The following is a 144,179-nucleotide window of genomic DNA, read 5'->3' as shown; positions in this document are numbered from 1 at the left end:
TTATGTGGCTCAGGGTCTCACTTTTGAGTCTGGAGATTTGAGTCCATCTACCCGCCAGTTCACCACACAGCCTGAACTGCCAGCCCACACCAGTATTCCCCACCCAGAATGGTCAGGTCTATTTAATCACTCCTGTTGTTCTGGGGGAAGGTGTCTGCCCTTTCAGACAATTCAAAATGTCTGTTTCCTGGGTGGGATCCCTTCCCTTCAATTTTCCATTGGGTTGCTTAGTCCCTTGTGGCTCTGAGCGGGGCGCCTTTTGGGTCATTAAACTTGGCTCAGGAATAAATTTTCATCAAATGGGTTTTGCCAGGAATTGCATACCGCTGTCCTCTGTGAGGGAGGGGCCTGCCGGCCAGCACAGCCAAGCAGTGAGAATCTCTACAACAGAGTCCATGGTTTTAAATTACACCTCAAGTACAGCAATCCACCAATTCGCTGCGCATTTCCAGCTGTCTGTCTACAGCAATAATCCACGTGGGGAAAAGATCCAGACCCCCCTTCCTCTTACCTGATGACTTTGGAGAGGTGGGCTACACGTCAGTCCTGTCCTCCATCATGCTCCACCTCCCAAATAAACTTTATGTTTCCACACATACTCAGTTTAATTTTCAACAGTGCTCCTGGACAGGAGACTCCTATCTGCGAAGACATGCTAGCTCAGAGTCTGCACTGCAGAAGAAAACCCGCGCCTGACTCATCTCTTCTTAAAATAAGTTTTTTATTCAATAACTATTGAGTTACTGGAGACAGTGTCCCTATAAACTTTTCATAAACTTTCAATGGCTTCACCAAGCCTCACTTTAAATTTGATGTTTATTCTTGGTTCAATTTTAGCAGAATTCATGTTGCTCTGAGAGGATCATTTTTCAAATTGATGCTTTATCCTTCTTAGTGCCTCAAACTAGACCCTGTTCAAGCATGTTATAATAAGTCACTAGAAGTATATTTTAGTCCAAAAAATCATCAACTTAACGCATACATTCTTCATAAAATGCATGTTATTTGATCTTTTTGAAGACACCTGAAATAGTAATTGCTTCCCAATGCACAATATTGTTTTGTACCATAACATCTCTGTTTCATGGGATTGTTGCTTTATCTAAAACCAGAAGCAGCATGAGTGAAAGTGAACCATGTTAAAGGAGAACAACACATTTGGACTTATTGCTTGAGCAGATTTTTCATTCAAAAAGCTCCCTTCCACAATAGGGGCAAAGTTCAAGTCCCCATCCCTGACACTAGAAGCAGTTCTAGTGGTATCTACTGGTATCTTCCCTCCTGCTTGGACTTGGAACTTCTGCTGACCTGAGCACCTACTTGAATTTCAGTTTTCTCAACTGTATAAAATACAGGAGGATGATAGGATGACTTCAAAGTGTCACTGTGAGATGTATTATAAATGAATATGTAGAAAATTACTTGCACATATTAGATATTCAATTTGGATTATGTCCTCTATCTTTCCTCTTACAAGAAAATCAAAAAATAAATCTCTGGGGACTCTGAACTGTGCTTTGTCAACCATTCATACCTCAGAAAAAAGTAAATAAAACAGTTATGTCAAGCAGATTATCCTTTAATATCATGGATAATGTTGGGATCAAAGGTGAGGAGAAATCTACTTAGCATTGATTGAAATCTCACTGAGGAATGGGAGTTAATAAGGCAAGAAAGGGGAAGGACCACCTACATTTTATAGAGAGAAAAGTAGATAAACTCTTGGAAGTAGAGAGGAGAAATGGAAAAGAAAAAACTGAGACAGTCTTAGGAACCAAGTGAATGAACAGAAAGTGGAGATGAGGAAAAATTAAGATAGATTCTTCTGATAATGACTTTTATTTATGACCTCTTACTCTAAATCTTGCTTTCTATAGCATATATCCAACTGTCTAAATCACTCTACATTATCTAGATCAACTAAAAAGGGAAAAAAACAGAACACTATTTTAAGCCAGATATCTGTCTTGTTAAGTTTTCTAAAGCTCTATTCTGAGAAACACAATTAAATATTTGCTAGGAATTTTTTAGGGGCCTCAATGGGGCAGCTTGTCAAATTCTAAAGATGCTGCATCGTTCTTAGACTGTGACCTTCAAGAAAATTAATTGTCATTCCTATTTATCCTTCCTTGAAGAGATTCCAAGCCTGCAGGTTTTGTGGTGTTTTGGGCAGCATCTACCTAAATTTTTAGAGTGCTTAATCTTACTTGAAGAATGTCAATGTGAAAATGAGATTTATACCAGATTGTTTTACAGGCTTGACACCCAATTCAAATATTATTCCAATCTGATGCTCTCACATCCACCAAGCTGAAAATTAAGTACTACATGGCTCAAACTGAGTATTTTCAAGAAAAAATTTTCCCCAATTCCCCTCCTCCCTTTTATGTCTTCCATGATTAAATAACAAGCATCATGCTGAGAAAGAATGTTTAAATTTTAGGTAATAGTGTGTCTAATACAAAAACAAAGAGAATCATCAAATCTATCGCATGTCATTTTAATATTCGTACAATGCTCTTTTTTGTCCTGCTGTTCTCTTCAAAGCTGCAGTGACAATTCTTTACAAAATAAATTCATGAAGAGACTTCTATGTGTCAGATACCTTTTTCAGGATTGATGGGAACACAGGATAAAAGCAAATCTGATCCCTACCCTCAAAATGGTATAAATAACAATTTAAGATAACAATGAAACACATTTGTCAGGGCAATATAGGAGTTATTATCAAGAGAAAGCAACAACAATAAATGCTATAAGTGGTCTGAGAATTGAGCGAATTTAGTAATCCTAGTCATTCAGAAGGGCTTTTTTGAAAAAAATGTGAACTTTTTCACAGGCAGCATAAGGCAGGTCTCTAATTTTTCTGTGTGACTGTTGTACTTATTATAGGCTTAGATTGATAAGAGTTGTATTACACACATTATTTGGGGTTCTTCTAGTCTTTTTTATTGTTGCTGGCTTTAAGAGTAAATATTGACCCATTGTTAAGCTAGTTATAACCTTGAACAAGTCATTGAACCTCAGTGTGATTATCTATAAAATGGCAACAATGATACCAACCTTTTAGAGTGGAGACCAATGTAAGTGAAATAACATGTGAAAAGCTCTTTGCACAATGCTTGGCAGAGAGGAAAGGCTCAGCTATCTCTTTGTCTACTATGTGGCTTTGATTTTGCCTTCACAATCTTAATCTTTAAGCTTTTCTTAAAAGGCCAAAACTATGCACAACGATTACAATTAATTATGACTTTTAAAAGTTATCTCAATTCAGGTAAACAAGTGTAACTCTGGTAGACTTTACTATGGCTCCTTTCAAGTTCTCACCGTGGCCATTGTGTGCACGATGAAGTGTGAACAAAGTGTTGAGTGGCATTTCCATATGGACACATTTAACTGTTGATACTTAAACCTTCAGCCCATCCTTCTCAGCTAAAGTGATTTTGAAGCTGTGGTTTGATATGGAGTTTAAGTGCTGAACCATGACATATAAGACAGCCATCCTGGAGAGAGGCTCACACCTGGAGCAGACTTGCACAGGTAAGAACTAAACCTTTGTTGTCTCAATTATGAGATATCTCTAACAGACCCTGAAATATAGAGCTTCACATTGATAAACAGATTGACAATTTTAGAAGTGATTAAAAAATGTATATTTGATATTAATAAAATAATTTATGCATAAGCAAAATTAAGGGAAAATATCAGCATCCTATCCAGAAACCCTTGTTACTCTCTGAAGCATGAGAATATCTGACTAAAAACAAAAATCAGGAACCTTGATCATATGAATTCTACAATGAAATGCAAGCTCCCTCTCCAATTTCAAAATTTAGATTGTGTACCCCATCCTCGACAAGGATGCCATCTGGCTTGGTGAAGTTAATTCTTGAGTGAGAAGCTCATGGAATTTCCAAGATAGAATTCTCAGAAATGTTTGGCAACCAAGAAGTTTCCTTGGCCAAATCTCAGGACTCTGAGAAACTACTGTACCAAACAATGTAGCTTTCAATATCAATTCCATGAATTACTCGTGTGGCTTGGTCTAATCATTTTCCAGTTGTATCTCTCTGGGCTTTAGTTTCAAAGGAGAAAATAAGATGCAAACTTCCATTCATCCTCATCAGCTACAACTTGTTACTGTAGTGGAGAAGTGAAAATTTATTTATGATGAAATCTAAAGATATTTCTCAATGGAAATACTAATCCATAACAAAGAAATACTAGGATTGGTATTATTGTATAACAAGTAAAAATGCCCCTTAGATATGACCATCTTGAGAACTCTTTCCTTTTCTTTGTGTATCCATGTAATGTGGTAGCTGGCAGACATAGTAAGTATCCAAAAATTAGTTAGGAAATTGATAGATGAACTGATAAATTCATGCATGGTTAGATGAAATTGATGAATAATGAAGCTTTTTCTTAGCATTCTTTGTCATGTGTATGTATAATTTATGGTATAAAATTGCTCTTTAGGAGGAAAAAACTTCCTGAGTATAAATTTGAAAAGCTTGAAGAAGTGGTATCCAAAGTAGACAGAAGTGGAAGTGAAGACCATGAGGGGAGCCAGTGCCATCATAAATCACTGGTGTGACTGAAGAAACACTTCACCTGCTGAACCTCAATGTGCTCATCCACAAATGGCAATTAAAAATTATCTCCTGTGAGAGTCTTAGTTAATGGTGAAAGGTGTGGGTCCAGTTTCAATCTTCTACAGGTTGCCAGCAAGTTCACCCAGCACCATTTCTTAAATAGGGAATCTTTAAACTTAAGACATGAAACTATAAAAATACTTGAAGAAAGTGCAGGGAAAACTCTTGAAGGAATCAGCCTGGGTGAATATTTTATGAGGAGGACTCCCCAGGCAATTGAAGCAGTATCAAAAATACACTACTAGGACCTGATCAAACTAAAAACTTCTGCACAGCCAAGAACATAGTAAGTAGAGCAAGCAGACAGCCCTCAGAATGGTAGAAAATATTTGCAGGTTATACCTCTGATAAAGGTCTAATAACCGGAATCCACGGAGAACTCAAACGTATTAGCAAGAAAAGAACAAGTGATCCCATCTCAGGGTGGGCAAGGGACTTGAAGAGAAATTTCTCTAAAGAAGACAGATACACGATCTACAAACACATGGAAAAAAGCTCATCATCCTTAATCATCAGAGAAATGCAAATCAAAACTACTCTGAGATATCACCTAACCCCAGTAAGAGTAGCCCACATAACGAAATCTCAAAACCAGAGATGTTGGCATGGATGTGTAGAAAAGGGCACACTTCTACACTGCTGGTGGGAATGCACACTAATACATTCCTTCTGGAAGGATGTTTGGAGAATACTTAGAGACCTAAAAATAGACCTGCCAAAAGATCCTATAATTCCTTTACTAGGCTTATACCCAGCAGACCAAAAATCACAATATAAAAAAGACATCTGTACTAGAATGTTTATTGCATCCCAATTCATAATTGCTAAGTCATGGAAGAAACCCAAGTGCCCATCGACCCACGAATGGACTAGCAAATTGTGGTACATGTATACCATGGAATATTATGCAGCCTTAAAGAAAGATGGAGACTTTACCTCTTTCATGTTTACATGGATGGAGCTGGAGCATATTCTTCTTAGCAAAGTATCTCAGGAATGGAAGAAAAAGTATCCAATGTACTCAGTCCTACTATGAAGTTAAATTATAGCTTTCACATGAAGGCTATAACCCAACTATAGCACAAGACTATGGGGAAAGGGCCAAGGAAGGGGAAGGGGGGGTTAGGGAGGAGGGAGGGTAATGGGTGGGACCACACCTACAGTGCATCTTAGAATGGGTACAGGCGAAACTTACTAAAAGCAGAATACAAATGTCTACATACAATAACTAAGAAAACGCCATGAAGGCTACATTGAACAGTTTGATGAGAATATTTCAGATTGTATATGAAACCAGCACATTGTACCCCTTGATTGCACTAATGTACACAGCTATGATTTAACAATAAAAAAATTATCTCCTAAGTAAGATTTGTGGTGCAAATAAAATAGAATGAGACATTAAGAGGCTTTAAAAAACAAAAATATATGTCATTATAATTGGTAACCAACCAATAAAGAGCAGCTTATCTTTATGATAGGAAAGATTCTCAGGAGCAACGACTCCTAGTGCCTCTCATCAGGCTAAAATCTTTCAGTCTCCACAATTACCTTGATGCTTGCTTTTTATAGGAATCCTAGGCTTCCTATTCTTCCTTTAGAAAGAAAATGTCATTCAGAATACACCTGTCATCAAAGTAAACCTTAGTTCTGTCTTTTCTACTAATATGTTTTTTACCTTGAAACTCTGTTCAGAGGTCTTTCCTTCCCAAACTAGATGTCCCTGTGTCCTCAGGTCCTATCCAAGGGTTTTTTCACCCTGTATCCTCACTATCTCTCTAATGGTATCATCCAGACATATTACTTCAATAAGCTGATCGCTCATAAATTTAGGCCAATTTTTACCTTTTTGTGAAGTCTAGACTCCCATTTTAGTCTGCTTGCTCAGTATTTCCAGTTATATCTCTAACAGGTATCTCAAAGTCAATGAACTCTCAACTCCAACTGCCACCTTTTCTCATCTCTGCAAAAGACACTGAGCGCCCAATATCTACAGCCCAATCATGGATCTGTCTTCTGCTCTCAAACTCCACATTCAAACCAACCATCAAATTCTGTCTAATTGCTCAGCTCCTTTCTCTCTCTCCATTATTCCAAAAGTTGGCGTCTAACAGGCCCTCCTGCTTGCACTCTTACCCATCATCAGACTATTTTTTATGCAATGAGTGACCTAATCTTTTAAATATGAGACAGATCACAGGGTGACTGCTCAGCATCTTCCAGTTAATTCTCCATCAAATTAGGACACAATCTAAAATCCTCTAGTTCACTGCACTCCAACCTTAATGTTTTATGTGGCAAGTCTGATCTACTTTGGGGGTTTTGCATGCCATCCATCCAGTTTCCCAATTTACTTCCTTATTCATTTGGGCGGCTACTCAAAACTCATTAATTTGGAGAATCCCTCCATAGTCATCATCCTTGAAATTCTTCTCCTTGTAATCCTTATCCCCTCACCCTGTCTTATTATTCTTTATAGCACTCCCGGTGATAGCTTATTTCTTTTTCTCAAATATCTATAATATATAGACTACTTTTGTATAAAGAAAAAAAAAGATAACCCTTAAGAAATCAGACCAATGACAATCTGGGCTATTCACTTTATGAGTGAGAAGTAAGTGAGAATAATCAGAAATACAGGCTCATCATTACCTCTTACTGAATTTTTAACAACTAAGCCCTTGGGTTGAAGAACTTAGAATGTCATAACTGGAAGAAACTCTTGTTAATTTGGGTTTTCTTTTCAATTTAATTTTTTTAATTGTCTAAAATTGAATATGTTTATCATATGTAACATGTTGTTTTGAAATTTGTGTACATTGTGGAATGGCTAAATAGAGCTAATTAATACATGCAATACCTCAGATACTGTTCATTTTGTGCATGTGTGTGCTAAGAACACTTAAAGTTTACTCTCTTAAACATTTTTAAAAACCAGTTAATTTGAATATATGAAAAGAGAGAATCTTCATTTTTTTTTTGTTTTTGCAGTTTTTGGCTGGGGCTGGGCTTGAACCTGCCACCTCCAGCACATGAGGCCAGCACCCTACTCCTTTGAGCCACAGGCGCCACCCTGAAAATGTTCATGTTTTCCAAAGGAAAAATGTTAGGATTGGAGAAAAGAGAAGGAATCTTATTCAGTGAAAATTCAGTCAGTGAGAAAGTGTATGTGTGTGTGTATGTGTGTGTATGTGTGTGTATGTGTGTGTGTGTGTGTGTGTGTGTGTGTGTGTGTGTAGTGTGGAGGCATATCTTGATGTTCCATAACATTTTTTAACTACACAGTTGAGTATCCATTACAATCTGTGTTTTGAACAACACTCAAACACTGTAGTTCTGGAATAAAGAGGAAAAAAGCTGATGTTTATATTAGCATATTTTTTGGCTAAGGTTGAATTTGTAGATAATTCTAAAAAATAAAGTCACCTGTGGTGCCTCTTACAAGGGTACATGTGAAACTTAGTAAATGTAGAATATAAATGTCTTAACACAATAACTAAGAAAATGCCAGGAAGGCTATGTTAACCAGTGTGATGAAAATGTGTCAAACAGTCTATAAAACCAGAGTATGGTGCCCCATGATCGCATTAATGTACACAGCTATGATTTAATAATAAAAAAAAAGAAAAAAAATGAAAATCAAGAATATTCCAAAATACCATCCTAATTTAAGGATTGCTGCTATTTTCTAGTTTGTTTGAACTTGATAGAATGAATTATACAACTCTAGAAATGTCAAAAGTTAAAACAAATCTAGACTTGATTTTATTTGTGGTTTCCTATTCTGCCTAAAATCCTTGTTCAGTGTCATTTACAATGTCATCAATAAAGAAGAGCCATTGGTCATGTCAGATTTTCTAAGCAACATTTTGAGTTTGAATTATAACAAAATCTAATCTGACAGATGGCCCTTTAATCTGCTAAATACTATATAAAGTAATGTTATTAAAAATTAACAGTTTTTAACTTCACTATTGGCACTAATGCTCATATTTCTTACATCCCTATTATTCAGCTAGTTCCATTAGGCCTTACGTGCGTAATGACGGTAAGCCTTCTCTTTCATCATTTGCATTTTTAATCTGTCATTGAGTTACTGCATATATTTCAATCGTTTTTAATTGCAGCTGTGATAATTTATAAAATGAGAGTCATCGCTTCTTGGCCTTTTGGCTAAGATCAAGTGTAAAACGAGAGTCACCCCTATGCTCCTCACTCACTTGGATCCTGTTCGTTTAATTATCTCTTGCAGTAAAGAGTCCAACTCCATTTTGATATTTCTCTGCTGACAGCTGTTAAGTCCAACATATGGGCAAGCTCATAAGAATCACCTGATTCTCCACCCTTTTGCACCAGTTGGGAAACCAAACCACACAAGTCTTAGCCTGTACACAGGAAACCCCACCCTCTACCCCACCTGGCCATCATCAAACCCCAAGCCAGTCTCCCTCTGGGCTGTCCCAAACCGTCTTGCCCAGCTTGGGTAGCCTGCCTTCCCCTCGGAGAAAGCCTCCCTCCTCGTATGAGTAAAGCTCTTCCTTAACCCACTGGATGGGTATGTGGTGCACCATTCTTAACATCTTGGGTTCAAATTTTGGGATCCATATTCACTGCAGAGTGGCCACTCCATTTCTTTTTAGCATTTTATAGGTAATTTAACAATTGTAGAGAATCTACCTAACACATAGAGGAAAAGATCACAATCAGTCTAAATCCTTGTACTAAAGACAGAAGACTATATCTCCTAGTTAAATTTTAATTGAATACAGCAAACTTTTGTTATGTTTGCAATGACTAGCAAGGAAATAAAGTAAACCAGGTGATCTAGGTTTTCTTTTTCCTGAATAAAGGGAAGGCTTACATAATTTATAGCAAGTACAATGAACACAGTTTTCTTACAGCTTAAATGAGCAAATTGTAATATAAATATATACACTAATTCTGTTAAACAAGAAATGGCACTAATTTTAGAAGTTGATATTTCTGGTCAACTAAAATCACCTTTATATTTAACATTGAGTGAAGGCACTCAAGAAAAACTTTGTGTGTAGTAGCTTAGAGTAGAATATAACTGTCTCAGGAAGCTACTCATTCCTTCTTAGAAAATAAAACAAATAAGTTATTTTCTCTACTTTCTAAAGTTCTTGACAAAATAGGATTATTTCTTCCAAAATTTGTAGAAGTTACCATTTCAATCTATAATTTATATTTCCAAAATAATGTGGTTCAAGTTATTTATTTTTATTATTTATCCACTGATTTATTTTTTTAAATTCCATGTCAGAAAGTGAGCTGACAATAGTTCTCAGACAAGGCACACAACTCTTATTGGTCTGTGTAAGGCCTCCCTCCCTCCCTCCCTCCCTTCGTCCCTCCCTCCCTCGCTCCCTTCCTTCCTTCCTTCCTTCCTTCCTTCCTTCCTTCCTTCCTTCCTTCCTTCCTTCCTTCCTTCCTTCCTTCCTTCCTTCCTTCCTTCCTTCCTTCCTTCCTTCCTTTCTTCCTTCCTTCCTTAATATGTAATTGCTTTTCCTCATATTAGGGTTGCCAGATAAAATACAGGATGCCCAACTAAATTTGAGTTTCAGAATAACTTTTTATTTTAGTGAATGTATGACCACATGTGCAATATAAATATGTTCCTTGCAATATTTGGGGCTAAAAAAAATCAAACTACTACTTTTGACCATCTTTGTTTATCTGAAATTCAGATTTAACCAGATGCCCTAATTTTTAGTCCACATCTTTAATACATACTTGCATAAGCTCCTGGTCTTATATATATATTTAATACATAGATAATTCCATTTACTTTTATTTATATATATATATGTATATTGATAAAATATTATGTATGCATGTACATGTTTAAAATTTGAGGAGACATTATTGGATTTTAAATCATATTCTGCTTTCTCTTTTGAGCATCATTATTTTTATGCTCTACCCATTGGGCTAATACATAGTATTCTACCTAGGCATGGATTATAATCAACGTGCATTTTCCCCCAGGATATCATCTATGATGTTCGATTCTTCATTGAGAGCAGTGCTGAAATTATATTCTTGTGCACGTTCCTTTCTCTTCCTGAATTAACATTTCTTAGGCATACCTTTCTCTCCCTTTCACCACCATCAGGTGTGTGATTAATCCCGTTTCTCACCATGTCCTCTCACAAGACTTTCAGAATCAAGAGGTTTCTGGCCAAGAAACAAATAAAATTGTCCTGCTCCCCAATGAATTCTAATGAAAACTGGTGATAAAATCATGTAAAAAATCAAGGAGAGACACTGGAGGAGAACCAAGCTGGGTCTATAAGGGGTTGTGCATGAGATGACACTTACTTATGCTGAATCACAGGCACTATCATCTTCCCATATCAAGCTGAAAATGTCATCAGTTGGCCACATTTCACTGGTAAAATGAGTTTTCTCTTTGTTTATATGATCTTCACTAATAACCTGGTCCAGTAATAAATATGGGAGACCTTTGTCTGAATAAAAAAATTCTCAGGCATAGACATAGGAGTGAAATCGTTAAATGGGATACATAGAAACATATGCATAAAATATATGTGTGTGTGTATATAGGTACATGTACCCATGTGTATATTTGTTCTTCATTTTAGGGTGAACTTAGAGATGCTTCTCCTGATAGCTGTATCAGGTTACACTTTTTTTTAATTTTTTTTATTATTTTATTTTATTTTATTTATTTATTCATTTTGCAGTGTTTGGCCGGGGCTGGGCTTGAACCTGCCACCTCCGGCATATGGGGCCGGCACCCGACTCCTTTGAGCCACAGGTGCCTCCCCATTTATGCTTTTAACATGGCTTCATGAGATTTTATCTTCTTCACCAATTGATTTTTTTTTTTTTTTTTGCAGTTTTTGGACAGGGCTGGATTTGAACCTGCCACCTCTGGCATATGGGCCCAGCACCCTACCCCTTTGAGCCACAGGCGCTGCCCCCAATTGTTATTTTTAAACTTTCCTTTTTTGTCAATATAGTAAGTATGAAGTTTTTAAATATCCTTTTAATTTTCACTTTGCTGATTACTAACAAGATTAAGTGTTGTGCCTGATGGATCACATTTTTGTGCTTCTTTGTGTGTTGAGTAATTTTTTATTTTATCCTTTATGCTTTGAATGGTATGTTTGAGGCATTTGGAATCAAAGACCCTTATTTCCTCAAAAAAGTGTTATATTCAAATGTTGCCTGCTTGGTTAAGTAAACTGTCCTACAAAATGCATCCATTCAGATTTCTGTACAATTGATGGAATTTGTATTGTTTTTACTTAACTAAGCTGTTCGTTGCCTGTATATGTATAATTCAATGATCAGACAGAGACCGAGCAAATTTTCACACACTTCCTAACTGAGATTCACTTTCTCTGCCCCTCTTCCTTCAGAGATTCACTCCCACTTTGGGGAAGTAAGTAACAGTCTCCACTCCAACTTCTTTCTTCTTCGAGCAAGAAAAACAACATGCTTTCCACTAGAGCCTCAGCCACCTTGCAGGATGCCGTGCCTAGAGGCCCCTCTCAGTCTGAAGTTGTAATGGGAATAATTCATCCATTCCTATTGCTTCTTCTAAGGTTCAACTTACCTCCAAAGTCTACATTTGCTAGTTTCCTTTTATATTTTCTTCAGTTACTGTTGTTATATGTAGGTGGATTGATCTGCCATGAGATTACTCTATCTCATGGTGTAGCTGAATTCCTCATTCATTAAGTTTTATAATTCAATAATTTTATATTTGACTTTTAGAATTTTCATCTGGTTGGTTGAATTTATTTTCTGGGCACTTTTAAAATATTCTCTTACTTTGTTTGATAATATGTCTATTTCTTTATTTATTTTTTTTTTTTTCCTGTAGTTCTTTTGGCTGGGGCTGGGTTTGAACCCACCACCTCCCATATATGGGGCCAGCACCCTACTCTTTTGAGCCACAGGCACCGCCCAGGTAATGTGTCTATTTCTTTTACTTTACATGTGGTAATTCTAGTATCTGGTGTCTTTGGGAAGTATGACTATCCTCTTTGAAATTTCTAGTGCCTTCTCTTTGGGGGATTTGTTTCCCTGGTTTTCTTTTAATAGATATTTTCCTTATTATAGGCTGATAATTGGTCCATGGGACACTTTAGGAACATGAATTGGTCATGCTTTCATCAAGACAAGATTTTCACTTGCTCCTATTGCATGCCCGGCATGCTATAAACATGAAACAAGTATGCTAATTTTCCTTTTTTTTTTTTTTTTAAACCTGGTAATAACCTTACTGAGAGGATAGTCAGTGCCAACTTTATAGGTGCAAGACCTGTGCAGTCACTCAGAACCCTACTCGTAGGAGGGTATCACACTTGATTTAATGCTCAACTGTCCTCATTTAATTTTTGGAATAATTTCTTTTTTTTTTTTTTTTTTTTGTAGAGACAGAGTCTCACTTTATGGCCCTCGGTAGAGTGCCGTGGCCTCACACAGCTCACAGCAACCTCCAACTCCTGGGCTTAAGCAATTCTCTTGCCTCAGCCTCCCGAGTAGCTGGGACTACAGGCGCCCGCCACAACGCCCGGCTATTTTTTGGTTGCAGTTTGGCCGGGGCCAGGTTTGAACCCTCCACCCTCGGTAAATGGGGCCGGCGCCTTACCGACTGAGCCACAGGCACCGCCCTAATTTTTGGAATAATTTCTAAGCAAAGGATCTTACATTTTGATTTTTGCACTGGGCCCCACTATAGCTGGTCCTCAGGACAGTATATGTCAGTTCCACTTGTATAGGCACAAGGAGATACCTGTACCTATAAATTCTATGGAAATACTATTTTGTAGTGTTAAAAGTATTTTCATGATACAGGACAGAAGTAAATAGACTGTCTCATTGTTGCCATGGATTAGCACACGGGGTCCCCTTGTCCACACTTGCATGGAAGTCATACTTTTTTGGGTGCCCAGGTTTATTAAGATCCCCCCACTGTTCACCACTCTAGCAGACAATGCTAGTAGTGGGATGTCCAGCTGCCCTCCAAACTGTTTTAAGCCACAGATCTTTTTCAGAAGACTGCCCCTAAGCTACCAGAATCACTATACTGAATCTGCTCAGAGAACCAGAAATTCTTAGTTTATTCCCACACATACCCTCAGCTCATTTCTGTGACATGTGGAAATATGAAAACCCAGCTTCTTATCTTGGGTCAGAATAAATAACTTATTGTGTTGTGTAAATTTATGGTAATAATGACATATCACTACCCAGGGTGACAGAGTAAGACTCTGTCTCAAAATAATAATAATGATAATAACATCAATGTAATGATAATATAGTTATTATGATAATTTATACTAACATATTAATTTTCATTATGACAATAACCTAAATAACTAAATAATACCATTAAATTACCTTAACAAGATTGTCCCTGAGATTATACCTTGAGTTTGGTTTCTTTCCTTTTTTCCCCCTATTTTCTGTGGTTTTTACTGGCTTCCTCTGGCAATACTTCCTTAAATTCCAAAATCAGAATTTTTATTTTGGGATCTGCTTCTAAAAGAACCAACTGACTTGGCATGTTCTTAAAGATTTGTTTCTTATTCTCTCATGCTGTACTAATACCCTAAATTCTGAGTTTCCAATATTGGCTTAGATCCCAGGGAAGCGCTGGATTGCAAGTTCTCACGCAGCTACCCCTGGAGTATCAACCCTGTCTCCTCCGCTGGGGATTTCCTATACTTTTGTATGAGCTCCGCCATGCATTTAAAATAAATTTGTTGTAAGTTATTCAGAATATGGATGTTTAAGGCAACTGAGCTATTTTTAGAACATCTGGACTGCCCTACTGCTGAAAGTATTAGACCTTTTCTCTGCTCTTTTTTTCTAGCTTCTTATGGTAAACACTCAGCTCATGTATTTTCAGTCTTTTTATTTGTTTCTGATCAGTGGATTAGAAACTATATATTTCTCTAAAAATTGTTTTATTCCTCCATTTTCGTTATGCATTTTGCTTTCACAACCATTTAGCTCTCCGTATTTTCTCATTAACCATTTGTCCTCTTGTACACCCAGATTTTCCATAAGTACTTTATTGGTTTAAATAAGTAATTTAAAAATTATTCTTTTGGACTTTTGTTGCTATCTTTATTTGTGTGTGTGTGGTAAGAGAAACTGTATGTATGATTCAGTGTTGATACTTCAGTTTATTTGTTTAAAGATACATTTGTGGCCTAGTATATGATACATTTCTGCGACAGTTTCTCTTGTTACAGAAAATTCTCTGTGTATCTCTGGATTATTATCATTTATCACCAAATAAAAATGATCTTGCTTATTTTTGTCTGCTCATTCTATCAATTTCTAAGAGTGATGTATTAAAGTCTCCAATAATAAGAGTAATACATTAATCTGTCACTTTTTAATATATTTTGAACTTTATATAGAGTTACATGCATATATTTTTGCAGGTATTCTATCTTTCAGATCTATTACTTTTTTTTATAATAAGTAGCATTCTTCTTTGTCACTGAGTGCGCTTTTGCTATAAAATCTATCTTGTACTTTAGTAAAATTGCTACTCTGTATTTCTTCTTGTTTTCATTTATCTCATATTTTTACATTAACTTTATTTTGAACTCTCATATATCCATTTAAGAATTTCAAAATAAATGAATAAACACATAAGAAAAATTAGCCAGACTTGATGGTGCATCCCTATGGTTCCAGGAGGCTGAGACAGGAAGAAGGCTTGAGCCCAGCCCTTGAGTTTGAGACTGCAGTGAGCTCAGGTTGCACAACCGCACTATAGCCTGAGCAACAGTCTAAAAAGCAAAGAAAAAGAAGAAAGAAAAAAAGCATTTCTTTCATAGAAATCAGTGATAAAATATGAGTTTATTTGTTGCTCTTTTAGTTGTTATTATGTAATAAATGTGAGTATTGCTTTCTTTTGACCAAGTTAAAATTTTTTTTCTTCTTGAAAATGGCTTTATATTGCATGCAGTAAATAATATCTATGTTTGTATGTAAATATCTTTTATTTTTGCCAAGTGATTTTACATTTTCTAATTTCTAACTTTTTTATTTTTTTGGTTGTTTGTTTGGCTTCTGTCTACCTTCTTTTAGAGAGATTGAGTCCTGATTTAGTGATATCCACACTTTACTCACTCAAGGCCTAAAGTTTAGCAATATGTATATTTACCCTATGGCAACACAGGAATTTTAGCATACTGTTCTCTCATTATCACTCTCAAATTTCCAAGTTACTAAAATATATTTTATAATAAGTTCCTTATTTAGGAGATATATATATATATGATATGTGCAAATATCATATATATATTATGCCTTACAAAAATCTTAGTTTACTTATATTTCATATGCTTTATCATTAACTCCCAGATTTGTGTTTTATTCTACCAGGGTGCACCCATCTAGAGCTCTTTCAAAAACTTCAATTTGCTAACGTTTCTGAGAAACTTTGCCTACATAGGAATATTATCACTGCATCCTCATTTTTTGATGATTATTTAGTTGAATATAAAATTCAAAGTTTAGTGTTCTTTTTCTTTCAGTATTTAAGGATATTACTCCACTATTGCTAAAGCTTCAGTGTGGAAAAGTCAGCTATCATTTAGGAAATTAATTTCTCTGGGCTTTCAAATTCTGAACGGGTCAAAGCAAGAGCTATAGTTCATCATGATTTTGCATTATTTAGGAATGTTTCTGGCTGCAAGGCAAAAGAAAACTTTATTAAATAGCTTAATAAACACAAAGGACTCTTTTATTTGTCTCATGTAAGACGTAGTCATGGAGCAGATGATTCAGAATAAGCTCACCAAAGCCATCAAGAATCCAAACTCATTGAATTGCTGGTTTTAAAGTAATGTCTCAATTTTTCCATCTTTAAAATAAAGGGATTGTCCTAAATAACTACTAAGATCTCTTCCAACCACGAGATTCTGTTGTTACCTTGTGAACAATAACAACACACAACACAATCAGCGGTGCTTACAATAGTGATCCCGAGTGCTTAAGTCATAAATATGTCATGCAGATTGATTGAAACCTTTCATGAAACTTGAGTTTTTGTCTTACAGATCATCCAGACAGCTATGCATGGGAGACAAAGTCTTTCAGGGGTCTCTATATTTCAAAAATATATTTTTCTCACTTTCTTCATTTGAAATAAATCTATTAATAGAGCCAATGGTGATCTGGCTCATAGATATTGGTTTCCATTACTACAGCAATTGTGAGACCAGCCTGTAATTACTAGAATAGCAGTGTATCTAATTACAATAAATATAAAATGGTCAAGTGAACTATTTACCTGGGCCTTCTGCATATTGTTTTCTCCTCCTATATATAACTTAACAAAGATACTTGTATTTATTTTCAGAATGAGGCTTGACAAACGTAGGAACAGAGGAAAAATATCAAAATATACATTTATTTATTTGTTCATTCATTCAAATATAACAATTTAGAGCATAGCAGGTGGTAAGAACATCTGAGAAATTCAAATATAATGGCAGGAATTTTTTTATTTAAAAAAATACATATAGTAAAATTCTCTATTAATTGTTTGGATCCATGAATTTTTTAAGACTATACCTGTGTACTTTTCATATCAAAATATTATATCTCCAGAATACTCTCTGCTGTCAACATCTTCCCCCAGTAACTTGGCTATTTTTCTGATTTCTACACTATTAGTTACATTTTATGTACTTTTGAACTTCATATCCATGAATTATATAGTCTGTATGTTTGTATGTCTATCTTCTTTAAATCAAGCACATGCTTTAAATAGTCATTCAATACTGTTCTAAATCAGTAGTTTATTCCTTTTCATTTATGAGTAATATTCTAACATATGAATATATCACAATTTGTTTACCTATTCTGTTCAGAGACATTTATTTTGTTTCCATTTCTTTTGTATAATGAGGAAAGCTTCTATATAGCTTCTTATATAAGTGTTTTATGGACTTATACATTCATTTCTATTTGGTGTATACCTAGAAGTATAATTTCTTGGTCACAGAGTAGGGGTATCTTTAATTATTTTTTTTATTTTGTTAGAAATCTCCAAAAAAATTTTCAAAGTAGTTCCACCCTTTTAATTCCCAAGCCAAACATATAAGGATCCCAGTCAATTCATTCCTTCACCAACACTGGTATTTCTGCAGTGCAGGTTTAACTCAGTAGGTTTAGGGTAATCAAACCCAGTAGATCCCAAAGAATCCCTGCTTCTCAGAGGTAATCTTTGAATCCTTGGAATATCCTACATGCTAAGAGCAATTTTGGATACCTGTATAGGATCGTGCCGGAGAGTTTCTGCTACCATGTGACTTATGGTGGGGCACTGGAGCCACGTGATGTCAGTTTGACATCTGAGGGGCCTAAAGACTGAATAACAAATGAGGGGCATGTAGATGATTCATGCCTATGTGACTGAATCCTAATTACATCTCTAGGCAATAAAACGTGGGTGATATTCCCTGGTTATGATACTCCAGATATTTTGCCACACATTAGTGCTGGAAGAGTTTAAGCACTCTTTATACAACTTCACGGAGAAGGGACAATTGGAAACTTGTACCTGATGTCTCCTTGATAGATGTGTGTACCTTTAACTTTGTTGATTTTAATGTGTAGCTTTTCACTGTAACACATCATAACCATGAATGTAGCAGCTTTTCTGAGCTCTGAGTCCTTGTAGAAGAGTATTGAACCAGGGAGTGATATGAGTACATTCAGTACAATATTATTGGACTTTTAAAACTGGTGTGGTGGGGGTGGGCCCACAATACAACCCATAGAAACTTGTTTCAAACTTTAGAGGCAAGACACTTAGTCTTTCACCATTAAGGATGATAAGTGCAAAACTGCATATACTGCTGAACAGTCTAAAGAAGTTTCCTTTTAATTTTAGTTGGTTGAATTCTTTTGTTATTTTTCATTATACAAGAATGCTTTTTTTTTTTTTTGCCTTTCTTGCTCTCTAATTAAAGAGACTTTTTTTGACTTTTTTTTTTGCCTTTCTTGCTCTCTAAATTTTACTACTTACCTCTGTTTCTTTTCAAAGATTTTGGCCAAGACTATAAGCACAAAGAAGTGAGATACCTAAGAGCAGTAATTTGTACTAATGTGAACTAAGGACCTAGGACCATGTCTAAATATAGTAAACATTCCATATAAATGTTTACTGAGCGGATGAATGAATTATGCCAAATGAAAGAAATACTATACAACTACAGTATTTCTCGGTAAAGCTAAATTATAGACTGAAGTAGAAACCTGAGGCAAATGTCTGATTCCTCCTTTCCTTCTGAATTGACTAAATAGAAACTAAAACAATGGGTCCGGCTTGGTTGTGTCACAAGCTTATGTGCACAAAACAGAGGAAGGTTAACTACAAAGAATCAAGACCCAGAAAAGATGTTCTACTCTGCTTGAGAGAGGGAGGAAGAGAGGGGGAAAAAGAGACCGAGAGACACAAAGAAACAGAAAGAGAGACAAAGACAGGGAAACGTGTTTCTGAGCCATCACCGATACCATGGATAACTCAGAAGACCCATCCATTCTCTTTACGAGAAGGCACATACAGTGGTGGACAAAAGGCAGTTTCTCTGTGCAGTTCCTATAGGAAAGAAGATGTGTCAAAGAGAACGACTATTAACTACCAAATTTAATGCCTTTGCTTTCATTTATTTCTTGTCTTATATATTTATTTATTTTTTTTTATTAAATCATAGCTGTGTACATTAATGTGATCATGGGGTACCATACACTAGTTTCGTAGACCATTTGACACATTTTCATCACACTGGTTAACAGAGCCTTCCATCACCCTGATCCCCAAACCAGGAAAAGACCCAACAAGAAAAGAAAATTATAGTCCAACATCACTAATGAATATAGATGCAAAAATATTCAACAAGATCCTAACAAACAGAATCCAGCAACACATGAAACAAATTATACATCATGACCAAGTCGGTTTTATCCCAGGGTCTCAAGGCTGGTTCAATATCCGTAAATCTATTTCTTGTCTTATAAAATAAAATTTTGTCACCTGACCTTTCCATTTCTGTTTGCCTGTCAAATATTTTCCTTTCATTTTAAAGTTGTTGTTTTTTTATAATTTTGAGTATTTTGGTGAACAACTTATGGTTCAGTTTTATATTTTAAACCTTACCCAAGCATTTGTCATTTACTAAAGAAATTAATGCATTTATTTGTTTTACTATATAGAAAACTCCTGTAACTGATATTTAAATGATAGAATAGTGATAATTCCAGTCTAACTTAGAATACAAATGAATATTAATGATGCAGTAGTTAGCTAAACTAGAAAGATAAAACTACTTCAGAGCTCAGTAGAAAAAAAAAGAACTGTACAATAGACTCTTTCAGATATTGAAAACACCATAAATTTCATAAAATAATATTACCTGTTATTAAACCAGAGACACTCAAGAAGTACAACCTATAAAAGAAATTTGACCAACAAATTTATATTGAGCAAGAATTGAACACTAGTGGGGTATTTTTTTTTCTACTGAGAATTTATTATGGCCTCTAGGCTTCTGAAAATTTTTTTAAAATAGATTTATCTAATAATAACTGTTAACATCAACTGAATGCTTCATATAAGGCACTGTTACAAGAGTTTTATATGTACTCACTTACGTTACCCTCACAAAGATGACAAAAGGTCCTATGAGGTTCCATACCGTCAGGCAATGTGCACCCATATTGCCATGCAGGGAATAGTCAGGGAAACACCAAAACCCTTATATAGTGGTTGGTAAAGAGCAACTCTTCAATTGTTGACACCACAAGTCACCAAATAATGTCACCCAATAGTGGCCAGAGAGACAGATAATGGAGGCTCAGAGTGGTGCTGGCTCACAGGAAGAAAGACTTTAGTGATCATTAACACACTAAGGCTGCAGGGAGATGGTGGTGGCAGGAGGGTCTGCAGTATCTGCTGGCTGCTCCAGGAAGCATCTGACCAGGTGGCACGGCAGGTGGCATTCATAACAACATCGTCAGCATGGACCAAGGCCAAGCAATATAAGATGTATTAGTGTCTAAATGAATACCTGGCCATGGTTTGCAGTCAATGTGTCCAGCCATCTTCTGGCTGTAACAAAATTCCAGGCACCAAGCCACTTTCTGGCTGCAGCAAAGCATGAGACCAAGGACCAAATGACAAACAATTTAACAGGAATGTTGGGAAATGTTTATGAAGTTCTTACATCAAGTCATGACTCAAAAAGAGTCTCATCTGAATAGTGACAAATCAGTTAAACAAAAGGTCACAGTAACTATTTCTCAAAATTGACACATTAAGAAAATAATTGGATCAGACATTTTCTCTATAACGCGTTACTTAGAAATCACTTAGAAAATAAAAGAGAATATATTTTAATGTATGTATTTATTTAAATAATAATTTAAGTTACTAGAGATAAGTGCTTTCAATATTGTCGGGGGGGGGGACCTATTTTATCCTCTATTTTGCAGATGAAGAAAATAGGCGCAGGGAAGTTAAGCGGTAAGTCCAAGGTTATAAATAAGTGATTATCAGAGCTGACATTCAAGCACAGGTCAGAGTTTAACCACCATGCTTTACTGACTATTAAACGACCTCTCTGATCAGTGATTTTTTTCTCTCACTGTTTATTTAACATGTCATTTTAATATTATTTCCAGGGTTAAATTACTTTTTTAAAGAAAATTAGTGCACATTTGAGATTCTCAGTAAGAGAATCTCAATAAGAAACCACCCTTATGGTCTTTCCAAATTTCTCATAGTAAATATTTTTGGGGATATTTTTGGGGGATTTGTGGGGTTTTTTTTTTTGGGGGGGGGGTTGCACTGTACTTAAATCAGCCTAGAAGAAAAGCAGTAACAAATACCTAACACCTACTACAGTTGATGGGTAAAATTATAGTTATGTAAAATGAAAGTCTTTCTAAGAGAAATACATTTCTTAAATTTCTTTTTCTTTTTAGATTCTAAATGTATACTATGCTGTATCTGCCTCAGCATATTTTAAGATTAAGGTTATCTATAGCCTAGAAAAAAATGCTTAATCCCAAATAGGTCAGCTAGTGGATATTCCAATTACATTATTTTAGATTTCACTGCCTGGTATTTCATCTACTACTCTCTTTTGTGCTTTCTTATTTTTCTGCCTCTTGTTCTTTTATGTCATTTTCTACAAGAGCAAAGTTTAACTTGCTTTCATCACCCCAGAATGTTGGAAAACGCATACGTCTTGTTTTTGTAATTCTGTATAAAGAAACTGCTAAATTTTTCAAAAACACCTTTTAAGCTCTGTTTATCTAATTATCAGTGGTAGATAAAATGGCGCCATTTGTTTCTAAAACATAAACCACGGGAGTCAGAACATTTCATTCACTCTCACCATTATTACCTCCTCTGCAATACGTATTTCATAATGCTTGTAGAAGTAATCTGAAATTGTAAATTTGTATTATTATAACAGGCCTACTTATTATTGAATTAAATATCTTGAGTTTGCAAATGGTATAAACAGTAAGATCACCAATGTGACCATCAAGATTATGAAATAAAGCTTTATGAAGACAAATGAAGGTTACTCTACGACCACCAATGTGAACTTCTACCCTGAATTTAGCATTTATCTTTCTCTAATTTGAAATGCATTACTACATAACCACTTTTCTCTATCTGTATATATGTGTTCGCATATGAGCATAAAGTATGTATTGTTTTGCATGTTTTAAGCTTATGCAAATGAAAATGATCTAACCCACAGGCTATCTACAGCTTGCCATGTCACTCAATATTATGTTTTTGAGATTGCTATATTGCTATGTGTGTCTTCATTTAAATACTTTAAATGTGGTATTGAATAGATGATAACTAATCTGATCGTACTCCTGTGAATGGGCATTAAGGTTTTTTCTAACTTCCTGTTACTGTGAAAACCCTGCTTTGAATATTCTTGCACATATATTTTCATAAAAGGTTCTCCAGGGTCAAACCTCAGAATGGAATTACTGAGCCATAGATCTGACTTTACATAGATTTCGGCTTTGCTATATATTGCCCAATCCTTCCCAATTTGACTGCAGCAATTTATGCTCTCACAAGCAATTAGAGTTTCCAATTCCATTCACATTTCTTCTAACATGTGATTTTGTGAGAATTTTTCTTTGTTTTCATTCTGTTGCATGTAAAGTGTATCTCGTTATGAAAATCCATTTTTACTTCTCCACTTACTAGTTAGATTGGCCATATTTTTCCCTTTTTTTTTGGCCATTAATGTTTCTTTTTCCTGAATATTACCTATTCATAATTTTTTTTTCTCTTTTTGGTTGCCTTTTTCTTACGGATTTGGTAGGAGTTACTCCTCTTTTTATTCTGAATACAAAAGCCTTTTCTGGTGATGTGTATTACTAAAATTTCCTCCAGTTCTACAGCTTGCCATTTTTACAATGTTTTTTGGAGGGGTGTCAGATTTAAAACATTTGCTCCTTTCTAAAGTCACAATATTATCTTCAGAAGTATTTAAGTTTTACTGTACACATTAAGCATTGAATGCACCTAGAATTTATTTTCTTGTGTATCAGTTGAGGTAGAATTACATGTGGATACCAAACTATTGAAGCAGCATTATTGAATACTCCAAACTCTTCTAGAAAGAAAAAGGTTTCACATTGACTAATATAAAAAATAAAAACTACACAGAGCACAGTTCAGCAACACAATAAGAAATTTTTTTTAATGTTGTAAGAAATCTAAACAACAAAATTATGAAAGTAAATTATATAATTATGTATAAATAGGTACAGGCCTACCTTAGAGATATTGCAGTTGCAATTCCAGACCACTGCCAAAAAGCGACTATCAGAATGAAGTGATTTCTCACAATGTTTTTGGTCTCCCTGTGCATGTAAAAGTTATTAGGCCCAAAATATGTACTCTCAATTATAAAATAATTTGTTGCTAAAAATGCTAATGATCATCTGAGACTTCAGATGGAGTATTTTTGCAGGTGGAGAAGTCTGATTGGATGTTGATGGCTGCTGATTGATCAGGGTGGTGGTTGCTAAGGGTGGGAGTGGCTGTGGCAATTCCTTAAAACACAACAACATTAGCTGCATTGATTGACTCTTCCTTTCATGAAAGATTTCTCTGTAGCATCCAGTGCTGTTTGATAGCATTTTGCCCATAGTAGAACTTCTTTCGAAATCGTAGTCATCCTTTGACATCCACTCCTTTCAAATTCTGCCACTGCTTCTTCAACTAAGTTGATGTTATATTCTGAATCCCTTATTGTCATCTCAATAATATCCCTAGTATCTTCACCAGTGGTAGACTTCATCTCAAGAAACCACTTTCTTTGCTCACCCAGAAGAAACAAATATTCATCTACTATTTTATCATGAAATTGCAACCATTTTGTCCTATCTTCAGGCTCCATTTTTTTCCATATCCATACTTCTTTTTGTTTCATTTAAAAATACTCCAAGGGTACAAACATTTAGGTTTACAAGGATCGCTTTTGTATTGCTGGAGTCACGACTATAGGTGGGCCCATCTCTCAATGTTTGTTGTATCCACCTGGTAGGTTTTTGCCCCCCTCTTCTCCTGCCCCTTCCCCCCTACTTGGTTTCCATGGAGTTTTACTTCACTCTGTACACGTGTGTGCTCATCATTCATTCCAATTTAATAGTGAGTACATGTGGTGTCTGTTTAATAATTCTTAAGATACTTCACTTAGGAGAATGGTCTTCAGCTCCATCCCGATTTCTGTAAAAGGCATTAATTTATTCTTTTCTTAGCCTGAGTAGTATTTCATGGTATACATAGACCACTTTTTATTATTTTACTCATGAATTCATGGGCACTTGGGCTGATTCCACACCTTTGCAATTGTGAATTTTGCTGCAATGATTTTGTGTGTTTTTCTGATAGAAAGACTTCTATTCCTTTGGTGGATACCCAGCAGTGGGATTTCTGGATCGAATGGTAGGTCTACTTTTAGGTCTTTGTGTTGCCTACATATAAGACAGGTTGTACCAATTCGCAACCCCACCAACAGAATTCCAAATCAGCATCTATTGCTTTTTTAATGTTTAATAGAAGCCTTTCAATCTTGAGTAAGGTGATATTTCATTGTAGTTTTAATTTGTGTTTCCCTGATGTTTAGTGATTCTGGGCTTTTTTTTTTTCATATGTGTATTGGGCATTTGTCTATCTTCTTTTGAAAAGCTTCTATTATGCAAGGCATGGTGGCTCATGCCTGTAATCCTAGCACTCTGTGGGGCTGATACAGGTGGATTGACTGAGCTCTCAGATTTGAAACCAGTCTGAGCAAAAGCGAAACCTCCATCTTTAAAAATAGCCAGGAGCTGTGGCGGGTACCTATAGTCCCAGCTACTCGGGAGGCTGAGGCAAGAGGATCACTTGAGCATAACAGTGTGAGGTTGCTGTAAGCTATGATGCCACTCTACCAAGGGCAAAAAAGTGAGATTCTGTCTCAGAAAAAAAGAAAGAAAAGAAAAGCTTCCTTTCATGTCTTTTCCCTACTTTTTAATGGAATCGTTTGCCTTTTTCCTTGATGATTTTCTTGAGTTCTTTGTAAATTCTGGTTATTAGCCTATTATTGAATATATAGCTTGAAAATATTTTCTCCCATTCTATAGGCTTTTTCTTTGCTCTATTGATTGTTTCCTAGCTGTCCAGAAGCTTTTTAGTTTATTGAAATTCCATTTATTAATTTTATTGCTGTTGTAATTGCCATTGGGATCTTTTTTATAAATTCTCTGCCTAGGCCAATAACTAAAAGGGTTTTTCCTAAGTTTTTCTCTAGAATCCTTATGGATTCATACCACTACATTTATTTCTTTTATTCATTTTGAATTAATTTTCATGAGTGGTGAGAGATAGAGGTTCTGTTTCATTTTTCTGCATGTGGCTATCCAATTTTCCCAGCATTATTTATAGAATAGGACTTCTTTTCCCCATTATATATTGCTGTCTTCTTCATAAAAGATAAGTTGGTTGTAGGCAATTGATCTGATATCTTTGTTCTTTATTTTGTTCCTTTGGTCTATGTACCTATTTTTGTACCAGTACCATGCTGCTTTGGTTACTGCAGCCTTGTAGTATAGTTTGAAGTCTGATACCTCCAGATTTCTTCTTTTTGCTTAAGACTGCTATGGCTATTTGGGCTCTTTTCTTGTTCAGAGAATGTATAGATTTATTTTTTCTTGATCTATGAAGTCTGATATTGGTATTCATAAGTCACTTTGAGTAGTATGTACATTTTAACAATGTCAGTTCTGCCAATCCATGAGCATGATATATTTTTACACTTGTTTGTGGCCTCTGGAATTTCTCTCTTCAGTGTTTTATAGTTCTCCTTGTAGAGATCTTTAACCTTCTTAGTAAAGTATATTCTATTTATTTTATTTCTTTGTACTTATTGTGAATGGTATTTAGTCTTTGGTATGACTCTCAACTTCAGTGCTATTGTATATAGAAATGCTACTGATTTGTGTACATTGACTTTATAACCTGAGAATTTGCTGAATTTGTCAATTTCAGGAGTCTCTTGGTGGAATCTTTAGGGTTTTCTAGATACAAGGTCATATTGTCAGAGAAGAATGATAGTTTGACTTTCTCTTTCCCAATTTGTATACACTTCATTTCTTTCTCTTGCCTTACTGGTCTAGTGAGGATTTCCAGCCCTATGTTGAATAGTAGTCTTCACAGTGAGCACCCTTGTCTTTTTTCAGTTCTCAGAGGAAATGTTTTCAACTTTTCCCTATTTAGCATGATGTTGCTGTAGGTTCATCATATATGGCTATTATAATTTTGAGATGTTTCTTCTATGCCTACTTTGTTGAGTGTCTTTTATCATAAAAGGGTGCTGGATTTTGTTGACTGATTTTTTTACATCTATTGAGATGATCATATGGTTTTTGTTTTGCTTCTATTTATGGGGTGAGTCACATGTATGTATTTATTTTTTTACATATACATGTGTTTATTAGGTTTCCATTTTTGCCTTCACAAAATTAAAAAGGCTTAAAATTTAATAACAATAACAATGTTTAAGATAAGGACTAGAAACAAAAACCTCATAAAGAAAAACCTTTTCTGAATGTATTTATGTTCATTCGTTCTTTACGAGGTATTCATTTCTAGACATGTATGTATTTATGTATATTGAACCATCTTTCCATCCCTGGAATGAAGTCCACTTGGTCCTGGTGAATTATTGTTTTGGTGTTACTAAATTTAGTTTGCTACTATTTTATTGGGTATTTTTCCATTGTATTCTTTTTTTTTTTTTTTTGCAGTTTTTGGCCAGGGCTAGGTTTGAACCCACCACCTCTGGTATATGGGGCCAGCGCCCTACTTCTTTGAGCCACAGGTGCTGCCCCATTATATTCTTAAGAGATATTTTTCTGCAGTATTCTTTTCATGTTGTGTTCTTTTCTGACTTTGGTGTCAAGGTGATACTGGCTTCATAGAATGATTTGGGGAGAATTCCTTCTTTCTCAATATTAGAGAATAATTTCTGTAGTATGGGTATCTGCTCTTCTTTGTAGGTCTGGCAGAATTTGGCTGTGTCCATCTGGTCCATGGTTTTTGTTGTTGTTATTATTGGGAAGGTTTTTATTACTGCTTCAATTTCACTGCTCATTATTGGTCTGTTCTGGAGTTTTATTTCATCCAGACTGAGTCTTGGGAGGTTGAATGTTTCCAGGAATTTGTCCATTTTCTCTATGTTTTCTAGTTTGTTCGCATAGAGATTTTCATAGTATTTTGGATGATGTTTTATATTTCTGCATTATCAGCTGTAATGTCTCCTTTTTCATTTCTGAATGAGTTAATTTTAGTTCTTTCTCTTCTGTTCTTGTTTAATCTAGCAACAGGTCTGTTGATTTTATTTATCTTTTAAAAAAACAGCTTTTTTTGTTGATCTTCTGTATGTTTTTGATTATTTGTTTGTTTTCTAGTTCATTTAGTTCTGCTCTGATCATGATTTGCTTTTCTTCTGCTGGCTTTGGGCTTGGTTTGTTCTTCCTTTTCTATTTCCTTGAGCTGTGACATTATGTTTTTAACTTGGGTTCTTTCTCTTTTTTATACAGACATTTAAGATTATGAATTTTCCCGAGGTACAATTTTGCTGTGTTCCTTAAATTTTGCTACCTGTGTTCCCTTTTTTGTTCAGTTCAAAGAATCTTTTGATTACCATTTTAATTTCATCATTGACCCAATAATTATTCAGCAGCAGGTTATTTAATTTCCATGACTTTGTGTAGGTTTGAGTGTTTCTCTTATGATTAAGTTCTGGTTTTATTCCACTATAGTCTGAGAGGATACATGGTATGATTTTGATATTTTTGAATTTGTTGAGACCTGTTTTTTGGCCTAAGATATGTCCCCTCTGCTGCAGAGAGAAATGTATGTTCAGTCACTTGGTGGTGACTATGCTGCAGAGAGATGAGAATGTGCCCTGTGCTGCAGAGAGAAATGTACATTCAGTCACTTGGGGGTGCAATGTTTTGTAAATTGTTTTGTAAATATTGGTTAGGACCGTTTGACTTAGAGTTCAGTTTGAGTCCATTTTTTCATGTTTTATTTTCCACTTTGATGATTTGTCAAGCTCCAATAAAGGGATGCTGAGGTCCCCAGCAATTATGATGGTGTTATTTATTTCTTTGCTTAGCTCTAGTAAAATTGTATTTATTTATATTCACAAATGTTCATATAAATAACATACACACACACACACACACACACACAGACACACACCTGGGTTGTGTGTTTATTCAGCCAAGCTATATTTTTTCAGAGGAGCATTAAGATCATTAACATTAAGTTATAGAATTGATATGTGGGATGCTGTTCTGTTCATCCTGTCAGACAGTACCTTATTTGTTTGTTTTCTCTGTTGTACTATATTTTGTAAGAGTTGTGAGTCTGGGGGAAATTTGGGGTAATTTTACACTTCTGGATATCTGCTGTCCTAATTTGCATCTAATGCAGTTCTTAGCATTTTCTGGTCTGGCCATGGCAAATTCCCTCAGTATTTGCTTATCTGGAAAAGACTTAATTTCTTCATCAATTGTAAAACTTAGTTTTGTAGGATACAAAACTGTAGGTTGGCAGTTGGTCTGTTTAAGAAAGATGGGGGCCTATTTCCTTCTAGCTTGTAAGTTTTTCACAATTGGGGCAATTGTTCCCAAGGTCACAGAGACCATGATTTTCCCAGTGTATGTAGTAGCCCCCAAATGAGTAAAATTGATTACATGCCTGAGAGTTTCTGAGATAAAAAATGTACACCTAGAGATTTTCCTTTCCTGTAAGTTGGAAGGAAAGAAAATTTATGAAGAGGGTTGGCCTTTAGCTCTTCCTTCTTCTCCCTCAGGGATACTTATAATTCAAGTGCTAGTTCACTTCACATGGTCCCATAAATCTCTCAGCAATTGCTCAGACATTTTTATACTCTTCTCTGCATTTTTGCATGACTGGATTGTCCTAAGCTTGACTTCAAGCTCTTTCTTTTCCTTGGTATAGTCTATTGTTGAGCTTTCTTCTGTGTTTTGAAATGTCCTAAGTGACTTTTCATTTCTTTAAGTTCCCCTGTATCCTTTCCTATGTTGTCTAGCTCTTTAGAAACTTTTTCATTGATTGATTGAAATATTTTGGCTTCATTTTATTAGTTTTCAACATTCTCTTTCATTTCATTCATCTTATTTGCCATCCATATTCTTAATTCCATTTCTGTCATTTTGGCAATTTCCCTGAGGCTGGAGTCCTCGACTGTAGCTCTTCTGTGTTCCTTTGGGGGTGTCAAATTATTATTTTTTTTAATATTATCAGCAGTTTTTTGCTGCTTTTTTCTCATCTGGATCCTCTTATCTCAGCTCAGGGTTAATCAGATTACTGGAAACCTGTCCTTCTTTGCTGGGAACTCTATATTATTGGGCTTTGTATTGCTACTGTAACAACTTACTACAAAAGCAATGGTTTAACACAAAGTTATAACTTACAATAGTAAGATCTTTCAAGGATGTCCACATAGTAATTTTTGAAATACATGTATGTTAGTTTACATGGAAAAGTGAATTAAGGTTGTAGATGGAATCACAATTGGTAATCAACTGATCTTGAGATGCAGAGACTACTCTGTATTATCCAGCTGGGCCCCACATGACCACAAATGTTCATATCAGTAGAAGATAGAAACAGAAGATAGAAGGAACCAGACAGATAGCATAGTGAAAATGACCTGCCCAGAGCTTTTGGCACTGAAAATAGAGTGAAAGGCCACAAATCAAAGAATGTAGGCACCTGCAGAAGTTTTAAAAAGGCCCAGAAATGAATTCTCCCCTAAAGCCTTCAGTTTACAACAAAACGCCTCTCTCTGAAACCACAGTATCTTCCCATAGAAGACCCACACACATCAGATACTTTAACCTTCCCCCAATACCAGAATATATTGCTCCACATACAGTGTATAGAACATTTTAAAAGTTTAATACACAATATTGAAAATTGGCATGCATCTTCCTTTTAAATTCAAAACACAATGTCTTACTAATATTTTTAGTATCCTAGGTGGCAACAAAGATGACAGCAGAAACACGTTATAGGATTAAGATTGCAATGAATATTTCTGCCAAGAAAACTTGAGAATCTGAGTACTGACATAAGAAGGAAGTTGTTGTTTTATTAAACATACACTAAATTTGCGCATGTCTAAAGGGACTTCCTGTCACAGCACTGAAATTTGGTGTTTGATCTTTGGGCTCAAAATTTAAGCTGACACATACACACATTCTCTTTTTTTAGTTAATAAATGTCTAGGCATATTTTTCTTGGAAAGGTCAGCATTCTTCACTTTAGTAATGTCATTAAAGATCTCTCTCTCTCATTTTCAGTGAGATGGGAGGGAATGTTAGTTCTTAGAACCATAGAAATTAAAGAGCAAGGAGAACCAAAGAGGTCAACACATTCACCTACGTGACTTGGGGACTGACTTTGAGAGAGACCTCTTCAGTGATTTGTTCCCTATTTTAATTCCACACATATACACACAAAAAAAGTGCTGCCAACCTCATTTAGAAGGTTATTTCACATTTTTGCTTATTAAGGGCTGTTTTCACTCAATTTCTTTCTTTTTTATTATAACCTGATGTTCTTGGTTATAATCTTTCACTCTCATTCATCATGACCTCATGAGCTTATCCACATCATTTTGATTTGTGGAGAAAACCAATTAGCTTCTACATTGTCTGAAGGGATCTTCCACCTTTTTGAAGAAAGGTGAGACTGGCAGAGGAAGAGAATGAAAAGCTGACCCCAGGGGCATGGCTGAGTTTAAGGCCTGAGCTTAAGAAGGAACGGGATTGTTCTCTCCAAAAAACAAACTGTTCGTTTCTGCGCTGGTACTATCTGAAGTTCTGTACCTACAAATCTCTGGAACTCTCAGCATTTCTGAGTGGTGAGCATATGCAGGAAGATTAACAGTTGTAAGAAGGGCTCTAGGCTACCGGAGAAAGTCAATTCAACGTAATTCTTGCGCAAAGCGTGAAGTGCTGTTCTAAGCACTGAAAACATATCAATGTTAAGAGAAACACAGGAAAGAATACACAGATACCAATATGAGTAAGGGGAAGAGATGACCAGCTGGCAGGGTTTGGAGAAAGAGCAAAGTTCTCTGATGGTAGTGACAAGTTAGTCATCGTAATCCTAGCCCTACAGAGTGTTGGAGAGCATTGAATGCAAACCAGGAAGATTTTTTTTTCTTTGTGTCTGTAAAGGAAGTGTGTTTTAATAAAAGGAAAAAAAAGGACTCTTCTAGATACAAGTCTAGGCAAAGAATTTATGAAGAAAAACCCATTTGCAATCATGGCAACAACAAAAATTAATAAATGGGATTTCGATAAATTAAAAAGCTTCTGCACAGCTAAGGAAACCATCAAGAGAGCAAATAGAAAACCTATAAAATGGGAGAAAATATTTGTAAGCTATACAACCAATAAAGCACGAATAACCAGAATTAACAAAGAACTGAAGCAAATCAGCAAGAAAAAAAGGAAACGATGCCATTAAAAAGTGGGCAAAAGACATTAACAGAAACTTTTCAACAAAAGATAAACAAATGTCTGTTAAACATGTGAAAAAATTCTCAACATCACTAATCATCAGGGAAACACAAATTAAAACCACAGTAAGATATCACTTTACCCCAGTGAGAATACTTTGTGTTAAAAAGTCAAAAATGATAGATGCTGAGATTTCAGAAAAGATTCAGCCATCCTTTCTCTCAATTCCTTTACTAAAATGGGTGGCAGGTAATGGCATCCCACTTATTCGCTGGTTTTGACAATGAGAAAATACTCAGACATGTGGAATGGCCCAACTTGAACTCATGTGAACCCTAGAATTTCAAGATATAAGGGCAATTCTATTTTTTGTTTCCTTCTTTTTTTTCTTCATAATGGAACATTGATAGAGTATACAGATGGTAATAACCTTTACACTACTGTGGAAGCTTCTAACTTCACCACCTCTTCTCATTCAGTTTCCATCAAGAAATCTCACTGCTATTTCCAACACTCAGCTTCATCTTCCATGTTGCCGGGTCAAATTTGATAAAAATATTTCTCAGCTCAAAACAAAAGCTCTTTTGCATGAAATTCAAATCCATCCACAATCTGGCTCCTGTCTACTTCTGCCGCTGAAAAAGATACAATACTATTTACTTTTGTATCCATTCAACAAATATTTATAGAATACCTAGTATGAGCAAAACACTTTATTGGGTATTAGGTGATTAAATTTGAAGATTTTGGCAGAGAAAGATGGTATAAATGTAATCTTTTAGATTTAAATTTTGATTATGTTAGCTTGTTTTCTAAAATAAGTATGGATTGCTTCTATAATTATTTTTAAAACCATATTAGGCCTGTGTTATCTCAATGTTATTAATGAGGGGGTAAAGTCTCGGGAAAATTAAATAACTTTCCCAAAATAAAACAGCATAGAATAAGCCAAATAGAATTTGAATTACAAAATTAAAAACGTGCAGTTTTTGTTTCCCTTTGGCCTTTAGGTTATGAAAAATGTTTTTTACCTGTATCCTCTCTAGTGAGATTTGGTAAAAACGTTTATGTTTTCAGAAATATTTTCTTTTTCTCATCCTCTATACCCCAACAAAGGAATTTCCTTCCTCAGCCCAGAAACACTGCCTGACACAGATGAGTAATGCAGCTCTTGCTTTTTTTTTAGAGACAAAGTCTTACTTTATCGACCTTGGTAGAATGCCGTGGCGTCACAGCTCACAGCAACCTCCAATTCCTGGGCTTAGGTGATTCTCTTGCCTCAGCCTCCCAAGTAGCTGGGACTACAGGTGCCCACCACAATGTCCGGCTGTCTTTTTGTTGCAGTTTGGCCGGGGCCAGGTTTAAACCCCTCCATATATGGGGCTGGTGCCCTACTCACTGAGCCACAGGTGCCACCCCAGCTCTTGCATTTTTATAATTATTTTCTGGCCTAGAATTTTTAGCCTTGGAAGGTTTGGAAGCATTATTTATACATGACATTTTGAGGTTGGTAACCCTCTTCACAAATTTTCTTTCCTTCCAACCTAAAGGAAAAGAAAATCTCTTGGCATACATTTTTTATCTCAAAAACTCTCAGGCATGTAATCAATTTTACCCATTTGGGGACTACTACATACACTGGGAAAATCATGGCCTCTGTGACCTTGGGAACAATCGCCCCAATTTCTCAACCAAAACCAAGGAAGTTCTTAGCGATTTGAATCTCTTGTCAAATTGTTCTCATCCATTACATTGGCCAGGATGGACAGTGGCCTATTTGTTACAGGGTTTTGTTTTGTTTTGTGTTATCTCCTTGGGCTCTAGTGCAGAGGAAGAATGTTGCTCTCTCGCCAACCAAGGACACGAATGGCAAGGTGAAGGTGAAGAATGTGACCTAAGATATTTTAAGGAGACTAGTCTTTATCCTTCAAGAGTCTTCCCTATTTGGGGGGATTTTCCTAGAATTCTAGTTTTAGCTGACCACATTCAGGGGCAGCCAAGGTGAATCCTGAGACCATAGTGCTGCTCTGCAGAGGCTTCCTTCCCACACCAGAGGAGAGGGCTGCTCAGTGAGGTTTGTGGCTGCCTCATTAACACCTGAACTTCTCCATTTTAGACTTATAATTTCTTAACTTACCTGACTTCTTCCAGGGAGGCACACCTCATAAATTTATAAATAATATACAAAAATTTATATAACACCTCTATATTATAACACTTTATATTAAATAAATTATAATTTATATATATTTTATATATATTTATATATATTTTATATATATATATATATATTCCAGATTTTCTTTGCTAGAAACAATTCTAGACAACCAGGCTAAAAGCCTTCCTTAGATAAGAATTCTCCAGCTGGCAGAAACCATTCAGTTTGATTGACAGAAGGTCGAGCATTAGCATGTTAAAGTGAGATTAGACTGGGTCACTCCTTTCTTAGGAGTGTCCCTTCTCCCACCTGCCACGTTACCTCTCCACCTCTGCCAAAAAAAGGAATAAATGATGGAAAATTCCTGTTTAACTCTTTCCACCCCAGAAAACAGTCAGCATGAAATTGGTTTTATCTTATAAGGACTACTATTATTCAGTTGTAATTCAGCATACTGCAGTAAGAAACTGAATTATTGTTATTTTAATTTTTTCTTAAATCCTCTGCAAACTGATAATTCTAATAAAAACACAGAAATAGAGCAATTCTGAGGATCATACTTTAGCCACCTACAACATATTTTCCTTTCGTCTTTATTTCTAAAATATGTTTCGCAAAGCTTCTAGATTACTTCCCTGCCACCACCAACACCACCATGCCATTAAATGTGTGAAATCCTAATTGTTACATTTTCACTGTTACAAATTAGAGTTTTAATGTTTAGTAAATAACACACCTACTTAGAGAAAACCTGTAATTCTCTAAGTCAGATGTAGAAAAGAGTTTCTAGGTTGTCTGTCAACTCCTTTGATAACAACTGCCTGGAACACTGTGTTGGGAAGGACTCTGAAACAGTTATGTATTAAAGAACAACAACAACAACAAAATACTATGATTAATTGGTAATTTTGGTCTCTTTCTCCAACCTTCAACAGAGCCCCCCACGGCAACTCCCCTCCCCAACCAATGACAGTTTCATAGAGAGCTACATATAAGGAACAGAAAAAATAAAGTATGACTTTATTTACTGGGATAGCACAACTTCACCCCTCAATCAGAATTCTGATAAAAGTTAGACTGACATTTATTAATCCATTCGTGGATCGATGGGCATTTGGGCTTTTTCCATGACTTAGCAATTATGAATAGGGCTGCAATAAATATTCTGATACAAATATCTTTGTTATGATGTGATTTTGGTCTTCTGGGTATATGCCCAGTAGAGGGATTACAGGATTGAATGGCAGACCTTGTGGTATATGTACACCATGGAATATTACGCAGCCTTAAAAAAAGATGGAGACTTTACCTCTTTCATGTTTACATGGATGGAGCTGGAACATGTTCTTCTTAGTAAAGTATCTCAAGAATGGAAGAAAAAGTACCCAATGTACTCACCCTTATTATGAAACTAATGTAGGACCTTCACATGAAAGCTATAACCCAGTTACAACCTAAGAATAGGGAGAAGGGGGAAAGGGAGGGGAGGGAGGGGGGAGGTAGGTGGAGGGAGGGGGATTAATGGGATTACACCAGCGGTGCATCTTACAAAGGTATATGTGAATCCTAGTAAATGTGGAATGTAAAGGTCTTAGCAAAATAACTAAGAAAATGCCACGAAAGCTATCTTAACTAGTGTGATGAAAATGTGTCAAACGGTCTATGAACCAAGTGTATGGTGCCCTGTGATCATACTAATGTACACAGCTATGATTTAATAAAAAAAAAAAGTTAGACTGACATATATAGATCAAGCTTGAGGCTACAGTGGAACTTCCTGGTTCCCATTGAATTTGATCCTGAAATGGAAACAGGAGAGACGTGGCCCTGGATACAGCCCAGAGATGTGGACCTTACTGATGTCGGCTTCCTCTGTAAAAGAGACGGGAGGAAGAGCACAGGAGTACCATATGCACGCTACCCTTTACCAGTCACCAAACTCACTAATAACTACCGTCTAATCTGAATTCTACATTATGATTCAATTAGCAGCTTCTCTTATCTTGGAAGGGAGCTGGAATTATGTGAGAAAATACAGAATATTCCTGCTGTTAAAAATAATACAACAGCTTTTGTGTTTCTTCTGCTCTCCAAATGGACCCCAATGCCTTGCATAGACTTAGGCGTTCAGCAAATGTCTATTGAAATGGCAAAGTCAGTAGAAATAATGTACATTAAATACACTACTGCCATACATTTATTAGAACCGTCTCTAACTTGCTTTTGCTCTGACAGAGGGGAACCTCAATGGGTATTTGCTTTTATATCAGTTTATTCACTTATTTCAAGCATATATAAATTGACAATTAAATGGCAATTTTCCTGGTAGACATTAAAGATCCAGCGATTAATATGAAGTCATTCATGGAGCTCAGAATTCATTGGGGGATATATAGAGAAAAAGAAGCAAAGAAGTATGACACTTGTGATAAATGTCATTATACTGAGATGGGTCTTGAATGGTGAGTACAGAGAATTACAATCAGAGGAATAAAGAGCAGAAAGTAGAATGTTTAAAGGAGAGAAAAAAGTTTACATAAAATCCTATAGAAATGAAAGAGGACTGGGCAGAGACAGGAGCCACACAAAGCAGTTGAGATTCTCCAGAGCACTGAGTGTGGACAGGTGAAGAAAGTAGATGAAATTGGACAGGCAGTTGGAGGCAATGCCCTGGTGGGTCTGGAGGGACTGACATGCACGTTGAAAAGTGGAAAATTCTTAGGTTATAACTGGGATATAGCTTTCATGTGAAGGTCCTACTGGAGAAAGGGGAAAGGGAGGGGAGGGAGGAGGGAGGGAGGCGGAAGAAGGGGGACTAATGGGATTACACCTGCGGTGCATCTTACAAGGGTATATGTGAATCCTAGTAAATGTGGAATGTAAAGGTCTTAGCAAAATAACTAAGAAAATGCTACAAAAGCTATGTTAACTAATGTGATGAAAATGTGTCAAACGATATATGAACCAAGTGTATGGTGCCCCATGATCATACTAATGTACACAGCTATGGTTTAATAAAAAAAAAAAAAGCAAAGTGGAAAATTGTGACATTGATGATGATGACGGCATCTTCGAACAAAGGCCTAATAAAGCCTTGTGCAGCTTATTTTGATGGAAGGGATTAAAGTCTGGAGTATCACCTACTAGGAAGTTAATTTACCATCAATTTTTTATTATAAAAAATTTATAAGGAGGGCGGCATCTGTGGCTCAAAGGAGTAGGGCACCAGCCCCATATGCCAGAGGTGGCGGGTTCAAACCCAGCCACAACTAAAAACCGCAAAAAAAAAAAAAAAAAATTATAAGGAAACAATAAATTATAAGGAAATTATAAATGATAAGGAAAATTATTATAAGATAATTGTAAGGAAATAATTCAGATACTTTTAAATAAAAGTTACAATAAAACTAGTATGTATTGACTATGATTGCAAGCATTTAACCAAATATTCTCTTTCATAATACAATAATCCTCCAAGATTAGAACTATAAGGGAAAACTGAGATATAGTGAGATTACATATCTTTCCCAACATACCAGACCTGGTAAAGTCAGGATTCAGACTCAGGCTGTTAAATCAGAAGCACATTCTTTTTTTTTTTTTTTTTAATTCTTTGCATATTTTATTTTTCTTTTTTTGATTTCCAACTCACACACATCTGGCATCTTTTACATCTTTGCAATAAAACATGATTACAATAGCTTAAAGTATTTATATATCCAAAATATTTCACCATGATCTCAAGATGACATGAACTTGTCTTCCAGATGTTCAGAATCCTCCCAAATTCATCTACAAACTCAAGACATTGCTTACAGCCTGGTGATGAATAACTTAATCATTACGCTCTTCCCCATAATTTCAGAATTTCTTAAATACAAACAACGATGAAGAAGGAATTCAGTGCTGAAACTTACTAGTACAAGGTGGATAACAAATAAGTAATCACATCAATAAATAATGATATGTTTCTGGTGCAAAGTGCAGATACAAAGAACCCATTATCTTGTTTTATCTTTTTTAAATAAATGACTGCAAGTGAGTGTGAATTCTGAGAAAATTGCATTCCTATAACATGCCTCATAGCCCTACCAACACAATATGTACATCTTTGACTATAGGGTCACCAAATATACAAAGAAGAATCACGAAGAAACACCCGGGATGTATAATTTGATTAGTACAATGTATGGAAAATCATTGGATAGCCATCATTTTATATCGTAAAAGATGAAATGCCTTAGGCTAAGAATGTGGCATCAGATGAGAATTTCACAAGAACCTAAAAGAATAACTTCAGTTATTGTTGTAATAAAGTCCAACTTGTTATTAAAGAAACTAAGCTATTCAAGAACCAAAGAGGAAAAGAAGTTAGCATCAGAATAGCCTCCTATACTGTATACACACTGAGCCAGCAGAATGACTCTGGAAGAGATGATGTCCAGGTGTTAGAAAGTCATTGCCGTGGAACTAACAATCATGACTCCTATTTATACAGCAAAACCAGTACCTCATCCCTATTTCTGCTGTGTCTTCAAATTATGAAGGGTAGGGCTGAATTTTCTTTGTATAAAGGACCCCAAAAGGCAAATAATGGCTTAGTATCCAAATGCTTCATGAGCAAATTTCACTTAGAAGGAATGAATTTAGATTAAAAAGTGCAAAACATATTTTGGTGAAAATGTCAAAAATTACTGATTGAGCCCAAGTTCCACCCTTTCCTATGAGCTGTGTCCTTGCACAGATCTTTCTGTTTCCCAGTGTGAATGCACCTGTTCCATCAAGACATCAGGAGTAAGGAACATGCAAGTTGTTAAGTCCACAACAAAATTAAGAAACATTTTGTTCTTTATACAAGGTTTAATTTTTACAAAAGTATCCCTTTTAATAAGATGCATCTGATGTACAAAGTATCAAACATTTTTTTTTTCCTCAGCTTGGAAAGAGGCTGGAAATGAGCTGCAGGTTAGGTTCAAAGCTTAAACTTTGTAACAAACGGACACAACGTTCCTCAGAATTGTCAAAAGTCTCTTGTGACACTTCCCACAACCTTTTCTCAATTAACAACAATATATAAAACAATTACCAAAACATCTCCTAATTCATATAATTTACACAATAGAAGCTTGCTTGATAGCAGCTGGTGTTCAGTCGTGAAAAAAACACAAAAAGTAAATGGCTGCTGACTACAGTGTACAGCTATTGCTGGGTGTGAGGAATGTACAAACAGAGATCTTTCCGCCAGAGACTTTGCCTTCCCATGCAGCACTTGTGCTCTCAGCTTGAACTTGGCTTTTGGCTCTTCCTTTCCCTTCAGTATGTGTTCTGGTGCTCATAATGCCACTGATTAAAATCTATATTAAAAGCTACGATGCTACCAGAGGCCATGCCAGTAATCAGCATCCTCTGGTCATGGGATAAGTCCATGGCTCTAATGCCAGCATCACATCTGAGGTGAACGTACAGCTGCTTGAAGTCGCAGGCCTGCCAGACTTCCAAAACATAAAAGCACGTAGCATCTACTGGCACAAGAAGGAACCTGCAGATTCCAGAAGCTTATTTCATTAGAGATCCCCATACGTTCCTTCTTACAAAGGACTTTATTAAGGCCATGGAGGCACAGATACAGAATTTTGGACAGACGCCATCTCAGTTGCCTATTGAGCCACATCCCCTCGGAGTTCTGCCATGCACCTGTGTTTCCTTCCACAGAGTTCCCCCATGTTTAAAGATCAGATGCAACAGGATGTGATAATGGTGCTGAAGTTTCCTTCAAATTCCCCCATAACCCAGGTGGTGGCCAATACCCTGCCCCACCTGACTATCACTCAGTGGTGACGGTGACCTGCAGCCGACTCTTTGCAGTGAATAGATGGTACAACACAGGAGGCCTCAGAGAAGCTCCAGGATACTTCTTGGATCAAGCCCATCATCTTCCTATTGAAATGGATCCATTAATTGCCAATACTTCTGGTGTGAACAGGTGGCAGATCACAGACCTTGTTGACCAGAGCATACAGATCAATGCTCATTGTGTTGTGGTCACAGCAGATAATTGATATATTCTCATCTATGGATTCTGGGGTAAGAGCTTCAGAGTTTATTCTACAGAAACAGGGAAGTTAACTCAGATGTGTTTGGCCACTGGGATGTGGTCACGTGCCTGGCCAGGTCCGAGTCATACATTGGTGGGGACTGCTACATTGTGTCTGGATCTTGAGATGCCACCCTGCTTCTTTGGTACTGGAGTGGGTGACACCATATCATAGGGGACATCCCCAATAGCAGTGACTACCCTGCTCCAAGAGCCGTCCTCACAGGCCATGACCATGAAGATGTCTGTGTTTCTGTCTGTGCAGAACTTGGACTTGTTATCAGTGGTGCTAAAGAGGGCCCTTGCCTTGTCCACACAATCAATGGAGATTTGCTGAGCACCCTTAAAGGTCCAGAAAACTGCTTGTTCCCATGCTTGATTTCCATCTCCAGTGAAGGCCTTACAGAATGAGGACAGTTCAGCAATTTCAGCATTAATGGGAAACTTTTGGCTCAAATGGAGATCAATGATTCAACACGGTCCATTCTCCTGAGCAGCGATGGCCAGAACCTGGTAATTGGAGGGGACAACGGTGTGCTGGAGGTCAGGAGCCTGTTCTTTGAACAGTGTATTACAGTGTAATGATCACCAAAGCACACATGATGTAGAGGCCACACGAGTTTTGCCTGTGTTAGTCCTGAAATCTGTGGGAGGCAGGCAGGCTGAATTCTTCACAGACCTTCCAACTCAGGGTAAAGACTCAGGGGAATGTCTGAGTCACTATCCCTGCGTGGGGATTCATCAGGGCAGGTGGGCTGAGTTGAGACTTTCGATTTCTTGATCAGCAGTTTAAATTGGGGAAGTTAAGATAGCCCAAAGGGACAAAATCTGTTTGCTCCCTTTTCTTCTCCCTGTATACATTATCTGGCCATTTCAGAGGTTCCAATACCCTATATTCTTGTTTACCCAACTGCTAGCCTCTATCCAGCCTTCCTAGGGGACTTGAGCTCCCCTTTCTTTTATCCTTAACTGCTGTGCATTCTTACACTTTTACTCTGCTGCTGTATTCAATAAAAGACCCCTCCGAGGCAAGACAAGGGCTGCACTGTCCTGAGCTGCCATGGAAGTGTGTACGCCTCCTGAGGCTCTCAGGCTTTTATGCACTAAGTTTCTGGTAAAATCTTGTGATTTTTTGGCATTGTCTCCCTTGTTGAACACCATCCCAGGTTGGAGTCCAAGAGAACCCCAACAGAAATCCATGATGCAAAATCAGATGTGGTTCTACTGGAGTTAGAGAAGCCCCAAGTAAAAGCCTCATATAAAATAAGGGGAATTCCTCTGACACCTACCTTTTTATTTTTCTACCTAAGCCTCATTCAGATATTCTGTCTTTGACATGTTCTTTGCTTCTTGTTGGCATTTATGATGGGCATAACCTCATTTTAGTGTCACCGGCAGTAGGTAATTGGCTTTTTCAATCAGCTTATGTTGTTTATGAATGGCTGTGTCATGTTCCCCTGGAGTGAAGTCCTGGGTTTTCATAGCTCTCATAAACAAATCACTCGGAGCACATTACTCACACCTGAGCAGCATCTGGCTGACTCAGACCAGGGGAGGTCACTTGGGTGAGAAGGTGGATTAGACCACTAGAGCTGCCATAACAAAACACCACATTCTGGGTGGCTTAGACAACAAAAATTTATTTTCTCATAGTTCTGGAGGCTGGAATCCAAGATAAAAATGTCAGCAGATTTGGTTTCTTCTTTGGCTGCATCCTCATCAGGGTTTTCTCTGTGCTCATCCCTGCAGCTCTTCGTGTATGTAAATGTTCTCTTCTTACAAGGACACTGGTTAGACTAGACTAGAGCCCACCCTGAGAGTGTCATTTTAACTAAATTATTTCTTTAAAAACTCTATCTTCTTCTGGCCAAGCACGGTGGCTCACACTTATAATCCTGGCTTTTGAGGACCTGTGGTCCCAGCATTTTGGGAGGCGAGGAGGGAAAGATCTCTTGAAGCAAGGGGTTCAAGACCAGCCTAGGCAACATAATGAAACTACATCTCTACAAAAAATAAGAAAAAAGATTTAACTAAGTGTGGTGGTTCATGCCTGTAATTTTAGCTATTTGGAGGGCTGAGGCAAGGGGACCACTTGAGCCCAGGAGTTTGAGGTTGCTGTGAGCTATGATCATGCCACTGCACTCTAGCCTAGGCAAAAGAGCAAGACCCTGTCTCTAAAAAACAAAAACAAAACTCTGTGTCCAAACACAGTCACATTCTGAGTGGGTTACTGGGGGTTAGGGCTTCAACCTAAGAATTTGAGCAGTTGGGAAAAATTCATCCCTTAATACTCAAAGTAAAAATGACCAAGGCGATAACAAAGCAATCAAGGATGAGATTCTTGTAAAAGTTTGATTGGACGCAAATTTCAGCTCCACTACTTGCTGGCTCTTGCCTTAGATAAGTCTCTGATGTTTCTGAGCCTCAGTGACCTCATCTAAGGATGATAATACCACCCACCTCTCAAAAAGTCTTGAGGATAAAATCTGATAATGCTTGAAAAATATTTAACACAGTCTCTGGCTTATCATAAACACTTCATTGATGTTAGATATTATCAGTATTATTATTATTATAAGAAGCTGAAATGGGGCGGCGCCTGTGGCTCAAAGGGGTAGGGCACCAGCCTCATATGCTGGAGGTAGCGGATTCAAACCCAGCCCCGGCCAAAAACTGAAAAAAAAAAAGAAGCTGAAATGTACATGCATATATATTATTTTTATTCCTACTCTATACTTAGAGAGATAAAACAGGAATATAAAATTTGCAATTGGGAGTGTCCTTCAGTACAAGGACCTCCATCCAACTTTCAAGTAAACAAGAGAGGTGTTGACTGCGCTTTGGTTTGAAAATTTGCACGTAAAGTAGTTGCCTCGCTTACTGTGTGTTGGTTCACTTAATATTGGCTTATGTTGTTTATGAATTGCTTCATTCTCTTCCCAACTGAACCCTCCTCCATAATAGGGATGGAGGGGGATAAATTCTTGATTTTCCTGAAAGAATTCCTCTTCCTAAATAAAAAGACAAATTCCACTTTGTATCAAGATTTGGTTTCTAATGCTAGTCTCCAAAAAAAGAGACCAGCTCTCCTTGGAGAAATGGCTTATTCTAAGATTGAGGCAGGAAATACACAGATGAGCACAGAGCATCGTGCCAGCCTGGAAGTGGCACTTGTGGTCAAAATAACAACAACAAAAACAATGGACAATGGGCGTCTACAAAAGGATACAGGAGTCAACTATAAAAGCTCCCAGGAGCCAAAGCTGAAACCATTTCAACAACAAAATAAATAAGGTAATATTAAATTACAACTTGAAATAAGTATTCATAAATCTGTACAGATATTAATAAAGGACTGCCTTTATATATAAATAAACGGGGGAGGAGAGACAAATTTCCTTTGCAGAATTTCAATTAGTGCTATTGTGCCTTTAGAGACAGTTTTTTATTCCATAGTATTTATGGATTATTATTCATGACAGTAACAGTGGTGTAGGGCTGACACTGCCCTCTATCTGAGCTTGAGGTTTCCCATGTTGAAGCTGCTTCACTCTCATCAGTGGGCAGTTGCATCTATCAATGTCCGGGACCCACCCTCTCTCTTATGGGTGAAGGAGACCCAAGGACAGGGAGGGAGGTTGTTCCACAGACTTTAAAAATGTATGAACCATACAGTGGTTTAAGGCAGACCCAGGTATCACCCCAACTCAACAGTCCACAGGCAAACTTCAGCTGCGCTTTGGACACTAACAACGGCATCATCGGTGTAGCCCCTCAGGATGGGAGAAGAATGGTTCTCACTCAAGAGACACTGAGCTGCTTGGGGTGATGCTTCTACTCTAACAAGGATTGCTTAACTCCGGTCCCCTTCTCTGGGACACAGTCTCTCTCCCTTTGTGCCTTGTCTATGTTCTCCTTCCCCTCAACAAAACTTAGGAAAATGATTTTCTGGTCTCATGATGGAAGCATTGTATATTATCTGAACTCTTTCTATTAGCCACTAAGTGGAACATCTTGAATCTCAAAACCATCTGAATGCTGCTAAATTCTTAATCAACAGTCTAGCACCAAGAGAATCAAATGATGCCGTAACTAAAAACAATAATAAATATTTCAAAATGATCCCACTTCATTTGCTCACTTTGTCCCCGTCTCTCCTTCCCAGTCCAGGAGTATCCAGGTATTCCAGTGATCATAAAGCAAGGCAGAATCTCCCGCATGCCTGATGGCTCTGCCAATGAGATGGGAAGGCAGATGAAGGAGAGCCTACATCACCTTTGGGATAAACCTTAAGGATGGGGACTTTGAAAGGGCATTCCTGGAAGAAAGAGCAGCCGTAACTAAGCAGGGAACAGGGAAGTTCACATTTATAACAGCAATAGCTTGGTTGATTTCTTTGGAGAACAAGCATCAAATACCAAGGGAAGAGGCTTGAACTTTTCTCCACAGTGTTAGAACATACTGGAGGCATCAGAGGCAAGGAAAGACATGGAAGAAACAGTGCTGTGTGCTGTGTAAAGACACACAACAGATTGAGAGATACATGGATGAGGATAGAAAATTAAATCAGTTAGACCATGCAGAAGAAAGAATTTCAGAGGTAGAAGACAAAGTTCTTGAGATAGATAGTAAAAGAGGCAGAAAAGAAGAGAGAGAAAGCAGAACGTTCACTGTCAGAATTATGGGACTTTATGAAGCGTTCCAACATACGAGTTATAGGAATCCCAGAAGGGGAAGAAGAATGCCCCAGAGGAATGGAAGCCATACTAGAGAATATTATAAAAGAAAATTTCCCAAATATCACCAAAGATTCTGACACACTGCTTTCAGAGGGATATCGGACCCCAGGTCGCCTCAACTCTAACCGAGCTTCTCCAAGACACATTGTGATGAACCTGTCCAAAGTCAAGACAAAAGAAAAGATTCTGCAAGCTGCCAGGAGTAAGCGCCAGTTGACCTACAGGGGCAAATCCATCAGAGTGACCGCAGACTTCTCTAATGAAACTTTCCAAACAAGAAGACAATGGTTATCTACCTTTAATCTACTTAAACAGAACAATTTCCAGCCCAGAATTCTGTACCCTTCTAAGGTAAGCTTCAAAATTGACAGAGAAATCAAATCATTTACAGATATAGAAACATTCAGAAAATTCGCCACAACAAGACCAGCTCTACAGGAAATACTTCAACCTGTTCTGCACACTGACCACCACAATGGATCAGCAACAAAGTAAGAACTCAGAAATTAAAGGACAGAACCTAACCTCCACACTGATGCAAAAGATAAAACTAAGCAATGGACTCTCACAAAATAAGACGAATAGAATACTACCACACTTATCAATTATCTCAATAAATGTTAATGAGGCAGCGCCTGTGGCTCAAGGAGTAGGGCGCCGGTCCCATATGCCGGAGGTGGTGGGTTCAAACCCAGCCCCGGCCAAAAAAAAAAAAAAAAAGAAATGCACTTCAATAAATGTTAATGGCTTGAATTTCCCACTGAAGAGACATACATAGGCTGACTGGATTAAAAAACACAAGCCATCCATCTGCTGTCTGCAAGAAACACACCTGGCTTCAAAAGACAAATTAAAGCTCTGAGTCAAGGGTTGGAAGACAAATTTTCAGGCAAATGGCATTCAGAAGAAAAGAGGAGTTGCAATCTTATTTTCAGATTCATGTGGAGTTAAAGCAACTAAAGTCAAAAAAGAAAAAGATGGTCACTTTATATTGGTCAAGGGAAAAATACAACAAGAAGACATTTCAATTCTAAATATTTATGCACCCAATTTAAATGCTCCCAGATTCTTGAAACAGACCTTACTCAATCTGAGCAATATGATATCTGATAATACCATAATAACAGGGGACTTTAACACTCCTCTTACAGAGCTGGACAGATCCTCTAAACAGAAATTAAACAAAGATATAAGAGATTTAAATGAGACCCTAGAACAACTGTGCTTGATAGACGCATATAGAACAATCCACCCCAAAGATAAAGAATATACATTCTTCTCATCACCCCATGGAACATTCTCCAAAATTGATCATATCCTGGGACACAAAACAAATACCAACAGAATAAAAAAAATTGAAATTTTACCTTGTATCTTCTCAGACCATAAGGCACTGAGGTGGAAGTTCCAAAGGTGGAACTCAACTCTAACAAAAATGCTCGACCCCACCCAAAGGGATGGAAATTAAACAATCTTCTGTTGAATAACAGATGGGTGCAGGAAGAAATAAAACAGGAAATCATTAACTTCCTTGAGCATAACAACAATGAAGACACAAGCTACCAAAACATGTGGGATACTGCAAAAGCAGTTTTGAGAGGAAAATTCATCACTTTAGATGCCTATATTCGAAAAACAGAAAGAGAGTGCATCAACAATCTCACAAGCAATCTTATGGAATTGGAAAAAGAAGAACAATCTAAGCCTAAACTCAGTAGAAGAAAAGAAATATCCAAAATCAAATCAGAGATCAACGAAATTGAAAACAAAAGAATCATTCAGAAAATTAATGAAACAAGGAGTTGGGTTTTTGAAAAAATAAATAAAATAGATAAACCATTGGCCAGACTAACGAGGAATAGAAAAGTAAAATCTCTAGTAACCTCAATCAGAAATGATAAAGGGGAAATAACAACTGATCCCACAGAGATACAAGAGATCATCTCTGAATACTACCAGAAACTCTATGCCCAGAAATTTGACAATGAGAAGGAAATGGATCAATATTTGGAATCACACCCTCTCCCTAGACTCAGTGAAGAAGAAATAGAGCTCCTGAATAGACCAATTTCAAGCACTGAGGTCAAAGAAACAATAAAAAATCTTCCAACCAAAAAATGCCCTGGTCCAGATGGCTTCACTCCAGAATTCTATCAAACCTTCAAGGAAGAGCTTATTCCTATACTGCAGAAATTATTCCAAAAAATCGAGGAAGAAGGAATCTTCCTCAACACATTCTATGAAGCAAACATCAACCTGATACCAAAACCAGGAAAAGACCCAAACGAGAAGGAGAATTTCAGACCAATCTCACTCATGAATATAGATGCAAAAATTCTCAACACAATCCTAGCCAATAGATTACAGCTTATCATCAAAAAAGTCATTCATCATGATCAGGTAGGATTCATCCCAGGGACGCAAGGCTGGTTTAACATATGCAAGTCCATAAACGTTATCCATAATATTAACAGAGGCAAAAATGAAGATCACATGATCCTCTCAATAGATGCAGAAAAAGCATTTGATAAAATCCAGCATCCTTTTCTAATTAGAACACTGAAGAGTATAGGCATAGGTGGCACATTTCTAAAACCAATTGAAGCTATCTATGACAAACCCACAGCTAATATTTTACTGAATGGAGTAAAACTCAAAGCTTTTCCTCTTAGAACTGGAACCAGACAAGGTTGTCCTCTGTCACCTTTACTATTCAACGTAGTGCTGGAAGTTCTAGCCAATACAATTAGGCAAGACAAGGAAATAAAGGGAATCCAAATGGGAGCAGAGGAGGTCAAACTCTCCCTCTTTGCTGATGACATGATCTTATACTTAGAGAACCCCAAAGACTCAACCACAAGACTCCTAGAAGTCATCAAAAAGTACAGTAATGTTTCAGGATATAAAATCAATGTCCACAAGTCAGTAGCCTTTGTGTACACCAATAACGGTCAAGATGAGAAGCTAATTAAGGACACAACTCCCTTCACCATAGTTTCAAAGAAAATGAAATACCTAGGAATATACCTAACGAAGGAGGTGAAGGACCTCTATAAAGAAAACTATGAGATCCTCAGAAAGGAAATAGCAGAGGATATTAACAAATGGAAGAACATACCATGCTCATGGATGGGAAGAATCAACATTGTTAAAATGTCTATACTTCCCAAAGCAATCTACCTATTCAATGCCATTCCTATCAAAATACCAACATCGTACTTTCAAGATTTGAAAAAAATGATTCTGCGTTTTGTATGGAACCAGAAAACACCCTGTATAGCTAAGGCACTTCTTAGTAATAAAAATAAAGCTGGGGCATCAGCATACCAGATTTTAGTCTGTACTACAAAGCCATAGTGCTCAAGATAGCATGGTACTGGCACAAAAACAGAGACATAGACACTTGGAATCAAATTGAAAACCAAGAAATGAAACTAACATCTTACAACCACCTAATCTTCGATAAACCAAACAAGAACATACCTTGAGGGAAAGACTCCCTATTCAATAAATGGTGTTGGGAGAACTGGATGTCTACATGTAAAAGACTGAAACTGGACCTACACCTTTCCCCACTCACAAAAATTGATTCAAGATGGATAAAGGACTTAAATTTAAGGCATGAAACAATAAAAATCCTCCAAGAAAGCATAGGAAAAACACTGGAAGATATTGGCCTGGGGGAAGACTTCATGAAGAAGACTGCCATGGCAATTGCAACAACAACAAAAATAAACAAATGGGACTTCATTAAACTGAAAAGCTTCTGTACAGCTAAGGAAACAATAACCAAAGCAAAGAGACAACCTACACAATGGGAAAGGATATTTGCATATTTTCAATCAGACAAAAGCTTGATAACTAGGATCTATAGAGAACTCAAATTAATCCACGTGAAAAAAGCCAACAATCCCATATATCAATGGGCAAGAGACATGAATAGAGCTTTCTCTAAAGATGACAGACGAATGGCTAACAAACACATGAAAAAATGTTCATCATCTCTATATATTAGAGAAATGCAAATCAAAACAACCCCAGTGTTATATCATCTAACCCCAGTGAGAATGGCCCACATCTCAAAATCTCAAAACTGCAGATGCTGGCGTGGATGTGGAGAGAAGGGAACACTTTTACACTGCTGGTGGGACTGCAAACTAGTACAACCTTTCTGGAAGGAAGTATGGATAAACCTCAAAGCACTCAAGCTAGACCTCCCATTTGATCCTGCAATCTCATTACTGGGCATCTACCCAGAAGGAAAAAAATCCTTTTATCATACGGACACTTGTACTAGACTGTTTATTGCAGCTCAATTTACAATCGCCAAAATGTGGAAACAGCCTAAATGCCCACCAACTCAGGAATGGATTAACAAGCTGTGGTATATGTATACCATGGAATACTAAAATTATGTAAAATTTTTTTTACAAATGTTTATCCTATTTATATTAACCTAAGTTAATTATTTTAATAATTATATGTGGAATATTTATGAAAACTGAGAAATTAAATAAAACTAGTCATCATTTCAAGTTAAAAAAAAAAATGGAGACTTTACATCCTTCGTATTAACCTGGATGGATGTGGAAGACATTATTCTTAGTAAAACATCACAAGAATGGAGAAGCATGAATCCTATGTACTCAATTTTGATATGAGGACAATTAATGACAATTAAGGTTATGGGGGGAAAAGCAGAAAGAGAGACAGAGGGAGGGGGGTGGGGCCTTGTTGTGTGTCACACTTTATGGGGGCAAGACATGATTGCAAGAGGGACTTTACCTAACAATTGCAATCATTGTAACCTGGCTTATTGTACCCTCAATGAATCCCCAACATTAAAAAAAAAAAAAAGAAAAGAAAATGAAATCAGAAAGTCTGGTGCTAAAATGTTCATAACTAGCAGGTGAGAAATAACTAGAGTCTAAACTGCAACTGTAGCAATGGTGACAGAGAATAGTCCTGCCAATGTGAGACCACAAAGCACCAGAACTCAGCCAGTGCCTGGTCTGTGCCACACACAGGCTTAAATTTCAGCTGGATTACTTCATTTAATCCTTATTGCAGGCCAGTGAGAATTACATTATTATTACCCCTATTTTACAGATTAGGAGGTGGAGATGGAAGTTGGATGGCAGTCCAAGGGTAATCCTAGGTTATATCATTTTTCCTAATGGAATTTCCATGGCATCCTCTTTCCAAGAGGACCACCATCAGTTCCTTTCCTCCATCAAGTGGTAAACTCTCTCCACTCATTCCCTTTACCCCAGGTGGCCCTATGACTCTTTTGTTCAATACAGTGTTGTCACTGTGACATTGTTCCAATTTCAGGCATCACCTTTGGGATAACTTGGAATTTCCACCTGTGCCTCTTAGAACACTTGTTCGAGTGGATGCCTTTTCCAGAACCCAGCACCATGCTGTGATAAACTCAGACCATCTGAAAACATCATGAGGTACTCAGGTCAGCAGTCCAGGTGAGCTCCCAGTTAGTAGCCAGCACCAACTTCCAGCCACACAAGGGTATTGTCTTGGACATTCAACCCTGAAGAACCTTCAGATGATACTACCCCCAGCCAACAACCACATAAAACCCCACAAGTGAGAACCACTCAGTCAAGCCTGGACGACACAGTGAATCATGGGAGATAAAAATACCTTCTGTAAGTTTTGGAGCAATTCTACAGCAATAGAAAATAAAAGCAATTTTCAATGATGCTCCCTTTGTCTCTCAAAAGTGTCCTGCTACGGACAATATATTGCAGGGTTAACCTAGGTAAGTGTTGAATAACAGTAAGTGTAAAAAATATTTAAGTGAAATTTAAATGAATGATTCTAATGGGTGTATTAGTGTCAACTGTCCTTGGATGGTTGGTTAAATAATTGGACAACCCATTCTCTTTGCCCAGTAGCAGCATTTGCAGTAGAAGAGCTTGTGAATGCATTTACCAGGGCACAACATGGGCACCCCTCCCTGGTCTGAGCCCAACCTTTAACCACTATGGAGGAAGAAAGGCTAGAGAAAGAAAGAAAGAAAGAAAGAAAGAAAGAAAGAAAGAAAGGAAGGAAGGAAGGAAGGAAGGAAGGAAGGAAGGAAGGAAGGAAGGAAGGAAGGAAGGAAGGAAGGAAGGAAGGAAGGAAGGAAGGAAGGAAGGAAGGAAGGAAGGAAGGAAGGAAGGAAGGAAGGAAGGAAGGAAGGAAAGAAAGAAAGAAAGAAAGAAAGAAAGAAAGAAAGAAAGAAAGAAAGAAAGAAAGAAAGAAAGAAAGAAAGAAAGAAAGAAAGAAAGAAACAACCTGAATACAGGATAAAATCTATTATGAGGTTTTAATAGATTCTATGGTGGACACTTTTGTAAAAAAATGATCTAATTTTTTTTTCTAAAATAGAAGTTATGTCTAGCTTTTATAATGGCTCAGGCTTTCCTCAAGCACTTTTCTCATAAATTTTAGCATTAGCATCCTTGGGGCTGCTTAACTGCAGGTAATATATTTTTAAAACCATACTCTTCTCCTAGAGCTCATTAAAAGCTCTCACTCTTCTAATGATTTCTGAGCCTCAAGTTAGACTTATTAGTGCACAAGGAGCAATAGATGCCTAAATGTCAGATCTATTTACCAGCTGAAAGTGCTGTTGCTGGAGCAGCATTTGTCTTCTGCAGGACATGCTGACTGTGGTTAGTGCCTTCTGTTCTTCCTGATGGGAAATGATATTTCGGAATCCAAAGCTTTTTAGTCCAACCAAGCTTCAGTCTGGAGAATTCACCGTAGATTGAGCAACTTCCCAGATAACTTTTAACTGAAAGAGTTATTGCTGATGCCTCAGCACATTCTCTGTGAGCCAGAAGTTCCCCCTGGGCAGGCACTGAACTTGTAGCTTTATCTATGTTTTTGCTTGTGGTGCTTGTTACAGTGGTCAGGACACAGGTCCAAACCAGCAGCGGTTTAACCCCTTCGTATCACCTTTCTCCCCTTATTTCTTTTTCTTTTTTCTTTTATTAATATTAAATCATAGCTGTTTACATTAATGCGATCATGGGGCACCATACACTGGTTTTGTAGACCGTTTGACACATTTTCATCACACTGGTTAGCATACCCTTCCTGGCATTTTCTTAGTTATTGCGTTAAGACAATTATATTCTACATTTACTAAGTTTCACCATTGTAAGATGCACCGCAGGTGTAATCCCACCAATCTCCCTCCCTCTTCCCATCCTCCCTCCTCCCTCCCCTTCCACTCCCCCTTCCTCATACTCCTAGGTTATAACTGGGTTATAGCTTTCATATGGTAGCCATAAATTAGTTTCATAGTAGGGCTGAGTACATTGGATACATTCTCTTCCATTCTTGAGATACTTTACTAAGAAGAATATGTTCCAGCTTCATCCACGTAAACATGAAAGAGATAAAGTCTCCATCTTTCTTTAAGGCTACATAATATTCCATGGCGTACATATACCACAACTTATTAATCCATTCGTGGATCGATGGGCACTTGGGCTTTTTCCATGACTTAGCAATTATGAATTGGGCTGCAATAAACATTCTGGTACAAATATCTTTGTTATAATGTCATTTCTGGTCTCCTGGGTATATACCTAGTAGAGGAATTATAGGATTGAATGGCAGATCTATTTTTAGATCTCTAAGTGTTCTCCAAACATCTTTCCAAAAGGAATGTATTAATTTGCATTCCCACCAGCAGTGTAAAAGTGTTCCCTTTTCTCCACATCCATGCCAACATCTCTGGTCTTGGGATTTTGTGATATGGGCTAATCTTACTGGAGTTAGATGGGTATCTCAAGGTAGTTTTGATTTGCATTTCTCTGATGATTAAATATGATGAGCACTTTTTCATATGTCTGTAGGCCGTGTGCCTGTCTTCTTCAGAGAAGTTTCTCTTCGAGTCCCTTGCCCAACCCGTGATGGGATCACTTGTTCTTTTCTTGCTTATACGTTTGAGTTCTCTGTGCATTCTGGTTATTAAATCTTTGTCGGAGACATAACCTGCAAATATCTTTTCCCATTCTGAGGGCTGTCTGCTTCCTTTACTTACTGTGTTCTTGGTTGTGCAGAAGCTTTTTAGTTTGAACAGGTCCCACTAGTGTATTTTTAAAGCTGCTTCAATTCCCCGGGGGGTCCTCCTCATAAAATACTCGCCCAGACCGATTTCTTCAAGGGTTTTCCCTGCACTCTCTTCTAGGACCTTTATAGTTTCATGTTTTAAGTTTAAATCTATGAGACTCTCTTAATTAATGGTGAAAGGTGTGTGTCCAGTTTCAGTCTTCTACAAGTTTCCAGCCAGTTCACCCAACACCATTTGTTAAATAGGGAATCTTTTCCCCACTGGATGTTTTTAATTGGCTTGTCAAAGATCAAATAATGGTAAGAAGCTGGGTTCATCTCTTGGTTTTCTATTCTGTTCCAGACATCTACTTCTCTGTTTTCGTGCTGGTACCATGCTGTTTTGATCACTATTGATTTATAGTATAGTCTGAGGTCCGGTAGCGTGATTTCTCCTGCTTTGTTTTTATTTCTGAGTAATGCCTTGGCTATTCAAAGTTTTTTCTGATTCCGTATAAAATGAAGTATTATTTTTTCAAGATCTTTAAAGTATGACAATGGAGCTTTGGTAGGGATTGCATTAAAATTGTATATTGCTTTGGGTAGTATGGACATTTTAACAATGTTGATTCTTCCCAGCCATGAGCATGGTATGTTTTTCCATTTGTTAACATTTTCAGCTATTTCTTTTCGTAGAGTTTCATAGTTCTTTTTATAGAGATCTTTCACATTTTTTGTTAGATAAACTCCCAAATATTTCATCTTCTTTGGCTACACTTCTTTCACTGCAGTGATTGGAATAGTCCTTACCTGTTTTTTCAGCTTGACTATTGTTGGTATATATAATGGCTACAGATTTATGAATGTTGATTTTGTAACCTGAGACACTGCTGTATTCTTTGATCACTTCAAAGAGTTTTGTAGTAGAATCCCTGGTGTTTTCCAGATATACAATCATATCATCTGTGAAGAGCAAAAGTTTGATCTCTTCTGACCCTATATGGATAACCTTGATCACCTTTTCTTCCCTAATTGTGGTGGCTAAAACTTCCATTACAATGTTAAAGAGCAGCAGAGACAGTGGACAGCCTTGTCTGGTTCCTGACCTGAGTGGAAATGATTTCAATTTAACTCCATTCAATATGATATTGGCTGTGGGTTTGCTGTAGATGGCCTCTATGAGTTTAAGAAATGTCCCTTCAAAAGCAGAAAGAGGGACAGAGGGAGGGGGGTGGGGCCTTGGTGTGCGTCACACTTTATGGGGGCAAGACATGATTGCAAGAGGGACTTTACCTAACAATTGCAATCAGTGTAACCTGGCTTATTGTACTCTCAATGAATCCCCAACAATAAAAAAAAAAAGTCCCTTCTATACCAATTTTCTTAAGTGTTCTGATCATGAAGGGATGCTGGATATTATCAAAAACTTTATCTGCATCAAGTGAGAGAATCATATGGTCTTTGTTTTTTCATTTGTTTATGTGCTGAATTATACTTATGGATTTACGTATATTGAACCAGCCTTGAGACCCTGGCATAAAAACCAAGTTGGTCATGATGTATAATTTGTTTGATGTGTTGCTGGATTCTGTTTGTTAGGATCTTGTTGAATATTTTTGCATCTATATTCATTAGAAATATTGGTCTATAATTTTCTTTTCTTGTTGGGTCTTTTCCTGGTTTGGGGATCAGGGTGATGTTTGCTTCATAGAACATGTTGGGTAGTCTTCCTTCTTTTTCTACATTTTTGAATATGTTGAGTAATATAGGTACTAGTTCCTCCTAAAGGTTTGGTAGAATTCTGAAGTAAAGCCATCTGATCCCAGGCTTTTCTTTTTAGGGAGATTTTGTATGGTTGATGCTATTTGAGAACTTGATATTGACCTGTTCAACTTTCCACTTGATTCTGGCTAAGTCTTGGTAGGTGACCTGCTTCAAAGTATTGGTCATTTTCCTTCAGATTTTCATATGTCTGAGAATAAAGTTTCTTGTAATATTCATTAAGGATTTTTTGATTTCTGAGGAGTCTGTTGTTATTTCGTCTTTGTTGTTTCTGATTGATGAGATTAGAGATTTTACTCTTCTTTTCCTGGTTAGGTTAGCCAAAGGTTTATCTATTTTATTGACCTTTTCAAAAAACCAACTTTTTGATTTATTGATCTGTTGTATAATTCTTTTGTTTTCGATTTCATTTAATTCTTTTCTAATGTTGGTTATTTCTTTTCTTCAACTGGGTTTGGGTTGGAATTTTCTTCCTTTTCCAGTTGCTTGAGATGTCCCATTAAGTTGTCAACTTCCTCTTTTTTTTTTTTTTGTAGAGACAGAGTCTCACTTTATGGCCCTCGGTAGAGTGCCATGGCATCACACAGCTCACAGCAACCTCCAACTCCTGGGCTTAAGCGATTCTCTTGCCTCAGCCTCCCGAGTAGCTGGGACTACAGGTGCCCGCCACAACGCCCAGCTATTTTTTGGTTGCAGTTCAGCCGGGGCCGGGTTTGAACCCGCCACCCTCGGTATATGGGACCGGCGCCCTACCAAATGAGCCACAGGCACCGTCCAACTTCCTCTCTTTCCGTTCTCTTGAGGAAGGCTTGCAGTGCTATAAATTTTTCTCTTATGACTGCCTTTGCAGTATCCCAGAGTTTCTGATAATTCGTGTCTTCATTGTCCTTTTGTTCCAAAAATTTGGCAATTTCCTCCTTAATCTCATCTCTGACCCAGCTATCATTCAACATAAGGTTATTTAACTTCCATGTTTTTGTATGAGTATGCAGGTTCCTGTTGTTACTTAGTTTAACTTTTATTCCATGCTGGTCCAAGAAGATGGAAGGAATAATTTCTATTCCTTTAAATTTACTGAGGTTAGACTTGTGACTCAGGGTGAAAGGATGTGATTGATTTTGGAGTATGTTCAGTGGGCTGATGAGAAGTATGTGTATTCAGTTTTGGGGGGATGAAATGTTCTGTAGATGTCTGCTAAATCCAATTGTTGAATGGTTAGGTTTAAATCTAAAATTTCTTTGCCCAGCTTCTTTTTGGAGGATCTATCCAACACTGCCAAAGGAGTGTTGAAATCAACTATTATGGAGTTGGAGGAAATCAAGTTGCTCATGTCTGTTAGAGTTTCTCTTATAAATTGAGGTGCATTCTGGTTGCGTGCATAAATATTAATAATTGAAATCTCATCATATTGAGTATTACCCTTAACAAATATGAAGTGACCATTCTTATCCTTCCTTACTTTTGTTGGTTTAAAGCCTATTGTATCTGCCAATAGAATTGCAATGCCTGCTTTTTTCTGGCTACCATTTGCCTGAAATATGGATGACCACCCTTTCACCATGAGTCTATATTTATCTTTTAAGGTAGGATGTGACTCTTGTTGCAGCAAATATCTGGCCTAAGTTTTTGTATCCAGTCAGCTAACTTGTGCTTCTTTAGAGGACAGTTTAAGCCATTCTCATTAATGGAGAATATTGATAAGTCTGGTAAAATTTTGGGTATCGAATTTTTCAAAAGTCCAGTGGACATTTTCAATCCTTTCACCACTGTGGAAGTTGGAGTTTAATCAAAAGTTTCTGAGTGAGTTTACTTTTGTGGTGGAGGATTGGGCTGGTCATTATGGAGGATAGATCTGAGAATATCCTGAAGAGCTGGGTTGGTTATCGCGAATTTCTTCAACATATGAATGTCATTAAAGTATTTAATTTCTCCATCGTAAGTGAAACTCAGTTTAGCTGGATATAGGATCCGGGGTTGAAAGTTATTTTGTTTTAGGAGATTAAAAGTCAATGACCAACCTCTTCTGGCTTGAAAAGTTTCAGCAGAGAGATCTGCAGTCATTCTAATATTCTTCCCTTTGTAGGTAATGGATTTCTTATGTCTGGCTGCTTTCAGAATTTTCTCTTTCATATTAACACTAGTGAAGTTAATTATGATATGCCTGGGGGATGTCTTATTCGGATTGAGTCTTGCTGGAGCTCTGAAACTATCTTCCATCTGAATTTTAGAATCTCTTGGCAAGTCTGGAAAATTCTCTTTCATAATTTCATGGCCTTGCGAGGACACTTCATCATTTTCAGGGATTCCAATGAGGCGGATTTTAGCCTTCTTGGAATTATCTCAGAGCTCTCTGAGAGAATGATCTGTTTTTGCTCTCCATTTATATTTCTGTTTGAGAGTTTGGGAGTGTTCAAAAGCTTTGTCTTCAATATCAGAAATCCTTTCTTCTGCTTGCTCCACTCAGTTACTGAGGAATTCTACTGTATTTTTCAGATCTGTGAGGGCTGCAAACTCTTGCTTCAGTGCGTCAAAATCTTTGATGGTTTTGTCTTTAAATTCATTAAATTCTTGAGACAACTTTTGAATTTCTTCTCGAATTTCTTATTATGACTTTTGAATTGCTCTTCGAATTTCTAGTTCCAAATTTTCCTTCATTCTATTAATCTTGTTTGCCATCCAAATTCTGAATTCGATTTCTGACATCTTGGCCAGCTGTTTATGAATGAAATCTTCAGTTACATCTGCCATATCTGTCCTTAGGGGGCTTGATCTAATCTGGTTATTCAAGTCACCAGAATTTTCTGGTGATTCTGCCCCATGATTATTTCACACCATTTGAGTTTACCCCTGGAGCTTTGTTGAGGACCCATACAGTGTTACAGCCTGAGAAACTGGGGTTCTATTTGGTGTGGTGGGGCTAAGTGGTTCTGTCTTGTTTTCAGCTGGTCTCTGTTCGACCCTAGTGAAACAGTTACTCCGGTTTGAAGTCTCAGCTGTGGAGAAATACCAGCAATTAAGTCACCCTACCCCCCATAGGCAACAATTAGAAAAGGAAAATCAAACCTTTCTATAACCACACACCCAGGGCACCACTTGAATATTCCTCGGGTGAATGGCTCAGTTCAAAAGGTCTAAATCAATTGTCTCAGTCAGCACCTGTCTCAGGTGTGAGAGTTTCAAAGGTCTCTGGGAACTTGATTGCAGGGTTCTGGTGACAACTCAAATATGAATTGCTCCAGTGCTCCATGAAGTCAGGAGAACCCACCCAGTAAATAGAGTAGTCTGGGAAGGTTGATGCCTGCTTCCCCACCTTGCACCTCTGTCACACCAGTCACTGATAGCCCCGCAGGGCTGTGACTCATTTGCCTCCCGTGAGCAGATAGTACAGGAGTTTGCACCTGCCTGAATCACAAAGAAATCTGTATCTGCTCATCCAGGCCACTACTCTCTGCCTCTATTCAGCAGGGGGTCATGAGGACTGACAACCTTGGGCGCCAGATGGAGGCTAGGGGTTGTTCACTCAGTTCCAGCCCTGCCCCTGATTGATGTTACTGACAGAACATAACAACTTTGTGGGAATTTGTTTCTGTCCCTGCTAAATTCCTGTGCATAAGAGAAGCTGTTTTGAGTTCCCAGAACCTGTGCCTCAGGCCCTGTCTTTACTCCTGCAGGTTTGTATTTGTAGCACAGTCAGCTCTAGCCTCCTGACTTCCTTTGTCTATAGATTGATGATCCCCTGAGGGCCGGGTGCATCTTAGGCTCAGTAAAGCGGTCCTCTGGGTCAGCCCCGCCCTGGGAATTTCCCGGCTCTGCGCATGCATTTTCTAGTCCCCACGCTCCACCAAGGCTAGTACCACCACAGGCAAACCCTTTATTCATGAGGCCTGTGTTTCAGTCCCCAATCCATTCCACAGTGGTTGCCATCTGAGAAGATGCCCACCCTCCTCTGGTTGACCAAGGAGACAGGGGTTGTGGCTTCAGAATATCTGGGGGTGGGCCATATTGTTGCCAATAACGGCTGCTACTCTGTGCCTCAGGGCACTGCCACTCCGGTGTGGTTCCCACTCAGCCAACTGTCGTCTCCTCACTCCCGTGCTGCAGAATTAGCACTGACCAGCTGCAGTACAGGCTCTGTCCACACCCCTCGAGAAATCACCCAAGAATCTGGACTCCAGAGGGGAGTGCAGGTCGAAACACCAAACTCATTGAGACCAAATGAGCAAATAAATAGATAAAAAGGCTACCAGACACACAAGCCCACAGATGCACAATCAGAAACACATAGACATACAGACAACAATAACGACAAAACAACTACAATAAATTAATGATAATGATAAAATAATTTAGGAAAAAAAGGGTAAAAAACATACAAACAAAATGAACAAACAAAACACTCTCTAGAAATCTGATGTTAGCACTCTCAGATACCATAGGAAGGGAAGAAGAGGAAGAGAGAAGGGAGAAAAAAAGTGGTGTTCCTAAAAAAGTTAAAAAAGAAGAAAGAAAAAATAAAAATAAAAAATATATAAAAATAATAAAAATTATCTATAGTTCCTCCAAGAAAATGATGAGAAAAAAAGGCACCAACCACAAAAATATTATTCTTGTATATATGTAGAAATATACATCTATGTATATGATGTAGGTATCAACTTTTGTAGGAATATATTTATAATGCAATATACTTTATGGACACCAGGTGGTGCTGTGAGTGGTTCTCAGGCTTATACCTGATTCACAGTTTATACTGTTACCACGGTAACCACCCTACCTGGCCAATCACCATTTTGGAGTTTCTGTAAAAGTTTTTTTACCTAATTGTTGTGCAACCTCAGCTGTTCTGTTCCAGACAGCACTCCTATCCGACCTCCCAACTCAGTGCAGGAGTCCGCACTTCACAAATCTTTCCACTCTGCTCCAGTGTTCTCCTGCAAACTGGCAACTGCAATCGGCTGTGGGGGAGGGGCCGGCTGCTGCAGGGTCTCACTGCCACCGCAGCTGCAGCACATGGAAACCTTATACTCAGTTTTTGTGGCTCAGAGTGTCACTTTTGAATCTGGAATTTTGAGTCCAGCACCCGCCAGTTCGCCTTGCAGCCTAAACTGCCAGCCCACACCAATATTCCCCACCAGGAATGGTCTGGTCTATTTTATCATTCCTGTTGTTCAGGGGGAAGGTGCTCGCCATTTCAGACAATTCAAAATGTCTGTTTCCCAGACATTTTGTCCGGGATCCCTTCCTTTCAATTTTCCATCGGGTTGCTTAGTTCCTTGTGATTCTGAGTGGCTCCCCTTTTGGGTGCCAAACTCTGCTCGGGAATAAAATTTCATCAGTTGGGTTTTGCCAGGAATTGCAAACTGCTGTCCTCCATGAGGGAGGGGCCTGCCAGCCACCACAGGCTAAGCAGGGAAAATCTCTACAACAGAGTCTGTGGTTTTAAAATCCACCTCATATACAGCAATCTGCCAATTTGCTGCGCATCTCCAGCTGTCTGTCCACACCAAAAATCCACATGGGGAAAAGGTCCAGACCCCCCTTCCTCTCACCTGATGACTCGGAAGAGGTAGGCTACACATCCTTCCCATCCACCATCATGCTCCACCTCCTTGAATATTTTCTGATAGAAAAGTACAAAATGGATGAATCCTTTAAATGTTTGAGAACTTCAAGCACTTTAGTTGTTCATATTTAGGGTGCAAACTAGTTAGGAAGGGCAACGCCTCTGGCCTAACTCTGCAAAGTGTTGGATTTGAGGTCAAAGCAGATGGGGCTTTTGCCCAGCCAGAGTGGCAGACCCCTTTGCAGGGGAGGCGACAGTGAGAGTGCGGGAGGCCCTGCTGCTCTCCCCAGGGCAGGCCAGCCACGCAGAGGCTGTAAGAGCAGTGCCTCCTCTCACCAGGGTGCAGTGAAGCAGGGCTCGCAGATCGGGAGGCTCAGCCGAGGGCAAGGGACCAGCGCAGGGAAGTGCTTTGCTTGTGCTCTCATTGAACTCTGGGGTCTGGTCTCTCTCCCCTTATTTCTATTTCTATCTGATTGATGTTTAAAGATTTTGGATTTGACTTTCTCAATAAGTCTCAAACCCAACACCTCTGAGCTCCATTCTTTCTCCTGTTCCCTTAGTCCAGGCACCATCATCCCTCAACTGGAATCTTGGGCCGTGTCCTCACCCATTCTCCACACTGATACTAAAATGGGAGCAAACTGTCCTCCATTCGCACTTACACAGTTCATGAACTCCTCTTTGTCTCTCTCTTACCATAGAAAAAATTAAATCTAAAATCTTCAGTATGCAAGCCAGGCCTTTTGTGATCCACTCCCTGAGTATTTTCCACCTTCATTTCTCCCTCAGTATCTCTAAGTAAACTATGGCCCCGACAAGCCAGACTCCTCAATATCAAAATATTTCCTGTATTTTTCTTCTTCATGTCTTATCACATGACTTTTCCTGGGCCTGGAATAGTATTTCTGCCATCTTGGCTTGTCAAAACTTACACTCTTCCTTCATGACAGTGAAAATACTTCCAACATTCCCAAATTCTGTCTTACATCTATCTTGTTTGAATGAATCACTATTTTCTGTGTTCTCCTCCTGAAAGCTGTTGGTTCCAATAATAGTCGCCAGGAGAGCAGCAGAGTATGGGATGGAAAGCCCAGATCTGGGAGCTGCCTGCTCCCTGCCCTTGTGACCTTGAGAAAGTTACTTTTGCTCTCTCAATTTCCTCAACTATATAATGAAAATAAGGACAATGTCAAATTATAGCATTGATGTGGTAATTAAATGACTTCACTGTGTGACAGGTTGAAAGCATCTTATAAACAGTTTTCCAATTAAAAAAAGAACCCTGATTTCCTGAGTCACTAGTCAGGGGTTATCAAAGTGTGTTCAGCAGCATTAGTCCCACCTGGGCATATGATAGAAGTACAGTTTCTCAGGTCCCACCTCACACCTACTGAATCAGAAACTCTGAGCAAGGAATCTAATAATGTAACAAGCTCTTGGGGCAGTAATGATCGAGTTTGAGTTTGTAGATGATCTCGAAGATGCCTTTCAGCTCTCACCACCTACAATCCTCCCGCTCAGTTGCTGAAGGCTGGAATGTCCCATTTGAAGACAATTCTAAAAGGTTAGAAAGGGAAGTAAGGAACTAAGTCAGGAAGCTAAAAGTAAAAAGGGGGGGAAATACCCATTTTCAGGAAGAAGCAAAGAAGGCAAGAGGAAAAATAACCATGCTGGAAAGGGATGCAAGGGTATTTCCTTCCAGTTCTTCCTTTTGTCACTAAAAAAGAAAGTCTCATATAGATTATTGCTCTAAAGATTTGTCGATGAGTTACTTTTTAATTTCTATATTCACATTAACAAAACCCTCTCTCTTTCTCCTTTTTTCAGTAGCTGGGAAAGTATTTCCTTGAAACAAGAACAACAAAAATATGTACAGAAAAAAAGCACCCAATTTAGTGTTTATCTCCTAACATAAACATGTGTAAAAAATTGCAACAAGGCACAAACACAGCTACATGCAGCAGCAAGCCCCCAAATAGCCCTTTGTGAAGAAGATGTAGCAGATACTGTTGCCAAAACCAAAGCCCTTATAAAATATTTTAGACATACAAGTAGGTACAGAATAACAGAATAAATATCTGTGCACCCAACAGCCAGCCTAAGAAATCGTATACACTTATATATCAACAAACGATTTTTTAAACATTCAAAAAAAAATCTGTGTATTTAAAATGCAGCATGGCTGTTAGAAATGTAATTTAAAAAGCACAGCACAGGGTTTAATGCAATAAATGTCCACTCCCTTCTGTTCCTCTCTTCTCAAAATGTGTAAATCAGCTGTCCACCAATGGGACTTTCAGGCAGAAAGATGTGTTTATGGGTATGTTTTGGGATGGTGAAATTGTTACAAGTGAATAAAACAATTTCTGCTGTTGTGCTCTCCAAATGAAGTCATGTATTCTTACAGGAAGCTTATTTTACCCTTTTATAAATAAGGATTTAGTACTAAAAATGCTTTGGAAATCTCTCAGGGATAATTCCACTACTCATGTGCAGTATTACAGATTCTGAGCGTGAATAATGAATGATATTTAACTCTACTGATTGTGAAGCTTTTCTGTAAGCTCTCACCACGTGAGCCTATAGAGAAATTAGGCCAACCCATGAAATCAAATAACATACTTTCCATGCGTTTTTCTCTTGATTTCCCTAGAACTCTGGATTGACAAGATAAAAGAACAAAAAGCTGCAATAACAATATTTACCACCCTTGAGCAGTTTTCAGGTGAGAATGGTTGTGCTAGGGACTTTATAGACATTAATTTGTTTAATCTCTATAATGATTCTCTTTTTTCAGCTAAGGACATCAATCATAAGAGTTGGAGTGACTTATCCAGGGCCCATGATAGGGAATGATGGTGTTGGAGGTTGGCTCCATGTTTTAATAACTATACCCACCATGTATCTCTTGGAATATCCTGCCAAAGACTGAACATCCCTAGTCACCCAGGGAGCAGTTGACCAACAGATGCTCATATTTCAATCTCTTTATTTTACATGTGAGGTAACTAAGGCTAAAAGGAGAAAGGCCCTTCTCCAAGATTAGAGAACTGAGGCTAGAATGTAACGTTCCTGAATCTCAATTCACCCATGGCCATTTCCTCTTCTTCATGGGTCCGGAATGGAAGGAATCTTATTTTCCTCCAAAAACCTGCTTGTTCATTCGACCATATTCCAGATCCCATGAGCAATACCACGAACTATTTCAGCCACTGCGCACAGAGTCATTTAAGGAAGACTTTTTTGAAATGGGAAAGCCAGAATAACATTCAAGAGATTATAACACATTCTGGTTTGGGATGGGAAAAGACTCTGCATTGCCTCCATTTAAATGTATTCTAGGGTTCTCAAAATTAACAGATCCTTCTTCATTTCTACCTCCTTAACTCAAAGAAACCTAACTGAACCCTGCTCATACGCAAATAGCACCATCAGGTTCACAGGCCAAAAATTTAGCATTTATCCTCAATTCCTTTCTTTCAATCTATAGCCAATCCATCAGCTTAAGTGAGGCGTTGGATAAATGTTTGTGAGGTGGAGAAACGTGTGTTTCTTAATTTAGGCTCAAATTTGGAAGGGTAAATTTGCTTTTAAATGGTATTTGTTCTCTACACACACACACACACACACACACCCTTTTCGAGACTGTTTCTTCTCTCCTTCCTGCATGGTTTTGTGGCCTCACAGCTCCGTTCGGACAGAGACAAGCTACAAGCTTTCTGTGCAGCCAAGTTGCTCTGAATGACAGACACCACAATGAAGGGCTGGGCTGCTTTTGAGGGCTCACATTTTTCCATTTTACTCTTCCTTTCCATCCTTCCTGCCTTTCTAGTCATTGGCATATACAAAGTCAATTTGTGCAGCTCTGAGCAGAATTCTCTGCCCAGGAAAGAGCTGACAGAGAAAGGTTCTTTACAGCAATAATCACCATTTTTTAGTCAAGCAGCAATAAATGGTTTTCAAGATTGATTAGCAGACAAGTCAAGAAGAGGCCCCTATGGAATCTCAGGATCTATCTATCTGGATTACACCACCATAAAGAAAGGGCATCTCTGGCTTCCCACACCACAACCTCACGCAATGCGGTATGAATACACTTCACAACCTTGGGCTGCAACCACACGTGCTGGAAAAGCTCAGTGATAACAACTTAAAAGTCAGGAACGCAGAGATTTTCTTCTTTCCAATGATCACATTTCAGGTACAGTGGTTCAAAGTTTAAGCTTCATATTTTACCTGAGAAATAAAAGGAGTTGAGAGCAGCGCTATCAGACGGAAATGAATATGAGCCACAGATGGAATTTTAAATTTTCCAGCAGCCACGTTAAAAATAGCAAGAAAGGTGAGATTAGTTTTAATATTTAATTTGTCTTAATAGATCAAAAATTATCATTTCTACATGTTACAAAGATGATTCATGAGATTTTTTTCATTTTTTATCCTAAATCTTCAAAAATTCAATGTGTATTTTATACTTTTAGCATATCACAAATTGGATGCTAAATTTTCAATAGTGTAAGTGAAATATTGTTCTACCAAAGCAATAAAGTTACAGTTAATGGAAAATATTTACATGTTAAATAATTTGATCTAAACTAAATTAAATTGAAAATTTAGTTCCTACGTCACAGTGTCCACATTTCAAATACTTAATAGTCCTGGGTGGCTTAAAGCCACTACCTTGGACAGCTCATCTCTAGAGAACGTAGAGCATGGCATTTCCACTTTTTATAGTTATTCATAGGTCCTCGTAAAGCAGCTGGTCCTTACTAAATTTTATTGGCATGCTTCTCAGCTAATAAAATTATTTTTTTCAAAAACCACTGAAGCAAACAAAAGAAAACTATGTAAGAGTCCCCAAAAGAAGAGAAAGTTTGTTTTATATATAATAACTCAATTTCTTCATCTGGGAATGGAAATGGTAAGTTCCTAAGTGCTTCCAAAAATGTAGTATCTGTGAACAAATGATTCAAGAGCAAGAAAATTTGGAAAATGCTCCATACAAATCCATCTCACCTGGGATTCACACAACAAAATAGTATTATATTTTTCCCCCATGGCTCAGGCGAATAAGCCTCATCTCACGCTCTGCATTCATCTTTTGTGTATCACTCTCTCTCTTCCTTTAGCTTTTTCCTTGTCTAGCAATGTAATAAGTGAGTGTGAGGTCAGGACCCAATAGAAGCTGTGAAAGTTTTATAGTAGCCTACCTCTTCTGCCTACGGTAATCATTGTCCCAACCAAATTCTATGCTCACGATTTCCTTTCTTTCATGTGATACAATTTTGCATCACAGATACATATTGTTAAAATGTGACATATAATTTGTTGCATACACAGAGTCATAGTATAGGAAGTTATTGTGCTATATACAATTTTGAAACTTGATGGACTCTAAGTCCATATCCCACCTAATGGGCACAATATAATGGTATATGACACATCTCCTGAGTGACGGAGTCAACTACAACTTGGACCACACCTAACAAACCTGTACAATGTAACCCAATCATACATACCCTCATATTAATCTGAAATTTTAAAAATCCATTAGCTATCAAAAAAATCCATTAGATATCACTCATTTGATCTTTGGGCAAGCCTTGTCATCTCTAAATAGACCCCTACATTATTATTCTAGATACATATTACCTAATTTCATCTTCCACACTGTCTTCCTAGTCATCTTTCCAAAACATAAACTTAATCACATAATTCAGCCATTTGAAACCTTTCAGAGGTGCCCCAATCACTAAAGAATAAAGTCCAAAATCAGTATAAGACTGTATTAGATTTTAAATAAAGCCCAAAATCATCGTAAGACTGTATTAGGTTTTCTTAATTTCCATAGGTTCCCTATGCCCGTAGTCACAGCTGTCTTACAACGTAACTTTTCCATTCCCCTGGCCCTCCATCCAGTTGTGGAGTCTCTTTCTCCATTCCCTTTAATCTGGGCTGCTTTTATAACTTTCTTTGATCAATAGACTGTGGCAAAAATGACAGTGCAACTTCTGAAGTTAGGCTTAAGAGGCCTTGCATTTTCTTCCTTTGTTCTCTTAGGACACTTCCCTGAAATAGCCATGAAAAGCTATGAGAAGCCAGTGGAGAAAAATCAAGGTATCCCAGCCAAAGACAGCACCAGTGGCCGGATAGTTGGGGAGGTCATCTTGCACTTTCCATTCTAGCCAAATATCTACCTGTAGTGAGTTACATGTGTGAATACAGGCAAAATCAGTGCAAGACTCTCTCAGCTGACCCATGAAATGACCAGAAATTAAAAAGTCATTGCCAGGCACAGTGGCTCATGCCTGTAATCCCTGCACTGGGGAGGCCAAGGTGGATAGATTGCCTGAGCTCACAGGTTTGAGACCAACCTAAGCCACAGCCAAACCCCATCTTCAAAAAATAGCTAGGGCATTGTGGCGGATGCCTGTAGTCCTAGCTACCTGGGAGGCTAAGGCAAGAGGATCACTTGAACCCAAGAGTTTGAGGTTGCTGTGAGCTAAGACACCATGGCACTCTACCAAGGGTGACCAAGTGAGACTCTGTCTTAAAAAAAAAAAATCATGACTGTTTTGATTCACTAAGTTTTGGAATGATCTGTTATGTAGCACCTTGCTAAGAACTAAGACATATTAAAAGTTGTAGGTAGCAGACCCTTTTTGGTATACAGAAGAGTTTCTAATAACCTTTCTACCCTTATAGGCAGCAGTAGATGAAGACTTGACTTAAAAATGGTAATAGATATGGCTTTCATGGCGTACAGTGAGTCTCCTATAGGGTTCATAGAAAACCCACAAAGTTCTAAAGATAATTTTATATCAGCCCCTAATTTTGTATGTTAAGAAAGCAGGCTACCAGAAAGGTAAACATCTTTAAAGGTTTATTGAAATATAATTCACATGCCATACAATTCATTCATTTAAAGTGTATAATACAACGGTTCTGAGTACATTCACATATTTTAAAATCAACGTCATAGTCAATTTAAAAAGAATCACAAAAAAGAAATTACTCTTTAGCTCTCCTTTCCCCATTCTTCATATTCCTAAGCAATCATTCACCTACTTTCGGTATCTATGGGTTTTCTTATTTTGAACATTTTATATAAAGGTTATCACATAAAATGTGGTCTTTTTTCAATGACAATTTTCATTTAGTATAATATATTCAAAGTGCATCCAAATTATAGCATTGTCAACACTTTATGCTCTTTTATGGGTAATATTTCCATTGCCTGGATAAGTCACATTTTGTTTAACCATTGAACAGTTAATGGACACTTGGTGGATTTACCCTTTGACTGTTTTGAATATTAGTCCTATAAATATTTGTGTTCAAGTTTTTGTAGATACATGTTTTCATTTCATTGGACTGTGTATGGAGAAGTAAAATTTCTGGGTGATAAAATAAATCTATGTTTAATTATTTGAGGAAATTGCTACATTGTTTTCCAACCCCACATTCCCTCCAACAGCCTGTGATAATTCAAATTTATACCCATCCTTGTCAACACATGTTATTATCTGATGTTTTAATTCTAACCATCCTTGTGAGTATGAAGTAGTATTTCATTGTGGGTTTGATTTGCATTTACTTAAAGACTAATGAAGCCAAGCATATTTTCAAATGCTTATTGATCATTTGTTTATTTCTCTTGGAAAAAAGGTATCTATCTTCAGATCTTGTGCCATTTTTAATAACACATATTATTTCTTTTTATTATTGATTTGTAAGAGTTCCTTATACATTTTAGATACAAATTCTTGATCAGATACATGATTTGCAAATATCTCTATAATCTGTTCATTGTTTTTTTCACTTAATTGATAGCATCCTTTGAAGCATAAATGTTTTTAATTTTGAGAAAGCTCAATTTATGTATCTTTTTCTTTTTTTGCTTGTGCTTCTGATGTCATATCAAAAGTTCATTGCCACATCTGAAGTTCATTGCCACATCTGAGGTCATAAAGATTTATGCCTGTATTTTCTTCTAAGATTTTTATAATTTTAGCTCTTATATTTAGATTTTGATTCATTCTGAGATTTTTTAAAAAATATATATTGCAGGATAAGGATTCAACTTGTGGCTATCCTGTTGTCTCAGGATCCTTTGTTGAAAAAACTATTCTTTCCATGGAGTGTTCTTGGCACCCTCATGAAAAATCAGTGGATGTTGGTCATAGACACCTATGCATGCGAGTTTTATTGGAGTAATGAGAGGTGGACAGAGAGTCTTATTTAAATTGTGTGGAGAAGGGTGGTTTCATTGAAGTAAATATATTTTTTCTGAACACAAAGGATACAGGGGATTTCTTAACCATCACTATTTTCTAGAAACACAGAGCTCAGGTAAAGTTCAACATTGTCATCCCCCCCCCCACCCTTTGTTCAAGATGAATGAATATAATAGGTTGCTGAACAACTAAGAGACAAACATTCAGCCCCCTGAGTGGAAGGAAGCAAGATCTAATAAACAGTCTCTCCAGGGCTCTTTCTGGTGTTGTTCCTGCAAAACAAATTGAACCATCTGATGAGAGGTGACAGGAAAGGTCGGTCGTTTTAGAATCCTGAAGTGCAAACATCTTAAACAAGTATGCCTGAAATGAAAAAGAGAAATATTAATGTAAAAGGTTGAACTATCACAAAAAGTTAGGGGCAACACTCTGAGGGCCACAACTCTAGTGTATTCCAAGAAGCACTATTGTAGAGCTACCAGCTAACCAAATGGGTCATGTATATGGATTTCTTAATAGAAATTCTTTTTTTTCCTCTTAACAATTTTTTTATTAAATCATAACTGTGTACTTAGAAAATTCTTTCAGATGGCAAATATCTGGCCCAATTCCCTAACAAGGTCATAGAACATAAATGTAGAATTACATGGTGTTTGATCAATAGATTGTAATAATTTCTTTCTTAGGAGAGATAGACACTAGTAAAGTCACAGGACGATTTGTTTAAGGTTATTTTTCCATGTAGGTGCAAGTAGAAACACTGTCATTTATAATTCCATAAGGTCTTATTTGATGAGACTGGAATCTCCCAGAGGGTTTTTATAATGGGAGTAGATGATTAATAAAATACCTGGCAGTCTGTAAGACCAAGGGAAGTAGCAACTATTTGGGTTAACCTAAGAATGATATTATAATAAATATGCCCTGTACTAAAAATTATAGTAAGAAAGAAAGAAAAGAGGAAAGGGGCCATTATACATGGAGAATAAGCAAGGGTCTATAGGAAATGAGAAGACTGACCACTAGTAAGTAGATAGGAAAACAAAGCAGGAATCAGACAGGGGTCTTGGTGGAACCTTGGACAGAAGCTGCTCACTGGCTGAAGTCATCCGCTTATTGTAAAGGTCTTCTTCCAAGGCGTCAGCTATGTTTACAGGATTTCCAAGCACCCTCAAGTTTAAATGCCCTATTAGAGTAGCCTTCCAATTGCATGGAATTCTGAATTGCCCCACAGCAGTGGACTGCTGAGTTTCACTGCTGTTCTTGTTAGCAGTACCTGATAAGGTCCCTTTTGTTTTCTTCTGAGGTCTCTTCCCATAGATGAAGTATCCTATTGAAGAACAGGAAGAGGCGCTTTAGGAAAACGGAAAACACTGTGCAAAGATAACCTTAACCCTTTGGTGATAGGACTGGGAACAGTATGTGAGCCCCTTGCAATACATGGCCATTTCACCATGCAGTAAGGCAATCTGGGAACAGAGTAAAATCTCTAAATGCATGAGCCTTCTGGTTACTAATTCATAGGGAGATAACCCAACGTAATCGTGGGTGAGGGGACCGAATATCCATAAGAACTAGTGGGAATACTTTTGGCCAAGGGAGCTCAAAGGTTTTGAGGATGTCATTGTTCTTTTCAACTTTTTTCAGAAAATTTTTGATGGTCAGGACAGTATTGTTTTTTTAGTAAGTAATAATATTTTTTGGAGTTCTCTCATAATGGTTTCTGTTAAGTGAATGCCCCGTCAATTGATACAAAAGCCGGATGCCCCAGGTTAGAAACACAAAACCAAGCAGTATTTTTAGTAACTGTAAGGGCTGTAACTTTCCAGCAAGAGAATGCTTCGGCCTACCTCAAAAATAGATATATAATAACCTAAACATATCTAAATCTCTTAAAGGATATACACTGCATAAAATCCCTCTTAACCTTAAACCTAACTTACTTTGAAGTACCACTGAACCTTTGGGTCCTGGCCATGTTCCACTTTTCCAAGTTTTTTTTCAGAATTGTGTTATTGATAGGTTATACATGCCCTGAAAATAACCTCAGCTATCTTTTAAAAATTCCTCACTAATGGTGATTTAAAATACTAACCGATTTATCTACTCCATGATGAGTAATTTCATGGAGAAGTTGAGTTAATATCCACTTGAAATGGATATTAACTTTAATATCTATAATTAGTATAATATAATATTTATATTATAATTATATAATATTATACTAATCTATAATATCTTTAATATCTATATTCTATAATATTATAATAACTATAATCTTTGGCACTTTGACAGGGCCAAAGATTATCTCAGTGAAGGGAATAAGCAGATTTTTTTGATCAATTCTTCCTTTTCACAATCCCACCAGAAATTATCCTTTGGGGGTTTTGATGGTTAAGGTACTTGGTTGAGCATAATGATGTTACCGCATCTCCTTAACTCTGTCTCTCTTTACAGGGGCCCCAACTCTATACCAGTCAGCTCTCTCAGGAGTAGGAGTGTATCCAAAAGTTACCTAACTTATTATCCGTCTTTAGAGGGGTCTAGCAGAGGCAAGAAACCTCCTTTGTCATGAAAGCAGACCAAAGTCTTGTGCTACTCCAAAGAGATATCTTTATCTTTCTCTCTGCCTTCTAGCTATTCCAATTTTGCTCTTTGGCCTACTTTGTAAGTTTTGCCCTCTGGGTTGATTTTACTTCCGACAGAGGACTATATGTTAAAGACCCATCACCTTAAATTGCTGATTGAATATCTTATCATGCTTAATAACCTCCAGCTTCAGTTTTGAAGTCTTACTCATCAACAAGTATTAGGTCAATATAATCTCTAACACTTCTGAGGGAGGTACACAACATCCCTAACAGAAGTAAGACAACCTTGATGTATCCCCATCGTAGAAAGGGTAGGAAAGTGGTGAGATTCCACGGATTGCAGGGGTAGATAGTAATGAGAAAGAGAGAAAGAGTATGAGAGGTGAGTTGATTGGCCAAAAAGTATTGTGAATGTGAGGGCAGTAGTCACGTCTGTATTATGCAGGGGCCACAAGGTCAAGTGGAGAGCCTAGAACTGCTGACCAGAAGCATCAGAAAGTTTTGGATCTGCACCTGTTTCTCTAAGTCAAGGGAGAAAAGCCTCCCAACCAAGTCAAGGGTAAGGCTGTAGTGAGCAATAGGCTCTTCATGGATTCCATGAAATTGAGTTAAAGCACCGTGGGCGTGTCCTGCTCACTCATGCATGAATTGATGAAATGGCTTTTCACAGTTAGGGACACCTATGGAGGGAGCCAACTGAAGAGTCTTCTTCAGGTTAGAGAAAGCTGGTCATGTGTGGGCTCCCAGATCAGAGAATTGCTTGCCAATTCATAAAGATGTTTTGCTGTCACAGAAATAATTGGCACCCATTGTCTGTAATATCTACTTAGATCTAGAAATCCTCTTGGTTACATCTTGAAAAGGGTCTAGAATAATTCTGGTAGTCTTTAATATGTCAGGAGAAACTTTTTTTCCCTTCCTAAAATAGGTCATGCCTCAAATGATGGTCAGTGTTCCGGAAAATGTATAATTTATCTTTTGACATATTATGTTCCCTTTCGGCTAGGGCTGAGAGCATGGAGTTCTTTGTATAAGTGTCTTTGATTACTGATCAAAGTCAGAGATCATGTACATACTGTATCATAACTAAGTCACAAGACAGATTTATAAATTTTGTAATTTTGACTAAGGTCCTGGGAAAAGCAGGATGGGGCTTCAGGGAACCCCTGTGGCCTGATTTTTCCCTCCCCTAGTGAAAGCAAAAGGGCATCTCCTGGTCCAGAGGCACACGCAGTAAAGTTGGGCAAAGATCCACTACGGTGAAGCAAATGGCTTTAGACAGAATTGACAACAAGACGGTATTTGATTAGGAACTAAAACTCACTGTGAGGCTGGCACTAACAACAGGCTACATGGCTTCTGCTTATGTTCTACGTGAGAGTTTCCTTCTCATGATAAACCACACGTTTGGACAGCACAAAACAGTAAGACAAATGACAGCAAAAAAAGAGATGAAAGGAACAGGCTTGGTTCTACAAAAAATTCCAAACAAATGGGAAGCAAAAACAAAACCAGAACTCCAAACTTAGTTAGAATAAATAGCCAAGGAACTCAATGGAAGAGTTCAGACTTACCACGTTATTATAGACTTGACAAGCAGCAAAGCACAAGGAGTGTTGCAGCTGGCTGAGGGTTGGGTCTGTGGTGATGGTCAGTGCAGACCTTATCTTGATGGCACTTCCAAGAAAACTATGAAAATAAATAAATTTCATATTATTTGTCATTTGTCACTCAAATGACAAAAATCAAGTGCTATTTACTCTGAGCTTTCCAAACAAGGGTCACCTACCATCACTTTTGTTTGGCAGAGACTCAGATGCAGGTTGAGTATTGGGAAGGCTCATAATGGACAAAAGGGAGACTTCAGGCACACCTAATTGGAGGCTACAGCCACGGGGAAGCTCGAGGGTAGCCAAGGAGGAGAAGGCCATTGGATGTGATTTGTTAAGAATAGATGCTTGGCTTTCTGTGGTTGGTTCCAAGTTAGAAGTAGAGGCAAAAATTTTGGAATCTGGCAGTTACCAAGTCCTCACTGATGCTAAAGAGGTTGCAGTTGGGTTCCTAGACTGCTTGTCACAGTGCTGTGATTGGAGTTGTATTTTTATACATGGCCTAGCCACTGTCTGTATATTCATTCTCGCCGCTCACTGAGTTTTTGATGCTAAGATGTTGATCTTCTTGGTAATGCTGTCCACAGTGTTGGATATTTCTCCCGTAAGTGCATGGAGACCTGAGCATTTCACCAGGCTGTCTCAATAGTCTAAAGAGTGGCTGGTCCAGAAAAAGAGCTGGACCACGAATGGTCGGCTCAGGTGCTAAGTCCTTCCAGGATTGTAGCAAGTCTTCAGACTTGAGTTTTCAGTGATTCTTAAAATCCCCAGCAGCAAAGACCAGCTGCAGGGGCAGGGCAACCTGGAGTCCCAATAAGGATCTTGGCAGTCAGGTTTCAGTTGTCAGTGATTCCAGGACAACAAGTAGAGGAGAAATTGAAAAGTGGCTTGGAGGCTGTTAGTTTGTAGCCAGGTCCTAAAAGAAACTAAAAAATTGAAAATCTGGCAAGGATTAACAGTCTCTGCAAGTCCAGTTTACAGGCGGTACCAGTCTGGGTTTTCCACAAGGACAGGGAAAGCTCCACCACCGGGCAGGACAAAGTTTGCATATTCATTAGTTACCCGCAATTTACAATGAGGTCAGGTGCCAAATAGCTCAAATATAAATGATAAGGTTAAGAGTCTGGTAATCCAGAAGTGTGTGCTACAGTTTTCCACTGAAACACAAAGTTCTTTCTACAGTCCCTCCCTGCCCAACACCTTTAATCAAAGGCAATCTCAAAGAAAGATGACTCTGGATCACACAATAAGGTTGGTCTCACGAGATCTGGCCCGGTTAGTCACACAGTTGCAGCAAGAATGGCAATTGACACATAGATCTTCTCACATTCGCTTTGCTGGAAGTTTTCATAGAGAATCTCAACTTGGACCTTTCAAAGCCTCTTGGGCATAAGATGCCAAGCCAAGAACTCACCATCAGATTTCCCCACAGTACCTACTGATTTGGCAGGCATTCCTCTCTTCTTGAGGTCTCCCGAATACCATAAGATTCCTGAGCCTGCTGGCAAGTGACCTTCCTTGCTCACCTAGAAAGCCGGGAACCCGGTAAAGCCAGGGATCAGGCCAGTTTTCACCAGAGGAGCTCTGTGAGCATTGATCTCATGAGACCAACCTTATTTCCTTAAAAGTGTCTGGTCGTAATCTGATTAAAGAAGTGTCATTCTCAAATACGACATTCTAATCCAGCAGTTCTCAACCTGTGGGTCGTGATCCCTTTGTAACAATGAAAATAAATCCTGCATATCAGATATTTACATTATGATTCATAACAGTAAAAAAACAGTTATGAAGTAGCAAGGAAAATAATTTTATGGTTGGGGTCACCACAACATGAGGAACTGTATTAAAGGGTCACGGCATTAGGAAGGTTGAGAACCACTGTTCAAATCAGAGCCTTGGTTGTATTACCAATGCTTCCAATTATGTTCTGTTAACAGGGAAGACAGAATCTTATTGAATTTATTCTAATAACTAAATTTCCACAAAAATAAAAATACTTAGTAAAAGTTTACAAAATTTGGAAGGATGAGTTAAGAAGGAAAAGTTAGAAGTTTCACTTCTGTTCACAAGAAACAAACACAGTCTGTGAAACTGCTATAAGGGATAGTTTAAGAGAAAAGAAAAAAAAAGCTTCTTTATGTCCAGAAAATAGAGCAATAAAATATTAATAATATTCCAAACAAATATCACAATCGTCTCTCATCTGCTCCTTTAGTCCTGCATAACTGATTCTTGTCCCACTCCATCTTGTGTTAGTTGTTTCACGAATGCTTCTCCTTTTCAACTAGACGTGTGGAACTCCTGACTCAGTCCAAAGGTGTGATCTGATCGTTGTTTAAGCAATGCCATCATAAAGTTGTATCCCAGAGTATCTGCCATGATCTTTTTCCACCAAACTTGAAGACAGTTCTTTGTCGAAAATAAAACATTCTGGTCTACAGCTGATTGCAAGGATCTCATGGAAGCATCAAAATAAAACAGAACAAAACCCAAACTATAGGTAGATGACAAAAGGCTAAAAATTATTTACTTATTGATAATTTTCAAAAGTGAATGATCTAAACAGAGTTCATTATAAAAATAATGCAATTGACAGTTACATCTGGTTGTTCCTATAACATACAAAACAAAAGCAATCCGAAACATGATGTTTTAACTATTTTCAAAGAAAAGTAGATATTCTATCCAATTTATAAAAAGGGCCATACACAATCTTTACAAAGAAAGCAGGTTTAGATATAAAATAAATATCCTGAGACATTAGATGCCGTATATCCCCAGTACATCATTAGAATTCAACAAAAATATATCCAGCTTATCAGTTTCGAGTAGGTTCTAAACATCAGTATATTAGTAAAACTGCATAGATAAGTAAAATATGATTAAGTGATGTGAAACTACTGGATTCAAATTAAGGAACTAGCTTTGCAATAGCATAAATGCTTTAAAAAATAACTCAAATTACATCTCAGAAAACTGCTGTTGTCTAATATTAGGCAAAACAATACGAGGACCCTGATAAACAGAAACATATCATGAACAGTGAAAACATTCACAATTTCTTTAGAACGTTCCCATGTAGAATATAAGTTTTTAAAATACTTTACATTCATGGCATTTTACCCATTTGAATTTAACAGAGGGAAATGTAACCATCTCTTCTGATTTGACAATGCACCTCATCATTAGTAACGTAACACATAGCCCTAATTCTTTCTAACTCTTCTCTTTTTACAAGGTGAAAAAGCAAATGGTTGTGATATTCCAGAGGTCCTCTGGGAGATACCAGACTTTGTGCTTGACATAACTTTGGACTGGTTTGCTGAGGACCACTAGGCCCCTGCTCTGAGTTTCTCCATTTAACTACTTGTTTGCCCATCTCAGGCACAGACCCTGCTCATGTGCTCAACCACAAACCAACATTTCCTGTCTCATCTTTCCTGTTATTACGGTATTCGGTGATGTCTGTTAGGTTTTAAGAACTCCCTCCCACCATCAGCTGTGGGCATGCCCCACCCTAACTTTCTATCACTACCTATTCCAGGAGTCCCTGCATTTAAAAGCTGTGCTTACTCCTCCCTTCCCCGAGACATTTTTCAATTTGGCTTTGAGCATCTTGCTGTTCTAACACTTCCCTCCTCCTATTGCAATATGCCTTTTTAAAAGTTTGTCCGTATTCATGTCCAGAGTGCATTTTTTTTCTTTAGCAGTAATGATGTCATGACCCGGATAAAATGCCCACTGCCCCAGGGCTCTGCTTTCTTCACCCGACACCATCTCCAGGAGTTTCTGTGCCTTTTTCTGGCTGGGGAACCTGGGATCCGCAGTGGTAAGTCCTGACTCCTCACAGAGTCCCACACGTGTGTCTGTTGCAGCATGGTAAAGACCTGGTTTTGTTTTTCTCTCATTGTTGTCTTTTCTTTCTGTTTTCTCTTTTCCTAGTGCCTTTTTTGTGTGTGATGAAAGCCCCTGACTCTCTCCGAGGGGTCACACCTTGGTTTGAAGTCCCAAGATCTCTGCCACCAGCAGGACTGTCCATCTAACTGCTGCCCTCTAGGCTCCTCATCTAGACAGTATGCTTTCTGTCATTCCAGTACTAACTTCACCCAATTTCTTCAAAAATGGCAAAATTTTTATGCATACAACTTAAACTTCAATGCCCTCTTTGGGGAAATGTAAGCTGTTCCCAAACTGTCCTATTTCATAAAGGGCTCTTGCCCTTAAGATCTCATCAAAGCAATGGACGCTTTTTTGTTAATGATACCCACTTGGAGAAAACAGACAGAAAAGATGCCTCTCCTACACAAGCTTTTTAGAGACCTCCCTTAAAGATCATCTTCCTTTCCCAACGACTTCTGAGACCTGTCTCTTCTCATCAGCTACCCCCCAGTACTTCCTTTCCCCTTTTTACCATCTTTCATCTTCCCTTCAGCTCCCTTGAATCCCTCAACACCTTCACCTCCTCCCCGCTTTCCACTCTGCCAAACCTTTCAACTCCCACTCTGGCCCCTCAATTCCTTCTAGCCTCTTTGAAGGCTCTAGGGGAGCGTAGGGGTACCAAGAGCAACACCCTGAGGCAGAAAACACTAAATTAGAAGAAGGCTGGAAATTTAATCCACTCAGGTGGGCTTTGGAGCCACCAGATGGCCATTTGATCTCTTTTCTGTCCCGACCCTGAAATTTAGTCCCCAGCCTCAATAAAATCACATATTAGGCCCAAGGACATCTCACAAGTCTCCTACACAAATATTGGTGAAGAGGCTCGAGTGCTTATATATGCCAAAATATATAATCCTTAAAAAAATATAAAGAAGGGTGAGCAACAATGAGAGTCAGCTCTTTTGTATAAACCAGGTGAGTTTTGTATTTCTGAGATTATGCCTAAGTCATAGCTAAAATTAAACATTAAAGATGTAAGCCCTCTATTTGCGTCTGTATGCACGCTCGCGCACACACACACAAGGGGCCAGAAAAAGTATTTTAAGAAAGGGAAAAAAACATATTAAAATTATAATATTCAGTATGTACTGATAATCTTTGTTAATGTGTGTATTATATCTTGTATCTCTTGCAAGAGGCAACTGTGACTTGAGACTTACAATTTAATACAGGTTTTACCTTTCTTAAAATGTATGTACATTTTTGGCACCTTTTGTGTGTGTGTTATGTATACTCACACACACACACATTAGGCTCCTATAATATTTTCCCAGCTCCAGATGATATCACCACATTCAATTACGACATTCCTTAAAGGTGCTCCTTTGAATTGGCTTAGAAACAAACAAGAGCCTATATACATTAAACACCCTTGAGTTTTCCAGAAATTAAGGATATCAAATTTCTAATATGATCAATGTGAAAACGTTTTCTTATGAAAACTTACCAAATTGTTTTAACAATTCAAGCTCACATCATTTAGATAAATTTTTGCCCAATGAGAATAGTTTGCTATTTTTGATTTAATAAATATAGCCAAGTCTCCTGAATTGTCCATGTTGCAAGAATATATTTTTGTTCTACCATCCTCCTGCCTCAGCCCCTCAAGTAGCTGGGACTACAGACACCCACCACCACACTCAAGTAGTTTTTCTACTTTTAGCAGAGATGGGGTCTCACTCTCACTCAGTGTGACTCAAACCCCTGAGCTCAAGTTATCCTCCCACCTTAGCCTCTCAGAATTATAAGTGCAACTCACCACACCTGGCTTTTTCTACCTAAATTTATACAGCTATCTTGAATTTCTTTGCTTCATAATCTAGATATAGTCTTGGCTTATTCTAAACATATGTCTGATATATTCATGGTATATTATGTCTTATGATATAATTTTTCTTTGTAAAAATTATGTCCGTTTTCATAAATTTAATGCAGTAGCCATTCTTCTTTGAAAATTGAATGAATCTGTGTGTTTATATATATTTATCCTGTCTAAAACTTTTTTTATTTTTTGAGATAGTCTCACTCTGTTCCCAGGATCACCCTTCCAAAATTTGGGAACTTCTATTGAGTATTCTTATTTTCAAGGAAATATACTTATTTGCATAGATTCAATAAGATTCTGTCCTCCTTATTAATAGGACATAATTGGAAGCATTGGTAATACAACCAAGGCTTTGAGTAGAATGGCGTATTTGAGAATGACACTTCTTTAATCAGATTACGACCAGACACTTTTAAGGAAATAAGGTTGGTCTCATGATATCAATGCTCACAGAGCTCCTCTGGTGAAAACTGGCCTGATCCCTGGCTTTACCGGGTTCCCGGCTTTCTAGGTGAGCAAGGAAGGTCACTTGCCAGCAGGCTCAGGAATCTTATGGTATTCGGGAGACCTCAAGAAGAGAGGAATGCCTGCCAAATCAGTAGGTACTGTGGGGAAATCTGATGGTGAGTTCTTGGCTTGGCATCTTATGCCCAAGAGGCTTTGAAAGGTCCAAGTTGAGATTCTCTATGAAAACTTCCAGCAAAGCGAATGTGAGAAGATCTATGTGTCAATTGCCATTCTTGCTGCAACTGTGTGACTAACCGGGCCAGATCTCATGAGACCAACCTTATTGTGTGATCCAGAGTCATCTTTCTTTGAGATTGCCTTTGATTAAAAGTGGGAAGCAGGGAGAGACTGTAGAAAGAACTTTGTGTTTCAGTGGAAAACTGTAGCACACACTTCTGGATTATCAGATGTTTAACCTTATCATTTATATTTGAGCTATTTGCTGCTTCTTTTTAAATTATAAGTAGCTCATAGACATGAAAACTGTCTTATCAGGCAGAGATTTAGTTGACCTCCTCTCCCACTGTGGAAAAACCAGTTTCAATAACTACTTATAAATTGGACTTGGACTTACATAATGTCAACTTTTATCTCGCACAAAAGGTCAATTTTCAAATCTTCTAATTTCTTTCCATATCTGACTATAACCCATAAATTAACCTTCCATTTTTTTCTCTCCTCCCCTTTACTCATAGTCACTGAGAACTAAAGCTGCCTTACAACACAGGTCCTTCCTGAGATCCAGGTTGCCTTATGGCTGGTCCTCAGGATCCGAAGAATCACTGCAAGCTCAAGCCTGATGACTTGTTACAAATCTGGAAAGATTAACCATAACAACATCATGGGCTTTAATTTTCTCTTGACAGGACACTCTCTGGACCATTACAAAAGTCTGGTGAAATGCAGGGGTCACACATGTTCTCACAGGGTAGATAAACCAGACACTGGCAAGATTATAAAGAGTGTCAAATAGCTCACAGAGCAGTGCCACATAATCAAAGAATAGATGGCTGAAGATTCAACTTCTGTCTTTTATAATGTATTATTTTATATTAATATTTCTCTCTTTTTTTATTTTAGGCATCCCACTTTTCAAGTGCCTGGTCTGAAGGACACTAAAACAACTAATCTTTCCTAACAGGCCTAACAAGTAGCTCAACTGGTCCTCCAGGGAGAGCAGAATTGAGCGAAATCTGACACCAAGGTCTATTTTACTCATTCATTTCCCACCTGAGTTGCTCCTTATCCCTGTGTTGTTCAAGGACGTTCTTTCTAGGCCTGTCTTAAACAAGAGCTGAGACTCACAAGAGTGATCCAGCTTTGTCCTTGGAGCAACTTTTGGCTAGTTTGCCAAAACCACTAGGCTTTCAACTTTATATGAACCTTTCCTGCAGGTGAAACTGTTTGTTCTATCTTAGACCCAGAATCCCACCCCACGTGCCTAACCACAAACTATCCTTCCTGCCTCAACTTTCTCATTGGGACAATATTGGACATAGTCCACCAAGTCTCAGCACAATCCTTCCTCTGACACACACCAGCTTTTGAAATTTCACATCCCTGCGCCTTTCTTGGGATCCCTATGTATAAAAATTGTGTTTGCTCAGACTTTGAGCATTTTCAAAAGGCAGTAGTCTTCCTTAGTCATGTTGTTCTCACTCACCTGGAGACTTGTACATTTTTCCCCTTAGCAATGCAAAAGATATAATTTAAAAATTGATTTAGGAAAGGTAAAATATTGAAAGTTGTCCAGAAGTTTGAATATGTAATTAAATAGGATAATGGTTACTAAGAAATAATGCTTGGTTATATATTTCATCAAATTGATATTAAAAGATTTTCAAATTAGACATAGGAAGTAATATGATAATAAACAACTTTAGCTCTTTTAAACTCTTAAAAAAAAATCTGTGACATGATAAAGTCAATGCAAAGCACCTAAGATTATTCTGGTGAGACCCTGCCTGTCTTCCAGGTATGCTATTCATAAGGTAAAGACAAAACTTTTGTAAGCTTTTATTAAGAAAGGACCATTAATTGGTTATTTTAGTAGAGAAAAAGTAATTGTTATTTTAGTAGATAAAAAGCAAAATTCTAGTTTTGTATCTGTATAACATTTGACACTGAAGCTCTTATTAAAATTCTTATCAACAAATCCATTAAACTTTAGCCAGCTTTGATAGCAAGAAATAAAATGTCCTTTCCATGAACTCCCTACATTTTACTGTATCCAGTCAGGATTTTGAAGGGTTATTCCTTATATTTTCCTCTTTCTCCTGCTGGAATAATCATTCATTTTACTTTGAAACAAAATTACTCTTATTTTCCTTAACTAAACAGATCCTGCATACCTTGCATACAGAGTGTTCCTTTCTGCCACTGTTACTTATTACAGTCTCATTCTCATATAACTTCTTTGTTTGAGACACAGTCTCACTTTGTTGCCCCTGGTAGACTGCTGTGGCATCATAGCTCACAGCAACCTCAGACTATTGGGCTCAAGCAATTCTCTTGCTTCAGCCTCCCAAGGAGCTGGGACTATAGGCACCTGGCACAAGGCCTGACTATTTTTAGAGACTGGGTCTTGCTCTTGCTCAGGCTGGTCTTGAAACTGTGAGCTGAGGCTGTTTACCTGTCTTGACCTCCCAGAGTGCTAGGATTACAGGTGTGAGCCACCACTAATTATAACTTTTAACTACAGTACCTTCTAATGCATATAGAAACCTTGGAGGTAGTGTACAAGAAAAAATAATCACTGGAGACTTGTTAAAACAGAAAGCTACATCTTATTCAACCTACTGCAGTAGGAGAGAGACACTTCTGTATGGAACTGAGCTCAACTTTCAATGCACCAAAGATATCTGGGGATTCATAGCCAAGGAGCAGAGTGAGGTGGTCAGTGGATAGAAAATCACTAAGAGGAGCTTGAATAGATATCAAAGGGAGAGAGACTCACGCTAAACTGACTTTGAGATGATTCTTGCTAAAGGCAGGCCCAAAACTTAGATGTTAAAAATAAGGGACAAGGAATTTGATCAAGTATCAATAGCGGTCTAATATCAAGGGTGAGGGGTTCTGAATAAACTAGCTTAGCAGGAATCTTTGCTAAAACAGGGCTGGGCAGGTCAAGAAGTCTAGTCAAGAAGAGAATTCCAACAATCCTGACTACAGTTTTGTCTAGAAGGGAGTCTTTGTCAGTGGATAATTTTTTTTTGAGACAGAGTCTCACTATGTCACCCTTGGTAGAGTGCTGAGGTATCACAGCTCACAGCAACCTCTAACTCTTGGGCTTAAGCGATTCTCTTGCCTCAGCCTCCCAAGTACCTGGGATTACAGGTACCTGCCACAGTGTCCAGCTATTTTTTGTTGTTGTTGTAGTTGTCATTGTTGTTTGGCAGGCCTGGGCTGGGTTCAAACCCACCAGCTCCGGTGTATATGGCTGGCGCCCTAGCTGCTGAGCTACAGGCATTAAGTTGAGCCTCAGTGGATAATTTTAAACTACCTTTTTAAAGATATCTAATAAATGGGTATCTAATAAATGTCCATTTATTAATTAATTTTTGTATCAGTGCCAGGTTTCAAGTTACCAAAATATCTTGGAAAGGATCTTCAACCTGACATACTATAAAATTTTACCAAACAATTACTTTTAAAATAAAATTTTTCAAAATAATTATTCAATTTGATTAAATAGAAATTTATATTTTTATAATTCTATACATAGAGCAACTAAAATGGTAGCTTATTTAACTAGGTAACCTGTACAAATTTAGAAAGAACATGCCCAATAGGTAAAAATGTATGTTTGTATAATACCTTATACTAGTAACTCCTAAGACATAGCTGCTTTTACTAAACTGATAATTAGCTAGTCCATTTGCCAAAATTCGCCTGAATTATGTGAATTTGAATTCTTAGAACATTTGAGTTAATGTCTATAAGAATATATTTTTAGCATATTGAAATTAGAAGTTCATATTCCCCTTCTGGTTTTAATTGTGGTAAATTTCGGTAACAATTTTGATGGAACTAGAGACCGTTATCCTAAGGGAAGTATTTAAAGAATGGAAAAACAAGCACCACATGTACTTTGTAAACTGGAACTAATCCATAAGCACATATGCACAGAGGGAAGTAAACCTCTGTGGAAATCAAGCAGCGGTAAGTGGGGAGGTGGGAAAGGGCGAAAACCTACCTAAAAAGCACAATGAACACTATTCAGATGATGGGCACACTTATAACCCTGATCCAAGCATGACAAAATTAATACATGTAAACAAAAACATTTGGGCCCCATGATATTTGGAAATAAAAAAAGAAATAAAATGAAATTAGAAGTCTAATTTTCTTAATTTCTGGAAATGTTAGAATATTCATTTATATAAGACCTTATTTACCTCTAAGTAAATCAGAATAGATCTCCTTTAAAAAAAATTATAGTCTAGGCAGGTTCCTTCCCAGGGGGAACAATAGCTACAACTTAAGACTTTGCCTTATAAATGCAAGCAATGTGACCTAATTGTATATACTCTCATATTAATCAGAAATAAAAATAATAATAATCTAATTTAGTAATACCACCTGGAGGCAGGAAAATATTATACACCCATCAACACACAAACCTACATACAGGCATATAGAACTCACATCCCTACACCAAATGTAAATACAAAAATATAAAATTCACTTGTTTATATTTTTTAAAAAATCTTTCATCTTCCCATGCATATAAATTCTTAATCGATTTGAGTTAAAATAGAGAAAAATAAACAAAAATTAAAAAGTAACAAACTTAATTATTTGTTTTCCTTTACCCAACAAAGATGTGAATCATCATGAAAGTTTCAGATACACACAAATGCAGAAATGCAAAATCTGCAGTAACAGATGAAGCCCCCTCAGGAACACTCATGATTTGAAACTTGCATGAGTGAATTAGAAAGGATGCTGTCAACTGTGTTTCTTTGGAAGTGAAATAATGGACCATAACACAGTTTGTCTCAAAACTTTCATAGTGACCCATGTATCTGTAAAGTAATTAATTTACAAAGATTACCAAAAGACCGTAACAAAATAAAACAAAATCCAGCACCAGAAGTCAACTGCATACTCAAAAAAAAAAAAAAAAAAGTAAGAATCAAATTCTTACCATGCTACCAACAGACAGGAGTCTGGAACATAGGATCAGGAATAGACCTCACTGCTTCATCCCTGGGTTACCAGTCAGAAATAGAGCACAAAGAGCCCTAACTGCTCTTATTACCTGGGTGGAAAAGGTGGGCATCTGAAGGCAGCATCCCATCCTGAGTCATAGCACCAAACTGCCAAAGAAAAATCAGATAGGTTAAAAGATTGATATTATTCAGGCTATTGCAGTAGGGGGACCAGTCCTGATCTGAAGATGATCAGAATGGCAGAGGCAGCTTAGGCAGTCTGGGCTTTTATAGGGAAACAAAAGGTTGCAAATGATGTGGTTTAGTGGGTGGTTACTTTCAAGAAGCAGAAGTCACAGTTTTTTACCTAATTTGGAAATGTTCAAAAGAGCAAAGAGTTCTGATCTCAGCTAGTCAACTATAAGACAAAGGCGGGGCAAGAGACCCCGCCCTAAGCCCAGGAACTGGAGGTGGCTAGCAGCTGTGTGTGACGTAACCACACTGTACCCAGGGCTACCAAGAAAACCAAAAAGAAACAGGATGTTGCTGAGGTGAGAGTCGCCCTAAGCCCAGGAAGTGGAGGTTGCTAGGAGCTAAGTGTGACCGCACTCTACCCAGGGCTACAAAAAAAAAAAAAAAAAAAGAATAGGCGGGGCCTGTGGCTCAAGGAGTAGGGCACCGGTCCCATATGCTGGAGGTGGCGGGTTCAAACCCAGCCCCGGCCAAAAAAAAAACACACACACACAAAAAAAAGAACAGAATGTTGAAGTGTCAGATGTTTTTGCTTTGCCAGCAGATTCAGACTAAAGGGTGGAGTTTATGTTTGGCTTTGTCACACTGCAACAAAGATCTTGCAGAGGTAACAACAAATGGAAAGGCCAGAGATGGAGAGCAGCCCTCTAGCACCCCCTGAAGCCAGGCAGAGGCATTTCTCCTTCCTCAGCTTAGCCTGCTCATTTGTGTGTGATGCATTCTTTTTCATGCCTGCCCTACCTTCCAGCCTTACCTTTTTTTCTTTTTTTGAATAAAGTTTCTTTATTGTGCTGATGAATCACCTGGGAAGCCTCTTAAAATGCATATTCTGATTTAGTTCTTCTGGGGTGGAACCTGTCCATCTATCTTTCCTTCTCTCTCTCTATTTCTTTCGCAGATTCATTGAGCGTACAAAGAACCAGGTTACATTGATTGCATTTGTTAGTAAAGTCCCTCTTATAATTATGTCCTACCCTCAAAAGATGTTACCTTTTAACATACAGCCCACCTTCCCTTTTTAATACAATCTTCCACACCTCTCTTTTTGTACTGATACTGGCCCAATCAGCATGTCACCTCATCCTTCCAAGGCCACTTCACTGTTGTCCTAAATGGTTGCCATCCTTCCACTCTTTTTTTTCACAATTCAGTTTCCACAGAGAAGCCAGAGTAAACTAAAGTGCAATTCAGATTTTTTTTACCAATCTATTCAATTTTTTTTTTTTAATCTCTCTCTAATGTATTTCAAAGAAAATCTATTCCACATAGCACCACATTCAAACCCTTCCCCTTCTGGCTAACTTCCTTTCCTTGACAGCCCTTCACCAGATCTAAATTCTAGCTCTGCTGAGTCTCCAGCAGCTTCCTTGTGCCCCACTCGTCTCCACATCTAGGTCTTTTCCTGTGCCGTTTTCTTCTGCCTCTAGTGCCTTCACTCCCTGGATAAGTCCTAATGTATGTACACGTGAGGTTTAGAGGACATCCACCCTGGCCCCACATCTCTTTTCAGCCTTCCTTGCTTCCCCCAAGGTTGTGTTTTGGCTGAAACTCCTCTGGTCTAGATCATAGCACTTACCACACCATTTAGCAACTTCCGCCTTCTTTTCCAGTCTCCACAACCAGACAAGGAACTAACTCCCTGCAAGTCAGACCATGTGTTTATCAAAGCTTTTTCATGGAAAGAAGAGACATGGGGTTCCAGTAGTGATTAGGCATTTGTTATGAGAAGGCAGCACCAGGTGCCTTAAGAAGCCCTTGTGCAATTAATAAGCAGGTGAACTTAACCACGTGTCTTTAAAAATTTACAATATGGCAGGATGGCAGAATCCATTTCACAATCCTGTTGTAGAAACAAGGCAAACGAGCATAAAACAATTAGAAAAATATGAAGTCTCTATGACATAGAATATGAACTAGAGTGTTTTATCTTAAACAAATGCATCACATCTTATGAAGACCAACCAGTATTAGAGACCTGCTAACTGGTTGAATTGGGAATCTCCATATTCACTTACTCCACTACTCCAGGATTGTCTTTCTTTACTTAAAACCAGAAGGGAATTCCTCCTTAGCACTTGGTTCATAGGATGGCTTCTGAGCAAGCTGCATACTGAAATCAATGTCATTCCTAGGTATAACCAAGGCTTGATAAATACTTGCTAAATCAGTGACTTGCAGAATAGCTTTTCCGCCACTTATGGAATGATTATGATTTCCTTAATCTGGGTCTTGATTTTCTTTTTCTGATCATATTCTGCTTTCAATGCCATTTGTGATTATTCCAACCCTAGGCACATTTTCTTCTTTTCAGATTGAGAAGATGGCACCAATGTTTACATTTTATTGTTTTCATTTCTAAGGTAAAGTTCAAGTTGTAGCAGATCCCTCATCCAGGGTGTGCTGAACACCCTCACATTGTGCACACTAAGTGGGATTCTGCCAATTGTTTTTCCCTCTCCACTATCCCTCCTTTCCCTTCCCCCTCGCTAGACTATACTTGCATTTTTCTTTCGTGTGGATTTGTAGTTATTTATGTATCAGTTTATATTAGTATTGTGTACACTGGATACTAGTTTTTCTATTCTTATGATACTTTATGGAGCAGAATGTGTTTCAACTCCATCGAGGTAAACACAAAACGTGTAAAGTCTCCATCTTCTCTTATGGGTGAATAGTATTCCATGGTATACACATACCACAGTTTGTTATTCCAGTCATGGGTTAATGGGCACTTGGGTTGCTTCCAAGTCTTGGCAATTGTGAATTGAGGTCGCCAGGAGAAGACGAAAGGTCTGAGGTGGAAATGACATGGTTTAATTTAGGTTCCCCCAGAAGACCCTGACAGAAGGATTATTGCAAGTAGATTTGGAGTGGGATCCCAGGACACATCAGCAGGGGGTGGAGAATGGAAAAAAGCAAGACAAAAATGCAAAGGAGAATGTTGTTATAGGAAACTGGCTCCTGGATCATAAAAAATGGTGTAGAACATTCCTAAGAAATGACTCCCCTTGAGTAGTGAGAAATCTGGAATATTTAAAATATGATAACTCCCATTAACTATTATTGGAAGCTGCTCTAAGAATATTAATTCTCTAATCTTTTCAGCCTGCCTGGCATAGGGTCAAGCATGTCTCCCTGCCAGAGAGAGCCTTAGACAGAAAGCTGTGGCTTCAAGTAGCAAAAAAGCTGTTCCTTGGACCCCTGAGAGGGAAGGGGACATAGCTTTACATAGAAAGCTATGGGATCAAGTGGCAAAAAGCAGTTCCTTGGACCCCTGAGAGCGAAGGGTTCAAGTAGCAAAAAGCAGTTCCTTGGACCCCTGAGAGGGAAGAGGACATAGATTTACATAGAAAGCTGTGGGTTCAAGTAGCAAAAGCTGTTCCTTGCACCCCTGAGAGGGAAGGGGACATAGCTTTAGATAGAAACCTGTGGGTTCAAGTAGCAAAAAGCAGTTTCTTGGACCCCTGAGAGGAAAGGGGACATAGCTTTAGATAGAAAGCTGTGGGTTCAAGTAGCAAAAAGCTATTCCTTGGACCCCTGAGAGTGAAGGGTTCAAGTAGCAAAAAGTAGTTCCTTGGACCCCTGAGAGTGAAGGGGACATAGCTTTAGATAGAAAGCTGTGGGTTCAAGTAGCAAAAAGCAGTTTCTTGGACCCCTGAGAGGAAAGGGGACATAGCTTTAGATAGAAAGCTGTGGGTTCAAGTAGCAAAAAGCTGTTCCTTGGACCCCTGAGAGTGAAGGGTTCAAGTAGCAAAAAGTAGTTCCTTGGACCCCTGAGAGTGAAGGGGACATAGCTTTAGATAGAAAGCTGTGGGTTCAAGTAGCAAAAAGCAGTTCCTTGGACCCCTGAGAATGAAGGGGACATGAAGCCTTTTAAAGCTGGGGAAATTGTCTTTAACCTGCACTTTGGGAAGACAAGCTCTAAATTGCAAGATACATTCTTGCAACACAAACACCATCATATTTCAGTTGGATCTGGGCAGTTTCATTTATAATAACCTGTCTCAGCTGATAGGCAGGCAAGGAAGAATTATGAATTTCCATAGCCTCATTAGATTTCTGAAAAACACCATCCGATAACTAGATATCCAAATTCTTGTCCAGAACTTTCATTCACTCCTCTCCTACATAAATGAGACTAATTACCTCAAGCAAATTAAACAGGCTTATTCTCTCCTTTTGACCTTCATTCCACTCATCTTCAGTGCCGTTTTCTTGTGAATTCAGAGGAAGACCTGAAGCAGGAACACCAGGGCACGTAATATATTGAAGGAAGTGCTCCTACAAGAAACAGGGAGTAGGGAAGGAGAGGGGAGAGGCCCAGCAAGAGCGTGACTTCTCAGGAAACCCAAACTGCAGCCTGTCCTGCAGAGGCCTCGGAGTGCGACCTACACCGGAAGGGGGCCATGACCTATTAAGACAAAGGAGCTGAGCCGCTGTGTTCCCATAATCAATCAGACATTGGAAACGGGCTGTTCTGAGATACCCCGGGTGGCGGGGGCTCATTAGGTTTTCTCTCTCTATCAGAGACTTCTTCCATTTTCTGGATGACCACCATTTCTGGGGGGGAAATTTATAAGAGGAAAAGTTAGTGACATAAGTTAATCTCCTGCTATATCATTTAGTCCTGAGGCTTATCATCATCTCCCTTCTCTGTCATCCTTTTAGATTCCCCCTTAACCTCTGGCTAGGGCTCCTATAAGTGCAGGTGACTTACCTGGAGGGGCTACCCAAACCTTCACCCTGAGGAGGCCGGGCCCCACTCACCGTATGTGATCACACCATACCTTGGTGATACTGAAAAGATACCACAGTGGGTTTCCTAGCGCTGAAGCTGTTCCTGCCCACTCTGCATGGCGTAGCAGCAATTCCCTCTCACGAGGCCATCAACTCACCTCTTCCACACATCTCTCAGTGCTGTAGAGCCACTGGGTTTCAGCCCAAGATCTGACCTCTTCCATGACCCTTCCCTGATCCTTGCAGACCTCAGTGCTTCAGTCTTCCCAGGACTCGAAGAACTTACTGCTTATGCCTCTCATCTGGCCCGAGTCAGATGCTGCGTTGTGATTCCTCACTACCAGGTTTTTACCAAGCTTGGACAATGTGATTTAGATGACTTATGAGGGTGTGGCTTGTTTCTCCAATGGGAACATGGACACATCTCTGTCCTACACTTACTGGCCTCCTCCAGCACCTGGCACAGCTCTCTGTGCGTCACTAGGGCCCAGTGAACTCAGCTTGAATCAGCCACTGACCAGCTTCCAGAATAGCATCTCTGTACCTTAGGACTAGATCATAATTTTCTCATCATAAGTCTTATGTCCCAGAATCCCCTGACTTATTTGGCTTTTGGTGACACTCATTGTCATTCAGGTCACAATCATCTTTTAAACATCAACAAAAAAGATAGCTTTAAGAGGTTTAATCATTTCACATATAAAAACCAGCCCAAACCCTTAAAAGCATATATTTTTAGATACTTTTATTGCAAATTACTTCTAAGTGAAGGCCATAATTTTCTCCCATACAGAGACATTTTTCCTTTTTTGGCAATTACTCAGACTTTGAAGTTGATAAACCTACTTTGTTTAAGGATACTGGCTGTTTGTGGAGAGGGCATAGAAACATTTCCAATCATCACATAAAAAAGCAATTCAGCTTATGTTGAACACCTTTTCTGGTGTATTATACAGACTATGTCCCCCAGAGAATTCTTCTCTACTCTGAAGCTCATATGTTAGAGTATTTTAAAGTGCGTTATCACCTGTTGTGGGAGCTTAAAGAGAAAGGAAGAGAGCTCAAGGCACTTCATCTTTAAGTAACTACTTATTCTGAGAAGACTTTGCCTTGTAATTGTAGAATTTATCTCTCCGTATTTACTATTTTTAATTGTTTCTGTCTTGTATTCTCTTTTTAGAAGCAAAAATTATATACAAAAGTAGTCTTGATGGTGTGACTCTAGATATGTAAGCTACTCCTCATAAGCAGTTCTGAGACGAAATAAAATATATGTGTTACTATTAATAAAGGTTAAGACATATTGCATCCGGGCGGCGCCTGTGGCTCAGTGAGTAGGGCGCCGGCCCCATATGCCGAGGGTGGTGGGTTCAAGCCCAGCCCCGGCCAAACTGCAACAAAAAAATAGCCGGGCATTGTGGCGGGCGCCTGTAGTCCCAGCTACTCGGGAGGCTGAGGCAGGAGAATCGCCTAAGCCCAGGAGTTGGAGGTTGCTGTGAGCTGTGTGAGGCCACGGCACTCTACCCAGGGCCATTAAGTGAGACTCTGTCTCTACAAAAAAAAAAAAAAAGAGAGATATTGCATGCTGGCTGTGAGTCAGGCACTCTGAAAGCACTTTACATACATCATCTCATTTAATATAGCCATTTCCAGAGGTGGTTACTATTATTATCTCTGTTTTATAGATACAAAAATTAAGACTAAGAGAAGCTGAACCACCTTCCAAAGGTTATGTGGAGAAGCTGATGTAACAGTGCTCAGAAGGAAGAGCCCTGATTCTCTCCTCAGAGACGGCCAACTAACCCGTATTCTCAGCCTGGGTCTTATCAGCAAGCAAGCAGAGGTAAATCGCCAACTCTTTGTCTCAGTTCCCGCATTTATTAAATAGCTGCTCTCACGCCCACGCTGCCACCCACCCATCCTTTGTTCATCTTAGGGCATTTTACTGTTTTATTATCTTATATTTGGCTTATAAGGATTACTAGTATTCTCAAAGAACAGCAAATATGTCACATTCATCTTTCTATTCATAGTCCGTAGGGCACAATTTTAAATGCTTTAAGTGTATTAAATCATTTACTCTTCACACTACCATGAGAAAAGTACTCCTTCTATCCCCACTTATTTCAGATGTAAGGGGGGTTACTTGACCCCAATCACAATCGCATTAATGGTGTCCCATGTATTTAAACCTAGGTGTCTGGCTCGAGGGTTCATGCTTTTAATTATTATGCTGTATAAGGAGGTAATTTAATTTTCTTCTTAAATCCAGGTCTAATTTCAGAATGGATATATATTTATCTCTCTTGCTTTTATTCCGTGATCTGTACATATTTTATGTCATTGGGAATATAACTTTCATTGCACACTACTTTTAAAATCCCTTGTATTAATTCTTATATGTATATTCATAGTAGTTGACCATTGGTTTTCTTAGGAGTAATATTGAAAGACAAAGTCTTCCTTCAACTTTCAAGCTTCATAAGTTTAAATATGAAGGATAGAAAAACATGGTACTTTGCCATAAGGATTATTTTAAGCTGAAACAATTTTGAAGTAGATGAGGGAAAAAAAGCTATTTGCCCTCTGCCTGTTTGCCTAAAAGCAAGACATAAACTTACAAAGGTGCCCCTCCTCTTTCTACCAGGGAGGATAATAGATAATCAGCAGAGACAACTTTAGACCCTTGTCAGCCTCACATGGTCCTGGAGGAATCTTTCTAATAACCTTCACTAACTAGACTTTATCTGCCGTGAGTTTTCCATTTGTTTGCCTTCCCACAATTCCCACTGCTAGAGGCTCAACATGCTTTTCTTTGTCTTGTCACATATCTTTTTTTTTTATTTATTAAATCATAGCTGTGTACATTAATGCAATCATGGGGCACCATACACTGGTTTTATAGACCGTTTGACACATTTTCATCACACTGGTTAACATAGCCTTCCCGACATTTTCTTAGTTATTGTGTTAAGACATTTATATTCTACATTTTCAAAGTTTGACATGGACCCTTGTAAGATGCACCGCAGGTGTAATCCCACCAATTACCCTCCCTCTGCCCATCCTCACCCCTGCCTCCCCTCCCTCTCCCCCTTCCCCATATTCTTAGGTTATAACTGGGTTATAGCTTTCCTATGAAAGCCGTAAATTAGTTTCATAGTAGGGCTGAGTACATTGGATACTTTTTCTTCCATTCTTGAGATACTTTACCAAGAAGAATATGTTCCAGCTCCATCCATGTAAACATGAAAGAGGTAAAGTCTCCATCTTTCTTTAAGGCTGCATAATATTCCATGGTGTACATATACCACAATTTATTAATCCATTCATGGATCTATGGGCACTTGGGCTTTTTCCATGACTTAGCAATTATGAATTGGGCTGCAATAAACATTCTGGTACAAATATCTTTGTTATGATGTGATTTTTGGTCTTCTGGGTATATACCTAGTAGAGGAATTATAGGAATGAATGGCAGGTCTATTTTTAGATCTCTAAGTGTTCTCCAAACATCTTTCCAAAAGGAATGTATTAATTTGCATTCCCACCAGCAGTGTAGAAGTGTGCCCTTTTCTCCATGCCTACATCCCTTTTCTCCCTTTTCTCCACACCTACATCTCTGGTCTTGGGATTTTGTGATATGGGCTAATCTTACTGGAGTTAGATGGGTATCTCAAGGTAGTTTTGATTTGCATTTCTCTGATGATTAAAGATGATGAGCATTTTTTCATCTGACTATAGGCCGTGCACCTGTCTTCTTCAGAGAAGTTTCTTTTCAAGTCCCTTGCCCAGCCTGCGATGGGATCACTTGTTCTTTTCTTGCTTATACGTTTGAGTTCTCTATGGATTCTGGTTATTAAACCTTTGTCAGAGACATAACATGCAAATATCTTCTTTCATTCTGTGGGCAGTCTGCTTGCTTTACTTACTGCGTTCTTGGCTATGCAGAAGCTTTTTAGTGTGATCAGTTCCCAGTAGTGTATTTTTGAAGCTACTTCAATTGACCTGGGGGTACTCCTCATAAAATACTCACCCGATTCCTTCAAGAGTTTTCCCTGCACTTTCTTCTAGTATTTTTATAATATCATGTCTTAAGTTTAAATCTTTAATCCAGTGAGAGTCTATCTTAGTTAATGGTGAAAGGTGTGGGTTCAGTTTCAGTCTTCTACAGGTTGCCAGCCAGTTCACCCAGCACCATTTGTTAAATAGGGAATCTTTTCCCCACTGAATGTTTTTAATTGGCTTGTCAAAGATCAAATGATGGTAAGTAGCTGGATTCATCTCTTGATTCTCTATTCTGTTCCATACATCTATCTCTCTGTTATTGTGCCAGTACCATGCTGTTTTGATCACTATTGATTTATAGTATAGTCTGAGGTCCAGTAGCATGGTTCCTCCTGCTTTGTTTTTATTTCTGAGTAATGTCTTAGCTATTCGAGGTTTTTTCTGATTCCATATAAAACAAAGTATTATTTTTTCAAGATTGTTAAAGTATGACAGTGGAGCTTTAATAGGGATTGCATTAAAATTGTATATTGCTTTGGGTAATATGGACATTTTAACAATGTTGATTCTTCCCAGCTATGAGCATGGTATGTTGTTCCATTTGTTAACATTTTCAGCTATTTCTTTTCTTAGAGTTTCATAGTTCTCTTTATAGAGATCTTTCACGTCCTTTGTTAGATAAACTCCCAAGTATTTCATCTTCTTTGGCACTACAGTGAATGGAATAGAGTCCTTACCTGTTTTTTCAGCTTGACTATTGTTGGTATATATAATGGCTACAGATTTATGAATGTTGATTTTGTAACCTGAGACTCTGCTGTATTCCCTGATCACTTCTAAGGGTTTTGTAGTAGAATCCCTGGTGTTTTCCAGATATACAATCATCCCATCTGCAAAGAGCGAAAGTTTGATCTCTTCTGACCCTGTATGGATACCATTGATCACTTTTTCTTCCCTAATTGTAGTGGCTAAAACTTCCATTACAATGTCAAAGAGCAGTGGAGACAATGGGCAGCCTTGTCTGGTTCCTGATCTGAGCGGAAATTATTCCAATTTAACTCCATTCAATATGATATTGGCTATGGGTTTGCTATAGATGGACAATATCAGTTTAAGAAATGTCCCTTCTCTATCAATTTTCTTAAGTGTTCTGATCATGAAGGGATGCTGGATATTATCAAAAGCTTTTTCTGAATCAATTGAGAGAATCATATGGTCTCTGTTTTTTAATTTGTTTATGTGCTGAATTATATTTATAGATTTATGTATATTGAACCAGCCTTGAGACCCTGGGATAAAACTGACTTGGTCATGATGTATAATTTGTTTGATGTGTTGCTGGATTCTGTTTGCTAGGATCTTGTTGAATATTTTTGCATCTATATTCATTAGTGATATTGGTCTATAATTTTTTTTTCTTGTTGGGTCTTTTCCTGGTTTGGGGATCAGGGTGATGTTTGCTTCATAGAACGTACTGGGTAGGCTTCCATCGTCTTCTATATTTTGGAGCAGTTAGAGTAATATAGGTACTAGTTCCTCTTCAAAGGTTTGGTAGAATTCTGACGTGAAGCCATCTGATCCCAGGCTTTTCTTTTTAGGGAGATTTTGTATGGTTGATGCTATTTCAAAACGTGATATTGTCCTGTTTAACATTTCCACTTGATTCTGGCTAAGTATAGGAAGGTGACATGCTTCCAAGTATTGGTCAATCTCCTTCAGATTTTCATATTTCTAAGAATAAAGTTTCTTGTAATGTTCATTAAGGATTTTTTTTTAATTTCAGAGGATTCTGTTGTTATTTTGTCTTTATCATTTCTGATTGATAAAATTAGAGATTTTACTCTTTTTTGCCTGGCTAGGTTAGCCAAAGTTTTGTCTATTTTATTGACCTTTTTCAAAAAACCAACTTTTTGATTTATTGATCTGTTGTATAATTCTTTTGTTTTCAATTTCATTTAATTCTGCTCTCATTTTGCTTATTTCTTTTCTTCTACTGGGTTTGGGGTTGGAATGTTCTTCCTTTTCCAGTTGCTTGAGATGTCCCATTAAGTTGTTAACTTCCTCTCTTTCCGTTCTCTTGAGGAAGGCTTGCAGTGCTATAAATTTTCCTCTTAGGACTGCCTTTGCGGTATCCCAAAAGTTCTGATAATTCATGTCTACATTGTCATTTTGTTTCAAAAATTTGGCAATTTCCTTCTTAATCTCATCTAAGACCCAGCTATCATTCAGCTTAAGGTTATTTAACTTCCATGTTTTTGTATGAGTATGCAGATTCCTCTTGTTACTGAGTCAACTTTTATTCCATGATAGTCTGAGAAGATGCAAGGAATAATTTCTATTCCTTTAAATTTACTGATGTTAGACTTGTGACCTAAGATGTGATCAATTTTGAAGTATGTTCCGTGGGCTGAAGAGAATTATGTATATTCAGTTTTGTTGGGATGAAATGTTCTGTAGATGTCTGCTAAATCCAAATGTTGGATGGTTAGGTTTAAATCTAAAATCTTTGCTCAGCTTCTTGTTGGAGGATCTATCCAACACTGCCAAGAGAGTGTTGAAATCTCTGACTATTATGGAGCTGGAGGAAATCAAGTTGCTCATGTCTGTTAGAGTTCTCTTATAAATTGAGGTGCATTCTGGTTGGGTACATAAATATTAATAATTGAAATTTTATCATATTGAGTACTAACCTTAACAGATATGAAGTGACCATTCTTATCCTTCCTTACTTTTTTTGGTTTAAAGCCTATTGTATCTGCAAATAGAATTGCAACCCCCATTTTTTCTGATTACCATTTGCCTGAAATATAGATGACCACCCTTTAACCCTGGGTCTATATTTATCTTTTATGGCAAGATGTGATTCTTGTATGCAGCAAATATCTGGCCTGAGTTTTTGTATCCAGTCAGCCAACCTGTGCCTCTTTAGAGGACAGTTTAAGCCATTCACATTAATGAAGAATATTGATAAGTCTGGTAAAATTTTGGGTATTGAGTTTTTCTTTTTTTTTTTTTTCTTTTTTTTTTTTTGTAGAGACAGAGTCTCACTTTGTTGCCCTGGGTAGAGTGCCGTGGCGTCACACGGCTCACAGCAACCTCTAACTCTTGGGCTTACGCGATTCTCTTGCCTCAGCCTCCCAAGCAGCTGGGACTACAGGCGCCTGCCACAACGCCCGGCTATTTTATTTTTTGTTGCAGTTTGGCCGGGGCTGGGTTTGAACCTGCCACCCTTGGCATATGGGACTGGCGCCCTACTCACTGAGCCACAGGCGCCGCCCCCTATGGGATGTCTTATTCGGGTTTAGTCATACTGGGGTTCTGAAACTGTCTGCTATCTGAATTTCAGAATCTCCTGGCATGTCTGGAAAATTCTCTTTCATAATTTCATGAAGAAGGGCCTCTGTGCCTTGTGAAGCCACTTCATCACTTTCCGGGATTCCAATGAGGTGGATATTAGCCTTCTTTGAATTATCCCAGAGCTCTCTGAGAGAATGATCGATTTTTGCTCTCCATTTCTCTTCCTCCTTGAGAGTTTGGGAGCATTCAAATGCTTTGTCTTCGATGTCAGAATTCCTTTCTTCTGCTTGTTCCACTCTGTTACTGAGGGATTCTACTGTATTTTTCATATCTTTGAGGGCTGCAACTTCTTGCTTCGGTGTGTCAAAATCTTTGGTGGTTTTGTCTTTAAATTCATTGAATTCTTGAGACAAATTTTGAATTTCTCCTCGAATTTCTAATTCCAACTTTTGAATTGCTCCTGTAATTTCTAATTTCAAATTTTCCTCCATTCTATTGATCTTGTTTGCAATCCAAATTCTGAATTCTATTTCTGACTTCTTGACCAGCTGTTTATGAATGGGATCTTCAGTTACATCTGCCAAATCTTTTCTTGGGACAGGGGAGTTGATCTATTCTGGTTATTCATGTTACCACTGATTCCACCCTGTGATTATTTTACACCGTTTGACTTTTCCCCTAGAGCTTTGTCAAAGACTCATACAGTGCTACAGCCTGAGAAACTTGGGTCCTGTTTGGTGTGGTGGGGCTAAGTGGCTCTGTCTTGTTTTAACCTGGTCTCTGTCTGACCCTAGTGAAACAGTTACTCTGGCTTGAAGTCTCGGCTATGGAGAAATACCAGCAATTAAGTCACCCTGCCCCCCACAGGCAACAATTGGAAGGAAAATCAAACCTTCCTACAACCCCACACGTAGGGCACCTCTTGGATAGTCCTTGGGCGTTGGCTCAGTTCTAAAGGTCCAAATCAATTGTCTCAGTCAGCACCTGTCTCAGGTGGAAGAGTTTAAAAGGACTCTGGCAACTAGATTGCAGGGGTCTGCTGACAACTCAAATGTGACTTATTCCAGTGCTCTGTGTGGTTAGGACAACCCATCCAGCAAATTGATTAGTCTGGGAAGGTTGATGCACCTCTGTCACACCCCTTTGCACCTCTGTCACACCCAGTCACTGATATCTCCGCAGGGCTGTGACCCAGTTGTCTCCAATGAGCAGATACTCTAGGGGTTTGCACCTGTCTGAATAATAAGGAAATCTATGTCTCCTAAGCCAGGGCCTCTGCTCACTGCCTCTATCCGGCAGGGGGAGGTGTGGCCTGACAATCTTGGGTGCTTGATGGAGGCTGGGGTGTTCACTCAGTTCCAGCCCCGCCCCTGATTGATGTTACTGACAGAACGGAACAACTTTTCAGGAATTTGTTTCTGTCCCTGCTAAATTCCCCTGCCAAAGAGAAACTGTTTGGAGTTCCCAGAACCTGTGCCTCAGGCCCTGTCTGTGCTGCTGTAGTTTGTGGACTGGAGCTTCTATTGAGAGCTGGCTCCAGTCAGCCGCCATCCCCCATTCCCCTTTGTTCTTGTTGAATGTGAAAATTGGGGTTAGGGAAAATAGCCAACCCAAGGATCTAGTAAAACACCAAACACATTGAGACCAAATGAGCAGATAAACAGATAGAAAGGCTACCAGACACACAAGCCCACAGATGCATGAACAATCAGAAACACACAGACATACAGACAACAAAAAAAAACAAGTACAATAAAAATAATGATAATCGTAAAATAATTGAAAAAAAGGTAAGCAGCAAACAAAACAAACAAATAAAAAAAACCTCTAAAAATCTGATGTAATCCCTCTTCAAAACCATAAGAAGGGAAGAAGAGGAAGAGAAAAGGGAAAAAAAAGTAATGTTCATAAAAAAGTTAAGAGAAGAAAGAAAAAATTAAACATAGAAAAAAATTAACAATAGCTCCTCCAAGAAAATGATGAGAAAAAAAAAGAGAGAGAGTGAGAGAGAAAAAAAGGCACCAACTACAAAAATGTCAATCTTGTATATATATATATATAAATATACATCTAAATGTATGATGTAGGGATCAACTTTCACAGGAATATATTGGTAACGCAATATACTTTCTGGACACTAGGTGGTACTGTGTGTTGTTCCCAGGCTTATACCTGATTCACAGTTTACATTGTTACCATGGTAACCACCCTAGCTGGCCAATCGCCATTTTGGAATTTCTATAATTTTTTCTAATTGTTGTCCAACCTTGGCTGCTCTGTTCCAGACAGCACTCCTATCCAACCTCCCAGCTCAGTGCAGGAGTCTACGCTTCACAAATCTTTCCACTCTGCTCCCAAGTTCTCCCACAAACTGGCAACTGCAATCGGCTGTGGGGGAGGGGCTGGCTGCCACTGTCTCCTGCTGCTGCGGCACACGGAGAACTTTTCTTTGGTTTTTGTGGGTCTGAGTCTCACTTTTGAATCTGGACTTTTGAGTCCAGCCACCAGCCAATTTGCCACACAGCCTGAACTGCCAGCCCACACCAATATTCCTCACCAGGAATTGTTCGGGCTATTTAATCACTCCTGTTGTTCTGGGAGAAGGTATCCGCCATTTCCAACAGTTCAAAATGTCTGTTTCCCGGGCGGGATCCCTTCCCTTCAATTTTCCTTTAGGCTGCTTAGCCCCTTATGATTCTGAGGGGGACCCCTTTCTGGTCACCAAACTCGGCTCAGGAATAAATTTCCTCAATTGGGTTTTGCCAGGAATTGCGAACTGCTGTCCTCCATGACAGAGGGGCCGGTTGCTGGCCGCCGGCCAGCACGGCCAAGCAGGCAAAATCTCTACAACAGAGTCCATGGTTTTATATTACCCCTCATATACAGCAATCCACCAATTCACTGCACGTCTCCAGCTATCTGTCCACACCATTAATCCACGCAGGGAAAAGATCCAGACCCCTTTCCCTCTCACCTGATGACGTGAGAGAGGTGGGCTACACATCCATCCCATCCGTCATCATGCTCCAATGACCTCTTGTCACATTTCTAAAAAATTATTGTTCCTTTGCTAAGATCCTACAGAAGCCCAGGTTGTAACCAAACCTTTGAGTTACTCACCCCTGAGTTTATCCCATGTGTATGTGAGATACACACTGATAAATTTCTGTTTGTTTTGCTCTTGTTAATCTGTCTTTTGTTACAGAGCTCCAGCTGAAAACCTTTAATGGCAGAGGGAAAAATACTATTTCCCTCCCCTACAAATTCAAGAATATAATCTTACATTCCAGGAGGAAGTTAACTAACACTAAAGATACAAGAATATAAATAATTTCAAACTTAGCCTCTTAGACTTTGAGAAGACAAGGGTTTGTAAAAATCTGGAATAAAGAAAAACAAACGCAATGAGTATGAGGTCTCAGATGTGCTAATCTTGGTCTCTACAGGACATAGAAATCAGATTTAAGGTGTAGGGACTGAAAAATGTTAACTAAGTCCTTCACATTTAAAATTAGACATTATAAATAATTCAAGAATAAACTAAGTATAATTTTTAAAAATAAATACTGTGATTGTTTTTTTAAGTAAAGGAAGTAATAAATTATCTGAAAAAAAAAAAAATGATTGGCCCGTTAGGCATTGTACTGCTTTGTGAAACCTTGATGTCTAACCATAGAATATTCCCCCCCACAAATTTCTGAAAATCAAAACATTACTCCAAAGATTTATGTCAAGAACTAAAGGAAAGGAAACCTAAATTTTAAACAGATTCACTTTTTTTTTTTTTTTTTGTAGAGACAAAGTCTCACTTTAGTGCCCTCGATAGAGTGCCATGACATCAGAGGACTCACAGCAACCTCCAGCTCTTGGGCTTATGCGATTCTCCTGCCTCACCCTCCCAAACAGCTGGGACTACAGGTGCCTGCCACAGTGCCCGGGTATTTTTGTTGTTGTTGTTGCAGTTTGGCCAGGGCTGGGTTTGAACCCGCCACTCTCAGTATATGGGGCCGGCGCCCTACTCACTGAGCCACAGGTGCCACCCAACAGATGCACTTTTTAACGTGACTCTTATTTACTTAAAAATATGCAGTCAGGAACTATAAAACGAACATTTGCCAGCAAGAGCCAGTGGCTATTCTCCCCAAAGTTCTTAACATATTGGAGTAAGTTGTTACAGGCATAATAAAGTTCACCTACAAACACATTCCTCCCAGCTTTCAGGTAGTTGTTTTGGGTCTATTGGTGAGAGATGCTCTTATAGCCATAGGTTAAACAAATCAATAAAAGAACATAGAATAAGATAGGATGCAAAAATACAGCTTGAAACTAGGGGAACAATATTACACAAGGTAAAGACAGATGAGGAGAAATGACAGGTGACTGACAGGTACACAGCAAGATACAGAGAAAGATTTCAACATGCTGCATTTCAAAGAAGGTTAATCACAATATTCCCTTAGAATATTTAACTTTGGAAAAGTGACAGTACAAAGCTGTCCACAGACCAAAACAGGTCTGCAAATTTCAGTTATCCATCCATGACAAGATGAACTCGGAGTTGAGAGTAAGTCTTTAGAGCAGCTTGACAGATTTCACGTCTTTTGAATCTTTAAGCTTAGAATTGCCTTTTATGCCTTTGAAAAATTTGCTAATAACTAGTGTTTTCATATTTCATTACAAAATCAGTCTATGGTGGATTTAAAATTTTGAAAATAAAACTGTCCCTTTTCCACAAGCAGTTTGATAAGCTTGTCATAAATGGATATTTGGTCTTGGGGCTGCTACAGATGCTTAGCTTCCTTGTGGTTGTACAAATTCACACTTAATTAGGTTATTATTTTATCTTTCTAGTGAGTATGAGTGCTCACTATCATTGTGGGAGGAATCACAGAAGGGAAGAAAGCTGAGAAGAAAGCGAAAAAGAACTTCCTGCTTAGTAGCTACGACTCAGAGCTGTAGGAGACATATAACCTTAGGAATTGTAAAGCCCCTGCCAGGCTGGGACTTTGCACATTGGTACTAATGATCCTGAGATTATTTTACTTGCATCTATGAATGGTTTCTCCAAACTTTTCTGTGGACTTTATTCAGCCATTCATAGGCATCGTAACATAGTTAACTTCTAGATTAAAACCACCTTTTAGACTAAAGGCCAAGGAAAATATAGGGATCCCTTTTAGCCTTTGGGGAACTAGTGATATCTGTGACTTGCACTGGACTTACATTGTTTTGGTGGCATTTTTTATTTGATTCTAGTTTGCTTTCCATGCAGGGCTAAGCTAAGTTGCAATGAGATGTATACATGTTTGCAGAAAGTGCTCAAGAGTGTAAAAAATGTTTATGCTGAAAAGAAAAAAAGTTGTAAACCTCAAGCCTGCTCCACCCATCTATCCTTCCTAGCTTCAAACCACAAAAAGTTCTTTCTCAGACTTGTTTTTTGTGTCACGTTTTCTGAGAAAGGATATGGTGAACTCCTAAATGTACATTCCTAACCATCTTTTCAGAGAATTGTTAACAATTCCCTAATCTCAGAAAGCATCCGCCTTGTCCCCCACATCATGTCCCTATTTCTCGGGCTGCTGGTCCTGTGACCAGCCCAATCTACAAGTCGTATAACATACAAAATCTCTGCTAACTGCCAGATGGCAAGGCCATCTCGTTTTTAGACTGACCTCCCTGCCAGCTACAAATACAACTTTTTTTCTCAGCTCTGTAGCTGTCGACTGGAGATCTTCTCAGTGAAATCAAAATTCCATGTTGCTCTTAGGCAGTTCTTTCTGCAGAATTCCTTTATGTAGGCCTTGCCTGTGTGGGCTGGCCCGTGTGGCTAATGTGAAGGTTAGTGCTGCAGATCACACTTGCATTGAAAAATGACTCAGAATAGGAGTAATACTGTGTCCTCCAGGTGTTAGATAGAACAGCTAGGATAGAGTTTAAATTATCATTTAATGAGCCTCATTTTCCAATGATCTGTGGTCCACATGTCCATTAGGATAATTGGAAGGGTCTGAGGACACTTATAACCAGATTTGTTAGAATTGACATCATCTAGGGTGGTGCCTGTGGCTCAAAGGAGTAGGGTGCCGGCCCCATATGCCGGAGGTGGTGGGTTCAAACCCAGCCCCGACCAAAAACTGCAAAAAATAAAAATAAAAAATTGACATTATCTAAAAACACAGAGTTAGACCAGGAAGCTGCCTAGATTTCTGTATCTCAGAGAGTTGAAATAGTCTGCTTGTACCCTCAATGAATCCCCAACAATAAAAAAAAAAAAAAGAAATAGTCTGCTAATTCAAAAATAGAAAAATATAAGAAAGAAAATAGTCATAAAAATGCATGTTAATATTTTAAAATATAAGAAAAATTAGATGTGCTATAGTTATCTTTTACATGAGTTTTAAAAAGGAAGTTTAAAAGTATCTATTAGACATAATAAATGCATAAAAAGACAACCCTACAAATAGCAATAGTAAACTTGTAGGTTCTAAGAGCAAATCCTAAATGTGTCAGAAAAGAACCACTTATTACGAACATCCTGGTGTTTTCTATTGAAAAGTGTCTCTTTTTAAATTACAAAATAAAATATAACAAATTACAACCTACAAACAGATATTTAAAGTAACCAAATAAATAAATAATTAATCAGCAAAAATATATTAATTTATTCTATTACTTATTGTTCCTAGGGGAATGCTAACACAGTAAACTAAAATTCAGAGGGGGCCAAAAAATGCATACACATTTTAAGAAGGGAAAAATATGGTATCAAAATTGGGGCAGTGCCTGTGGCTCAAAGGAGTAGGGCGCTGGCCCCATATGCTAGAGGTGGCAGGTTCAAATCCAACCCCAGACAAAAACTGCAAAAGAAAAAAAAAATTGTATTAAAATTATAATTTTCAATATATACTGACAATATTTGTAATCCTGTATATTGTATCTTGTACCTCTTATAACTACAGAAGTCAAACATGGCTTGAGTATTACAATTTTAATACAAGTTTTCCTTTCTTAAAATGTATATACATTTTGGGGGACCCTTCATATGGATTAAATAAATAACTATTTAAAGCCATCAGAAGAGAGAAGGAAGATAACACAAAATCATGAATAAAACAATGAGAAGATAAAAAACAAAGTCAATTTCTGATTAAGTAATAGTAACACAAATAGTGCTTTGAAAGAAATAGTAAAGTTTATATATTTGAATTTAATTTATACATATGAAATACTGAGAAATTAATAAAATTTTGAATCAAAAACAAGAAAACTCAATAATTTACTTGTGCCTATGGAATATCTATTATTTTATTCTGTTCATAATGATTTAAATCAGGATCCAAATTTCCCAGGAAATTGAGACCTTCCATGTGAGAGCGGGTGGGTCATGTTCATGCTTCAGTTAAACTACGTCAGAAACTGCTTAGTTAATGCTTTTAATTGAATGAGAAGATAACAAGAAATATTTCAAGGTTACAGGACAAGATAAAGAGATTTAAAACAATGTCAAAGATGACTTTAAAAGTACTTAACTGTGACATTTACTGGATGATTTTTCTAAACATCTAAAAAAGGGAGGGGGAGATAAGAATGAGCTGTTATTTTTTTTGAAAGATGGTAAGTGCCAGGCACCATGCTCAGAACTTTACATTAAAAAAGGAGGTGATGTAAAAATACAAAGACATTGAATTATCAATGTTTGCAGATGATATGATAACACCAGGAAAGAAGAGAAAAAAATAAATCCTAAAACAGATTAAGCTCTTTGCAGGTAGAACTTAAGGAAACTCCAAGCATTGCAATTAAATTCTTTAAGTACAAGTGACAGCTAGGAGGTGAAATGAATGGATTCCACCCCTGGCAGCAAAAACTGAGTATCTACAAATTAAAACATAAAGAGATGTTCATTAAACACGCACACACACACACACACACAAACACACACACACACACACATCAATGGAGAGGGAGAGCTTACACAGGCTAAAGAGGCTTTTAAACATTTCCATTATTCAAAGTAGCAATAAATGTGAGTGGTATCATGCCACAATACCCATCTAACATCCACCACTAGATGGATTATTCTAAAATAGAAACTTTAGGCTGCATCCCAAGATCTGAAACAACATCTCCCCAGTGCCACCTCTGCCACAGAAAAGGCCAAACTTCATTGTGACCCCCAGCCAGTCTTGCCAAATCTCCACCTACGTTTTAAAAAATTCTTAATTACTCAGTTTTCGCTTTTGTATGGCAGACAGAATGTTTAACATAACATCTAAACTGTGTAATACAGTTTAAGCTCATAATACAGAATTGCTAACTCTGCCGCAGCAGGTGGACAGCAGATCCCTAGAAGCTCATTTTCTTGTGTAATAGAAAGTTGACGCCCACTGAGCTGTGGCCCCCCATTTCCTCCTCCCCTTTCCCCTGGAATTCACCTTCCTGCTCTCTGCTTCTATCCATTTATTTTACGTGCTTCATATAAAGTGGAGTCATACAGTGTTTTTCCTTCTGTGACTGGTTTATTTCACTTTAGCAAAATGTTCTTCAGCTTCATTCATGTTGTCCCATTTACTTTTACATCCATTTTCTGATTTCTCCAAAATTGTCGAGTCAGGGACCCCCACGCCCAGGCCAGGTGCTCCCCATCACTGCATTCTTTTTCCGTGTGTGTGCCTTTTCATAAAGCCTTGCCATAGTTTTGCAATTGAGGCGGCCTGTCCTTTTAGCACAGAGCAGTTAGTCATATGTGCTGCCGTTGACTGAAATCTCACCCTTCATGGTGACATTTCCTGTAGGCTTTGCTTGTACTGCAATTTAACAGTCTGTGTGTTTCTGTCTAATATTTCCAATCCTGTTAAACTTGTGTCTTATGCCATATTTATATCCTTCATGGTATTCATCACAGCGCGCTCCACGTCGTAATTATGCAGTAAATACTGTTTAATGGATTGCATGTTCGTGAGCTCCTTGAGGGAGCATTTCATTTGGCTTACTATCCCCAAGGCCTAGGAGGGACCTGACGCAGAGTAATGCTCAATAAATATTGTGTTGTGTACGAGGAGAAACAGAGACAGGGCGTGAGGTGATTCTGCTGCAACCTCATTGCTGAACGCAGAGATCAGCTCTCAGTTCTTTCCTTCCTTGACCTGTCAGCAGTGTTGGCCCAGCTAATAACTCCTTCCCACCAGAAACACTTCCTTCACTACAGTTCCATGATGCTTTCTCTCCTGGCTCTCTTCCTATGTTACTGATTGTTCCTTTTCAGTCTAATTGCTAGTTTTTTGTCTTCTCCCAGCCTTTCTGCCTCACAATGCCTCAGGGGTCAGCCCTAGTTCTCTCTTCTCTGCCCTTCACTACATTCCCTCCCAGGGTGATCTGATTCCTTCTTGACTTTTAAAAATCCCATGTACTGATGCCGCCCATATTTGCATCTGCAACCTCAACGCCTTCAGTAGTTGCAAAGCTATACTGTCCTGTTGCCTCTGTGCAGAACCCACTGGGAAGTCGAATAAAGGTTTCCCATTTAATACACCCCAAGCTGAAGTCTTTCTCCACCTCTCTGGGCCTGCTGCTGCTCGGTTAAGAATGAAGACATCTTTCTTCCAGTATCTCCAGCATTCTTGGCTGTCTCATTCTGTCACATCTCAATATGTCATCTGTGCTCTTTCAAAATAGATACAGATGCCAACAACTTTTCACTTCCCTGAAGCTGTAACAGTGATTATTTCACAAGGACCTCCTAGCCCCTTATCAGTCTGGTCTGATCCTTAACCATTGTTCATCTAAATTGCCATAAAAGTGCCTGCAATCTAGTCCCCAGTCACAGGGACCCTTGTAGAGTGGAGGTCAGGGCCTGTCACTCCTCTTTCTTTCTTCCCCCCTCCCCAACCCGCCACAGCTTTTGGCCAGGGCTAGGTTTGAACTTGCCACCTCCGACACATGGGGCCGGCACCTTACTCCTTTGAGCCACAGGTGCTGGCCTGTTGCTCCTCTTTCCAACCCCCACGACAGCCCTCGATCACTCAAAGCAAAACCCGAAGTCCTTTCGAGGAAATATCCCGTTGGGCTTCCCCTGTCCCCTGGCTTCATGGCCCACTAATCTCCCTCTTGCTCACCACCCTCTTGCCAAGGTTTCCTCTGTGATTCTCTTTAGCCATCTAGTGAAGTGGCTTAAAGCAATCTGCTGTTGGTTTCTATGTGGTTCTATGGATGCACACCTGGCCATTAGTGCTTTGGGGTTTCTTGTGTGGTTATAGTCCTGTGTCAAGTAGATCTGAAGGCATCTGAAGGCTCAGGGGCCTAGACGTGGAAGGTGGCTTGCTCCTGAGACTGACAGTTGATGCTGGGAGCTTAGTTGGGGCTTTAGACCAAAACCACAGATAGCCTCCTTGTGTGCTTGGGGCTTCTCATAGCATAGCAGCTACTGTGTTCTGAGATTCAGGGTCCTGAGAAACAGTGTCCAGGAGGCAGGAAATAGAAGTTTCCAGGTCTGGGAATGGTACGCCTGGAACTGACACACAGACTTTTCCATCATATTCTATTGGTTAAAGCAGTTATAAAGCCTATCAGGATTTGAGTGCATGGATAAATAAACTCCTCTTGTTCATGGGAAGGTGGAAAGGTCACATTGCAAGGAAACATAGGAAATGGGGGGTGTGTTTTGGGTAATCTTTGGACAATACAATCTAGCATTTTATCTTTCAGATGCAGAGCTTAGTACCTGCACTGGCTGCCCCTCCCCCAGCTGGGAGGCTTTTCTCCCGACATCACTGTTTGGCTCCGTAGCTTTCCAGCCTTTGCTTTCTGACTTACTCCCTCACTGCTAATACATCACCTTCTGGAGGAGCCCTTGCGGGACCACAGTATTGAACATTATGCATAAGCATCTCCCTACGGCCAAGGCTTCACCATCGCCCATGAACGTTAACTTGACCAAACTTCATCCAGATTTCTCTCCTCCCACAGGCCCCCAAACTTCAGCTTGCACTCAAGTTTAGGCATGAAAAAACCACTGAGGTACATCCTCTGAACAGCTCATTCTGAGAATCGGCTGACCACAGAGAAAAACATCTCCCCATCAAAGTAACCTGATTTTACCGCCTATTTACTTGAACTCCTGTTCTCTGACTCCACAAACTTTCCCACTAATTTTACTTTCCCACCTTTTAAAAAAAGAATCCCTTCTCTATTTGATTTGGAGATGCTTGAGATTTCTGTGACGGGGGAATGCTCCCTGCTGCAATACTCTTTTTAAGTAGAGTTTCCCTTTCCCTAAGTCTGTATTGATCTTTATTTGACACCTGACACTCAGTCCTGTTCACCCTGCACCATTTTCTTATATTATGAATTATCTTCAAACATACTATGTGCTTTCTTGTTTAATTTTACCTATTTACTGTGTTCATTTTCTCTCTCCCTCCATTAGGACATAAACTGCATGACAGGGGGGTGCTTTTCTATTTTATCCATTGAATTCTCATTACCTACTACAAACATGGTAAGTGCTCAGAAAGCCTCTGCCAATTTAATAGATGCACTGACTCCTCTACAGTGTGATGAAAGCAAGTCCCACCTAACACACAAATATATAGAAGAAGGGAATGTCTGCTACCGGAACTACCACAATCTCAGTCTCCACCCCAGTTAAGTGAGCCTCTGAATGTTCCTTGAGCTTAGTTCTTGTTTCAATCATCTGATTCCTAAAACACTAGTGCTCTGTCTCATTTTTCTTAGCCGCTTCCAACCTCTTTTTCTCTCTGCCTTTTGACTTAGCCCAGGAATGGAGGCCTAGTTTATTTATTTATAGGATGATGCTGCTAACCCAGGGGGTTTTCAATTATCTCTTCTTAGCACATCCCTGGTAGTTTCTGTTAAACTCAAATCCCAGTTAATACCAGCCGCCTGTCAGCCCGGACCTGTGGTCTGTGGCCTCATCCTCAGATAGTCCATTCTGTTCTGTGCTCTGTACCTTCCTTCCCTCCAGTTTATCTGTCTACCCAAGCTCTCTCTGCCTCCTTGGACAGGTACAGTTGCTGTTCTTAATACTGCCAATATTTCACACCCTTTTGTAGTGAACTAAGTTCCTTACATCCACCTGCCCCCAAGACCGAAGAAAAGAAACTATGTTTCTTCATGATCCTGCACAATTTATGGAGTAAGTTTTTGTCAAAAAGATCTGAAAGCACAGGGATTTTATGTTCAAAGCTATTCCCCCATCCCAAAGACCTAAACAGAAGGAGGGGAAAAGTCAAAAGTTTTATGTTCATAATGGGTTTCAGGTCATGACACCATAATTCACCTCATTATTACACACTGCTGATCCTTTAAATAAAATACCAGAACCCGATTAAAATGAATGAGATACCAATGCCTCAGACTTTCACTCAAGCATCCCTAATTGAGGGGATATCTTCAAATGTATTTAAGTTGCACAAATCTCTTGAGTTTGCAAAACTGGGCTAGCAATCAGCTGAAAGAAATTTATGGGATTTCTGGCCCATAAATTTCCTGGAGGGAAAGTCAGGGAACTCAAACCATAGAGGGGAACAATTTCCCTTGCATTGATAAATGAAAGTTTTGTTTCCAACTCTGCTTTCAAATGTAAGGAGTTTCATGCTATCTTTTATATCTTCCTTGTCTTATTTTCCAATTTTTAGACCTTGAAACAAAAAATGAAAGAAAGAGCCCTAGAATCCACAGCAACAGCCATAGGTCCTACCTTCTTCCACTCAACATCTAAGTCTCGCCTATGAAATATAAATAGCTCTTTACACACTTACACCATGGGGCAATAATGAGGATTAAGCAAGAAGGCAGGTTGAAAGTACAGCACACCCTCACCCAGCCTCATCTATAGGTTCTTGGAGACTGGGACTTTAAGTGAAACATTGTGTAATAGAACCAACTGTACAGTCGACGTACTGATAGAAATAAGAGCCAAGTTCCTACCACACTTTTCTGGACATAAAATACATCACTAAACTTCTGAATAAAGATCAAAACACTTCTAATATCAAACAATGAAATAAATGTGAGCTGCACATACATTTAGGGAAGATTAATATAAACGAGTAAGACCATTATTTACCCAGTTATTCCAGTTCAGGGTCATTTACCTTAAGCCTATCCTGGCAGCTCAGGGTGTCATGAGGAAGCCCACTCAGGACAGGACACTATCCATCACAGGGCACGCTCTTTCTCTCACTCACTCATACTCACACACACTCTTACAACCTCTCATACTTACACACTCACACTCTCACACTCACACACACTCTCACCTGTTCACACACACTCTAACTCTACACACTCACACACACTCTATCACATGGTCACACACTTTCACTCACAATCACACACACCTCTCACACTCACACTCACATGCACACACACACTCAAACTCACACAGACTCTCACTCACACACACTCTCTCACACATGCTCTCCCATGCTCACACACACACACTCACTCTACTCTCACACACACACTCACATTCACACACATGTTCACTCACACACCTCCACACTCACACTTACACTTACACACACTCTCACACACACCACACACTCCTACACTCACACTCTACTCTCTCACACACCTCACACACACACACACCCTCACACACATACACACACCCTCACAGACTCACACACACACACTCTCACACTCCTTCACACACACACACACTCACTCTACTCTCTCACACACTCACACACCCTCACACACACACTCTCACACTCTCACACACGCACTCTCAATCACACACACTCTCACACTCACCCTGGGATCACGTAGTCACACCAATTCACTTAACAGGCACATCTTTGGGATATAGAAGGATCCCAGAGAACCTGGAGAAAATCCACAGAAATAAGGGGAGAACTTGCCAATTCCACCCAGACAGTGGCCCTGCTGGGAATCAATTTTTTTTTTTTTTTTTTACTGATTAACCTTACAATGAAACAATGTTGAAGGCAAAGATGTTATTCAAGGACTTTCTGTATTTTTCATATGAAGTTTATGACCAATAACAGAACTACATATTAATTTGGTTTAAAAAAACACTAGTATAAATGCAAATGTTTCTGGATTGGTACAAGTAAAATGAATCTGAAGTTCAAGTGGAATAATAAATCTGTAAGAATAATTGAAAAGTGTTTGAGGGAGAAAAGGAAACTAATTTATGGCTTTCATAGGAAAGCTATAAATAAGAATAGGGGGAAGGGGGAGAAGAAGGGGAGGATGGGCGGAGGGAGGGTGATTGGTGGGATTACACCTGCGGTGCACCTTACAGGGGAACATGTGAAACTTAGGAAGTGTAGAATATCAATGTCTTAACGCAATAACTAAGAAAATGCCAGGAAGGCTATGTTAACCATTGTGATGAAAATGTGTCAAACTGTTTATAAAACCAGTGTATGGTGCCCCATGATCGCATTAATGTACACAGCTATGATTTAATAAAAAAAAAAAAGTAGGCTTGCCCTAATATATATACAATGTAATATAAAGTAAATAAAAGCTGTAACAGTGGTTCTCAAATCCGGGGTACTTTTGTCTGCCACGAAATATTTGATAATGCCTTTGAGACATTTTTGCTTATCACAACTGAGGGTTTGTGGAGGGGGAGAGAGTGGACGGGTGTGCTGGCATCTAATTGGCAGAAGCCAAGGATGTTGCAAAGAATTCCACAGTGCACAGGGTGCCGCCCCACAGCAAGGAATTATCCAGGCCAATATGTCAATAGTGCCAAGATTAAGACACTTGGAACAACAAGTATTAAAGCCGAGGTGTAGGTATAGAGTCTAACAAATAATTCAGCAGACTAGAAAGTCCTGCAATCTCAGGTGTACAAAAACCCATTACATAAAATTTTAAAAAGTGTTCCATCAGTTTGATGGATAATTCAGGAAATGCTAACAGATCAGCTGACCAATGGATTTCAAGGAATAGAGGAATGCCCTTTAGTTCCTAGGGTCTGTGTGTAACTGACTGAAAGTTTTGGGGTGCATTTGGAGATGCTCTTCCTAGTCATTGCCTCTTGTTCACTTATGATCTGGATGTAAAATCCACTCTGGCCTGTAACCTGGTTTAGAATGAGAATATGGAGCCAGTCTATTGCTGGCCGCAGAGGCACCCTGGACAGCCTCACAGGCCAGGAGGCAGGAATGGAAGAGAAGAACCAGGGCTCTAGAAAGCAGATGAGGCTATTAACAAAAGAGGCATCCTAGGCTGTGCATTAAACAGGAAGGAGACAGGATATCAAATTAGAAGACGCTGCCTACTGCATTTCAAAGAACCAAGAGCCTTCTAAAATTCCCATATGGACACAGAGCAAGTGTTTTAGGCCATCCTAAGTACACAGAGGTTGCACAATCTTTCCTTGACAACACAGTCTTTCTGTAAAAAAGAGTACTCAGCCAACTCCCATCTTCAGTTTCTTCTCTGAATTGTCCCACATCACTTCCCAATGTACTTGTTTTTCACAAAATGTTCTTTTGTTTTGCACTTTAAAAATGTACATTGTTTAAGTTTGTGGGTAAGTAGGCTGGGACTTTCCATCTATGGAGGTCATTTTGTATTCTCCAGAGTATAAAGTATGATTCTCTTCCTAAAAATAGTGGCATTTGTGACTTTAAATTATAGCTAGTTGATGAATCAATACAAATGGGAAGATAGAATAATATCTCATTTACCCAAAACTCACTGTTTTAGCAGCCTTAACTATTTGAAATGTATAAAAAGAACCAATGAGTGGAAAAAAAGAAAAGCTTTCAAACTTTCGAAATAAATGTTACTAAGTTCATTTGTATCATCTTAAATAAGTATAAAGCAGCTAAAGGCAAAACCTGAGGTGGTTGCACCTAGGAATTATTTTTAACAATGTGACATAGGGATTAAGTATAAAGTCAATAACCTTTAAGCCAGTGAAACAAACTTTTTTCAAATAGTATAAACTAGTATTATTCTTTTCATCAAAAATCAAGTTGCCTAAACCCCTGTCTTTGACATAAAGATGCTATTTCCAGATAACAAAGAGTTTAAGTAAAGCAATTCCTAAAGTATACTTTGGAAGAGTAAAATAAAACCCAATTTTTCACATTTTCCTGCATATATGCAATAGGCAACAAAAACGAGAATAGCTAAAAAAAAAATAACAATAATAATGCAACAGCCAGGTGCGGTGACTCACGCCTGTAATCCCAGCACTCTGGGAGGCCAAGGTAGGTGGATTGCCTGAGCTCATGGGTTTGAGACCAGCCTGAGCCAGAGCTAGACTAAATCCCAGCACTCTGGGAGGCCAAGGCAGGTAGATTGCCTGAGCTCATGGGTTTGAGACCAGGCTTCATCTCTAAAAATAGCTGCGCGTTGTAGCTGGCACTTCTAGTCCCAGCTACTCAGGAGGCGGAGGCAAGAGAATCACTTAAATCCAAGAGTTTGAGGGTGCTGTGAGCTGTGATGCCACAGCACTCTACTGAGGGCGACAAAGTGAGACTCTGTCTCAAAAAGAAAAATGCAATAATTAAAGACTTTTTAATAACAGCTATGCTGTGAGGAATTGCAAACAGAGTTTGAGGACTCTCTGGAGTTAGTCTACTCACAGATAGAGACAATGACTTAATGGAAACAGAATTTTTGGCACTTCTGGCAAAGACAAGTGTGGAACACAGAAGAGATTCAGCAAAACGGGTAGATTAGAAAGAATGAGTGAGAACATCCAGGCAGGAGCAGGACAGCGATGTGACCTTTCACACATTACCGAGTGACTAACCATCTCCTGAGGAGAGATGGAGGCTATCAACCTGCTGCGTTATAGCTACATCAGGGCATCATTTCACTATGAGCTGCTAACATCACGCTCAAGTAAATCAACTCATAAGCTGTTCATAGTTGATCTTATGTGTGACATCAATCAGTCTTCACTAGCTCTTCATGTTATCCAATTAAAGCACTGTTCAGATATTGGTAGAAAGAGGTTTTATACAGCAATTATAGATACAATTCAATTGTTCATAATCGAGGGGAAAATAGCTCAATTGTTTTTCTCCCCCTCTGAAATTCATATACATAAAAGAACTCACAGTTAGTAATGCAAAGAAAAGTTAAATTAAAAACCTATAAAGATATCCCTGATGAAATAAGTACTCTGTTAAAATTAAAAAGCATGCATTTTAAAGCCTACATTTCTGAAACCACTTTCTTATATTAATATTTGTAACTTCAATAAGATTAGATTAAAAAGTGACGCTTTGGGTTTGGCCATGACCAAGGTAGGGGTTCTGTCTAAACTAATTTCCCTCCCTTCGCAACTGTAAGCAACTATAAAACTAAAAAACTAAAATAATAACTAAATAACAGTATGTTTTGGAGGAGAAATGAAATGCTAGCAAAAAATGAACATGTGGTGTATTTGATGTTCTCTCAACTTTCTACCCAGGGAAACTCTCAGAGGTCTACGCAGCACAAAAATATAAAACCCACGGAGAGAACAGCAGTCTTGCTGGACTGAGCTGGGGGAGATTAGCATTGAGGGCTACTAAGGCAACTGGAATTTGCAGGGCAGAGAACCAGAGAGAAAGGCACTATCCTTAGGATGCAACGTGGGGGAATCTTCATGAATCCTTGGCCCACAGCTGGGCTGTACGTGTACAGAGTGAGTCTCTTAGAGCTGATAGGAAATACCACAGCACTTTCAGACTATGTTTTTGAAATACAAAGAAAATGCATTAGAATTCAGTAACTTTTCAAAAAGATTAAAATACCTTTAAATTAAATAATTCCACAAGGTCAAAGAAGAAATCACAAAGGACATTAAAATATTTCAATCATAATGAAAACACAACTATCAAAAATTTTAGGAAACAGCTACAACAGTGCTAGAGAAAACTTTACAACTTAATATATAGACTTTTAGGATTCTTTAAAGGCTAAAAATCAGTGATTTGTGTTGTCACCTTAAAAGGTTAGACACAGAAAAACAAAGTAAATTCAAAGCAAATAGGAAGAAGGAAACCGTCAGTATGAAAACCGAAATCAATAGAATTGTATAGAAACATTTCAGAAAGTAAGAAAGCCAATAGTAGGATTTTTAAAAGAACATCAGATATTTCCAGAGTGCATATTACATGCCACGCATTATGTCATAGGTTAATTACACGTATTAAAACAAAGGACTCCATGTTCTCTTCTCCCCAGGTTCACCGTATTTGAGGATTCGGAGGTGCACTTAGCAGAGTGTTTCTACTCAAAGCATCTGAGACTTCATCTGTCCTGCAGTGCCTCAGATACAGTAGGACCTCAACAAAGGTTTGTTGAACTAATGAGTGAAAAAAATAATTTTTTTTGAATGCTCACAGTAGTTCTATGCATGATAGCCTGAAAGTGGAAACAACCCATCAATAACAAAACTGATAAACTGTAACATCTCACACCATATAACAAGAAAGGGTTAAAGGGAAGAAACTGATACATACCAATAACATGGATGAAACTCAAAAACATCATGTGAGCAAAAGAATCTAGACACAGATGATTGCGTTTACAGAGAGTTCAAGGCCAGGTGAAATTAAACTGTGGAGACAGAAATTAGGACAGCAGTAGCCTGGGGTGTGGTGGAGATTGGCTGGAAGGGTAAAGAGACAACTTTCTAGGGTGATGAAAATATTAAAAAAAAATTTTTTTTAACAGATGAGGAGAACTAAAGAAAAGAGAGGACATCTGTCAAGGTCTCCAAAGCTTGAAGTGGTAGAACCTGGGTTGAACTCAGACCTCAGATTCTGGGATTTGTCCTTTACACCAGAAAATATCCTCTGCCTTGGCCAGCTCAGACCTCACAGGTTCTGCCCTCATATACCATTAGTGAACCTTAATAACTAGTTCTGTTTTTAAATTGCCCTGGCAACCCATTTTAGAAAGGGTTGTTATTAGCATTCCTGTTCATTGAATGCCAGCTCGCTAGCCCAGTGGCCCCCTGAGAGGGGAGCAAGGAGGGAGGGAGGGGACACAGAGGCGTACATTGGAGCTCGCAGTTCCCTTTACCACAGGGGAGCTGAACTGTATTGATTCACACCAGCAAAACCACTTTTCTCAAGGTCTCTCGCCTCCCAGAACTGTTCCTTCTCCCTAATTGAACCGGGGGGACCAAATTTTCTTGCAATAGATCTCAAGTATAATTGAGATGATAGAAATACTTCCCACCCGTGGAGAACTGAAACTTTGCCATGGAAAACACAAGGGAATATTTGAAATGTATAGATTTTCATAATCTAAGTAGGATCAACAGCAGGACACAGTCAGATCTTATCAGCTCAGGTTAGAAGGAAGGGTAGAAAAAACAAGACAATTAGGAAGGAAGTGGTGATAGGTGTTGACACCAGAAAAGGCACAGCAAGTTCTACTCTTAAAGAAATGAAACTTTTAAAAATTTCTATAAATCGTGTACCTTTCTAAACACTTTATCAAATACACATAAATTATAGCAACCCTGCAACAAACATATTGTTACTCCTCTTATTTTACAAATGACAAAACTGAGTAAGAAGCGGGTTCAGTAACTCATTTAAATTCACAAAGCTAAAGTGGTGGAATCCAGGCAGTCTAATCCCAAAGTTTATGCTTTTACCACCCTCCCCCCACGCTACACAAATAATTGGTGTTACTTGAATTCTTGTTTCCATAGGTAGACATCCCTGGAATTCTCCTCCAAGTCAAAAAACCTACATTCTGAAGCTCAAACCTTGCAGAGAGTTAAGCAGATAAGTAACCCTCACATGTCCTCTTTCCTTTCTCCATGCATTCTATATTAGTCATTTGACTCATTAAGGAGAGTGTAGCTATGAGTTGAGTTAGTACTCTGAAGGAAGGGCAGACAGTTGTTGAAAGTGAATCACAAATTTTGATTTAATACCTACCATAGACTAAAGTCACCCAGACTGGAAGACTGTCTGTGATTCAGAGCATACAGGAGAATGTTTCCATAGTAGGTGTCTGTGAGTAGAAGATGTCTAAAGTTTATACAGCCATGCTTTGCTGTCCCTGCCTCTTAGGAAGCTTCCAGCCTAAAAGGAAGGAACAGGATCAATCAGCTAATTCACTGGTGAATGTCCAGCTGCAGAGTGAGCATAGTCCTCTGAAGGAAAGGAGGACAGGTCTGTCTGTAGCAGGGACTCAGAGGAAGCTGAGCTGGCCCTGGGGCAGCAGAATAGCCTTCCTAAAGATGCTTGGGCTGAGAGCTGAAGGATGAAAAGGCTCTTATTATGTGGCAGACAAGAGATGGGAAGAGGATTCTAGGCAGAAGAAACAGCATTTGCAAAGGCAAGAGAGAGCAGGTTGGTGTGGCAGCCCCAGGCAGGGAGCATGGTGCTGGATGCATTGAGGCTGAAGCAGGAGGCAGACGCAGGTCACACAGCATCTGACAGAGCCACCATCTCTGTGCAAAGAGCACAAGGGAGCCATAGAAGGACACAGGCAGAGCAGGGGTATGAAGCAATACTCAATGAGTCAGTAGACAAATAAGGAAACCCAGATCCTTGGTCCTCCCTCCTCCCAAGCCCCAACCTCATGGCATTCTCAATCTACACACAAAGTCTACCCAGTAGAGGTCCTCACCAAGCCACCCAGACCATGGAACCTCAGGGTTGGTAGGGACCTGGCCCTGCATCATCTAGACACACTCCCATTAGCTAAGCACTTTCTTGCCCTCTCTGAATCATAGTTCATCTCCAATCTGTGTGAAACTCGATATCTGGACTCAGCATGGGCTTCATAGCTGGGTGACTGCCAACAAATTATATCCCCTCTGTGATCATCCTTTTCTGTGACTGCACTAAGGAGACAGGAGTGCTGATTGATTATTAAGATAATGCAGAGAAGGTCTCTAGCACCATATCCAGTCTTTAGTAGATGCCCAGTACGTGACGATTTCATCTCAAAGTCTGAATTCAGCCATTCATCCTGAGCTCTATCTTTCTCCCAACTGGGCAGAGTGGCAGCTCTAAGATACCCACCTGTGTACACATGATCAGAGCTCAGAGTTAAATCAGCCCTGTGTACACATGTATCAGAGCTCAGAGTTAAATCAGCCCAGTCATCCACTAAATAATTGTGCTTATTAGACAAACCCATAGAAAAAATTAATTAAAAAAATCATGAATTTGTCCGTGGTAGAGAAAGGAGAAATTGAAGAAAAAAAAAATGTTTTCTTCTGCACATAATTCTCTATTGTTCCTTGAGAAATAGCTGGCACAATTTTGCTTGAGTTCAACAAATGAATGTCATCCTACCAAAAGAAAATGAGTTAAATATTCTAGTGAAAAATAAACATTTGAAAAAATTATCTATTGGTATATTTATGTTCATGTGTTCGATTTACAATTGCAGTCTCCTTCCATGCTAAGTGTTGTGAATCTGAAAGATGAATAAAATACAACGCCACCCTTCAGGGATGTCAGAGTGTCCAGAAGAGGGAGATATTAAACAAACAGCTACCGCACTGGAACTGAAGTGCAGAGGGAGGGCTTTGAGCAAGGAATGCAGCCATGACTCTCCCTGTTTGTGCCAAAGTCAGGAAAAGCTTCATAGAGGTGAATCCCATCTAAGCTGGACTTGAAGGTTGTGTTCTGAATTTTCCAACTAAGAAAAGAAAGAAGGGTATTGATAACAGGAGGAACAGCTTGTGCAAGGAAGTGAAGCCCGAGAAGGGTGTGTTTTCTTCCCTGCCTACCTAGCTATCTCTTTATCAACTTCCAGGAAATGAATTAGATGCTTACTAATGACTCTCGAGTATTTTCAGCTCTAAGAAGAGTTTTAAATTACTGGAGTCACATATGGGTTAAGACTATCATGATGACTTGACTTTAAGTCTTATTAATCAAAGATGCAAGGCAGAAAAAAATAACCATTTTGTGAGTTCAGCAACCTGTAACCTCACAAACACTGTGCTTCACAACTTAGGGTAACTTAGTTCGGTGACTGAATAGTCTGGGGCTAACTACATCTGACTAGATTATTCTAATGTGATGGGTTGATATGTGCCATGGATGGGAGGAAACGGGTTTTGAGAATTGCAGCCGGTGACAGTTTGCTAGGGTCTGGATTGAAATTGAACATGGGAAATAGGATGGGGTGGGTGGGGAGAGCACAGGGCAGGGAGATGGAGGTAAATATTTGTCAGTCGAGCTTAGGAAGGTGTTCCACGTTCATTTCAGAGCAAATCTAAGATCTGTGATTCTGCCTTTAGCTCCAGGTAAAGGTTTGTCTTCCTTTTTTCTAAGCTAAACATGTCTACTGAGCCCTCCAACTCAAAATCATTTATATGGAACTTGTACAAAACTTCTTCTAAAAAATACAAAATGTTCTTATTTGATCCTCAACATTGAGGTAGGGTTATAACCCCCACCTCCACTCCATTTCTAAAATGGAGAAAACCTAAGCCCAGAGACATCATGTAGCCTACCAGTTGCCCATAAGTGATGGAACTGTGGGTCACAACTTTATTTTGCTTCTGCCCCAGTGCCCTACTGGACTCTGGTTTCGCATCTTGGCTGGGAGAGTCTGGGAGGACTATTTGTTTTTGTTGGAGACACAGATGCCGAGGAGGCCTAGGTAGGTGAAAGCCTTGCCTTCTCCTAGTAGACAGGGTCTGGACCAGCTCTGTCACCGAGAGAAGTCCACAGTGGCTACTACACCTTCACAAGCTCATGTGGCCCAGAATGCGGCATTCTGTGAGCATGCAGGCTGATAACTATCTGGTAACCCTGCAGGGGCCACCGAGCAGAGATGCTCACTCACACATTAGTATGGCTCTGCAGGCTGTACCTCATTCCATAGGCTGGAGCAAATAAGTCATTTCTTCACTAAAGCCTCTCTCTCCTTCCCTTCCATTTGGAACACACACCTCAGATTTGGGATGTTGGGAAGGGCTAAGGTTTGGTAGACTATTCTCTGCCTGTTTCTATTCTCTGGCGATCATGTCTGCAGAAGCCTCTTGTAATATTAGAGTACAGTTCCAATGCAAACCTGTCACCAATCTATGAGGTCCATTACCTTCATATGCCTAGTGAGCAAATCACAGATATGCAGTAAATAACAGCAGAAATAATACGGCATTATTGTGTGAAGTTTATAAAGCTTATATCAAGTTTCATTGCATAGTGTTATGTTTACTGCAACTTGACTCATAAGATCTGCTTACTATGAAATGTGTTGGCCTACTGCAGCTCCTCTGAGGTCCTGAGGGACGCCATCCAGGAAAGACAGCTAATATTTACTTTTGCTGAAACATCATGCACTCATGTGCGATCTCTCTCTCTCTCTCCCCACTTCAGTCTTATGAATTTTAGCAAGCTATTGAATGTTGAGCAGTTCAGCAGGCTATTGAGTAACTTCTCATTTGCCATCAAGGGCAGGTGCATGGTCCCAGGGACTGTGCATGGGTTGGGCAGTCTGTTAGGGGCTCTCCAATCCCTTCACACATTAGTTGTGCAAGTCACCTTTCTCTGGGATTCTATATTTCTAGCTATAAGATGGAAATGATAACAGTCACTGATTTGCAAGGAACAAATTAGGAGGTAGTGGTAAGGGGTCAGATTTCCTGAGATCAGTCCTTCCACCACTGCAGTGGACACTGTCGCAGATGCTGTGATGCTCCACTCAGAGTCCTTCCTACAACTGAGAAACTCCAGCCCGTAGTTGCAAGAAGTGTAGGTGTTGACATCTTAAAGCAGAGCTCCCCTCCAGACATCACCCCCCACTAGCTGGAGAGAGCCACCTTGTCCAACAGCCTGAAGCAGTTCAAAGGTTTGACCTCTTCTCTTCAATCCATCTCTGAAGGGTCATCCTAACTGCAGAGACGCCTAAGGGACCAGCTTCAGCTTTGTTCCAGCCACTTTTCCTCAGTCCTGCTTTTCTTACACCTGAGAGGTGTTGCTCCAGAGAACACTCCTCCAGCAACTTTCTGTAAGAAAATCTCCAATTCAGAGTCTGCTTCCTTGCCTCTCAGTAGTTCCTAGAAAATGTATTGCTTTCAGTGGCTAGTTCTTCAGAGGTTCTTGAGGGAAGTGACGGAAAGTAATATCAGAGTCCAGGAGAGGAGATACATGTAGATAAATGACCTGGTAAGACTCCCTGGCTAAGGCATATGTTGGGCTACGGGGTGACTGAGACTCACCTCCAGATAGAAGGTTCAGCACTGTGATTTGAGAAAGAGAGTGCAAAGAGACCAGGCTTCAGAGTCTGGAGGATTTCTTTTTAGTCTTATTCTCTTCTATATTTTAATGAAAGCTGCATCATCCTGGACATCTTTCTTAGCTTCTCTGAGCTTTCATTTTGTCATTGTGAGAGACCTCACTGACTTGTAAAAATTAAAGCATGAAACACGTCTAGCCCAATAGCTGATAATGCAGTGGACATTTGGCAAAGGCTATTGAAGTGAGCTAACTTAAATCTCCACATAACAGCAAAAAAAAAAAAAAAAAAAAGTAAAAAATTAAGCAAATTCTGCAGTTGGTGCCTCAGAGAAGCCTAACCCAGAGGAGCACTTTGCTCCTGGCCTCACACCTCATATCATACCACACAGTCACACATGCACACATGCAGACACTCACACACACACACACGCACACACACACACACACACACTCTCAGGCATGAGCCACAATCCACAGGGAAAGACGATTTAGAGTGCTTAGGCACCATAATAAACTTTTACATGAAGTACAGCAATAGTGTTCTTAATTAAAATCTCTCAAGAACTCTTGTTGTTGACAATATTACCACCCAAAGCCATATTTACCTTGTTAATTATTCAAGTTGCAGTGAATAAGAAACAATGCCCAAGCTTCCTATAAAATTTTCAAAGATTAAGCCAGGGATACGGGCAATAAATGTCATTTGGAATGGTACTGATGCCAGTTAATTACAAGACAACTGTAAAATAATGGGCCATGAGGTGCTTCAACAATGCCTAATTAGTAACTATACGGACATTTTCTTGGAAAAAAATGGTAATTACATGGTACAAACACTTAGCAGTCATCATCAAAGGCCCTTAACCAATATTAGCTAATTAATCTTCCCCACATGTCCCAGCAGGAGGCAGCACAAGTCCCCAATGAGAGAGAGAGAAGAGGAGGCCGAGAGATGAGAAGGAAAATCCTTGTCTGCTCAGCATTTCTGAAGGACGACTTTGCACTAGCAGCCTAGAAGCACCTGGGAAGGGTCCCCAGGCCAGGAAGAACAGATTGTTTTCTTGATGAGTGACTTGCCCAGGTGATGCATAAGGTTAGTGTTGTGATGCACCTCACATCCTGGCTGCTTCAGAGAACCTCCTTCCCTGAACTCCTGTAGCAGGCATACTGGCATGCTTGCACTTACCAGCCCCTTCCCTTTTTCTCAGCCAAAAGCCTTTTTACCTCAAACATATAAAGCCAGAAGGAAGGAAAAGGGAGTGATACTCATTTCCATAAAGTCAAACTTGATTTTAACTCAACTATAAGATCCAGAATCATTTCGGGAGTTTGAATGATTTTGATGAGGTGAAAATATTTTTTAAAAAGGAGTGAACTAGTTGGGTGTGGTGGCTCACACCTGTAATCCTAGCACGCTGGGAGGCTGAGGCCAGTGAATTGCTTAAGCTTAGGAGTTCAAGACCAGCCTGAGCAAGAACAAGACCCTATCTCTAAAAATAGCCAGGTGCTGTGGTGGGTGCCTGTAACCCTAGCTATTCAGGTGGCTGAGGCAAGAGGATCCCTGGAGCCCAAGAGTATGAGGTTGCTGTGAGCTCTAGTACTCCATTGAGGGCAACAAAGTGAGACACTGTCTCAAAAAAAAAAAAAAGAGTAAACTATTATTATGCCAAATCTCATTTGCGCCTAATTTTGTAATCTTTTTCCTGACAAAGGTACAAAAATTGTGTAAGTTCCAGACCCAATACGAACGGAGTCTGCCAACTAGCTGATTGAGCTCTTCCATCTCTGAATGAAGGGCCACATTTTGTCCATTTCAGAAGGTCTGGTACCCTTTTGAGGTAGACTCAGTTTCATAAAGCTGAGATGAGCTTCATCATAAAATTAGGCCTACCCTAGTCTTTGTCTACCCAACTTCATCTGTCTTATAATAAATCTAATTCTTCCCACTAAAACAGTTAAGGTGTAATAATGATAAAATAGAGACAAAGAATGAGGAGAATGAAGAGGAAGAGAAAAAGGAAGAAGAGAAAGAAAAAGGACAAAGACAAGATGGCAAGGCATGGGGAGCATCAGCGAGGGCAGCATCCTCTCTTGTTTATAGCAACACTACAAAGGAGACAGAATTACCTCCTCCAATTTATACATGATGCTACTAAGGCATGGAGAGCTTAAGTGGCCTCTGGCTCAAAACCAGCAAAATGATGAGTCCATCCCTGACCCCATCTCCATTTCATCCTAAATTTCTAGTTCTTTCTACAATGTTGCTTTTAGGTCGAAATTTCCTTGTCACCTCTAACATGTCTCCAAACCTGTAATGAATTGATAGCCCGTGGGCAAGCATAAAGAACGTTTTTGGAATGATACCATCCTAATAAACTGTTTGATAAGTTGAGATCCAGTTCCAGGTCAAATCCAAATACAATTTTCTTAGAGCATCACACACATATTTCATGGAAGAAGACTCACTATTTTGTTTTTTCAGCATCATAAAAGAGGGAAGAAGCTCACATAACACCTGGAAGATACGTGTTAGAATCTACTAAGCCAACATCCCCAAATCCTAGATTCTAGTCACAAGCATAGTACCTACACCATGAGGCCTATATGAGGATTAAATGGGCAAATGCACAGGGTCTGGCACACAGAAAATGCTCAATAACTATTAGCTATGTTTCGCACTATTATCTTATTAATAATTGCTAATGATTATTCCTTCACTCAAAGTGTACTACTACACTAATAAACTGTGCTGGCTTTGGAGTCACACAACTTAAATTTCAATCTTTTATTATCTAATTGCTTTCTGTATGACCACAGGGGACCTACTTAGCCTCTATGTGCCTCCGTTTCCTTACTAGTAAAAAGGGTATAGTAATAGCATGTGCTTGATGTTTTTAAAAGGGTTGCTTGTAGGGGTTAAATGAGATGATGTTGGCACCTGGCCAATAACAAGATCTTGATAAATGTTGGCTATCGATACATTTCAGGCAGACATTCCTTATACACAGAAGGAAATCAGTCCAATTTTGAGCGATAGATTCAATAAAGTTGAGTTGATATTTGGTCAACAAACACTTGTTGCTGACAGAGTTTACAGTAGGCAGCGTTCTGTGGGCTGGTGTCTCAGACATAAATGGATAAACAGGCCCTGCCTCAGTGGGTGAATAGTGTGTTCTGGTATAGACAATATAACAAGAATCATTAAGTACATTGGAGGGGAAAATACTCTTCTTCAGAGCATCCAGGAATATCGAATGAATGAAGAATTTTGTAGTTTCTCAAAATCCCATGAAAATACATTTTTATCCAACTTCTCACACAGCATCAGAGTTTACTTAATCTAAATTCTTACTTCAATAATGAACAAATCATGAACACCTGGTGGTCCTTCCTGAAGTGACAGCCTGTAGACAGGACTTTTGTAAAGCTTCTGTTTGAATAACTCTGAAGTCTCTCCAGCTACTGATCATGAGGTCTCCTCATCCTTTCTTTGGAGCTGGACACAGAAAACCTAACCACTCTTCCACCCAATGGGCCTTTCTCATGTGTCCACTCCCACTTCTGAGTCCTCATTTCTTTACACTTCCAGACATGCCTTGATGAAATTCCAGTAGACACAACATGTTTTATAAACAATGAGTTCCCGATGGTAGGACTGATAACCAGAGATGAGCTCTGGGGACCTGGTACCACAACTTTTGGTCTCAGCAGCTCCTTCTCCACCAGCATCCACATCAGCCCTGCCCATGCTTGTGAATTTGAGCCAACTCTGCCAGACTCCTCTCTCCTTAGTCCGTCCTTTCTTGTGGCCTAACCAGTGCTCTCAACCATTGGGTAAAGGAGCTACTACTATCAGCCTTGTCTCTGGGGTCTTCAAAACAGGGCCAGTGGGAGTCCTCAAAGCACTCCCTGTTGACATAAGACTAAATCCAGCTTGTCTATACTATAGGTCCTCTTCCAAATAATTACTCATTCTCTTCCCAAATTTCTAGAACTGCTGACCCCTGATGCTGACTACTGATGGCACTTGTGTGATGGACTTGATGAATGATCTTCCTTGGTGGCCCACCTCTCTGCTCCAGAAAGAAAAAGTAGAATAAAGTCAAAACCCCTCCCTTACCCTTCTAGTCCCCCTTGAGCCTGGTCCCTACCTTTATCCCGTCTTATTTCCCACTCCTTCGCCCCTCCCCATGCCTTGGCAGACCTGCAGTCTCAGCCTGAATCTCCACTTCTGACATTGCCAAATGTCATTTTTGTTCTTGTGAAGCTCTTCCCAGCCACTTCTGCCATAAAAGCTTATCTCCCCTATGAAGTCTTCCACATTTCCCCAAGTTAAAATGAATTAAATCCACTCTCCTCTTTATATTTCACATAGCTTTTGGACATCTTATAAAATTAATTACTGACTCAAAAAAATGTTGTAAGCTGTCATCATAAGGCAAGGTCTGCTAGGGGTATAATGGGTATTACCTCATTTAATCATCCCCCAAATTATATGAGGCAAGCATAATCATTTAAAATCTGCTTTTAGAAAGCTATAACCCAGTTACAACTTAACAATAGGGGGAAGTGGGAAGGGGGTGGGTGGGTAGAGGGAGGGGGATCGGTGGGATCACACCTGTGGTGCATCTTACAGGGGTATTTGCAAAACTTGGTAGATGTAGAAGGTAAAGGTTTTGGCACAGTAACTGAGATAATGCCGGAAAGGCTATGTTAACCACTGTGATAAAAATGTGTCAAATGGTTTATGAAGCGAGTGTATGATGCCCCATGATCATATCAATGTATACAGTTATGATTTAATAAAAAAAATAATAATAAAAAAATAAAAATAAAAATAAAAAAATAAAATCTGCTTTTATAAACAAGTGCTCAGTGTCATTTAGTGTCTTTCCAAGATCATATGGGTTGTAAATGACAGAACCATTTCTGTCTACCTCCAATGCCTGTGTCATCAGGCCCTGGGCTTTGTGACATGCTGAGGCTCCAGCACTTACTGCAGGCTCATAAGCAAAGATGCTGGAAACATGTTCCAGAAAGGCAAGCTCCTTTCATGGAGCAGAAGGAAAGAAGTGTGTCCTGTAAGATGTGGATGGACAGAGGACAGGAGGCCATGGCTAAGAGAAACAAGGGTGGATATAGCTGAACTGTGACCCCAGGTGGCACATAGAGCAGAGATGTCTGAAAGAGAGCTAGACATAGGAGCTGTCCTGGGCAGTCTGCACTTTCAAAAGGCAATGGAAGGGCTCTGTGCCAAGGCATTGAAAGGAACCAGGCACGAAAGGCTGCCCATGTAGAACCCCGAATATTGAAGAGCTGTTTAAAAATGAATGAGGAGGGCTTCAAAGTCAAGCAACACCCTTTCCTGCCTTGTGTCTGGGGTCTGCCTTATCTCTCAGACCCTGCACAACGGAGTTTTAGAGATACCTCCTAGAACACTGAATGGAGTACTTCTGGCTCATCCTCCGAGAGGGTGGAGGTCATTGTGCCCCCACCCCATTCCCTATTTAAAGCCAACACACGCCCTTGGTCACTGGCAGGCACATCCACTGACACCTGCTTATTCCGGAGTCTGAGAGCACCTCTCTTCCCTTCCAACCTCCTCCTGGCCAAGTCCTCCAGTTTAATTTACATCAAGGAGCTATTATGTGAAGACTTCTCTCAAGCACTAATTTTAAATAATAACAATCTCCCTAATAGTGACTACAGTCTTGTGCAAAAAGTAAGCTTATACACCCTTTAAACACTATATAGAATATGTCATAAATGAGGCATACCCCAAATTGGGACTGGCAGGCAGGTTTCATCTAGACTGCCAACTCTGGTTCATTAGTAGAGGCTGCCTGGAATGATTTGAAAAGGATTCTAAAGTTGCAACTAGGCTCAGCCAAAAAAGGGGGGCCGTTACTGATTGGTAATGTCCACCAGGAGTGCAAGGGGGAGAAGCGTAATGGAGGAGCATGTGGGAGCAGAGGAGCCACAGTGAGCACAGCCCTGGGTGTCAGGGATGAGGTCCTACAGGTGATGAAACTGAGATGACCCTTAAAGGTAGGTAAGAGACAGGCAGGTGAGGTGGGTTGAGCTGCCAGCAGAAGAGGGGAAGGGACTAGTTCCTAGCATAGAAACAGCATAAGCAAAGGCATAAGGGTATGATGGAAGAAAAAAAGGATTGTGTTCAGAAAACTTCCAATAGTTGAGAACGACTCAAGTGTAAAGTGTGAGTGACCAAGTTCAAGATGAAGTTGATGGGTAGGTTGCAGCAAGGCCGTACAGGACCTTAGTTGATTTGGTACACAGTAAATTTGACATTAGAAAAATACGGAGCTAATCACATGTTCATTTAATAGGGATTAGCTGAGTGTCTTACATACCTACCAGTGTGGTGGGTATTTTGTTTGTTTGTTTGTGTGTGTGTGTGTGTTTGGTATCTGGTTTTTGGCCTGATTTCATGTTGAGAAATTACAGTGCTGGCTTAAGTACAAGTGATATCAATAGACAAAAAAAGGAATATAAGACAATAACCAAGTAGAGTGAACACTGGGGAAATAGAATAATCTCTCTAATCACGCAGATAAGGACATGCCCAGATGAACTTACCAGGGCTCACACTGGCTTCATTTGTTTCCACAGAGACCAGTGTATAGGCTACAGGTTCTCTCTGACTAAGGCATGTACAGGATCCCAGCCCACAAGCAGGGGGTGAAATCAGCCCCCCAGAGCCTCCCACATCCACTGCAGAAGACTCTTAGCATATATCTCCAGCTCATGACACCAAATCATCACGCAGACCACTCAGCTATGTCTTATTCTGAAGAGAGTCACCGTTTACAAAACTTTCAAGAGCAGCCCACATAACATAAGAGCAGGGAACATAAAGGAAGTACACCAGAAAGGGCCAGAACGCAGCCACCACTAGGTAAAGCCGATCGCCACAGGCAACCCTGCGTCCAGGACCCCTCAAGGGACAAACACGAGAAAAAGAGTCCCCTACACCAGCCCTGCTGCATGCTTCAGACAAGATCCTCACTACGTGGGAGAGAGGGTCTGTCCCCAGGCTGCTCCCACCACTGGGGGCTGCCGGCCTAAACCAGACCAACACCTCCCTGAAGACACAAGGTACATACACAAAGCCGTCCTCATCCTGTAGTCCCTGTAGTCTCTGTTGGCCACACTCACACTGACAAGCCTCCTACCATCCATCAGCTAGTGAAAGGCTGCAGTGGCCTTCAGGACAGCAGGAGAGAAGAGTGTGAGGGGGCAGAGAGAACCCCCTGGGAAATAGCCCAGGAATCTACAGGATTATAATGCTAAAGAAGCCAGATTGCTTTCTTCTCCTTCACTGGAGACTGAGGAACCTCAAAGCCACCCAGCTGGACCAAAATGGTCAGGTTATCTCATTGTGAACTAGGAGACAAAACAATACAAAAATGATAATGTTTGTTATGAAATTAAAGGTATTTCCCCAGAGGTACAAAAGTGATACATGGTCTCTGGCATCTCGCTGTTAAACAGCCTTAAGATGACATCTGGATGAGGTCCACTGCCTCAAAGCGTTCCCTTCCTTCTCTGCCATTTCAGACATCAAGGAGATCGGGACGCAGCAAAGTTCACTTGGACATGCTTTAAATGTCAGGGGCAATCTGACTCTTGATTTGCTCTAGGGTAGATGACAGTGTTAAAACACACGTGCCCAAGTAAAGGCTCAGTCTCATTTTAAGTACACTTCCACGTGCCCTAATTGGTGAAGCAGGCATAGCCCACCCATTCCAATCTGAGAACTTTGAACTTCCAGGTGAGCTAAGTCCATTCAGCAGCAGCAGATGGTAGTGACTGAACCTTGATTCATAGGTCTTGAACCTTTGGCTTCATATTCATGCATTAGCTTTAACATTAATCAACTGCTTTCCTCCACCCAAGAGAGTAAATTCAGGGACAGAGACATGATGATAAATTGTAAGAATTAGAGACCTGACTTTCAGAGTAAACGTTCTTTCTTTCTTTTTCTTTTTTTTTTTTTTTTTTAAGACAGTCTCACTATGTCGCCCTTGGTAGAGTGCTGTGGCATCACAGCTCACAGCAACCTCAAACTCCTGGGCTTAAGTGATTCTTTTGCCTCAGCCTTCCAAGTAGCTGGGACTACAGGCACCCACCATGACACCCGACTATTTTTTGTTGCAGTTGTCATTGTTGTTTAGTTGGCCCTAGCCGGGTTCAAACCCACCTGCCTCAGTGTATGTGGCTGACGCCGTAACCACTGTTCTATGGGTGCCAAGGCCAGAGTAAACTTTCTTTAGGTGGATATCCAGGTTTGTTGACTATTTTCAGGGAAGTTCATTGGGTACAACTTCTTATCCAATTCAGGAGTCTTCCCTGCCACATTCCTCTCATCATGTTCTTGAAAACCTCTGAAAAGAGGGAGTTTGTGGAGAAACTGTGTCTGCTGTTTAATAGTTCTAATGTTCTTCCATATCAAGGTAAGGAGAAATTTTCTCCCTTATTGTTTTAACTCCTGGTTGTTGTCCTCTCTGGAGTTGAACAGAACAAACATAATCACATTTCCACAAATAGATGTTTGCATATTTAAAGACTTTCTCATACTTCCATTTGTATTTATGGGTCTTTGCTTTTTTAGCGTAAAACTTCTCAGCCCCTCAAGTGTTCTTTAGAATGATGTTCAGATTCCTCATATGAATTTTTTCTGTTGGATGTGTGCTTAAACTATGGCACTTACATCTGGACAATCTTAATATGCCAAGTCTTTAGAAAAAAGGATAGATAATTACAGAGTTTCACAGTAGGATTTTCAGCAACACAATCTTCTGTGGAATATAAAGGCCATGGATCAGGTGGGAGTAGACCACTAAGTGGGTTCTCTGCTTTTATGGGAACATAAAAAAGCTACCAGGAACACCTGCCTGTGCTTTCTGACTTCAAAGGATGCTCATGTCATTTTGCTTCTGCACACAAGGAAGATATTTGCCCACACTCCTCTCCTTGAAGAATCAACTCTCTAAATAAACCATAAGGTTAATTCTTAAAACATGTTGATCATCAGCTATCTCATGTGGCAGCCCTAACCCAGATGGTATTTGGTTTAGCACTCTATTAGCTGACATAACGGAGATCTTTGAAAATGAGACTTGTCTGGTTTCTTTACATACATTTGGACTAATTTTCCTTCCCCTAATTAAACCTTTCTGTGATTGACAGAAGCTGATGACAAGCATATCTGATGATAGAAGTAAATATTTTTGTTTTTCTTTTCAAGACAATAGACATCCAAGGCAATTTTAGAGACCAGTGTTTGGGCACAGGTAGGAAATCCTATAAAAAGATATGCACATGAAGACGGAAGCATGCAAAGCCTTTGACTGGATGGAGGAAGGATCCCAGGAGATGTGTGGGCAGAAGTGAGAGCTACTTGCTCTCCACGAAATAAAATCTCCAAGGCAAATGCAAAAATATACTCTGGGACAAATACTTTTGCTTCTGCAGTAAAAATCAACTACTCTTTCCTGAGCCTCACACCTCACATGGAATGAGTCAGTGAGCACTGACCACAAAAATCCCTAGACTCAGATGTAAGGACTTACTCTGCTTCGTATTGGAAAAGCACGTCAGGCTCCTCTCTGAACTTCAGACAGTGATAGCAAGCTGCTTCCAAGTCTCAAGAATTACTGCATTCTATACCTTCAAGTTATATAGGTCATTTAAAATGCTTCCTATTCCTGTGAAATGTTACAGAAAAGGTAAGATGAATAATACCACATTCTGCCTCACATGATAATTAGTTGTATATACTGCCCACTAGAATACAAATGCCGGGTAGCAGAAATCACTCTCATCTCTGCCTCCTCAGTGTCTTTCTTAGTACCTGTCATGTCCTAGGAGCTTGATAAATGTCTGCTGAATTGACTGCCATTAAACTGAATTACTAACTTGCAAGGTCTTTGGGGGCAACTGTAGAGTCATTTCATATCATCACCATTTCCTTGCTCAAAGCTGACATGAAAAAGGATGCAATAAATGGTGAGTGAATGAATGAATGAGAGGAACTGAAAAGATGGTTCTCAACCCCCAAAATACTTTAGAATCACCTGGAGTGCTTTTAAAACTCTCTATGAGGCTGCCACCTTGTGGTCACCTCTGCAGTAACAGTTACAGCAGCTCCCTTAAAAACTGGCTTATTTTGGACCACCTTAGGTTTTTCTCTCTCTCAAATTATATACACAGCCTAATCATCTATATTCAAACCTTTCTGAAATACATTTTAATGAGAAAATAAAGGTCTCCCATGAAGAGAGGGCTGCGGTCACCAACACCAAGAATGACAGGCAGTCTCCATATGCAAGTGATTTATTTCTCCCTGTTGAATAGCAAGGAGTGGAGGTCAAGAGAAGACAATGTCCTCAGGGTCAAAGTACTGGTTATGTCAAAGCCATTCATAAATCCTTACTACCATGAGAAATATATATATATATATATATATATATGTGTGTGTGTGTGTGTGAACAGTAATACAGCCCTTATCCCCATTTTCCAGGGGGAGAGACTGAAGACAATCTGCCACACAAAGTTGTAGTCAGAACCAACTTTTTAAACCTGTGTCTTCAGAAAATAAACTTTCTGTCTATACTAAGGGGAAAAATTCAGGAACAAAAGTCAAATTTCAAGACTGGACTTACATGTGTACATAGGGGTAACAAAGTATACATATACATGTATACACATACACTCATTTTTTGAAAAAAAATCATGAGGATGAATTGAATGATATGAATTTTTACTTGGTGAAAATTGGACTTTGTGATACTGTTAAAGAAATACATTTTCTTCAAAGACACTAACTCAAGCAAATATATTAATTTTCAAGTTTTTTTGCATCCGCTATGATGAATACATTAAACTTGCTGGTAAACATACCTGTTATCTAAGTATGAAGTATGAATTATATTCTTCATATTAGCCTGCTTTCTCTACTGGATTAAATGTGTGACAAGTGGAAAGAGTTGTAACTGGGGTTAGGTAGACTTAGGTTTGTATACTAACTCTACCACTAAGAGCTGTGAATTCTTGAAGAACTTATTTAAATTCCCTACGTCTCAGTTTCCTTATCTACCAGTAAGAATGATAATGACAATTTAATACTGATTTTTTATTACCATTAAATAAAACTTTGCAGATCCCAAAGTTTCTAAAACAGAAAACACCAAAATGTTAATTGGATGAGTACAGAATAGTTTCCCTTATCTACACTAGTATTTTCCTAAAATGTTCAGCTAATAGATAAAATTAATGATCAGTGGGACATAAATTATTTTGGTAGTACACCAGCATGATGTCAAGAATTTCACGAGGTGCAAGAAACAAACTGTTCATGCTATCAGGAAAAAAGTAGGAAAAGAATATTTGGGGGAGCTAAGGAGGAGTACGAAACATTGCTAAATGCCCCAGTATAGTCATCATAATTGGCTAAATTGTACATTGGGCACAGCTTTAGGAAGTGATTTATTGGTACAACAGCTTTAGAAAGCAGCTTACAGTAGGGCTCTAACCTCTGATTCCCCTGTGACTGGGTAATTAGCCCACTGGAATCTACAAAGTTCAACCTTGAAGGATCAGTACTAGTCGCCAGTGACTACAGACTGAGCACTCAAAAATCACTGTTGAAGGAAGTGACTCCAGAAGCTGAGACGCAAAGACTTCCCAAACAATGTTTCTAAGCCACAAAGCCAGACAGTAGACCTGGAGAAGAGAAATTTCCATGGCAAACAGGAAACCTTCCTAAGAGTCCGTCTATCTCTCACCTTAGAATACAAATGCCTGCATTGATCTGTGGCACTGCTAAAAGCAAGTGCAGTGTTTATGCCATGAGTGAAAGCAAAATTTAAAGGAACTATTAAAATGGGTGCTATCTGTATTCACACAGTACATGAGGATAAAGGACTAGAAAGGTGAGCAGAGCCTTAAGAATGAAATCATTACCTACGAAGTCTTAATTCAATCACTTAAAGCACTGAAAGCTATTGGCCTTAAAATCTCTATCAGATTATTTAAAAGGAGTGAGATATTACTACACCCCCCCACAAAAAAAAATTAACACCAATAATGTAAGAGATGCTTGAAACCAGCAAAGGAAATAATTTCCTAAAATGTGTGGTTTGAGGGTCAGAGGATAAGCACAGACCACCTTAATCTCAAACGTTTTTCCCTATCAGTATTCTACAGAGCCTGAAATTCTTATATTTTTTCTAATTTAGTACTGCCCTCCAAAATTTTCCATTAAAAAACAAATTTGTTTCCTTAAAAGAATAATGATGGGAATGATATTTGGCCTGAGTTACCTTATCATGAATAGAGAAAAAACTTAAAGAAGAAAAAAAAAGTTGAGGAAAGTGGAAAGAAAGGGCAATAGAAAAGCAGGCTCCCCATATCTACCCTCCCTAGATATCTACCACAACTCCTAGATTTTCTCTGTGCAGTATGGTAGCTTTTGCCAACATCTGGCTATTTACATTTATATTTAATTAAAATTAAGTAAAATTAAAAATGCAGCCCATCCATTACATTAACCTTATTTCAAGCCCTCAATAGTCACATAAGGCTTGAGGCTGCCATATGGGTCTGTGCAGACACAGAATATGTCCATCATATTTCTTTTTTTTAATTTTTTTTTATTTTTATTAAATCATAGCTGTGTACATTGATACGATCATGGTGTCCATCAGATTTCTAATGGACAGTGCTACCTTAGTGATTCTTCCTGAAGAAGCATATCATATACTTCAGAAGCAATGAGCTGTAAAGAGAGCTGAGCACACTATGCAAGAGAGAGAGCTATACTATCTTGCAGCCTTTTTTTCAGTTTTGACAGATAAAGAACTAAGAAGTAATTTTTTTGTAATCAAATAACATATATGGGAAAAGAGTATGATGGATCACAGAGAGAAAAATTCTAACAGGACAAGCCAGTGGCTCTTTCTTAGCAACCTAAATTAAACAGTTCACCTGTGAGCACGAAATAAAAACTAATATTAAAATACACTTTGTTCTGCAGAGCTATTGACTATAATTGTGGAGTGTACACTCTATGAAGTCTTGTGGCAGATCAGCGCCTCAAAACTTTCTTTGTCATCTTTATTAGCTCACATTATGGTGTCCTAGAATCTTCATGGGCTTTCTTTACTCTTTTTAAAATTTTTTTTTGCCTAATTATTCCCCTGACTGGGTAATTTCAAATGAGTTATCTTCAAGCTCAGTGATTCTTTCTTCTGCTTGATTGAGTCTACTGTTAAAGGTCTCTGTGGAATGTTTCATCTCTTTGTTATCTTTATAAGTTCTGGATTATAGAAACTTTCCATATATTTTATTGGTAGGGCAGCCATTATCTGACCATAAGAATTGTATGAGAATCTGAGAATCAAGTTTATGGATGCCAGTTTTTTGTTTGTTTTTTTCAGAAATGAAATTTCTGTGTACATAATCCAAATTCAAATGAAGATTTATATTTGACCCAGAAGCCCAGACCACATGTTATCTCTATAAGGGGGGAAAAAAATCACGAAAAAAATTTTTTTAGCCAGAAATATGTGCAGGAAAGTCTGCCTCTATTATTACTTCAGCAATATTGGGAAACACATAGCCTGATCATAGTTAATGACAGACGTAAGACATTTATGATTTCTCTGGGTCTCAGGATCTGCTTATGTTAAGCAAAAAGTTAGGACCACATGATCTTAGACCCCTTTCAATCCTATGTAATTGCTTAATAACCTAAATTTCTGTAAAGAATCCTCTCTGAAGACTTTGTAAGTGAGGATTGCTTTATTATTCAGCAAAGATAGTTTTATAGACACATACATTTTCAGTACAAAGGAAGGATATCAGTGCACATTGGTCGCAAAATTGAGAGTAACAAATTCACTCACTAGCGGATCTCTTCCTTTAACACTTTACAGGTTTTTTTTCTTTTTTCTTTTTTTTTAAACAAATTATAAAACCAAACTTAGATAAATTAAAGATACATCATAAGTAGTTTAGTTATCTGTTTACCCCCAATCAGCACTCTTTAGAGAAGAGGTTTTTTTTCTTTTTTACATTAAAAGGAAATTACTGAAAGATCAGCACTCCTGTGCACAGATGGAAGAATAACTCAACGGAAATTAAGCAGGTGGGAATGGGGAGAAGGGTATGGGTGAAATCATACTTAGCAGGCTCAGTGAGCACTACCTGGGTGATGGGCACACTTACAAGTTTGACTCAAGCAGTACAAAAGCAATTCATGTAACCAAACTTGGTGCCCCTGTAATATTCTGAATTTTTTTGAAAAATAAGTCATAAAAAGGACTATAATCATTTTTTTTACCAGATTTATTGCCTGAACAATTTTTGCATACACATTATATATATCATCTTCATGTGCATATATTGTTTTTGCCCCCCCTTTCCCTCAAGCTAAACATGTTTATGCTGAAGCTGTTTTGTAAATCCCAAGAAAGCGTTTGAAGAAAATTAAAAATCTCTGCCAAAAACTATAACCATCTCTGAGCTTGATCATAAACTTTCATTGGAAAACTGATATTAAGTATGTATCTTCATTACATTTTGAAAGCATGAATAATATATGTCATTGTCCAAAGGCTGAGCCATGAACACTGCTTTATCATTCAAATATAAATGAAAGTGCACTGGATTACCCATTAGTGTCCAGTTTCTTTGGAAGAGTAAGAAAAAAATCTGTTGAATCTCAGCTGGTGATTTACATTCTCAAACATCTTTATTCACAAGCCTAAAAACCAGGTTAGTAACAGTTGCCAAGACAACTTATCCCTGGATTTAGTAGTACGGCATCAGGAAAGACGCCTACAAGGAATTTAATTAACTAACACCTCATCCTCCTTGGCCAAAAATGGATGGATTTTCTTTCAACTCAAAGTCCATAAAGAATGAGATTGAATGGAATCTAGACACACTAGGTAAACTCACAGATGCACAGTAATTATAAAAATAATGTCACCAGTTTCAGATGAGGTTCACATAAAATCTACCTCAGTAGTTCATAAATGTTTATTGAATGAATGTGAATAAATATGTAGGATTTTTCATGTACAAAAATAAAAATTATCATTTATAAGTATAAATATGTGTAATATGTGTATTATATACATCTCTTCATTTCCCTTCTTTCTCTCTCTTCTCAGTAAGAAATAGGTAGTTCATAAAAAAGTTAAGTGAAACAAAAACTAGCACCCACCCAGCGACTGACTGACTGGGATCCCCTCTTGGCCAAGGGCATCCCTAAAACTGAGTTGCTACCATGAGATAGGAGAACAGACATGCCTCATTGTGCTCCCTTCCCTTCTTAGAGATGTCCTTTGTGACTCACTCATAGGCCTAAGCCTATGCAAGGCATATTTTCAGGTTCTTAATATACACAACAAACCGCTTGAGTCTGGGCATATGTCCCATAGTTTGTCTCTGATTGACAGACCCTTATCTTAACTTCGCATTCCTTTTCACTGAATCCTGGTCTATTAGAAATAGCCTAATTCTTTCATCCAATTGTCAGTCAAAGAATCTTTAAACTCACCTATAACCTGTGGGCCTTGACTTTGAGATGACCCAACTTTTTGGACCAAACCAATGTATACTTTTCACATATAGATTTATGGCTTTACCTGTAATTCCTATCTCCCTAAAATATATAAAACCAAACTGTAACCCCACCACTGTGAGTGCAGTTGCTCAAGCCTTCTTGAGTGAGGCTCTGGGTCATGGTCCTCAATTTTGGCTCAGAATAAACCTCTATAAATTTAAAAAAAAAAAACAACTAGCATCAAAGGGGAAAGGGAGGGGAGAAAATGCCATGAAGTATGTTAACCAGTTTGATGAAAATATTTCAAATTATACATAAAACCAGCACATTGTACCCCCATGATTGCATTAATGTACACAGCTATGATTTAATGAAAAAAAAAAAACCTAGCATCAAAGGAAAGATAAATCAAACATAACATTGATAAAGATTTTAGAATTATTTAAGACTGATTTAAAATTGGCATTGAGCTTCCAGTTAACCATCTCAATAGTGGAAATGGAACAAATTGCATTGCTTAGAAAGGAATGTTTCTATTATCCTAAATTCTAAAATGAAACATCATTGGGGAGGAGGGTTTGCTTAAAATGATGTATATTTTTGACTAACATTATAAAATTCTTAATATAAGAGCCATGCTTTGTATTTCATGGTCTTCACACGGTTTGTTCTCATTTAATCCTCCCCAGCAGCACCCAGTATTTTATAGAGCTAGTAGAACATTCTGGAGAGATTTCGTTTCACAGTATTAATTAGTATGTAACTGGATTATACTTCCTCCTCCCCTACATGCTGCTTCTCTAAGTTAATGTCCAACCTGAAACACGGGATCTGGGGTTGAGCACCAAGCTCTAACACCCCACAGGTGCTGACTCCTCACTCTCTCTTTGGGGCACTTTTTCACCAGAAAGGGTGATATTTAGGTAATTTTCCCCGTTCTTTGGAGACTCAAAATATTTGTTATTAAAACTCTGAATTCACATGCTTACAATTCCAGGACTGCATAATGTTTCGTTTTTTAAAAAACATATTTATGTACTTTAATCCTCATAATACATAATGGTGAGTAGAAAAATGCTGCTTTTCTAGTACACGTTAAGAAGTCTTGGCTCTGTCAGAATACAAGTTTTCTGACCCTTACTCTGTGCTCTACCCTTACATGCACTTATTCCAGCATACAAGTTGGCAACAAAACCATGATTCACATATCCCCCCGGATATTGTTTAGTTAATCAAATTTGTCCTTGAGTAAATAGGAAACCAATGACTCGCTATAATTTCAGAATATTTCTGATTTTCTGCCTCAGAATATAATTTTGGACTAGCCAAGTCTCGTTTCCCCATCAGGTAGTGCTAGCCTTCTGATTTTGTTCTTCTTTTTCAAAGTTATTTTGGATATCCTAGATCTATTGAAAAACAATAGAGACAGCTGTAAAAACTAGAGCATGACTGGAACCCATGGACCTAGGTTCTGTGGCTATAGCCTTGACTTTGATGACTTTCCATATGCATAGGAAGTGTCAGTGTCTGCTACATTAGAGCTAATTCTGGGGAATCTCATTTAATTTTTACATATTTTGATAATGCTTAATCACCTAAATATTAGGAAGTCTGAGTATACCAGGAATTGGGATGCTCAACAGAAACAGGATGTGTCTTTCACTGCTGTGAATATCACATGCTTGTACTGCGTGGGAAAAGGAACGACAGTTGTATTGTGTGTTAAATGTGATAACCTTCCTGAGGGGAAAGCCATCACAGTTTTGATACAGTGTATATTCACCAAGATTGCAATTCTCTTTTTTTGTCTCTTAGGTGTTACTGAATGCCTTGCCAAGGTAGCACCACCTCAGTTATAGTGTTTCCCAATGGTACTAGTTATTCTCAGAAATGCTTTAAAACACAGCTGTTAGTTTGCATTCCCACCAACAGTGTAGAAGTGTTCCCTTCTCTCCACATCCATGCCAGCATCTGGGGTTTTGGGATTTTGTTATGTGTGCTAGTCTTACTGGAATTAGATGAAAGAAGTTTGGAGAACACTTAGGGAACTAAAAGTAGGCCTGCCGTTCCATCCTGTAATTCCTCTACTAAGTATATATCCAGATGATCAAAAATCATTTTACAACAAAGACATTTGCACCAGAATGTTTATTGCAGCCCAATTCATAATTGCCAAGACAAGGAAACAGTCCAAGTGCCCAGTGACCCATGAATGGGTAAACAAATTGTGGTATTTGTATACCGTGGCATATCATGCAGCCATAAAAAAGATGGAGCCTTTACCTCTTTTATGCTTACATGGATGGAGCTGGATCATATTCTTCTTAGTACAGTATCTCAAGAATGGAAGAAAAAATATCCAATGTATTCCGTACTATTATGAAACCCATATATAATCACACACACTTTCATACAAATGATAAAACACAATTATAGCCCAGTAAGGAGAGAAGAGGAGGGCGAGGGGAAGAGAAGGGGGTGGCCAGGTGGAGGGAGGGTAATCGGTGGGACCTCACCTACTGTGCATATGGCAAGGGTACATGTCAAATCTATTAAAAGTAGAGTATAAATGTCTTAACACTACAATTAAATAAGTGAGGTCAAGGCTACGTTAAACCAGTTTGAGGTAAGCATTCCAAATTCTACCTAAAATCAGCACATTGTACCCCATAAATGCAGTAATGTACAGTTATGATCTAATAAAAAAAATAAATAAAATTACAGCTGTTAAGTGATCCCCCTCCTTGTCTCCTCACAAAATTCTGGGCAACTTCCACGGCTCCCACTCCTCAACACTCACTGTACAAGGCACATGGAATTATTTTACCCTTCTTCACAGTGTACAGAGAATGTATATTTGTATGAATAACACTGTGTTGGTATATTTTCATGTGAATTTTCTCAAGTAACCCATTTCATGGAAAATATTGATTTGGTATGTCCATTCTTCCTCTTCAGTTATTTTAGATATATTCAAAAATCTAAAATACATGGTAATAGAGTAGATTATGTAATATGAATATGTAATTATGAATAAATGTATGATTATATAATTTAACTATATATATTATATAAATGTAGATGTATTTCTTCTACTCTGGAATTCTGCCTGGGAATATCTTAAAAACAGATAACTGAATTATATTAAGTTTAATTAATATTAAACAGCATTAAGTTAGCAAGTCCCCTGTTTCCTGTACTGCCAAATTTTTGATCTCATGGGCATCTAAACTGATTTATAATAATTGAATATGCAGGGAGTCGTTGCCACTCGGGATTCTTATAAACTAGCACACCCTGACACTACAGCTGTAATTCCTTGGGATTGTTTGCTTGCCCTCTGACACCACTGGTTTTTAGGAAGTCAAGGAAACTCACCCTTGGCAGGGCCTAATTTCACAACAGAAATGTTAACTCGTAATGAAATTGTATTCTTTTGTTCTTCAGATCATCTTCTAAATTATTAGTAGCCTGTCAAACTTAATATATAAACAAATAATGGAATTTTTTTATGGTTCAACAGTTTGATTTTAACTCCTAATGCTTCATTTTAACTGTGAGGTTTAACTACTCTGGGGATTTAAAAGAATAGATCAGCTATGGGTAGACACACAGCCTAAACTAAGACTGTCTTACCAATCTCAACAGGAACTTTGATCACGTACAAACTCAGTCGCCAATGAACTCAAACTCCTGCATCTAAGGTTCATGAATATATTTAATCTCAGTAAGAAATGACAGATCATCTAATGCTCTATTTTTCAAATTAGTGGAGGGAGAGAAGGTGGTGGTCATTAGAATGAGCAGTGAGGAAGAGCATTTGACAAGACTCCCAAGAAGATCCTTTTTATCCATTCACGAGTTCCAATCCACTGATCCAACCAATGCTTTCTAGCCCCAATTACAATTCAAACCATCTGGGAAGCTTTTATCAATCTTTTACTACCCAGGTCATATCACAGACCAAATTAAGATCTCTGGGTTGGACCTAGCACCATTCCTTTAAAAAGAATTACCTGGGAGAGACTAGACCTACAGTGAAGTGGAGATTTGCTGACACTGGAGCTAAGTCCCCAGGTCCCCTTAAAATGGCCAAAAGGAGAGTCCCTCTCCACCTCCTGCTAGACATCTCTTCAACTAAGGACTGCTGTTCCCTCCAGGGAAAGAAAGTGTTATGTTCACACAAACAATTTTTTAATTGTAGTAAAATACACATAACAAAATTTACTTTCTTCATCATTTTTAAATATACAGTTCAGTAGTGGTAAGTATATTCAGATGGCTTTACAACAGATCTCTAGACCTTTTTATTGTGTAAAACAGATACCCTACAACCATCGAATACCAACTCTCACTTTCCTCTCCCCCCATCCCCTGGAAACCACAATTCTACTTTCTGTTTCTAAGGGGTTGACTACTTTTGGTATCTCATGTAAGTGGAATTATATAGTATTTGTCTTTTTGTGACTATTTTATCTTATTTATCATAATACCCCCAATGTTCATCCACAATGTAGCATATGATAGAATTTCCTTCTTTTTGAAAGTTGAATAATCTTCCAGTGTATGCATATACGTTTTAATCCCTTCACTTACCTACGAACATTTAGGCTGCTTCCACATTTTATCTATTGTGAATCATACTACAGTTAACACAGGTATGCAAATATCTCTTCAAGATCCTTCTTGGAATTCTTTTGGGTATATACCCCCAAAATGAGATTGCTGTATCATATGGTAATTCTATTTTTAATTTTTTGAGGAAACTCCACGTTGTTTTCCATGTGGTTGCACCATTTTACATTCCCACTAACAGACCACAGTGGTTCCAAAAAACTAGGGAACATTTCATGAATTTCTACGTCACTCTTTTACAGGAGCCATACTAATTTTCCCCGTATCACTCTAATTTTAGTGCGTGTGCTGCCAAGGCAAGTGCTAATTAAACAATTTTTGATACAATTTTCAGAACTTCTTAATAAATCCCATGGGTAGCAGACTGAGACTCCCAGATTTATTTTTTTAAATGCATGTTTAATTTTATTTCATTTTAAGAGGAATTCAATCAACAGGCAAGGAAAAGTTACTAACATGCAGCCCTCAATGAGCAGCCAGCATCAGATTCATCTGGGAATTTGCCCATTCTTAGGTCCCATTTCAGAATCACTGAATCAATAGTTCTATAGGTGGAGCTCAGCAACCTATGCTTCCAAGAACTTCAACTTGAAACTTAAGTTTCAAACACCCTCTGTGTTATGATTTTATGCATCTTAAGAAAAATCTTCCCAGCCTAATACATTTCCTGAATGCCTGAAATTTCAGTGAATTTATTCTTTTTTGTTTTACGTTGCTTTCTATTTGTTGACTGGCTGGTAGTTTACACACTGAAAGGGGCCTTGCCCTAAGCATCAGTAACTTTAAGACTAAAGCTAGGCTTTGGCAATAATTCACCTTATGAACATGAACTACACCACTTTCTTAGGGCTATGCATTCTGTAAAATGAGAAGACTCCCTCTAGATGGCAACTATATACCTCATGTGCTACTACGACTTCTCAGAGCCCAAGGCAGGCATTGCTAATGACCAAGACACTCTATACCACCCAATCCCAACACTCTCAGAATCCTTCCTCAACACAGCCTGTCTTCATTTGTTTTCTATTGCTTATAATAGAGTACTTCAAATTGAGTAATTTATTTCTTACAATTATGGAGGCTGAGCATCCAAGGTTAAGGGGCCATATCTGGCCAGTGCCTTCTTCCTGGTGGGGACTCTCTGCAGGGTCCTGAGACAGCAGAGGACAGCACTTGGCAAGAGGAGGATCGTGCTAGCTCAGGCCTCTCTTTCTCTTTTTACAAAACTACCAGTCCCTATCTCATGATTATTCGCTAATCCATGAAAGGATTAATCCATTCATGGAGTAGAGTCCTTATTCGCCAATCACCTCTTAAAGGCCCCAGCTCTCAATACTGCCAATTGGAGATTAAATTTTAACATGAGTTTTGGAATGGACAAATAACAAAAATTACAGTTAGGGCATGAGGAAAAAATCCTTTGCCATCACCATCCAGAAAATCATGATAGCCCCTCCTGGTTCTGTCCTACTCAAATAGTTTGCTTGATATATATATTTTTTAATTTCAGAATATTATGGGGGGGACATATATTTTGGTTACATAATTTGCTTTTGTACATTTTCTGTCAAAGTTTGCCCTTCACCCAGAACAGTTTGCCTTTTAAGAACTCTCAATTCTATGAGCTACTCTAAAACTGTAAGTATTCTGAGAGATTGGTTTCCTCTTCAACAAAATGCTACTAATGTCATCTGCCTCAGGGGTATTTTTGGAAGTTTAAATGGAAGAATATATTTGAACCAGATAGATCAGTCCTAGTCACAAAGTTTTTAACATATCAATAAACTTTAGTTCCTGATTTTTTTATTCTTTACATTTTTTCTGATCACTCACCTTACCCTTGGCCAGGGTCAGAGGCAACTGATCAAGCTCTAAAAAGTCTGAGTGCTCCTCGTGTTGGCTGGAGAGTCCTGCGAATTGACTATTTTCTTATCCAGGTTTTCTGCCACAGTTCTTGTTTCCCTCATGTCCTCACTTACCACATCTACACATTTGTTAAACTAGTAACTGCTGTGTAAAAAAGGAGATTTTTCCTTATTGTTTAATCACCTTTCACAACATCAAAATCTAAGAAACTATCTTCTCCAGCATAAAACTAAATCCTGTATAAATATTACCAATGTTTATAAGATGTTAATACGGAGGTTTCTGTCCCAAACTAGGCATAAAGAAGTTAAGACTTACTGAGAATCACACATGTGCAAAAGCATGTCAGCCAATTTACTATCATATGTGCTTTATTCTGCCCAAATTGTTTCTGATTTACAGCTGAGAAAACTGAGGTTGGACAAGTTGATAAACATAACCCAAGTCATAAGTTTGTAAGCAGGACCAGCTGCCTAATCTGCAGGGCCCAATGCAAAGTAAAACTGCAGAACCTCCTGTTCAGTAGATTATTAAAAATTTCAAGACAGAAACAGTACAGCATTAAACCAAGTGCAGCTCCCTCTGTGGCTGGCATCCTGGGTGCACAGGTTGTTAGTTCATGAAGCCAGCCCTGCTTACTTCAGAAATGATTCTAAGACAATTTTTTACTTCAAAATATGTGAGAGCCAGGTGACATAGTAGGAAGTATAGCTTGGAATTCTGGTCCTGGTGGGGAGTGAAAGATATAGGGAAATAGAGAAAACTCAAAGGAGACATATGACGTCCACTGCATGGTTTTGATGAGGCTGGTTCTGGTCTTCAAGAGTGCCCCACAGTTTGGGAGGAGTGCTGGGTTTGAGTCAGAAGACCTGGGCTCAGACTGTGTCTGGGAAACATTTACCAGCAGAACCTCAAGGGTGTCATCCAGACTTGCTTGGCCTCAGTCTCCTCCACTGAAAAAATGGGGGTGCTACCTTTGTTCTCTTAATTTACAGACCAAAATCATTACACTGATAGGAACTTATAAGTGTACTATGCAAGCAGGTTTCTGAGTATTCAGATTGTAAAGTAAGCCACTAACTCTAGCCTTGAGTGCCTACCTGCAAACCATCCCTGACTTGTTTGTATCCACTGATGTAAGTAGGTGCTGAGGTCTCTATGGCAGGAGGAAAAGCTGTGTCCAATAATGAATTTCTGACAAAGAATGGCAGATGGTTGAACCATATGGAGGTCACCTGAAGACTGTAGGGGCCCTATGGGAGAATTCCTTGAATTCTTAGTAGCTGATTCAACAGCTTGATGCTAATCCTTTCTTAATATTAGCAGCAATGACTCCAATATTAAGCAGAATCTATTGCAAAAAATGCCTTTCTTCACTTTCTTTTGCTCCCTTCCATGATCACTCTAAGAACCCTTGGCATTATTTTCTTGACTTTGACCCAAGAACTTTTGCTGGAGAGAGAGGATGGAAACGTTGTCTAGTGTGCAAGGACACCCTCTTCTCCTTAGCTACTATTACTCTCACTGGTCTATAACATCCTTTGCATTTCAAGGGTCC

General features: G+C 38.7%; 2 long non-coding RNA genes, 1 other non-coding gene and 1 pseudogene across 5 annotated transcripts; 2 read left to right on the top strand and 2 right to left on the bottom strand.

The window, feature by feature from the left end:
• The first annotated feature begins 8,697 nt into the window (after positions 1–8,697).
• On the top strand, positions 8,698–40,615 carry LOC128563435 (neurobeachin-like; annotated as a pseudogene).
• A 29,099-nt stretch (positions 40,616–69,714) lies between these two features.
• Positions 69,715–74,312, bottom strand: LOC128563772 (uncharacterized). The gene is made up of 3 exons (XR_008373887.1): positions 72,802–74,312; positions 72,587–72,701; positions 69,715–69,751 (listed from the first exon to the last, which is right to left on the bottom strand). It is a non-coding gene; the product is annotated as an uncharacterized LOC128563772 (long non-coding RNA).
• Positions 74,313–76,178: 1,866 nt separating this feature from the next.
• Positions 76,179–125,394, top strand: LOC128563823 (uncharacterized). 3 transcript variants are annotated; one of them, XR_008373904.1, is made up of 10 exons: positions 76,179–76,451; positions 79,974–80,097; positions 100,136–100,258; positions 114,536–114,646; positions 115,028–115,176; positions 116,019–118,039; positions 118,546–118,583; positions 120,170–120,295; positions 121,430–121,618; positions 124,518–125,394. It is a non-coding gene; the product is annotated as an uncharacterized LOC128563823 (long non-coding RNA). The 3 variants fall into 3 exon arrangements; XR_008373902.1 differs by lacking the exon at positions 100,136–100,258 and adding an exon at positions 90,721–90,878 and having other exon boundaries at positions 116,019–120,295; XR_008373903.1 differs by lacking the exons at positions 76,179–76,451; positions 79,974–80,097; positions 100,136–100,258 and adding an exon at positions 107,778–107,837 and having other exon boundaries at positions 116,019–120,295.
• Positions 125,395–140,952: 15,558 nt separating this feature from the next.
• Positions 140,953–141,059, bottom strand: LOC128564125 (U6 spliceosomal RNA). Its single transcript, XR_008374001.1, has one exon. It is a non-coding gene; the product is annotated as a U6 spliceosomal RNA (small nuclear RNA).
• Positions 141,060–144,179: the final 3,120 nt, after the last annotated feature.

Source organism: Nycticebus coucang, chromosome 13 (assembly GCF_027406575.1).
Source record: "Nycticebus coucang isolate mNycCou1 chromosome 13, mNycCou1.pri, whole genome shotgun sequence".
Lineage (NCBI taxonomy): Eukaryota > Metazoa > Chordata > Mammalia > Primates > Lorisidae > Nycticebus > Nycticebus coucang.
Note: the sequence above shows the minus strand (reverse complement) of the source record. Positions and strands in the feature narration are given on the sequence as shown.